Below are 117,776 nucleotides of genomic sequence, written 5' to 3'. Positions count from 1 at the left end.
TTTCAACATGAATGGCATCCTCATTGCGATTAATGGGGGAGCAAAATGCCTTTGCCGTAGAAGAAAGGAACCGTAGGCACGAAGAACGGGCAAAACAAATAAAAGAAGAGATGGATGATAGGAACATGCAAAGGAACAGTTCGGATTACACTCCAATGAGTAAGACATATTTCGATAGGAAAAAGAGGGAAATTATGGCCCGACGGGAGTTGTTTACATCCAACTATACTCCTAGAATGGCGAATGATGATGATGATTATAGTCTTTAAATTTAAGTTGTTGTAGTCTTTAATATTTAAGTTGTAGTCTTTAATATTTAAGTTGTAGTTTTTAAATATTTAAGTTGTAGTTTTTAAATTTAAGTTGTTGTAGTCTTTAAATTGAAATAATAAATTATGTTTGGCCTATAGCCCTTTAGCCTCCTTGGTTGGAGATGGTTTTTTGTCACAGGATTATGTTTGGCCTATGGCCCTTAGGCCCCCTCGGTTGGAGATTATATGAAATATGGCATAAAGCTGTTTATTAAAATACAATTTCTTGGAGGGCTATAGGGCTAAAGAGAGCCATCTGACCCTCCTTCGGTTGGAGATGGCCTAACAAGGTTGCCACGATGGATTACCCGATGCTGTTGTTGTAACTTTAAAACAGCATAAGTCCAGTTTCATAAGTCCCGTTTCGAAAGATCATTCTTTTGAGACGGCCAAAATTATCCGTAATGCAAATCATGTCAATTATCCTTTGTGAGTTTGATGTTGTACATAGTGTCCGTACTCAGAACTTCTTTCCTAGAATCTCCATCACTGAAGAACTTCTTCCATAACCACCCATGAATCTCTCATTTAGATCCCCTTTGACATTCATTTCCAATGGCCTTTGATCATTTGGACCCATAATCTCTGATTTGTGTGTGCTCCACAGGTATTGCTATGTCCTTTTTTAAGCTGCCTTTACAATCGAAATTCATAAAGTACGTCCCCGAGACTACTCCATCCCACTGGCCTATTGATGCCTTGTACACGAAGTAAGTTGAAGATTCTTAATTATGCTCCATAAGTGGTGCTTTGAAATGTGCTTAATTAAAGCATGCGCGCATTAATTAAGCTTCCACAACCACAAAGTACAACGTTAGCATGAAAAACAGAAAAATATATTCATCTGCCTCATATTAGATTGTGATGGAACGCCAAATTGTTCACATTCTGACACAATACATTAAAAGTATAAAACTATGATTTGTCTGTAAGAAATAATGGTTCATTTAAAAACGAAAAACTGTGATTTGTATGAAATAATGATTCATTCTAACTTGCGTTGTGTGTATGTATTCTTCTGCATTGCACAGACCGACTTTTGGCCGCTCGGTGCATTGTGGAAGTGGCTCACCAATTGAAATTGTCTGATATAATTTGTCCCGACACAGAGAAATGCCATAGGTGTGTACTATGGTGCAGTATATTATCAGTAATCTGACGGCAGTTCCACCACTTCTGTTAAGATATGTGGGCTGTGACTATATTCCCACTTTTGTGCTTAAGTTTATTAGGTCATAGATGCCCTTCTTCTTACACTCTCTCTTCCCCTTCGCAATTGTTCATGGTTTATGACGCCATCCCACCCAACATTTTTGCTACATAAGGATCTACCGACTACCAGTTCTTTCATTCTTTGTCTAAATCTATCATGATTCTTGATGTCATTTCTCACCTTCCAAGTCTTGCCTGCTTAGTAGTAGTCACTAGTCTGTGGGCTGCTAAACACCAGCTATATATATTGACCATTGGCTATTGCAGTAGTAGTTAAAGAGTTGAAAATAAAGTTTAGCTAGCTAGCAGCTTCTAAAGAAGATGCACCAAATTGAAATTGTTAAAACATTGATTGTGTTTACTAAAACCATGGTAATTTCTGGTTAGAATTACATGATATACATTTGAGTACTATGTATATACTTCCATTTTTTTATTGTCAATGCGTGCAGGTTTCGCTCTTTCTCATTAACTATCACATGCTATGAGCTTTAATTTTGTAATTGTCTATCATTAATCTGTGTGAGATTGATCCAGCGTTTTCATATATTATCTATGTAGTAGTTGTCCTTAACAATTAATACATGTGGGAAGATGAATTAGAACCATTTTGATTCCTGAGTTTTCCGTGTTTACTAAAGTATGAGAGTACGTTTTTCGGTTCCTTCCTTCTTCCATTCCTTTTCTCTTTTTAAATATGTTACTGTTGGCAAGAAAATATTTCAATTCCTATTCCTTTAATGATGAATGTACAGTTGAAGTTCCTTCCTTTGAAATCACAACAGCAGAGATCTACAGTCATATTTTTTGTGCTGAATAAGTTCCCACGATTTCTCTTTTTATGGGAATTGTTATTAGCACTCCAAAAATCTCATTCTACACTCCTTATTAGTGTATTTTTCTTTCTAATAATAGAAAGTTTGGAGTGCCAAATGAGATTTTTGGAGTACTAATAACAATTCTCTTTTTTATACCTATTAAGTATAACTTCTCTAGCTTCAACCCCCAGAATCTTATTTTTGGGGATTCGATCAAGACATTTACTCCACAGTTTCTTAACAATATGGATATGAATATATTCCATAAATATAATTTGTATTACCTGGAAATTTCCAAGTTGTTCAGCCAGCAGAACTTATATGTCTTCGGTCGCTGTCGATCTCTAGGTCATGACTTCAAGTTAATTATATATATCCACGACTTGGCTCATGCAATAGCTTCACAAATATACCCAAAAGACTTCGTCAATCCTAACCTCTTTTTTAAGCTCTTTTGATTGTAATTTCTGCAAAACCCATTTGGGTTGATTTGGGAAACTTACTTATCATTTCCTCCGGCCGGCAACCTTTCTTGCCTCCGTCTTCCGGAGAAGGTTTTCGTGTATATATATGTTTCCCATTTCAACTGACCTAAACCAAATTTCCTATTTATTTATTTAATTTGTTATATGTTTCCCGTTTTATTTGCTTCTCTTTGTAGATAAACTAAGCACACATGAACATTAGAGCAATGATGCAACGGACCTATGAGGCGTTTTTACTTCTGTTTCTGGCCTTACTCTCCAAGGCAACTAGTGTGAAGCCTTGCCCTAGGCCAAGCCTGCCGCAGGACGACAGCAGCTTTTGTTTGAGTTGGAGACTGGCGGTGGAGGTCAACAATGTGGGTGGGTGGCGCACGGTGCCAACTCAGTGCTTTCGCTACCTCGAAACTTACATGATCGGAGGTCAGTATGAACGGGACATTGATTTCATCCTTGGCCAAATCCTTAGCTATGCGAATGGAATAGCTTTATCTGATGATGGCATGGATGCTTGGATTTTGGACGTGGATGACACTTGCATATCTAATCTCTTCTACTACAAGGGCAAGCGATACGGGTAATATATATGTTAAAACATTACAAAACTTATAGGGTAATGCTTAGTTATGTTGTCAGATAAATATATGTTGTTAGACTGTCACAAAGTAAAATAAATTAACTTAATAAATGGTTTAGATTCATAGTATAATACTATAAGCCCCTTGTGTGTTGCTAACTTGCTACACTCTAACAAGAGATCTATTTATGCATATTGTTTATAGTTTTCTCGTTAAAATGCGTTGTCAAAATTCACAGTAGTCTATTAGTATAACATATATTTGCATATTGTTTGTCAAGAGAACGTTTTGCTTTGCCATGACCACTTTGTGACATACAGGTGCGATCCTTATGATCCATCTGGGTTCAAGGCATGGGCAATGACTGGAGGGTGCCCAGCAGTTCCTGGTATGCTGGGACTTTTTAGCGAGCTGGTGAATAGTGGGTTTAAGGTGATCATGCTCACAGGAAGAGATGAAGAAACCCTAGGCCAAATTACTGCCGCAAACTTGCATAACCAGGGATTTGTTGGTTACGAACGGCTAATTTTGAGGTAAGAATATTGTGATGTGTGATACGATATGTCCATGCATCTCTCTCTCATTGGTCGTGAGGAGTTCGTTAATTGGCTCCATAGAAAAAGAAGTGAAGAAAAAGAAATCTCATGATGTAAAATCTTCCATCATGTGGGTTTGAAAGACCAAAAACTAAGATTAATTGTGCTAGAAGTAATGCGAGTCAAAAGCGTTTAATGTGCCAAGTTTAGCCTAATGATTGGATTCATTGGAATTATCCGAGTCAAATAACAAAGAATGTCAACTTTTGAGAATACTTCCGACGCAAATATTACACAACGTTGTGATATCAATTCACACATGTGGTACTATGTATGTCCATAAAATACTAATTATGTCATTCACCTATATTACAAAGTAAATTGATAGTTGTTTGACAATGTGACCGTCCAACTAAAAAAAATTCCACGCTTCTAAACTAATCATACATGTCACAACCTACCAAATATTGACTAGGTTTCAATAACTTGATCATATATATATATATATATATTCTTCTAATGGGTTGGAGATTAAGTAATTAAAGGAAATCAGTGGACATTGGCACGTATTATTGTAGTTTCTCTACCTAATCTAATTTAGTTTGGTGTGCTTAATTGCAGGACTCCAGCTTACAAGGGGCAGAGCGCAGTTGTGTACAAATCAAACATTCGGAAGCAATTGGTAGAAAAAGGTTACAGAATTTGGGGAAATATAGGAGACCAGTGGTCTGATCTTCAAGGAGACTGTGTTGGCAACCGCACTTATAAGCTTCCAAACCCCATGTACTTTGTTCCTTAATTAACTTAATTACAAAGCCCCAACCCTTAATTATCACAGTTACTAGTGGAAGTCTTGTTTCTTTTACTCGGCAAAAAATAAAATCATGTAAAATCTCATTGACGTTGTTCCTCAAATCATGATATAATAAAACTCACGCAAGAAAAAACTTCCGAGTGTCTCAAATTTTTGCATTTTGTATATTCAGCTTATTTTTCCATAACTTTCAAATTGGATAGTTATCACCGAATTTACTGTTCGTTTATTACTCATATTTTGAATTTCAAGATTTATTAATTTGAGAAGCAAGTTAGTAATTTTAAATTTTAAATTGCTCTTTATTCTTTTTTAAGAAGAAAATTAAAATTAAACATTAAAGCCTCTATGGCATCCGGTACAAGAGTTATCAAAGCGCAAGGCATTCCTTGCACAACTAAGAACAAAATTAAGCCAAATAAAATCTGAATGCAAAGAATGGCCTAAATTTGCTCAATTGTCAACGATGAAATTCGCTTCTCGGAAGACACTGACAAAACTGATAGACTCAAAATTATGTGCAAAGTTCATAATATCATTTAGCAGAACTCTAAAGCTTCCGGAGACCGGAACATGGTTTCCATCACCATAAGATTTATATTTAATAATAGATTAATATCTCTAAGTAGGTGCTATAAGACGTTATAATATTGTTGGATCGGAATGGCACGATAGTAGAGATGAATCCATCTCAATTAAGATGTCTTTCTACGTTTGGGTATGACACGTGTCGAACACTTAGTGCATGATCATGTTAACGCCAGTTTAGTCTACTTTTTTTTCTTCTGACGAAGGCGGCAAGTGAATTTAGGCCTACATCAATCGTGGCCCATCAAAAGAATGGCACATATTTTATGACATTTTTTAAATTGGAACAGAGATTCGGGAGACAAGGAGGAACCCAATGCGGAAGCATTCAACCTCCAAAAAGCTCGGACGAAACTTCGCACATGATTGACACACATCAACTCCACCTTTTCTCTCCCATTCCTTAATTTGCACTCAAGATCCTTCCTGCTGAGAGAGTTTTCTTTTGAGAGTCTTCGAAGCTCATACGGACATTGTACTAGTATCCGTATCTGTATAATCCTAATCTTGACAAGATGAACGATGCAGATGTGTCGAAGCAGATTCAGCAAATGGTCAGATTCATTCGGCAAGAGGCCGAAGAGAAAGCCAATGAGATTTGTGTCTCTGCTGAGGAGGTACTTTTCTATGCCAACACTTTTTCTGCACTCAAAACTGAAATTCTCGTTGCATGCATGGCTCAGATCGTAAAAATGCTGTTAATTTTGAGCACTTAGGTATTCTTTCCAAGTGGTGTGGTGTGGCCTTGCTATCATGATCTTTGGTTTCAAGCCGTCCCAAAAAAAAAAAAAAAAGGGTAGAAGATTGAGAACTAATAAGGAACATAAAATTCATTACAGACGTATGATCATTGCTGTTCAATCGGGTTATTCTATTCCATCTCACGAAAAGAAAGAACTCATTATTCTAAGAAGTTAATAGCAACATGATACATTTCTACAAAACTCCTACCCAAGCGCACAGTCATATGCATTGCTTCGATTCATCCCTAGAAAATAAACCAGCCAGCAATCGGAACATTGCCTTTTTTTTTATTTATTTTTTTACACTTGATTGCAAATTACACCCTTTATTAGCATATGGGGGTTAAATAGTTGTTATTTATGGGGGATTTTATTTCAATTTTAATAATTTCTTGGGCAGGAATTTAACATTGAGAAACTGCAATTGGTTGAAGCTGAAAAGAAAAAGATCAGACAAGAGTATGACCGCAAGGCAAAGCAGATGGACGTCAAGAAGAAAATGTGAGTTTATTTATTTGTTTCATCCTCACTCACCAAGCTAATCCATCACTTAATCTTGAACATTTTGCTTGAAAAGATTATTGGAATTAGTGATTAATTAATTTAAGGATTTGATTTGGTGTACGTACAGCGAGTACTCCATGCAACTAAACGCGTCGCGTATAAAAGTTCTTCAAGCACAAGATGACATTGTAAATTCCATGAAGGAATCTGCATGGCAAGGATCTTCTCAAAGTTGCTAATGACAAGAAGGCATACAAGAATCTCATCAAAGACTTGATTGTTCAGGTAATAATCAACCGTCGTACACATAATAAGCCGTATATGAAACCACGCTTTAGTACTCTTTATCGTCTGTTTAGCGTCCTTTCAGTTCTATAGTAGTGAAATTGTTCTTGAATTTATATGTATATAGAGTTTACTGCGGCTAAAGGAGCCAGCAGTGTTGCTGAGGTGCAGAGAGGTTGACAAGAAGGTGGTTGAGTCTGTGTTGGAGGAAGCAAAGAAAGCTTATGCTGATAAAGCCAAGGTTTCCGCCCCAAAAGTCACTGTCGACGGTCGTGTGTTTCTCCCACCTCCTCCGAAGGGTGGCGATTCCCATGAACCCTATTGGTATTCCTTTGTACTAATTACCTCAGTTTTCTCCTTGCATTGATTTGTGCACATAAATGCAATAGGCTGCTGTATGCACATGATCATTTTTGTTTGTTTGATTGTTTGGAAGTTCTGGTGGAGTGGTGGTGGCCTCCCAAGACGGGAAGATTGTGTGTGAAAACACCCTTGATGCGCGATTGGATGTCGTGTACAGACAGAAACTGCCTGAGGTAAGGCTAAGCAAATTTTGTACTCCATTTGGACATTCATTCAGCACACCAGAATCGAAACAAAACTCAAATCTTTACTTCGGATCTTCAGTTCACCTATTTTCGCTCTTTCACTGCAGATTCGGAAGCGCCTTTTAGGTTAAACCAGAGGAGTAGTTTCCTACAAGTGAGAAGACTTGTTCTTTGTTGGCTTAGCAGTTTACTTCTCAGATAATGAACTTTTGCTTCCAAAAAATAACAGTGTTTAGCTTCCCCTAAAAGTATCGTTATTAGGGGTATGCTAATTCATGACTTCGGATTCATGTGTTGGAAAACATTAACAGAGATTCAGCGAACGAAACAAGTAATTCGGAATTTATAGTCTGAAGATTAATAAAACTACTTGTACAGCATTTAGACCACAATATTGATCACGAGGCAGGATTCTCTCGTCCGGAATCCATCTTCGTGAAAGTTGTGGTCACTAAATGTGATGCATGTAGCGTTACTCTTTTGCATATGTGGTACAAACTACAGGCTCCCTTCAAAACCTTCTAAGCTACCTCCGAACTACTTCTGAAAACAAATCATTTTATCTCAGGAAAGGAGCTACCTAGGAAGCGGAATATCTCCTACTCCGACCAATTTTCCCCTCAGATCCCCGGGACTTCCGACCTGATTTCTTCGGTTTGCCTCCCGCTTGGCCACTAAAAATCCCAATCCTTCCAATCCCTTTGGAGAGTGAGGTCAAGAAAGTTTTCCCATTTCCTGTTTTATCCATCATTCCTTGTTTCATAAACAACTGCTCTTTCTCCAACTCACTCAGTCTCACTCTCATTCTCGAAATCTCCAGCTTCAGTTCTCGGTTTTCTCTCCTTAACGAAGCGTAGTTGTCTCTAGGAGACATGGCTGCGCTTGGGACGCCACTGCTTATTCTCTGCGAGGGGAACCCATCTCCTGAGCTTCCAGACAATGCATTCTTCAAGCGGAGCTGCTCGAAGTACAGAACCTGCACTGTCATCTTGACTGGGAGCCTATCATTTTGTGCGGCATGATTGCTGGCTTCTTGAGAGAGCTTTTGGCAGTCTATTAATTTGCACAGCTTCTTGCATTCTTGTTCAGTCAGCATCGAATGAACCTAAACAGCAAACGACTGAAACATAATCAATTCAAATATAAAGGGAACTCAATCCAAAACATGCAATACAAAATCATGTAATTTTATATAGTCAAATTTGATAACCTACCTTCAAGTATACATCAACCGCCCTGTAAATCCCGTCATCAATCACACGTGCATAATCGGGCAGTATTTCAATCATAGCAATGAATGTTGGTAAGCTCAGGTAAGGATCAGGAGCAATTTCAGCTAGATATGAGTCAATAAGCTTTCCAACTTTCAACAATGAACCATGACTTGGAGAACCAAGTCCTTCAGACTCATATCCGCAATCTTCACTTTCTTCGTCTTCTTCTTCAATCCGCTGCAAAAAATTCACCTAGTATTCGATGAACGGTGTCAACATCATACAATGAACCCCCTGCATGGATCGCGGGTATAAGGAGATCATCAAGCGAAACCATTTCCAACCGAAAGGCAATCCTCCTCTCGAGCTCAAGCCTGATGGCTATTGTTGCATCCACCATGATTGCCATTCTCAGCATTCCAAACATAAAACTCAGTGGCACTGAAGAGCTTTTCTCCGTTGGCATTAAGCTTACTAGGGTTACGACAACAGTCTTCTGGTCATGTTCTGTCTTGCCAGCATTTGGCTTCACTTTACCTGGATTCCAAATTTGACATTTTCCAATACCCTTCAAGGATGTTTGAGCAAAATGCATCAAAGATGTGAAAATGCTATCCGGTCGCACACCTAGTCCTGTCATAGCACATATAACCCTTTGATAATAATCAATCCTTAGAATCGACAAGTCTTCAACCCACCACTCATGACGACCACTCTTAAGCTCTGTAGATTCGCCGTCACAGCTTAACATTGACAACCCTGATGCTAATTGTTCCTTGCAAGCATTCATGGCAGTAGCTTCCACACATCTACTAGGAATTCCAACCTCCTCTGCTATAGAAGGTAGCGTCTCACAGGTGGCAAGGACTTCTACTGACTTTTCAAGACTCTCAACTACAACCTCGTTCAGGTAAGTTTCCGTTCGCGCAATCAGGTTTTCGTCCCTGTAGTCTTCAGTCATTTCCAAGTACTCTGCAGCACACCGCAGATGGGCGACATTTGCAGTTGTGATCTCAAAGTTCATGCCATAACAGAATTTCATTGCGAGTTCAAACGCCTGCACCCCTCCTGGTATGTTGAGGAGCTCCAACTTTGAAGATGAATCCTTGTTGTCTGCCACCATTTTCCGAATCTTTCCACTTCGCGACACCAGTGGAAACTTGAACAAGATAAAAAATGTGATTAGCGAAATGGAAAAACGCAAGGCTACAGCTAGTATTATAAGTTAATTCAAGGCCTAGCTAGTGTAAACTTTGATTGGCAATTGAAGAGTTTACCTTATGCAGCAAGAAAGACTCTCCATCGACAACGATTGTAATGTCCCCGGCAACATCTGAAAAGATACTGCGTAAAAACATTGAAATTCCAAAGTCAGTTACAAGCAATAAGCAAAACAAAAACAGATTGTATGCAGATAATACACCTTTAACCAAGAATCTGCACTAAAGTTTGAAACATGATTTGGAAACAGATCCTACTCGTCGCTAAAGGGCAGATCCTATCCGTCGCTAATGGGCTGATCCTACCTAGATTCAACTCTTCTTCCAAACAAAAGATTAAAAGAAGTTATTTTACAAATGTTTATATGTTTTTGGTCTACTATGCTAATTAATTAATTTTAAAATGCTATGTTCTGCCTAATATGCTAAATATTAACCAAATCTGTGAGCCCCCACATTCAGGAATTGTACTTAAGAATTTTGAACAGAATAATTATCAAAGAATATTTACAAAACAAGCCAAATAATGAACCAAAAAAACAACATAACACGAGTTGAGAAAACCAAAAAAAAAAAATATATATATATATATAATGCAAGTGATGAACTCTAACAAAAACTGTATGAAACATCCCATCAATTAGCATGCAGCTGAAAGATTAGACCTAAACAGAAGAAAGAATGTAGACGTTACACCCGAATTTGAATTTTTTTTTTTTTTTGATAGATTCGAGTAGTTTAGAATATCGTTGTTAGACGAACAAAGGGGATTAGAAAGAGTAGTAGATAGAGATGGACTACCGAGTGGTGAAGGAGCTGCAGAGCTTAGGAGTTGGAGAGCGGTTTGAAAAAGAAAAAGGGTTCTCAGAAACCATCCCCATTAATTCTCTCTTCACCACCAACAACTGCTGAATCTCAAACAGTGTTTTCGGATCATATTCATCATTCCATTCCTTCTCTCTTTATTCTTCTTTTTTACGTAAATAACCCGACGGTGTTGAGGAATTTACGGTTGGAACTTGGACCGCTGCTTTTTTTTTTTATGGGGACATGCTCGCTGGCGCTGCAGCAGCCCCAGCGCCAGCAGCCACCTTTTGCTTTTGCTTCTGCTTCTTCATCATTCCTTTGTCTGGTGTTGCGTTCTTCCTTTTCTTTTTTTTTTTCTTTTTTTTATGTATTTTTTTATTTTCAAGACAAACAGAAAAAGAAATGCTTTGTCTGATTGGATTTTGAACGTGATATTTAATTTTCATATAAATAGTTTTCATTTCATAAAAGTATATTTGTACACAAATTTGAAATGAATACTTTAAATGCGGTCTTTAATTATTAGTGTACATTGATTGAAATCCTATTATTTTTTAGATTTTGATCAATGTCTTTTGACTTTGTACATATCAGCATATTAATATTAATCAATTTCCATGTCAATTATTTTATATTTTAAATTAAATATTATACTAAATATTGTAATATAGAGTATCCTTTAAAGCAAATTTTTTGTCCGAACAATTAAAGCAATTAAATAAAATAAATTACCACATTTAAGGGATATAAAATCCCATAAGATTTAAAATTTAACGTTTAGGGGATTAAACAATAAACTCCACCCCTAGAAAACCTTAAATCAATTAAAAATTGGTGATTAAAATGTGGAAAATAAGTTATGAAAATAATTGTTTTATTTTTATTGAATGTCATGATAAAAGATAAATGTCCCCATAAAAATGTACCCATGTACAATTACAATAATTCACAAGAATGTACCCCATATACAATTTCAACATTAAAACTCATATGCGACAAAAAAAAATGTACCCATATAAACTCTTAATGTAAAAAATACTTAAATGATAGAAAAATAGAAGCAAACTATAAGTGAGGGGTATTAGATTCGATTCTCGTCAAAGACGAGTTTAAACCATATTATTGCTAGCCCATTGTAAGGCTAAGCCCATTCCTCTCCCTTTAGTGTAGATAATATCGTTTGTTAAAAACAATTACTTAAGGGTACATACTATATAAATCTTATAGGAAAAAGTTATACATATATGGGTACAAAATAATTTAGAAGAAAAAGTTACAATGGTAGTATAGAATAAAAGTTGGGTACATGGATTAGGGAACAAGAGAAGAGAATGTACGCAATGAAATTAAAATTGCATTCATAGCAATATGATAGTCATGGAGAAAAAGTAAGTTTGAAATTTTTTTGGCAAAATTTAATTGAAGATATATATCCAATATAATAATGTTGAATTTGAATATAAACATAAATTTGAGTGAGAGAATTTTGAGATTTTCAGTTACAAGCATGATAATGTAGTAGAAATTATAAATAAAAATTTGTAAAACAAATAAAAAGATGACATGGAAGTATTTTAACAGTAAAATGCTGAGGTGTACAAAATTAAGGGACTTTAATCAAAAACTAAAAAATAATAAGGTTTCAATCGATGAACATTAATGATCAGAGATTGGATCCTAATTTTTCCAATTTGAAATTACAATTAATTCTTTAATTAGTGTAGAGAAATTTGAAAGTAAATTACCTAAGAAAAACATGTGCAGTTTTTGTTTTTTTTTCCCCATAAAGTTGTTTAATTCGTTTTAAGTCATAATAAATTGCAGCAACTCATCTTCAGTTTGTAGCGGGAGTTTTAAGACTGATTTTATACTTTGTAGCGTGAGTTCGTGGTTTTTTTTTCTAAGCATTGGCGAGATTTGGCTTAACTAAACTTATTGATATTGTTCAATAAATTTCTGTTAATATTAAAGACGGTTGGAGAAAAATCTTGTATTCTAAAGGTTAAGACCTATTATTATACTTTGCAACGACCTTTTTAGATTGAACTCTTTGTAAATATGTATGTGTAATGCTCTTTTCTTAATAAATACTAGCATATGGGCACACACAAAGTGTGTAAGAATTTTTTTTTATTATTTTTATTTTTGAAATAGAAGGAGAGAAGAAGAGAGTGATAGAGAGTGTGGGAGTGGGAATTTTTTTTTTTTTTTTTAATTAGAGATATGTTATGATTACATATAAGTGAGGTTTTGAAAAACAAAAAATAACAAAATTTGGTTGTGTGAAATTATATTTCTACCCCATATTTCTTATTCTTTAATTAGAGGGTTAAACTGGTAATTTCATAGGGTTTTGGTTGATAATAAGTATTTTATTAATTAGTAGAGATAATATCGCTCTTCAGAAAAGATTAGTAAATCACCTCCCGAATTTTATTTTATTTTATTATAATATGTATCTGTAATGCTCTTTTCTATTTGGAAATAATGTATCGTTCGAATAAAACCAACGATTAAAATTGTTCAATTTATTAATCTTCATAACTCTTGAAAAAAAAAATTATTTGAATAGAAGACCATCTAACCATTGAAACTTATTATATCATGAAAATGTTACTTGCTACCTGTAAATTTTATAATCGGTATTAAGTAACATAACCATGATGATCCGTCTCATTTTTTGATAAATTTATATGATTAAACAATATCCAATTCAAATAATTTTTGTTAAATTGATCTTTGAATAAAGATTAATAAATTAAACGATTTTGCTTGTTAATTTTTCAATCAAAATACAATATCAGCAAATAAAAAATGTGTACATCTTCACATAAAAGGATGCAACTATTATCCATCCTATTACTTTTGGGAGGTGGATTGTTTACCTTTTCATTTTCATACTCTATTCATGCCCTCCTGTAATGTGTGGTAACGGTTAAATCACGTCAATATTTTATATTAATTTTTTATAGAAATAATAAAACAAAAAGTAATATTGATGTGGCTTAATAATGACCACATAAACAAAAAGAGATGAAAAGAGTATAGAAATGGAAGAGCAGACAATCCTCCTCTATTATTTTGTATGGTTTCCACACTTTTGCACTAGATCGCACAATCCCGTTGATTCTTTCAGGAAATGTCTTTCTCCACTTTTATTTTCTTGTTTTTTATTTTTTATTTTTTGCTGATTACTTTTGTGAAATGTCATTGTTAAATAAGAAAAGTAAAATAAAATTAGATTGATTCGATCAAAAAAAATAAAAAATAAAAATAAAATAAAAAGGGCAATGCCGGTGTACTAATAGTAATAGAGCGTGGACTGATGTGACAGAATTGGCACGGAACTCAATAAAGATGGTATTATTAGAGAGAGAGAGAGAGAGAGAGAGAGAGAGAGAGAGAGAGAGATGGTGTTTACTACGTTCTTCTCTTTTTCCTTTGCCAAATGGCCTTTTAGAATTTAAAGGCCAAGGCCTTGTGAGACAATCTGGGCCATGGATACGAACCCACCAAAAGCCCTTGCCCTAATTTTAACATATGATTTTTTTCTTTTTCTTAAACGGTGATATTTACACTATCTAAATTATAATCGTTATTTACTAGATTTGAGTTTAAGATTTCTCTTGTAAATGAAACAAATATCATTAAATTATAAAACTACATGACAGCTTTAACATATGATTTGACACTAATAGTTTTATTCTTTCAATTCAACAAAATAAAAGCGTAAATGTGTTGTGTTCTTATAACGAGTAATGATTTTTCTATCCATGAGGAGTCAAATATTGCTCCTTCAAGCTATTAAATTCTCTATTTATCTCGGCTTATCATTTCATATTTCACTTATGTACTTCAATTGAATTCTAATTTTGAGTGATAAACCTTATTCAAATTCTTTTTTTTTTTTTCGGTTTTAAAGAAAATATTTTTTTCAAAGCAAGTGATATGAGGAGGGCCGATTCTAACTTTGGACTTCGGGCTATAGAGACCAATGCTACGCGAGATGCAATTTCTTTCTCCATTGTAAAGTGTTATAAAATTGACGGTGTATACAGTGGAATAAATAAATAAGACACAAAATTTACGAGGTTCTTCTACAATCAGTGTGATTAGAATACGTCATCGGAGCAGCAATGATGCTTTTATATATAATCTGAAGTAATAAGATTACAAAGATAACTCTTTCTATTCTCTCCTCTCTTTTTCTTATCTCTGCCATGAGCCTTGTGGCTTCTCTCTTCTTCCTCTCTTCTTCCTTCTTTCTTCTTTCTTTTCTCTCTTTTCAGCCGTCAGACTTTGTGTTTTTGTGTGTGATTTTATTTGGAAGGATGAGGTAGCAAGTGGATTAGTGGACAAACATGTAGAGTTGTAATGGGTTGACCATCCACACATTGAATAACTTATAAGATTACAACATAAAACACCTTGTTTAAAATTTATAGGAAAAAAAAAAAAGAAATTAAAGCAAGGAAAGAAGAAAAAGAATCATATAATTTGACATCTTTTGTGAAAGAAAATGGCATTTTATGTGAAATACTCGATGTAGGCAGGATATTTAGGGCAATATAACCAAAGGGCAAAATATCCAAAACCAAGAGAGCCAGAGTCACTCGCAAAGGCCACAGCTCCCGAGAGCAACACCAACAAGGAAGAAGAAGATGCGGACGCTCGGTGCTGCCTGCGCTTCCTATTCTCTGTAAGTTCTTCCCTTCCCACCCATCGGTCAGTCTTTTTTGTATTTCACTTCAACCCATGTCTGTTTATCAAACTCTGTCTTGGAAAATATGAAAAATTTGGTAGCTTTGAACTTATTGGGTAGACTTATGTATCAAGATGCAGAACTATAACGAGCAATCTTGGTTCAAAAACTGTTTAATTTCAATTAAGAATGTGTTTATGGATTCTGTTTAGAGTACCCATTTGGTGGAATTGTGAGTACTTGATGGTGGATTGAAGAAATTGATGTCCCTTTTTCGTTTATATTCATGGCAGAGGCCGGATTGTTTCGTTTGAATCGTGCCGTCAAGCATCGGATAAGTTATTGTTTCCTTGCAATGTGAGAGAGCAGCTTGCCAAAGGTATGTGCTGATTGATGAACACTAGCCTTGTCTGCGTAGCGAGTGTCAAATTTTGGTAATTACTCATAATTTAGTGAGTGTTAAATTTTGCAGCAAGAAGGATGCATAAGGGATACCGACTCAAGGCTGGCTTTTGGGAATCCATTAAATCCGGGTAATTAAAAATAAAATGACGGTTGTGCACACAATTTACACACTGAATGGTGAAGAATTTCAGTCAGGTGAATTGATTTTGAATGTTGGATTTGCCATGTGACATAGTTTTCAATTGTTGGATTGGTCAAATTTGAAACCGTTGATTGGTTTGAGCCCTTAATCAATAAACTTGTTTAGAAAGTATGTTACTTTATGGATTAATATACTTTTTCGTAGAATGAGAGTTTAGATTTTGTTGGGCTTCAAAGCTTAAAATGGTGCATGTCAAGGCTGCCTATTGGCAGTGTGCTTGTACTTCTTCTGTAGTTTTGAAATTGATAATTATTGAAGTCTAAAACATCAAGAAATTAGATATCATCAAACACACACACACAGAAAAGTTATGATCGTTGGTAACTCATTTCTTGTTGCAGTATTTTAAACAACAACACCACGCAAGTAGTAGAACCACCCTCTGCGCTCCCAGAAGAGGAAGAAGAAGAACCTCTGCCTCAAGAATTAGTTCTCATTCAGAAGACTGAACCAGATGGAACTGTTGAAGAAATAATATTTTCTTCTGGTGGAGATATTGATGTGTACGATCTTCAAGCCCTTTGTGATAAGGTAACTACTCTGCCATTGGTTCTTCTTTTGCACATGCATTTAAAAGTTAATTTCTTGTGTTTGTGCATTCGCAATTGTGTCCAATTCACTCTTCATGGGTCAGGAGTCCACTCATTTTACCTTTTACTGAAGTTTTATCTGTCATTATTTTGCTATATATGATATACAATACTATAATTGTGGAGATAGTAAGTTATCATATATCCCTAGTGAAAGTCAAATAACTTTAATGCAATTTTTATAGGTTGGTTGGCCAAGGAGGCCGCTGTCGAAACTAGCTGCAGCTTTGAAAAATAGCTACTTGGTTGCAACATTACATTCAGTTCGGAAATCACCTGGATCAGGTACATAGTGGATAGAGCATTGTTGCAGTATCCTTCTATTTAACGCAAATGGTATTGCAGTCTATAATATGCTTGTTACTATATCTGAAACTATTTGATGGACACTTAGTGTACTTGGAGAAGTTATTTGACAGAAGGGAATGACCAGAAGAAGTTAATTGGCATGGCTCGAGCTACATCAGATCATGCCTTCAATGCCACAATTTGGGATGTCCTTGTTGATCCCGGCTATCAGGTATGCTTGTACATTGTTTGTTGGACTTAAAGCACTAATCACATAATATGTTTCCATGATGGTTACTAATGATTTCTTTATCATTCAGGGCCAAGGCCTTGGGAAGGCTCTTGTTGAAAAGATTATACGGGCTCTTTTGCAGAGGGACATCGGAAACATTTCACTCTTTGCAGATAGTCAGGGTAAAGCGACAATTATTTGTAGCATTTAGTCGATTACAGTGTCATGCCAATGTGCTATTTAAGTTTTTCAAGATTGATGAGCTTGTCTACCACTGCCATACAATTACCTTTACGTGCATCTGCACGGTTACTTGCATACATGTCCATGTTTTTGTTGGTAGTTGCCTAGTCGGTGTCTTAGTAATAATGGTATACCAAGGTGACATCGTAAATCCTTTTCGGTCAATCCTTTTCTACATCGGTGTTCCTTCTTACGAAATAGTCCTGTCTTTGCACTTCCACTTCCGGTGTTTCCAGCTTTAGCATTTTCGACTTTTATTAACGTGGACCCTTCTCGTTGTCGTTGCAGTTGTGGAGTTCTATCAAAATTTGGGTTTTGAACCCGACCCGGAGGGCATCAAAGGCATGTTTTGGTACCCAAAGTATTAGTTCTCACTCAAAAAGGTCAAGCTTGTACCTTGTATGCTATTGGTTTAGAGAGCAAGTGGTAAATCCGATTGAAAATTTTATAATTACCAAATCTGTGGCTGTATCCCTATATTTTTATTCTGAACTGAAGTATATTTCGTTTGGTGCTTAAGATTGGATGAGTAACTATATTTTAAGGTTGTTGACGGAACAAACGAAGAATTTTTGTCCAACTTGAAGATAGAAGTTACGGAAACTTATGCCTTTCAATACCAACAAAAGTGGCAGTATTACAAGCGAGAAGTTTGCTTCATGTAATCCCTTCTAATCTTCTTAAAACGAAAAATCATTCATATCTACATTGAAACCACCTTGAATCTTATGAGGTATCCAATCCAATTCGATTTTGTAGAAAGGGCAAGTTTCCTCAAAATGGTAGGATTTGAAGTGATAAATTTTCTTCACGGCTAATTCCTTCCAATCTTTTCAAAACAAAAAAATCATCAACATCTACATGCCACATACCTTGAACTTTATGAGGTATCCAATCCAATTTACTTTTGTAGGGATTGAAAGTGATAATTTTCCTTCATGTTTGATCCCTTGAAAAATGAAAATTCGATCACCTCTACCATCAACATGCCTTAAAATTAAACGAGTTTTTCAATCCAATCCTAAGCACCAAACGAACCTATAGGTCACTCAAACAAGTTGGCATCTCTCGATGAAGAATCCGAGCTGTGTATAGCTACAAGTTCCATAAGAGGTCGTACATAAATCCAGAATTCGGATGGGTCCTCATGCCACCATGTCTTAACCCAGAATTTGGACCTCTTGAATTGTCTAACCCAGAATTTGGACCTCTTGAATTGTCTAACCCACAATTTGGACCTCTTGAATTGTCTAACCCACAATTTGGACCTCTTGAATTGTCTTATCCTTGTAAGAAAGGATATCTTTTTAGGGTGCCGTATACGTCTCTGTATATCAAGTGTCGTAATATTAATTGTTGAATTTTATTTTTTTTCAAGTACCTAACTATTTGTATAATGACATCTATTAATCCACAATTTGGACCTCTTGAATTGTCTTATCCTTGTAAGGAAGGAAAAATTTTTCAATGTGCTGGAAATACGTTTAAATGTATCAAGCGCCGTAACATAAATGGCTGAATTTTTTTTTCAAGTACTTAACTATTTGTACTATGACATGTATTAACCCACAATTGGGACCTCTTGAATTGTCTTATCCTTGTAAGGAAGGAGAATTTTTTGGCATGCCAGGAATATGTCTCGATGTATTAAGTGTCATAATATAAGTGGCTGAATTTTTTTTTCTTTAAGTGCCAAGCTATTTGTATTATGACATTTAATATACCGAACCATATTTTCGACTCATTGAAAAATGTTCCGTAAGAAAAGGACAACAGAAATTTTCAATATTTTTTTATGGAAGGCGGTTGCCTTGTGCAAACAAACAGTGGAGCCATCCACATCATTTGTTTCGATTGGATGTTTATTTAAATATATTTTATCAATAAAAATCCTTAAAATGTCAACATTTGATTTAGAAACGCTACTGACTCGAAAACACGTGTGTGGACAGTAAGCAAAGCATTAGGAAACTCTCGAAATGCAACTGGACGAGATTATTAAATGGCAAATAGGGACACTTACGTGACTGGAACCAATGAAAAGAAATTTCTAAAGAGAGACAATTGGATTGGATGTGACTTCAAATTGCATTTTGAATCAATGACATGATGGAGTTGAGGACTACTCGAGGAGAGAAACTTCACGATATTCGAAATGACACGGTAACTGTATCTTATATTGACAACTGTATTTCTTGCCAAGAACATATTATCATGTAATTAGGTTGACATGTAACTACATTAGGTATCTTGGATGTTAGGTAATTTTTTTTCTTTTGGGAAACTGGATGTTAGGTAATTTAGGCTACTGCTTTAAGAAGTACTTATGTTGAAACGCTTTTATTAGAAATGTTTTCATTAGAGCCACATGGTAGAAGCACTTGTTAAAGTCGATGAGCACTTTTGAATCCAATTCTAGAAACTAAATGTAACTAAAGATGATTTTTTTAATTGTCATAAAGTGCTTTTAACCAAAGCAATTTGACTGCTTTTAGCCAAGCAATTTGAACTAAGTCAACACTGAGGCCACTCAGCCCCAAAGCACATCCAATTTTCAATGTTTATGAGCATCGACGGACAGAAACTTAAAATTCAAATGATTTAAAATTTGCTTTTCCGTTTGAATTTTTATTCAACTCTCTGTTTCCTAATATCACTCGTCCAAAGCAAGCTAAACACACCATTTTCTTTCTCCTCATACGAAAATGATTTCTACATATTTTTTCCCCTCGTGCACACCCTTATTCTTTCTACTTTCTAGTATTTGGATTGAACAAAGGAAAGAAGAATCAAACGAAAATAAACAAACAATATCAAAAAGGAGAAAAAACGTGTGCATAAATCATTTCGCTTTAACATGTAAGCACAAAAAATGGTAAACAAAGTATCTGATCAAGTGATCGGTCAACGGCACTAAAACGAAGGTTCGTGGAAATCTTAGGTAAATGTAATGTATGTACAGAGAAGTCGTCTCCCAAACGTGAACAGCCTTTGCCTTCACACCCACTAGCTCTGAGACAAAGCCAGACGCCATATCTGAAGTATCTTCATTCAATCTCTTTCACTTAAAAAACGTTGGACTATACAAGCATTAAACAAAACAAAACACCAATACTTATTCCAACTAACTGACAATCCACGGTACCATAATTTATTGTTGGAACTCATGATAAGGCTTGTCTGTCGAAAATGATGTTATCATGTCGACAATGATGTTTCAGGACTTCATCTTCTTCGCCCTTTCCATCCTCCCCATTGACTCGACTTCGATTTTGAAACTGTGTTCCTGTCCCTCCTGAGTACCTGTTTCATAAGTTAACTCATAAGTCACGAACAAGTCTCAAAGTCCACCACTATCACCGACTGGTATGATTTTTCTTTGGAAATCGACACGAAAGTTCTTACTGTTTTTGTTTATCTGAAATTGTGAGCGTGCCACTATTAGCAGTTTCCTTATCCTTTCTTATGTTGTTCCGTTGCAATTACATGTTTGTTAGAAGTTGAAAGATATTTTGTAACTGTTTTATTTACCCGAAAGCGCACTAGCCACTGGAACAGGCCGAGAGACTAGATATTGTGAGCGTGCCACTATTAGCAGTTTCCTTATCTATTTCTATCTTGTTCTATAATTCTGTTGCATGTTCTAGTTTGCTTCTTGTGAGAAAGAAAGTTGAGATTTAAGGTAATTTGTAGCTTGAAATTTGAATAGTTGTTGGATATTGCCCATTTGGGTTGTTCCATAGGGTGCGAGAATGCTAAAGATGAGAGCTTCTGGATGTGTCGTTGCTCTCCTGTGTTCTTGCTTCGTGCTGTTTGCCGTTGCAGAAGTTACAAATCCTTCAGAAGGTGAATTTTCGGCTCAATCTTTGCTGCTTTATACGATGAGATTGAAGAGTATAACTTATGGTTTGTGCCCTTCTGCAGTCAATGTACTGAGAGCAGTCAAGAGGAAATTAATTGATCCTAAGAATCATCTAAGGAATTGGGACGACGGGGATCCTTGCGAATCTTTTTGGACCGGAGTTTTCTGTTTTGATGCTGTTGGGGATGATGGATACTTGCACCTCCAGGAACTGTACGTATTTGTTTTCATGCTGCTCTATCGTTTTTAAATAACATAAGTGCTGTCTGTCACTGAATTTTATTCGTAATCGTAATTTGATGCAGCCGACTGCTGAATATGAATCTCTCAGGAACTTTAGCACCTGAGCTTGGCCAACTATCCCAACTTCTGATATTGTGAGTTTTTTCTACAGTTTCTTCGGATTATCGTTTAGTTATTTTCTAATTGATGACATTTATATTTCCTCTTTGCTGGCAGAGATTTCATGTGGAATGAATTAAGTGGAACCATACCGAAGGCGATCGGAAACATTAAATCCTTGAAACTCTTGTAAGTTTGAGTTCATGTTGTTTTGTCAATTTATTTTTGTACATCCACCCTATTCATGTAAGAAATATCAACATAAATCACTGTTTTATGGTACAAAATTTATTATCTTTTCGTTGTGATGCATTTTTACGCAGGCTCTTGAATGGAAACAACCTATCTGGTTCCTTACCTCCTGAGCTCGGTTATCTTAAAAACTTAACTAGACTACAAGTCGATCAGAACTATATGTCAGGTCCAATTCCAAAATCATTTGCTAACATGGCCAGTTTAAAACATCTGTAAGTACATGTTCAAGCTAAATACTACTTAAAGTCAGGTTACGTTTTACGTTTCTCATGTTTGACAGCTTCATGTACCTTGCTTCGCAGCCACTTGAACAACAACTCCTTCAGCGGTCAAATTCCGCCTGAGCTTTCTAAAGCACTCAGTCTTCTTCACTTGTGAGATTTTATATTGTTATTCTTGTATAATTTTCTTGTGTTGTTCTTGGACGTTGTCTGTATTGATACTTGTTGACTGATTCCTGACTCTGTACATTTGACACAAAATTTTACAGGCTTTTCGATAATAATAACTTTTCCGGATATGTACCACCAGATTTCTCCATGTTACCGAACGCGCGCATCATGTATGTCATAATCCGACACCGTCTGCATTTTTAATTTGGAGTAACTTGTTTCCTTTTATCGGATCTTAGTTGGTAAAGTTTCTTCTTGACCAGATTTTCTTCCTGGTTGACAGAAATAATATCTTTCTTTATGTATGTTGTTCCTTCCATCTTTCAGTCAGTTCGATAACAACAACTTCAGGGGGACTGAGATTCCAGCCTCTTACGGAAACATATCCAGATTAACAAAACTGTAAGTTCTTTTATTACTTCCCCTTCTTTGATTCCAGTATTTCTACTTCTCGGGATGCTTTATTTTGCGTTTATTACATGGTGCATAGATTTGTTTGGAAGGATTTCTGATACCTATTTTTTTGTTTTTCTCTTTCTGATTTGGCAGAAGTCTTAGGAATTGCAGTTTGCAGGGAGAAATTCCTGACCTTAGCAGTATAGCCAACCTTAGTTATATGTAAGTATCGATATGGTTCAACGACCTTCAATCAGCACTATAATGCGTTTATTTAGTCTTCCATTCATGCTCCTATTGCCCAACCTTTTACTGTCTTCATGACACAGTGATCTAAGCCGGAATCAACTTTCTGGATCCATACCATCACACAGACTTTCTCGCAATATAACAACAATGTATGTTGCTGGCCTGAGTAAACTTGTAACATGTTCTATGTTTACTTCGCTTTGGTTCACCAGTATGTTAAATTTAAATGAATGGGGCACAAGAAAATTATTAGATATCACTATCTGTAGTTAATATGGTTGATTTAAGCAGCTTTCTTGTTGATATACTCGTTACTATCGCAGCATTCTGTCAGACAACCGTCTTAATGGATCGATTCCTGAGAGTTTTTATGATCTTCCAGCTCTTCAGAAAGTGTAAGAGTCTGTCTAATTCCCTAAATTTTTTTTTCGGATTGTATATGAACACTAGATGAGATTCTTATAATGATTCTATACAGGTCGCTCCACGACAATTTTATTACGGGTTCTGTCCCTGCTATGTGGCGGAAAATGTCTTTCAGTACAAGAGCTAGACTTGCACTGTATGTTCCTCGAGCGGAAAGAGCAGCATAACCTTATAAATTAATTATTAGATTTCTTGGAGTGCTTTCCCTTTTTAGTGACCTTTGATTTAAATTTTGTAATGAATTATAGTAAGATTTTAGAGTGAACTTATTTATATGCTAGTCGATTATTGCAGTGATCTTCGGAACAATTTGCTTTCACAAATATCGGAAGAGCTAAATCCTCCTGCAAATGTCACCTTGTGGTATGAAAACTATTAGCAAAATTACACCTTGTTTTACTTCGATAATTTCAGATTCTTACTTATAGCAGCTTTTCTCAGGCTTGAAGGAAATCCTGTCTGCAAGAATGCAGGTGTACCAAATATAGGCCAGTTCTGTCGATCTGAAGCTGGAGGAGACGGGATCTCTGAAAACTCGATAAACTCCACTCAACCAATGACCTGCCCTAGCCAAGCATGTCCAACAGACTATTTCTACGAATATGTCCCATTTTCCCCAGTTCCATGCTTTTGTGCATCACCTTTAAGAGTTACATATCGTCTAAAAAGTCCGAGTTTTTCATATTTTGCTCCTTATAAACACAATTTTGAAATCTACTTAACTGGTGCTCTCAACCTGCACCTTTATCAATTATCAATTGATTCATTTGTCTGGCAAGATGGGCCTCGTTTGCTGATGCATATGAAGTTTTTTCCTATGTTCATCAATCCACACGTGAATTTATTTAATGCAACTGAGGTTCAGCGATTGAGAGGCCAGCTTACATCATGGGATGTTCCTCCAACTGATTTCTTTGGACCGTATGAGCTTCTCAATTTCACTCTGCTGGGACCTTATTCGAACAGTACGTATTTTATCCCGAACATCTTTATTTTTTTCTCTTTCAAAGTCGTCTGGATATTTTGCTGCATTTTTATATTTGCTTAGAATTGGATTCCCTTATTTTTACATGTTAGTAACTTTGACAAATTGATCGCCTTGATAGCATGTCATAAAGACGAGAACATGTTTCTAATTCTTGGTCGAGTAACTTATTTGTTTCGTTGTTATAGTGATTGTTGAGCGGCAAAAGACGAGCATTAGCAAGAGAGCTTTAGCAGGTATTATAATAGGATGCATTGCTGCTGTTGTCATTATTCCTGCAATAGTCATGCTTCTGACCAAAAGATATGTCAAATACCGCTACCCAATACCTTCACGGAGATATTCATGTAAGTTCTTAATTGTAATTGATAAGACCAAATTTGAAGATGCTATTCCGGTGACTATCATCCTAGAAAGTAGAATGAAGTCCTTACCGCTCCTTGCAGCCTTAAAGATCTCTATGAGAATTGAAGGTGTAAAGGCGTTCACTTTCAAAGAAATGAAGGTCGCTACTGGGAATTTCGATACTTCAATGCAACTTGGACAAGGAGGCTATGGGAAAGTTTACAAAGGCATTTTGTCCGATAACACAGTTGTGGCCATAAAGCGTGCAGAAGAAGGATCCTTACAGGGCGGAAGGGAGTTCTTGACCGAGATAGAACTGCTATCAAGGGTACATCACCGAAACCTGGTCTCTTTGGTGGGATATTGTGATGAAGAAGGGGAGCAGGTATGAAGCTTGCAGTCATGAACAATTACTCATTGCTGTTGCTTGCACTGCAAGTTGCAGCTGGTTTTTCTTATGATTTGCTTATATCTTTAATCAAATTATATCTTCTTGTTGCTTGTGCAGATGCTGGTTTACGAGTTTATGCCTAATGGTACCTTACGCGACTGGCTTAGGGGTACAAAAATTTCCAGCATTCCCAATTTCTTAAATGACTACTTGTATTCATGTGCGTGTCTCTGGATACTCGTCTTCCAACATCTCTTCTGAAGTTTTGTACTCACTATGATATGACAGTTGAAGCCAAGGGAAGCCTGGACTTCACAATGAGGTTACGTATTGCATTAGGTTCCGCTAAAGGCATCCTTTATCTCCATACCGAGGCAAATCCTCCAATATTCCACCGGGATATCAAAGCCAGCAACATACTCTTGGACTCCAACCTCGTGGCCAAAGTGGCGGATTTTGGACTCTCGCGACTTGCACCTCTGCAGGATGATGAAGGGACCGGGTCCTCTCATGTATCTACAGTCGTGAGAGGAACGCCGGTATGTTAAATCATGCAAAGCATATGAACCAGCTGTAGAATTACAAATAAGCGTCAAGAAGCGTTGTTTAATTCATATATCTTTTGTTTTTTAATCATACATTGCAGGGTTACGTTGATCCAGAGTATTTCCTGACCAATAAGTTGACGGACAAAAGCGATGTCTATAGCCTAGGAATCGTGTTTCTGGAGCTCCTTACCGGCGATCAGCCAATTTCACACGGCAAAAACATAGTTCGAGAGGTACCATTGAGACATTACTTATTTGAGATTTCCGTTGCTTAGATTTTGTCTGAAAAATGCACCAGTGTTCGGCATGCTGACACAGATCATGTCTCAACATGCCAAGCACTAATATTTATTCGGTGAGACTAACAATCGCGAAATTATATTCATCTTTTTCAGGTGAATCTGGCTTATCAGGCGGGGCTGGTGTTCTCAATCATAGACAAAAGAATGGGATCCTATCCATCCAAATGTGTTGAGAGGTTTCTTGATTTGGCCCTCAGATGTTGTAACGAAAAGCCAGATAAGCGGCCTCATATGCTGGAAGTGGTGAGGGAGATCGAAAACATACTCAAAATCATGCCGGCAACTAACACCATATTCTCGCCATCTACTTCCTCGTACAGTGACCAGTCACCAACCTCGTCGTCCTTCATGACCGGAGACCGATCCAACGTGTCCTCCAGCCTGGCAGGAAGTGATCTAACCAGTGGCGTTGTCCCGACCATAATACCTCGATGAAGAAAAGTTTATACACACATGTCCCTCCCACTATAATCCCCTCGCACGCTGGCCAAGTGACGCTGTATTTATTGGTGGCATGCAAAGAAGTAAAGCTCCTCCGACGACGACTGAAAAAAAGACGACTCTCAGGTGTTTCCTTTAACCTTGTCTCCGTTTTCCGGGACGTAGAAACAAAACAACATGATGCGCGAGTTTTCGGATGTAAAAAATGGAGTTTTGTCTCGGATTTTGTCCATGTAAAGAACGAAAAGACGAGTAATGGGTAATGTACATAAGTTAGCATCCTAGATCTTGTTCTACTACTAACAATCTGAAAATTAAAACCATCTTATGTCAAATTAACCGTCTAAATCCTCCTCCAAATCCACTAATTGTACCATCCGTGTTACCATAACGGTTAACAATTGATGGCCAATATAATGTTAGAAATAATGGTCAATTTAACTGAAGGTGTAAATTTGTTGAATGTCAAAATTTCGGCTGCAACCTAAAAAAATTAAAACCTCAATAATTTTTTAGCTAAAATGGTCTTTAAGATTGCCCACAGTCAATCATTTTAATCATTCCATGAAAATCTTTGTTAAATTAAGCGTATTTTTGTCAAATCAACCTCTCTACTTGAAGAAATTGTTTTTTTAATGGGAATTGTTATTAGCACTTCAAAAATCTCGTTCTACACTGCAAACTTTCTATATCAGGAAAGAAAAATACACTTATGAGGAGTGTAGAATGAGATTTTTGGAGTGCCAATAACACTTCCCTTTTCAATTTAACGGTGATTTTCATAGTATGATCAAAATAATTGACGGTGGACAATCTCAGAAACCAATTATATCAATTTTTAATCTTAGAAATCAAATTGAAAAATTATAACAATCTCATATAACATTTTGTCTAAAAAGCTGAAAGAATTCTTACAATCTTTTTTTTTTTTTTTTTTTTTTTGTTCTAACTTCTAAAGCCTTGGTTTTGGAGAGGTTTTTCAGTATAATCGGTACACAAGGTGGTATATCACGTGTCACTATACAAATGATTGGATATATGTGTTAAAATGTTAATAACTTAAAATAAAATTTTTCACCACTCATATAAACACACATGTTATACCACTCGCGTTCAGGTCATAACGAATTTTTTTTTCTGGTTTTGGCAAAACCAAGGAGCTGAGTGCTCTGACTGCTGACCCACAAGATTTAATAAAATTCCAATAAAGTCCCACCATGTTTTTCTTTTTGCAAATAAAATCCAAATCCCACCCAAAGAGGACCACCATTTTCCTCCCACTAAGACATGAATCATCTTCCGATCCAATAGTTTTAATCATATGAATCAATGAATCCAAACTATTGAAATTTGATCAAACGATTAAAATTATTATAACTTTTAAAATAAACTTTATTTACCGTCGTTGAATCAAATTTCAATACACCTAGAATTAGAACAATTGGTTCCGGAGAGAATCCATGTCCCTCCCACGACTCCAAAACGCTAAATTCGAATTTATCTCATTATCCCCGAATTTGACGTTATCTTATACATTTGTTTATTTAAATTCAATTTCGAGGCCAAAACTCGACGGAAGGGTTTATTTTTACCGGGAAACCTTTTCTGTCGCCATCTGAATTGCAGTTGACTGACGTCTCAGTCAAGCCCCCGCGCTCTGCTGCTTTTCTTCCTTCCTTCCTGGGCCTCTTTTGTTCTATCGGTAAGGTTTTTTGTTTCTCAATTTTCTTAATCTGATTCCCAATTTCCCTTGTAGGGTTTTCTTTATTTGATTGATTCATTGGTAATGTGCTGTTTGATTGCTGTTATTTCGTCTGAAAGGAGAAGAATTTGATGAAATTTCGGAAAAGGGTATTGTGATGAATTGCTTAATTTCAAATTAATGGCTTGAATTGTTAATTTAATTATTTAGGTTATTGGCATTAAGGGTGCTTATATAATTTACAGCGGTTGGATTCTGTATTATCACATTGTTTGTGAAGGTGGGTTACATATGTCTGAGCTTGTGATGATCTACAAAGCCAGCATCCTTTATTGAGGCCTTGTATTTTTGGGTTGCAGTCCGATTTTGTAAATCAGTGAAGGTTCATCTTCTTTGATGTGCAATTTAGTGCTAAACTAATCAGTTATTTACGTATTTTAAAAAATTGTTTTTCGTTTATTTGAGAGCTATAGTTTTACAACATAATTCAGATCAAAAGGTGTGTCGTGTGTAACCAAGGAATGTGGAAGTGTTATTGCATTACTAATGTAGTGAAGCCTTCGGCAATCTGCAGGGTTGTCCACAAGGCAGACATCAAGCAAGGCAGGGTGTCTTACGCTATCACGGAGAAGTGGCATCTTTTGGTTCAATAGAGCCCAGTATTACTGGTTGCATCCTAGAGAAGAATACAGGGGGCTTCTCTCAAGATCCTGAAGTGAAAGTTATTGTCTTTTTGTGAACTCTGTACGAATGAAAATGGAGTTCACATTTAGGAAGGTTCTATTATTTTCACTGTTCTCCCTAGTTCTGTTTGGATATGCTACAGCAGAGTTGGAAAATGAAGTTTGGCAAAAGCTGAGATCTCCTCCACACAAAAATGTGAGAAGTAATGTTATTGATGGCACTGGTCAGGAGAGTTCCTTAAATTTTGAGGTTTCTAATAATGGACTGGGTGAGGCGAAGAGTGGGAACAGCAAAGTCTCAGTCTCTACTGTTGCATTATTTACGTTGGCAATGGCTGCTGCTACAGGTTTAGGTGCAGTCCCGTTCTTCTTTGTTGAGCTTGATCCACAATGGGCGGGATTATGCAATGGTATGGCAGCTGGTGTAATGTTGGCTGCAAGCTTCGATCTTATACAGGAAGGGCAAGGTCATGGTGCTGGGAACTGGGTCGTTCTTGGGCTTTTAGCTGGGGGCCTTTTTATTTGGCTGTGCAAGCAGGTATTGAATCAGCTCCCTCATTTTCATCTATCTTTTATGTTTTTGCCATTTTTGTACTTGTAGTTGCTTCTTCCCTCTCTAGAAATTTGCTTCATGTTCCATAGAATACACATTTCGATTGCATTTGGCGGAGAGGTTAGGCATGTTCTATTTGCAGTGTTAATGTGTGCGATTACTTTCTGAACCAATAATCTATAAAGTTGACAAAATAAATTATAGACTTCTTCGCTGTTCTTTCAAAAAAGAAAGCTTTTTTGGTGCGTAATACGATGTTTCAAGAAACCTGATTTGCATATGCGTAAGTTGTCCTCATAGTCCATAAGCATCCCCTTCAATTATTCAATTTTATCATTTCATGAGGGAGGACATGGATGGTAAGATGTTTTCCTGGCCTTTAATTTTCAGATTTTATCAACTAACAAATACTGTAGTTGTACAAAATCTCATTGAAAAATGTTTGCTTGTGCATAATTGTGGGCTTATCTTTTACATAATGCTAGAATGCATCCAGCTCTCATTATGTCTTACATCGTTATGTATATCTGCTGTCAGTTTCTTGAACAATATGGAGAGGTTAGTATGTTAGACATCAAAGGTGCAGATGCAACTAAAGTCGTTCTTGTTATTGGAATAATGACTCTTCATTCGTTCGGAGAGGGTTCTGGTGTTGGGGTTTCCTTTGCTGGCTCAAAGGGTTTCTCTCAGGGACTTTTGGTAACTTTGGCTATTGCTGTGCACAACATACCAGAAGGCTTAGCTGTGAGTATGGTGCTTGCATCCAGGGGTGTTTCTCCGCAAAATGCCATGTTATGGAGTGTGATTACATCATTACCACAGGTAATTATTTAGTTTTTAAAATTCATGGGATTTGAGAATATGTAACCAATTCTAGTTGATTTTCTCTTTGAGCCTTTTAACTTAATGGTCTCCTGCATATAATGCTGTTGCAGCCCCTTGTAGCAGTTCCTTCATTCATCTGTGCTGATGCGTTTAGCAAGTTTCTTCCTTTCTGTACGGGCTTTGCTGCTGGATGTATGATCTGGATGGTTGTTGCTGAGGTGCTTCCTGATGCATTTAAGGTAAGGTTCCTCGTGGGACTTCTTCATGCTTCTTGTTTCTTCACATGCTTAAGTCATTTGCAGTAGGCTTTTAGATCCTTTTCAATTTACATTATCAAATGCCTCCTCAATGTTCTGTTTTCCATTTTCAATAGTTTCCTTTGCATTTTGGTTGTAGGAAGCCTCTCCATCGCAGGTTGCATCAGCAGCCACTCTCTCTGTAGCATTCATGGAAGCTCTTAGCACTCTTTTTCAGAATTTCACCCATGACTACAAGTGAGTGAAATTTAATGTTGAGAATTGTGTCACTACGCAAATTTTTGTAGTTTATACTGTTTGGTGACCTCTTTTTGACACGTTCTCTTGACATATAGAATCTACATTTGCCCCACCTTTGGGAATACGCTTATATTTTACAATTTACATTGTTACAGCTCAGAGGATGCTTCTGGCTTCTTTGTCTCACTACTTTTTGGTCTTGGACCATTACTCGGTGGCACTGTTCTTGTTGCATTTGCTTTAGCTTTTCATCTTCAGCATGCTCTTCTCATGGGTGCAGCATCTGGCATTGCCTTTGTCCTTGGTGCCTGGAGACCATTGCAGCTACTTTTTTCGTTAAAGATGGGATTTCTACCTACTATATTTCTGCTTGCAATGGGAGCTGGATCCGTCCATATTATGAGCTCCAGTATTTTGAAGCTCGCAGGTCGCAAAAAAACTTCAGTTCAAAACTTACCCACGGCAAATGGTTTTCCAGTAAGCATTCACACCCTCCAGGCATTCTTGTCATGTGGAGTTGTTGCCTTTCATGCTTTGGCTGAAGGGCTTGCACTAGGAGTTGCTGCACCAAAAGCTTATGGACTTGGTCGGCACATGGTCCTTCCTGTCTCCCTACATGGACTCCCTCGAGGTGCAGCTGTGGCTAGCTGCATCTTTGGGGCTACTGATAACTGGCATGCGGCCCTTGTGGCGGCTGCTTTAATTGGATTCGTGGGTCCAATATCAGCAATAGGAGCAATACTCGCAGGAATCGACTATAGTGGTTTAGACCATGTGATGGTTTTTGCTTGTGGGGGACTGTTCCCAAGTTTTGCAAATATAGTAAAGAGAGCAGTGAAGTTGGATACGCGTAAAAGTAGCTGTGGGATTTTGATTGGTGTGGCATTTGCAACTCTGTGCTTGACATGCACGAAGTTGGTGTGCTTGCACACACCTTATTGTAATTCTGCGCCGGAGGCTGTTAGATGAGATTCTATAATGCTGCAGCCGGTCAATGTAACTGCCTAGGTGCACTTGCATGGTTGTGAGGGGTTGAAGCACAAGGCATATAAGTTTGGCACCTGTGCCCCGGAAAGTATACCACTGAAAAATTGAAGAGATGCTGCAAGGACGGAGGAGCGACATCAGAGGAAGGTTTTGGAGGAGGTTGTAACATGTTTTGCGTGATAGAGTTATGTTCATTTTTATTACAGAAAAGAAATGAGGAACTGGATTGATCCCCTTGACCCTAAAATTTTATGTGGATCGATAGAAAAGGCCTGATGTAGGGTGTTACAGACAACTGCTGTTGTGTCGATAGCTCGTTTTTATCGTGCGATATTCTAAACTACAAGAGATTCAAACTACAGTGCAAGGGGACGGGCACGCTGCGTGGATTGCTCCCGACTTAAATCTTGTGAAATCTCGCTATATCTTGTTCAACCTTGTCTTTCTTTGTTTTTTATTTTATTTTATTTGAATCTTTGTTACCGTGGAAAAGACAGAAGTATCAAGGAAGCAAATCCTACAACTAGTTAGGTGAAGTGGCAATGTCAGGTCGACCTACCACATTCAGAAGGAAAAGAAAAGTCATGTTTTCCTAGGCCGCCATCAATTTGAAATCTTGATTAGTCGACAAATCTATGCTCATTCAACAACACTTTCATTTTCATGCAAGCATTTTATCTCCAATGTACCAAGAAAATCCAAAATCCATCCATTTTTTTTCTTGGAACTCAAATTCAACAACCCAAATGAGCGATTTAACGCTCATAGAACAAGGTAGACATGAGTTAGACAAGTTAGCCAGAGCAACATGCACGCCTCCTTCCCCTTGCAGTCAAGTTGTGTTTCTCCTATGACGAACAAGAATTGCAAACCTGAATTCTTAAACGTGCTTAAAAGAAATGAAAAAACCATCCCTTTTTATATTTGGAATTTCGCAAGTTAGGTCATTCGGCCAAGGCAGTGTGTATGCCACTAAGTTTGTATCCGCTCTTAAAACCAGATTCAAATCCGCTCTCGCCTAACAGATTATAGTAGTTTAGAATATAGATCGTCGAACAAGAATTGCAATCGGAAATCCCAAAGGGATTGCTAACATAATAATTTAAAAGGCTCCTGTAATTCGCGAACACATTGTTGCAGTTCAAAGTTATAAACAAAAATGATAACACGTAATAAAAACAAGAAAAAAACCAAATCCTCATTTGTTAGTCGACTGATTGCTCTGCACATCCTCACTCTCCACCACCACCAATTTCTCCTTCTCTGCCACCGATCCCACCTCCCCTTCTGCCGGTTTCGCCTCCGCGACGCTCTGCGAGCCGGTCAACCTCGCCAGCACAACAAACGACATCCCACCCAGCACATTGTTCAAACACCTCAGAACCACCACAGACGATTTGAATGCCAGCGGAGGAAGCCCCTTCGCCAGCAAAAACTCCGCCCCGTTCAGCGTTTGGTACCTCAAATTGCTGCTAAGACCCATGTGAGCCGCCCAAGTGAGCGCATTGAGCAAGGTTGGCGGCGGCTTATTTGGGGTCTCGAAATTCGGGTCCATTTTTTTCCTCAATTTGATCAGCCCGTTCGACAATGCGGTTCCGGCCAGCCCGGCGACGAACCCAACGGCGGCAAAGACTGTGCCTTTGTACACGAAAGTCCCCAATCGATTAACCAATCCATAGGAACCCGGTTCAAACATGTGGCTGGCCGGGCAGCCGGCGAAGATCGACGGAAGAGTGGCGGCGGAGGCGGACAGAGTGGGGGCCAACAAATACATGAGCGTGAAATTGAGTATGCTACCGACGACGAGAGTCGAGAAGACGAAGTCGAGCTCGTTGAGGCCGAAATTGGGGCGGGAAGCCATGTCACCAAGGACGCAGGAGCTGACTCCGACCACCTCCTCCATCAGAACCTTGAAGGGGAACTGCGGATCGGCGGCGACTCGGGATCTCCACCCATTGAGAAACATACCCAGAACTCCGAATCCCGAAACCGACGACGACGAAGACGACGAGTCGTCGGAATTCCCATCTCCGCCCCCGCTCCACCCCCCGCTGTTTCCTCCTGCTCCTGCGCCGCCACCGCCATTTCCGCCGGAAAACGAAAGCTCTGGCTTTTGGACCCAGATGGGCCTTGGGACGAAAAAGAGAGGGCGATTCTGGGTTTTGGAGTAGGGGAAGGAGATTGAAGAATTAGGATTGGCAGAGAAGCGGCGGTTGTCGGAGGGAGTCGAGCAGTGTTTAGCTACGGTAGAGCAACGAAGCTGAGCGGCGGCCGCCATGTTCGATCTGAATGATCAGTGATGCAATGAGAAAACCCCAAGAGGAAAATTACAAAAGGGATCGAGGGCGGCGCGTCCCTGTCCTCCGAAATCGCAAACCCTAAGAAATGACAGGGAAACGGAGAGAGAGTGAGGGGAGTATTTAGTGTTCCGCTGCGGCGCCGCGCGTGTGAATTTCCATATCAGGTTCGCACGTGGAATTCTGACACGTGTCGTGGTTGAGCTCGGACGCAATTGCGGAATCTGGTAAATGGTATTTGGGGACGCGAATCGAGTTGGCGGATCTTTGGCCTCGGTTGGTGAAAAAGGGTATCTTTGGTAAGGGAAATACTAAAAAAATTAAAATTTTAAATCAAATGACTTGATTTGTTGACACAACGATAATCCAAAAGGAGTCTTTGGACTCGTTCTCTCCCTCTTCCTACCAAGGACACGACGATAATAGAATGATGATCGAACTCGTTCTGGTCCAACAATCTATGAGACATCTTATTTGTTGACACTTGATCATTTATTTATAATTCACATAATAATGTTAACTCTTTAATTTATCTCATCAATAAAAAAAATTTTAAAAAAACACGTGTCATTCAAGTAGATGAGAGAGTTTTGGGTGCAACTCTTTCATATATGGCTTCAAGGTTCAAACCAAAGAAAATTTTGGACTACGATTCTCTCTTCTCCTCTTTCCGTCCATTTTCATCTCCTCCTCTGACATTCTTTATTTTGTCTTTCTCTTTCTATAAAAAAAAAATTAATATAAGAGGTTGACGTGACTTAACAATCACCGTTCAAATAAGAGAGAGAAAGAAAAAAAAAAAAAAAAGATAATCCTACTCCGAAATTTTTTTTTTTATTGTCAAATTGCACATAAAAACTTCATGGTCATGTCCAGTCTAATCGTAGCCACTAAACTATGAAACTTTATAGCAGAATTAAATCTTCGGCAAAGTAACTCGATATTGTCTTTATAGTCGAGTAACTCTCACAGAATTATGAGATCCCTCTTATTTTAGACTCAGTTGATCGACATTAGTCCCGTTTCCAACTTTCCATCTCAATTGATAGATTGTAAATTTCTCATGTAAATTGCAAGTGACCCTTCAGTATCGAATGACGACGTGGATTTAAACTCCGTCGGTGGCTAATCTAACATCTAATCTAACAAAATCTATCATTTAACCCAAAAAATAAAATCTCATGTAAATTTCCAACTTCATGTGCTTTTAGAACCCAAAAATATTTTCTAAAAGTGCTTCCAACCATTTAAAAGCACTTTCAAACGAGCCTACTATAAGACATGCTCTAAACAAGTATATTACGCGGATAATAATCGACTATAGGACGAATTGATTTGCACCACTCAATAGGAAAATGATGTACTTCTACAACATTAAGCATAAGTACGAACTGTAAACACAATACGCCCTAAGATTTGATGCAAATCGGATTCATCCAACTGCAGGCCATGTGAAATTTAACTACAGACAACAAAAATACAAATAATATACAGAAAAATTAAACTAATAGTCCTCACACTTGGTCTACCGTGTGGGTTCTGTTTGAACCTTCTTGTTTTGGGATCATTAAGCGAGCAAGATTAGTTAAACAGCACAGTTAGAATGCAACAATGCCCCCACCAGAAAGACACTAATCATACTACCAACCCTAATCAAGTCATTAAGAGCTTAATTAATCCGCCATCGCTTGCTTTGCGACCAAGCCAACTGTAGACATGCTCAACAAAACAGCATTCAATATGCCCTACGAAACCAAACTCGACCCGTCGGACTCTTAATTAAGCTCTAATTGTTGCACAATCAATTAATATATACTTTCACACTTATCTCAGAAGTAACTAACACAAGAATAAATCCAATGAATGCATTAGGTTTACACAGAAAACTGACCTCACCAAACCTACTCAAGAGTCAACTATATAAATTCCAACCCTTTTTCGGTTTTTTTGGCCTTTTTTTCTGTTTCGGGTCTTTGTCTGTCTGTTGTTACAAAAGAAAGAAAAACAAAGCAAACAAAAACCACCAGAAAAGCTCACCAGCAAGAACTGTTAGACAATTTTCTTGTAGCCATGCTGATGGAAATCTGTATTTCAAGGCCTTCTCGGTCATGAAGTTACTAAGGCGGAGGAGCTAACATTTAGAACCAGAGTAACATGAGCACTCATCGGCCGGTTTTTGCACGCTTCATTCCGCTTGAATTGAAAGGAGATACACTACCACTTGGTCCAGGACTTTCTTCTCTGAAATTTGAGTTTAGCAGAGCCAACTCACGCAACTGCTGCCTCTTAATAAAATCTTGTGATTCATCCTGCAAGTGAAAGGTTTATATCGAGAAAGAAAGAAATGAAGAGATAAAGTCAAAATTAGGGAAAGGTGTTTTCTAGTTAAAATACAAAGTTAGAATCGTCAGTGTTAGCATCTATGAACAAGTTCCTGTGCAGGGAAAGAGAGGTCCCAGCTTGGTTCAGCTACTTTTCGAATCTGCCAATCAAGCAGGAATAGACTCCCATGCAATACAAGTAGGGGTTCAAACGTTATCATATATCCCTCTCTAGATACAAGTACATTTGCATCGAAGAAAAAGTTTCGGAACAGAAATGCGAGGATTAGCCATACTTGATGTTTTACATAAATATCCAACAAGAAAACCAAAAGATTGGAGATAATTACCACAGGTTTGAGCAATTCTTCTATGATTTCTTGCGCCTGTCTCAGCCTTAAGTCAACCACATTGGCAGGTAAATCGGCTTCAATTAAGATGTGGAGTGGTTCGTTCAGGTGCTCATAGCCTGGCCTTCCCCTGAGCTTCTCCTCCTTGATATCGAAATATGAAACGATTAAGATTGTAAATCAGAACAAAAATCTTAGAGAAATTTTTTTATGAATGATGGAAAATGTTCTATATTCCAAAGTCAGAAATGATTGACGGCAATTCAATAGTATTAGACTAGAAGAGAATGAACAAGTGTGTTGTACCTTGTCTGGGTCCTTAATAGATCCTTTTCCCCTAATGTATACACGACAACCTGTCGTAGCTTCAACCCGTTTCAGAGAATTACCTCTCGGTCCAAGAAGCCGCCCAACAAAATTGAACTGACATCCATTGTGCAACAAAACGTTCAGTTATTTATTACATGGCAACCAATCAAACCGACTTCAAATGCTAGCAGCATGCTAAAGACTTACATTGGGGTAAGTATCTACAGGGATTTCCAAACGTAAAATCCTCTTCACAGTGTATGAACTAGGGCTCGCAGGTGCACCTTGCCAGTCCATCGTCATCCCATGGGGTCCACCTAATCTCTGTTATACAGTAAAGGGTCTAGCCATCTCAGATGTATAACATTTGTAATACAAACGAAAAGAAAAGATAGGGACAGATGACTCGAGCAGAATCACACAGGCAAAAGCATACAGGAGATAAACATATAGGCAAGCATGTCAACACAGTTTATCTTGACCATATCGCTGGTCATAAAGTCCACATTCCAAGACAATCATGCTTGATTTCTTTATCTTTCTCACCTTACAGCACTTTTGTGTTGTGTGCTTCAAACTCAATTGTTAGATTGTGTTGTGTGCTTCAAACTCAATTGTTAGATTGCGTTGTATGCTTCAAACTCGATTGTTAGACATGCATCCTTCTTAGTTCTTAGAATCTGTGTTTGTTTATGAATTAATTTTAGGTGAAAGGGATATTATACGAGTTCAAATGTTTATCCAAACAAGAAAACTCTGCAATTCCAACATTTTCAGTTCGGATTCATGCTAACAACGGCTTTCCGAATTTTGTATGTGACTAAAACCCAATTTCACATTGAAGTTGGGGGCCAACTCGGCTCATGATGCAAAATGGAATCAATTCAAGGTATCAAAAATCAGGTGGGTCCCCATGGAATGTTTTAAAATGTGATGTTCAAACCTGTCCAAGATTCTTGAAATTTACCCACAAACTACAGAGAACACCGTATAAGTTGAGGACCAAACTTCCAAAGACAATTATATGAAGACATGAAAGACATTATTTCGTAAGAGGTGGGTCGTTATGTGCTGAATGAAGCATGGAGGACAGGGGTATAAAATCACAGCAACTGGAGGGAGGAAAGGGTGTAAAATCACAGCTATAAAAATAAATAATCACCTCTGGAGGAAGTCCATTCCAGCCACCCATTCCTGTCCCAGTAACATTTGATATAAGATTTGAAGAAGCCATTGGACTAGGGCTTCTATGTCGCATTCTGTCAAAGTCGCCAAAACCTTGGTTGGACATCATTCCAGAAACCCGTAAAATCTCTGCACACAAAGAAGAATGTAATATGAGAAACTGGCTACACAATTGGAAAGGTCAATACTAGAGAGGACATTCCAAGGTCGAGAGGTATGAAATTGAAAAGAACTGAGCTTTATCCATAAGAAACAGAAAAAGCACAACCTAGACCTGGTCTTTTCAATGTAACACAACCACGCCTTGAATGTGGATACCACATACGGGGGTTAGTCAGTAGAAGAAGTTCAATGAGCTACATTTTGAGTGAGCAAAGACGCCAATCAAGTTCAATTACTCAAATGTAGAGTAGACATTATCACCGCTCCAGATTGGATATTTACTCATGAAGCAAAGTTAATCTACCCCCAGCTGACTCTAATTCTAAAAAGAATATTCCTGGTGCTTTCATCGTCTGTATATCTCAGAATATATTTACCTACAAATTCCGCTTTCATAAATTCTTTACTAGTCATCAATATACACCGGTTTTGGCAGTTCAAACGAACAGAAGTACATAGCCTTCGATGCACTCAAATCACAATTGGAACTAAGCAATGCCTAAAGACCTTTACATGGGGTCTTCACATCGTTATCATATGCTTGCTTGATGCAAAAACATTCACAAGTCCAGCATACAGATGCACAATAGTAGAGTGGTTAGTAGTACTCTATCCGACTGTCATCAAATGTTCTGAACCATTGAAAATGACAAAATTATACGCAACCTTTCATATCTAATTTTGACAAGAACTCTAACTTCCCCATTGGAAAGCCACTAACAACACATAAGCTCAAAACTACGCGTTAGAATGTGAAAACACCAGGTCTGCAGACACAGTTCCACGAAGAAATAAAAAATGAATGCAGGATCAGTTCAAAAACAGCCATTTTCGATTGACAAAACAAGCAGCCAAAAGGATCATCCAGTAAAAAGCAATCAGACCGATCTGTCTACTAAAGCAAGCACATTTCACAAACCCAATACGGCCCATAAAAATCTAGATCCAAAACACAAAGATTTTGAAGCAAAACCTTGATTCAAGAGGCGGCTGCATATCGGAAGAACTTGCATGAACGGTCCAAGCTTTTGATGCTCTGCCAACAAATCCGACAAGTACTGACTGCAAAAACACACACAGATCAAAAAAAGGGCAAAACTTCATCAAAATTTGAACTAACATACAAAAATCAGTTGGTTCAGTGCCAAGACTGTAACTTTTCTTCTGGGCAGTTGATTTCTTGAAGATTTAGAGAGGTGGGTTGTTCAAAGAACAAACCTGTCAACATCTGGGGCGCTTCTAATCTGAGGAGAAGCAGCTCTGGCAGGTGAGAAGTTGGGATTATACAAGCCTGACATGGCTTTTTTTCCCCAGAGAAATTGGATAAATGGCAAAAGGGTTTTAGATGGTGGTGGCGTTGCAGAAGAAAAAGGAGAGACAAAGAGCCATTAATTAAGGAAGGGTTTGCAATAGCAGAAAACAAAAAGGGAAATTATATAAATAAATAAAAGGATGGAAAATAAAAAGAAAAGGGTCAAAGACAGCTCTCTCTTTCTCTCTCTCTCTCTCTCTCTCTGTGAATTTTGCAGAAAGGAAAGGGGAAAATATTTTAATTATTTGCTATGCAGAAAAAGGAAATTAAATAAATAAAATGGAAAAAGATGACGAGTTTTGGGGGAGTGAGAAACTGGTGAGTGAGTGCAAATTTTTTTTTATTTTTAAAAAGGATCTATTTTTTGGTTTGGTTTTTAAGGTATCAGATTCACAGGAGACTTTTCATCTCACAGTGACCCATGAACTCAGAAAGAAGGTCTAGAGAGAGAAAGACAGAGACTGACGAGAGAGAGAGAGAGAGAGAGAGAGAGAGAGAGATGGATGTTTTACTGCCAGTTGAATGTTACGTGGAAAATCCATGTTTTATATGCACTGTGGGAGAGAATTTCAAATCCGCCGAAAACCCAATCAGGTACATTAATTATAGTAATGTAATTAGTTTAAATTATTTTTTAATTTTTAGATTATTATATTATTATATTTAGTGTATTGGAATGTATTCATGACAGATTGAAAATTTACTCCTCGCAAGAACTTAAACCAAAAAAAATGTACTGAGGAAAAAGTCCATTGGAAACGGGGGGACACGCGTCGGCCATGCAGAGAATCAAGCTGTGTAGAACTTCAACGGAGAGGTCCCAGGGAAGCAAATAGCGTCGATGGCCAATGGCAAACGACAATGATGTTGCCAACGCAAGCTTAGCTGGTTAAACTATGTCGTTTTGGTTTATGCCCTTTTTTGGATTTCTACACTTTTCCCATGTTTTGTGGGAGTGTTTTGACTGCTTTTACTCCTTCCCACCTTGTTTCGAAAGTTTCTTGTTCCGTCTATTTGGAACACTTGTTACGTTGTTTGGTTTAGTTATTAGGAACAAATTTTGAGTTCTATTTTACACGGTATATATTTTGAGTTCAACTTTTAATGCTGGTAAATCGAATGAAGATGGTTAGTGGAAGTTGGATTGTTTATGTGAGTCTTCGCGGCCCACAAATTGATGAACTTCCATGATAAAGCCATTAGCTGATTTGTTTTTAAAAAAAGTAATACGGATAGAAAATATGATTTATATCTCCCTTGTAGTAATATTCTAAATAGAGCGCAAAACACAAGTCATACAGTAAAATACAAGCACATCCCAAACAATAAGACATGTGCACATTGTCGTAAGCGACTAATTATATCAAAAGACTTTTTCGAGTTTAGTAATACTCTTAATTAATATAATTAATGATTAATTATTATTGAGATGTAACTATCTTAACATAAACCCTAATTGGTCAATTTGTATGGGTACACACACTCGAAACTTGTAGAACCAAACTTGTCACTTGAACAGCCACACATAAAATTGGGAAGATGAGAAGAAAACGGGATCCGACACCCGGAAAGTACAATCCGGCCCACTGGACCAATCAAGCGCTCCTAGTTGGGCCTACGAATGAGGCCCGCTGAATACAAGTTACAGAGTTAAAAAAAGATAAAAAAAGAAAAAAACGAAAAAGATAAAATAGAAAGAAAATAAGCAAGAAGGCTAGCCATACCCAACTAAACTAGTAATTTTACACACACCACCTAACTTCAAAATGTGTTGCAATTTGGCACCTATATCCACATCCATTCATATTTTCATCAAATAATGTACACTTTCTTGAATGCTATTTCTCTTTTGTCGTTTGACTAGAGTTCAGATTTGATGAGTATTAGAGAAGTTGAAAGAAAGTGACGAGTCTCTTTAAAGACGAAAAACGTCACATAAACACTTATTTTGTCAACGATAATGTGTATGTTTGTTAGAATATTTGAATCTACTATTCTCTTTCGACACCTAATTTCATGAGTACAAACTCAACACTATATTTACTAGAATATTCAACCACATCTATAAAATTTCCCACATATAAATCACAGAACACTAGTGAAAACGAAAAAAACTCTCATAAAATTTGGGTACCAAATGGTTGCATAAATTTGGTTACGATAAAGTTTTGATGGTTAATGGTAAAACAAAAACTTATTGAGGTGGTAATTTCACAAAACTGAAAATTTGCAGTGCCGTTTGTGCAATTTTGACAGAAAAATAAAAGGAGTCTCCTTCTCCCGTCTCTCGCACATCGTCTATCGTCTCTGTTACACAGGCTGTGGAGGTAAAGCTGCGGAGAGAGAGAGAGCAATAGAAGAACAACAGCTGAAAGCGGAGGAACGATGTCACTGGTATGGATGGAAGCGCTACTTCCTCTCGGAATCATAGCCGGAATGCTATGCGTCATGGGAAATGCTCAGTATTATATCCACAAAGCCGCCCATGGCCGGGTTCGTTCCTTCTCTCAGATCCAATTCCATCTCTCTCTCTCTCTCTCTCTAGAAATTGTTTGAGTTTTCTGAGATTCTGATTTCGAAAGTTGAAATTTTTGATGAGATTGTGATTTGGGAAATTTGAAAATTGTGATGTTTTGGGCAGCCTAAGCACATTGGGAACGACATGTGGGACGTCGCGATGGAGAGAAGGGACAAGAAGCTCGTCGAGCAGGCGTTTGCCCATATCCAGAATTAGATTACCTCTTGAGGTACTCATCTTTTTTTCGATTTTCGGTTTCGATTTGGGATCATTTTTCCTTCAATTTTTATTCTTTTGATTTAGGGTTTTTGTTCGATGATTTGGTTTATCATGTTTCATTGCTGTCATTGCTATAAGTGAGGTTAAAAGTTAAATCCAGGTAGTACTTTGTGAAGTTAAATTATGTTTCTTTCTAGCTGAATGCTAATCTACAAATTAAGCTGACGTATCTGCATAGATGGTTTTAGGAAATCTGGTATTAGGAATAATGGTGCATAAATTATGTTTTAACCAACGAGGTTTCGAAAAACCTTTGATGGGTAGGATGGTGTTTCGGGATTGAGAAGTTGAGTCACTATATACATGATCCTATGAAGTTGGGTTGACTCAAGGGAATTTGACATTATATGATGCAACTTATATTTGCTGTTTTGAATTGCAATGGGTTGTAAAAAGTGCGGGATCGTACCTTATCAACAAGTTTGCATGATACATGACAATGTGAAGTTAGATATACCTGGGTGATACTGATGGTGCATTTGCTTTATAGCACTTGATTTGGTTTGATCTTGGGCCTTGTTAGAACTTAGCACCCCAGTTTCAATACCGTGAAAAGAGAGTCTGGCTTGGCTCGGACAAATAACTCGCATTTTGGTGGTTGTCCAAGCCAAGTCAGTCCACTCCAAGACAGATCTTGCAACAAACACGGCCAGAATGTTTATATGGGGAATATGGGGAAACTTGATAAGTAAATTTCTGACTTTGTGTCGTATAGGTCTGCTACTTCTTGCAAAGATTAGCCTTATTTTTTTCTCTCCTGCTCCTGCATAGGAACATGAGTCTTTGATTTTCCTTTCTGGTGCAGTATGGCCTCTGATGATAGCTTGGGATTTGAGTTGATTGATATATTTTTTCAATTCCAGTGGATTTAAAAAAGTAATGCAATCGGGAAATTTCATCGAGGGTTGCTTTTTCAGGCTTTTGTATGCATCCTAGTTGATGTGAGAGCTGCAAGAACCATGAGATAATTTTGTTTGGTGAAGTTTCATACGTTTGTATACTCATAAAATACGAGTCAGACAGTAGCAGATCTTGTGTGAATAGTTCTGGTACTGCACTAATTTATTGTTACAAGCTCGTGTATGGTCTTTAGAGGAACAAGCTTGTGATTTCGTAGTGAAAAAGCCCAGCTCTTAAAGAAAAGAAGAGACATTTTAATTCAATGAGATGCTGTCATGTTAACTGAAGTGCCTCCATTTCCGTGTGTATGTATGTTTTCCAATGTTTTGATTATGAAGCTCATGATATTACGGTCCAAACTGCAGGAACCTTTGTGACTGGCGAAGCAATAAAGTCGTCGTCCCATTCAGAAGGAGCCGAGAGCAACTCTAATCACCAATCTTTTCATTGTATGTGAATTTGCATAAGCTATCATAATGATAATGGGAACATTTACATACTCCATTGATTTTATTTGTAATGTTAACCTTCGGATATGAGTTTGTTCGTTTGAGCTTGGTGTGATTCGGGTATGTGTTTACTGTCTTTACCATCTAGGGATGGGCAACTGTTATGACGGGCGGGTAACCGCGGTTATTTACCTATAATAGTTCTAATAATTGAAGTATGTAAATGTTCATACCCACACAACCATTTACCCGTTGGGTAGTTCTATAAATGGTTATACCCATACCCATAACTATTTATAAACGGTTAATCATATCCATAATCGTGTGTTCATTTAACCATAACTGTTTACCCATTTAACCATAACCATTTACCCTTTTGTCTTTTTTTTTTTTTTTACCCATTTACCGCTTTTTTCATCCGGTTTGCATGTCTGTTTTTTTAAAGAACTTGAAAATTACAAAAGAAAATTTTGTTATAATTTTCGTTTTTTGACAATTAAACACCGTTATATGTACATTTTAGCATGCATTTCCCTATTTTAATCATTTAAGTCCTCATACAATTCCAATAATTGAAATAATAGTTTACGAACGAGATTTTTCTGCTACACCTAAGCAAGTTTTTAATTATAATCCATATGATTACAAAGTAAAGCTTCTAAAAACAAAAAGTAGTCATTATCTTGAATATTAGATAATTCAAAGCTTCAAAATATTCCGAAACTAAACACTTTCGAACACTAATGCTTTAGCATGTTCAATCACAAAGTCTCATCGACTCGTTGTCATCAAAAGAGGCTTACAAAAGAAATGTATAAATTGAATTAGTATCCCATTTAGGAACACCAACACAATTAGCATGAATCCAACAGAGGTAAGTGATCATAGAAGGTTTACATTGTATTATCTAAAGAAACAAAAACAAAAAACAAAACAAACAAAAGCGATCCTTAGTCCTTCTCCTCTCTAATATATATATATATTAAATGGATAAATGGATACCCGTTATAACCGCCTATTTAAATTTCACGAATAAACGGCTACTCATAACCGTAATCGTGAACTTTAAATGGGTGATAACTGCAGTTACCCAAACTCATGAGTATTTTGCCCATCTCTATTACCGTCTCACAGTTATTTCTGGAACCGTAGTTCATTACTTCATTTGGTTCAGTGTCACCGAAAAGCCTGGCAGGTGATAAATTAACTGTAATAAGTGGTGAATATCCCTGAAAAATAAACGTCGAGTCTTATGGTTGAAGTTGCAGGAAGTAGTAGAACAGATTGAATGAGCACCATTTTTGCCACCGACTTTTGTCATCCACACCAATTATTTGCAGTAGGTGTGACCATACCTACTTCATAAACTTCATGTAGGATGTAGAGGAAGAGTTGAATAAGTGGGTGAAAAGGAGTTTTGACATGTTTACTTATCTAGAATGGGCTTGAATTATTTTGATTCTTGATTACACATGTTTTTAACGCATATGTAATATAGTCCGTACTATATAATACGAAAAATTATAAATTAGATTGTTTGAAGTGAATACTCGTTCATTATCTTTCTTTTGTATCCTAACATTCTCGAAACATGACTATCCCAATTCCAAATTCGTTCGGGATTTGCTTATTTATGAATTAATGATGCTCATAATCGCTTCTATTAAAAGTACTTTCACTAGAAGCTTGTCAATTTTGTTTATAAAGGATTCATGGGCTTCCTGAAAGGTACTTGAGAGTGCTTTTAGAACAAGCGTTTGACAAAGTGCTTCTTTCAAAAACCTCCTCTATAATCGAAAAGCACTTACAACTTTGATTCACTAGATGTGTAATCAAAATATGAAACAAATGCCAAATACAGTGATGGTAATGCTCACTCATCTCATTGATTATCGTTAGATGAATTTGACTGAATTTATTTTTTACAAAAATCTCAAAATTTAAACTAATCTAACAGTAATTAATAGGATGATAAGTATCAATGCCACTTCTTACTACCACTTTAGAGCGGTGAGCAAAATGCACTTGTCCCTCGTATTTTATGAATTATAAAATAAGGATGAGGAAGAAAATGATTGGTGCACATTCAATTCCTTGACACTTACACTTAGACCCACTCTTGCGTTTGAGCTGGGCTGTTGGGTGCCACATTATTCTTTGTTTATTAGTTATTATTGTGTTTTATTAATACCCGCATTTAAAACAAAAAGAGGAGCCGACGAATACAGAATCCCAATTAATACAGAAGACTAAGGACCTGAAATTCATATAAAAAAATAAAAAAAAGTAATATATAATATTAATTAATTAATTGTAATATACAATATTTTCTCTAGAAAAATTAAATATAATTGAAATATGGTAGGTGGAGGAGGGCAAAGACAAAACAACAGCTGACAGCACTTGGAACAAAGAAAATAGAAAGCAAGGATTCCTCTGCCATTTGCAATCTCATATTATAAATTGATTTAATCAAAAGTGACAACTCACAGCTAAACAGTTTCCTACACCTCCGGTACACTACCGTGACATCCCAAACCAATGTGCATTGTCGTTTGAAATCAAGAAAACACATAGCATGACGCTATTCATTTGAGATGCAACGGTGGTGTACCAGAGCGTATGTAACAATATCCAAAAAAATTGCTCAGATATAAAAAATAGTGTCACTTTTGCTCTCAAGTCAAATCAAAATCCAGAGTTCGTAAACAAGTTACCCAAAACTTGGATGACAGAATCATATTCTTAAAAATTTGCCAACATGTTAAAAGGAAACAACTAAATGAGATTGCAAATGAAACTTATGATTTCTTCTCAATGAAACAACTAAATTCATCACATATAGGAATCACTTTTCGGCTAAATTCACAGTTCCACACCAACAATGAATCATAGTAAAACTATCAGTGAATGACAACAGATTTACACAAAAAATCCTAGATTACCCACAGTGACACAAAGAATCTACCAAAGAAGAAGCGATGCGTAGCGCCTAGATGAAGGAGGCGCCACCATAAAAAGGTGTGACTGGACGAATTTCTGAATACACGAATTGAACTTTGAATGTTGAATGGTGGTAGGAAAGAACTGGAAGCTTGTACAAAATGGTGGTGGGAGGAATCAAGGAACATATTCAGTCTCGATGGTCGGTTGTGTTCGCGTAAATGTTGCTGCAGGTGCCCTTGCATCTCCAACTGAGGTCATTTGCAAGGCTTCTCCTACATCTGCTGCCCTCTCCATCCGTTGCAAATTCTTCCTTTCCCTGTACTTTTTCCCCCATAGTACTAAGAAAGACAACAATGTCAACAATGCTAAACCACCCAGCACAGAGCCAACAATTATCCACACTTTCGAATTACTCTTCTTCTTTCGTCTACCACTTGGCACTGGGGCCACATTTGGACTTTCACCAGCAGGGGTGGGACTTGGAGAGACTGGTGCTGGAGAAGGAGCAATGGACTTAACCGCTATGGAGAAGTGCCCTTGTTGAACTGCTGAACACATATTGCCTGATTCCACATTGCTGAAATTGACTGAACCATTCAAATCGAACAAAACACACTCTGCCACTGTCCCAGCAGGAGTCGGTTTCACATCCTGGAATTTGATCATTATTGGATCACCAGATGCCCTGATATCCAATTCTGGCAGATTTTTCGCTGATAGGTTGCCAGCATCATAAGCAAGAAGACCAATCAATGGAGCTAAGTAAGAGTAACCCTGTAACGGGTAATACACCATTGACCAATTGCCCAGGTTCTGGTACACCAAAACAAGCCTCTCCACATACGGTTTCTCAGTGACACCCTTAGGGATCTCAAACTCTTTGTACATGTTAACACCTCTTCTGTACAAGCTACCACTCCTCAGCCTCATAGCTGCAATCTGAATTCCAGTCAAATTCAAGGGAACACTGCCATTATATATAACACCTGTCTTTGGATGAACAAAAGCCCTGTAAGCATAGTCTTGAAGAAGCGCATCAAGACCACGTGCTGAGCCTCCTGAGGATTGTGCAGAAACATCAGGCAGACAGGAGAAACATATCACAATGAACAGCATCGCGAGACTTCGAAGAAGAAGCCCCATCGATGCTTCGAAATCTTGAAACTCAGCACAAAGCCACTCAAAACCAACTTGGTCGAAACGCAATACCCAGATGACAATATGCACCCAGAAGCCTTCCTATTTATAACACTTCGGATCCAAAGAATAGTAACTGAAAATGTGCAATAAATTCTTCAAGCTTCAAAACCTCTGGTTTTTGACTCGTAAATCTCCAATTAATAGAAGCAAAGGATACTTGGTAAAGGGAAAGAATGATTTGGGCTCTGAGAAGATAATGTGTTTTCTATAAAGCGACTTTGAAGGTTTCAACCGTTGCAATTCTTCAGATTTTGCTTTTCCCTTTGGAATCCTTGTAAAAGAAGCTCCCTCAGAGACTCAAAGGGCTTGACTTTCGAATCTTTTCAGCTCAAAAGAAATTAAAACCCAGATTCTTCGCCATAAACCCATTTAACGCGAAGGAAATAAATCGAAATTAAAAGCAACCCAAGCAACTTTTTCTCCCCTTTCTTCTCCAAACGGCCAAATTTGAGCAGCGAGATTATCACACTATCAAAATTCATAACAAAAAAAGGAGAAGGAAAACAGTAGATTCAGTACCAAGATCAAGAACCCAGGTGGAGATTTTAACAAGGGCAGCTAAATACCTGATCTTTACGGCGGTTTGCGGCGGAGCTTTTCTGGGTTTCAGCGCAAAGCCCTAAATCTTGACGTATTTTCGTCGGTTTGCGGCGGAGCTTTCTGGGTTTCTTGACAGCCGAGTGGAAGAAGAGCATGCACCTCAAAAACCCACGACGAAATACAAATCCCTCACAAGAATTCGCAACCAGAAAACGCGTGATAAGCCGACGCTCTTCAAGAATCTCGCCATTGAATTCTCTAGCTAACAAAGATCACAGCAGTAAATGGGCTTCCCAACAACCCCGAGATACAAATAGGCGGCGAAAGGATCAGAGCTTTAATGGGTCCCGATACCGACCTGCATTTTTGACCAAATCCGACGGACCAACGCAGAGAAAGATTCAGCTGCGGTTTCACGGCTGCGGAATCCGATTCGGGAATCGGAGAGAAGAAGGAAGGAAATTGAATCCCGGGTAATCAGTAGATTTTGTTTCTTGAGCGGAAAAATTGGGATTAATGGTTGTGGAAGATAAGCTACGGCACCATTTATTTGGGGATTAAAATCCCAAAAATATAGAAGAAAATCAAATGGGGAAGAAATATATGAGATAAGCTGCTTGAGATTGCAGATGGCCAGCCAGGAGATGTGTACTGGTTGGGAGTGAAGCGCAACAAAAAGACAGAAAGAATGAGTGTGAGAAATTGATTAAATAAATAAACATAAAAACAAGAAATTGATAGTTTTTTACTTGTTTTTTTATTTATTATTATTATTATTTTTTTGCCAATTTAATTTTTTAATTAATTAATTTGTACTGTGTTTTTTATGCTAAGTATTTTGATTGTATATATGAATGTCATTTACAGGTGTGTATTAAGATTCAATCCCACCTAATTCTTCTCCCTCGTTTCTTTCTTTTTTTGGTTGATGCTATTACCCTTTTTGTTTCACCATTTGACATATAATTTTTCGTTCTAATCGTCGCATCACCACAAGATTTTACATATTCAATTGTGTTATAGCATAGAAGGAAATATTCTTATCGTTAGGCCACCGTCGTGTGTCACATCCCGGCTCAGGCCCTCACCACATTCTGGGCTCGACTTCACCGTAACACGATATTCTCCGTTTTAGGCCCCAACCACGTCTTCATGGTTTTGTTTCTAGAAACTCACACGAGAACTTAGAGATGTGAATATACATTTAAGGCTTACAAGATTCACTCTCCTGGACGATGTGGGATGTAACAATCCACCCCCCTTGGGGGATCCGACGTCCTTGTCCGCACACATCCGGCCAGGATTGGCTCTGATACCAAATTGTCACATCCCCGCCCAAGCCCCCCCAACATCATGGGCTCGACTCTACCGTAGCACGATATTGTCCACTTTGGGTCCCGATCACGCCCTCATGGTTTTGTTTCTGAGAACTCACACGAGAACTTCCTAGTAGATCACCCATCATGGGATTGCTCACGCCCGAACTCCCTTAACTTTGAAGTTCATACGGAACCCGAAACCAGTGAGCTCCCAAAAGGTCTCGTGCTAGGTAGAGATGGGAATATACATATAAGGCTTACAAGGATCCACTCCCTTGGACGATATGGAATGTAACACCGTGGCAGTATTTTTATCTAATCAAATATTGTCATGTGTGTTTAAATGGGGAATAAATATATGAGATAAGCTGCTTGAGATTGCAGATGGCCAGCGAGGAGATGTGTAGTGATAGAGAGAGTGAACCGAAACAAAAAGACAAAAAGAATGAGTGTGAGAAGTTAAATAAATAAACATAAAAACAAGATATTGATAGTTGTTTACTTGTTTTTTTTTAATTAATTTAAATTTTTTTTGCCAATTTAATTTTTTAATTAATTAATTTGTACTGTGTATTTGATGCTAATTATTTTTATTGCATATATGAATGTCATTTACAGGTGTGTGTTAACATTAAATCCCACCTGATTCTTCTCCCTGGTTTCTTTCTTTTTGTGGTTGATACTATTACCCTTTTTGTTTCACCATTTGACAAATAATTTTTCGTTCTAATTGTCACATCATCACGAGATTTTACGAATTCAATTGTGTTATACCATAGAAAGAATATTCCTAGCCACCATTGTTACAGTTTTTTTATCTGATCAAATATTGTCATGTGTGTTTAACCTCTTACATAACATATATACTATTTATTTGGTTTGCGATACAGATACAATATTGTTTTGATTAGTACGCTTAGCATAGAAGGTTTAGGGATACAATAAAAAGATACTAGATATGCTGCTTGAGTTTATTTCTTGATGATATATTAACATTGTTATTTATCAATATTAGAGAAAATTGTTACAATGGTTATTCAACTTTAACCCAATTAGAATAATGGTTCGTCTACTAAAATTAGTGACCATTAATCCCTTAACTCATCAAAATATGCAGTTATGGTCATTTTCGTCAATTCCATTAGAACTTCTTCAAAATGAATCATGTTGGAAGAACCATTGTTACAATTGGGTTAAAGTTGAGGGACAATTTCTCCAATTGTGTTAAAGTTAAGAGACTATTTTTCCAATTAAGTTAAAGTTGAGGACCATTTCTACAATTTTCTCATTTGATTTTCCATATTTGCCCATTGATTCAACCTCACATGCGTGACATATAACTCATTTTGACTAAAATTCTAAAGAAGTTGACGAAAAATACAATAGCACACATTTTAATGAGTTAATAGACTAATTGTCACAAATTTTTAATTAAATAACCATTACTCCAATTAATTAAACTTAAAAGATCAATGATACGATTTACTCTTAATTTTATGACACACAAATATATAATACAACTTAACAACGAGACTGTCACGCTCAAAGTCCCGTCCTATTGACCGACGGGTCTTACATTTCCCGATGTGTCAATCTACCCTTTTGTTTTCTTGTTTGTGATTGCCTATAGATAATTCATGTACTGTATTATGAAACAAAAATACAAACCTAAATATTAAGGTTAATATTTATTTAGTTTCATATTTATTGCTAGGCTTCTTGCCGATCGGATCAAGGATGTCCTTCCCTCTATTGTGAACAAGTCTCAATACTGGTTTATTGCTGAGGTGTTTTTATAAAAAATGAGTGTAAAAAAAAAAAGTTGAGCTTAAAAAAATGTTTGATAAACACTTAAAAACAGCTTATTTTTACAGTTTTGGATAAAAAAAAGCTAAAAACATGAATCAGCAAAAATGAGATTATTCTCACAGCACAGCAGAAGTAGTTTTTTTTTTTCAAATCACAATAATACCAAACCAGCCCTCAATCTACTTTCGTCGAGGATAGTCGAATTAGAGATAATATTATGCTTTTGTAGGAGCTTCTGAAAAATTACCATAGAAATAATGGTCCTCTTAGATGTGCCTTACAATTAGACATTACGAAAGCTTATGATACCTTGGATTGAGAATTTCTTTTACACGCTCTGGCATTGTTCAGACTTCCAACTCCTATGATTAATTGAATCCGTTGTTGTGTGACTAGTTCTAAGTTTTCAGCTTCAGCTAACGGCGAGCTAGCGAAATTTTTTCTGAGTAAAATGGGGCTAAGACAAGGATATCCTCTATTCCCCTTGTATTTTTGTCATTGTTATGGAAGTACTAACCAAGTTACATTTTTTTGGCATGTCAACTGTCCCCCCATGGCCCTCTTAGTCCGAGGTGAGGCAATCAACTCCGACCTTCGGGTCCTTGGGTGGCTTGATCTAGTTTGATTTGGCACCATGCTTGGAGCTAGCTTCGTGTTATGGCTAGCTATTGAGGTTATATTATCTTATATTGATCAGGTTATAGCTTTTGCTATTCATGTCAATCCTTCTTGCTCCTTCAGCGGGAGTAGGTTTGAATCTCGTGCTAATCTTTTTTTCGAGTGCCCCTTTAGTATGCGGATTTGACGCTTCATTTTGGTTGCTTGTGACTTGTCTTGGTTAAATCACACATGGCTTATGTTCTTAAAAACAATATAAATGATAACATAAATACATGATAAGAATAACATTTTTTTTTTATAAAACAAGACTTAATTATAAAAAGACATAAGAACCGAAGTAAACTTAGCGAACCTCACGGTCAAAGAGCATGTTTGCTATTAAAATCCACGCATTTGCACAGAGAGATCAAAGATTTTATATACTTTTTTTTTAATAAAATTTGATAATATATAATAGTAAGAAAAAAATTAAATTGCTTTTTTATTTTATAGACACACTAAAATGCTTTTGTTTTTTTTTTTTTAAATTTAAGTATTTACTTTAATATTTAAATTTTCTCGCTCAAGTTGTAGCTTATTTTCTTCAGCATATACATGGAATTGTGCATAATGTGAATGAGCATGGAAATAAAAAAAGTAAGGAGTTGTGGATAATTAAACTAGGGTTAATGGGTTTATAACGGATAGTCTTGGAAATAAAAAAAGTAAATGAGAGCATAAGAGAACAAAAGTGTCATTCCGATTACCTAAGCAATCAGGAATTGGATTACCATCTACATCTAAAAAATTCAATTCCACCAATACAAGGAATTGAATTCCAAAATTTGTGTGGGCCCCACTGCTTTTTTGATTCCTCAATGTTTATTGTTTAGTAAACACCGGAATGTTCCGTAATCAAAATTTAATTCTAGATTTTTACGGATACGTAAGCACGTCTTAAATTTAATAATAAAAGAATTAAAATTAAAAAAAAAGTTTTCTTCCAAAAAATGCGAAAACAATTCTATATATGGTTTGTGGGATTCTTCTATTGTAACGGAGCCAGCTCAGATGATCTGACTTCTTTCCTTAATGATGAAAAGTGGGCCCACACTCCCACAGTCAACCAAATGCTAAAGTACGCAGCGCACGCACGTGATGACCCACAGAAGGAGCCAGTGGGATGTAAAGCAACCGCGGAAATTCGAATTGACAAAATAGCCCCTACGTGATTGTGAACCAAGAGGCAAATTTAGAAGGTTCTAATGGGCAAATTACGGAGGGACCACCGCATGCTACTGGGTACTAGGAGCCGACAGTGGGTAGCTCCTCGTGATGCCCCAACGTCGTCTTGCTGCTACCAACAATACACAGAAACATGTGTGTGAATGTGATATTGAAAGAAAGAAAAGGCCACTTTGTTGTTTGTTGCACTATTGAATTTGGGGGTAATTTTTTAGTGAGTCAGGAATACAAGAGAGTGTGGGTTTAGCTTTACAGTATGATTCGGTTAATTAAGTATCGTAATACAAGTGGTTGAATTTTTTTTTAAAATATCCAATCATTTATATTGTAACAGTTGATGTACCTGACATGATTCTAGACACATTGAAAAATTTCTCTGAATTTGGGGCCAAGTGTCCATTTCATTCATTTGGACATCCAATAAGGGAATTCTGGCAAACAACCGATGAAGTATTTTTTCGTTACATACCGATTCGATACTTAAATTATTACTTAAGTGAAAACTAAATCTCTATATATACTTTTGTTTTTTTAGAAAATTAAGTCATTAAACTTGCTAAGAACTGTCAAATTCTCCCAACTGTTTCTTTAAGATTAATGCTATTATATTCAATTTCTATCGATGTAAGTCAAGCGAGATGTAACGGACTTTAAAAGGTAGATTATCAGTTTTGGAAAACAACCGGACATTAACTTCCATTAACGTTGGTGTATGTTGAACACATGGTGAGAGATTGTACCAACCCGTCGCATGCGACCTGGTCAGAGTTGCAGTTGAGGTAGCTAATACTATAGAAACCTACCGCAGTCGAGGTAGTGTTTGCCTGCGCCACTGTTTGGAAACACATGTGGAATTCACAACTCGTTCTTTGGGAGCTCTAAAGTATGACTGCGTGTTATTGGGCTTTTGCAGAATTGAGTGAGGCCCATGTACACTCGCACCCAAACTCACATCCATGCATTCGGCCGAAACCAAACCCATGATGGCATGATGATGATGATCATGTATGTGTGTATGCATGTATTTTATTTTTGGCGCTTTTATATCCAGGTCCAAAAACATAGATGGTTTTTAGGAGTGAGTCCAATTACCTAATTATATGTATTTTTTTAATGCTCATTTTATATTTTCTAAAAATATTAAAAGGTAATTAAAATCTTCTAATATTATGCATTTTCAACTCCAAAAAATATAATTAATATCTTATAACCAATATATATATATATATATTGACATAAATCTATCTGCAAATTATTATACCCTAACTCAAGTAACAAATATATGAATGTATATCATATCTATAAGTAAGATATGAAACCTAACTGAAAGGTAGAAAAAACATAATATATCTACAAGCAAGACACATGAATCTTACTTGATTATAAAAAAGAATTTGTCATATAGGTAGATAAATATAATTAACCTGTGATATAGGTTGATTATAAAAAATTAAAAAAAAATCTATAAATGGGGTTTAAAACGGGATAAAGAACAAGAAAGAACAAAATAATAATAATAATAATAATAATCAAAGAGATAATTAGGAAGAAATTTGATTTTTATAATAAATCTTATCATTGAAGAGATAATTATCGATAATAAAATAATAAGATTTAAGGAAATGGACTTACTTTAATAAATTGGACTATTCCTACTATTGGCTCAAAAAATTGGATCTATATCAAGTTTTCCTTTTATTTTATTTTTTTACAGGGGGACAATTGGGGGTAAGCCACGGTTATCCATCTCCCCAGGTGTTGGAAAACCTCACAGAGGCATTTCAGTCTTCCCTTGAACACAAGTATGACTTTCACACATGATGGGATGATGATGACCATACATGTCACGGCAAAAACTATGGGATCGATTGAAACCAAATACGACCAAGAGTAAAATAGTAGGAAATTTAATTCCAATCGATAAATAATTTCATATTTTAGCATAGATGCGTGATCATTTTATTTTCTAGCGTAGATTAATGAAACTAAGATCAATATCACTTGTTAGAATTTTCCGCAATTGACCTCTCCTTTAAATTAAAAAAATCTTGATTGACTCTAATCTAATATTGAAAATATTTTGTAATCTCGAACAAATTACTCGTGTTTGTAAATAAATTAATGGTGCACACGTTATAATTAGAATTGTTCATATTTTAAGTTACATTTATCTTAGAAAGTAAACGGAGATCATCTTGTCATGCACACGTACCAAACAAATGGATAAGTTTGGAAACAATTAAGATTTTTATGATGAACCTTTTATTTATTTAATATATAATAACCAACAATATACCGTTTAATTAAATTTTTAGCAAATGTGACCCGTAATGATGATTTTTTTTGTTGTTATGCAATGATATTCTACTCTTTTTGTTTTGTTTTTGTTGGAAGGATATTTTACCATGAGTGAGAAATTTATGCTCGTAATGAGTTATTTATAATTTAGATATCAAACTCGTCATTCACGGCGTGAGTCAAACTTACCGTTTTCTATTGTACAATACTACTAGAGTCTAGATCGTAGGGCATTGACATCTTCAAATGGTAATTTAGAGAAAATATTTTCAGTAATGGTACAATGGTTCATTACCACAAGCTCCTTTCGTTTTGAAGCGGAGTAGAAATTTTTCAGTATACTAATAACATCACCTAGTACATTAAATGTCAGATAATTTTAAATTTATTTTTTCAAACTTATAATTAATCATATTATGATACATGGTACATCGAACCGTGTTTATCGCAATTGACATTCGTCAACCAAAAAGACAAAATTTAAAAAGAAAAAAAGAGCAAGAGAGAGAGACAAAGAGTGTTGATTTCATTCTTTAGGAGCTCTGCATTGCTTTTTGGGTGATTGGCCACTTTCTCTCTTCTCGCGCTCTTCCTCCTCGAGCGAGAAAGGGAAACACAAAACACAAAATACACACACAAACAACAAAAAATCCACCAATCTCCATTTCCAATTTCCACCAAGGACCACACACCCAATCCTAATCTGCATTTCTCTGCCCCAAACCCTAGCCTCCTCCCCTCTACCCATTTCTCAATTTCCTCTAACCATCGATCGCCTACGCCCAATCCCCAAAATTCCGCCTTTGGCACCGCCGCAGATGAACTTCCCTCCGCCATCGGTTTCGATTTAGGGTTCGGGCTTGTTCGATGCTATCTCTCTCCCCTGACAACCCCATCGCCGGTTCGCTTAGGCAGGTTAGCTCGCTCTCCCTCTCTCGCTCTCTTTCTATCCAATTTCTTCGTTTCGCGTTCGTCAAGTTTTCTTTGGAGTTAATGCTTATAAACACGTCTTGTTTTCTATTGGGGTTTCTTGTTTTACACGGAAGAAATGATTCGTGTTGTTTTAATATTTGCACGAATTGGGGGTTTGTTGTTGCTTTGTTTAGTATTTAATATTGTGTGATATGGCTGTGATTAGGGTTAGGGCAATTAGGCAAATGGAAGGGTCGGGTGGCAATCTTGACTCGTTTAGAGCTTCTCCGGGAAGCAGTAGTAATAGGAGATATGGGGTGTTATCGGCTTCCAATATCATTCGGGCGCCAATTTCTACCTTATTGGAGTACTCGGGTATTCTCCGCGGCCGCTCTAGTCACCAAGAAGCTGAGTCTTTGATTAACGGGCGTAGCGCTGCTGCGTTCCGGGATCACCATCTTAGTCAGCTAGACCAATTACCAACGACAAGCAATGATGGGGAGGTTTCTATTAGGATAATTGGTGCAGGGGAACAGGAGCATGATAGGGAAGGACCTGGGATAGTATCTGGACGGCTGAGGGAAGTTACTGTACCGCCAAATGATGTTTCTGCACCCCCAATGGCTGGGGTGGCTTCTGTAGCATTGGGAACGGAGGATGTGGGTCAGACAGATGGCAGAACAGATCGTACTACGGGAGAGGGCAGTCCCCAATTGTTAAATGGAACTGCTGATGTAGAAGGAGGTGATGGAACTGGGGCTAATGGCAGGGATTCTTCTTACCAGAGATATGATATTCAGCAGGCTGCTAGGGGTATTGAACAAGTCCTGCCCTTTTCCTTGCTTCTATTGGTGGTCTTCATCCGCCAGCATTTGCAAGGTCAGTGTCCTGCCAACGTATTATGTGTGTGTCGATTGTGCTTTTCTATTGTAAAGGATAAATGTTTACTCATGGTGATAATTGGGTTGATGACACTCTTGGGAATTGTCAATTCCATGCTGTCCTGGTTTGCATTCTGATTCATAAGTAATAACCTTTTCAAGATTGGTATATATTTGAGATCCTAAAAAGAGTTGATTTCTTTCTTATGAATTAAATGCACATGCTTGCATTTGTACACTAATGGTTATTAGTTGCAATGAACTATGGCATTTAAAAAGTTCACCTTTGTAGGCCCTTTCTCCCTTCCTTTTAAATTAGTGACCACTTTTCATTTTGCAATCATTACAGGTTTCTTTGTTACAATTTGGATTGCTGCTGTTATGTTCAAGTCAAATGATATATTAAGGAAACAGACAGCTTTGAAGGTATTCGTAATATGAATTTATTTATTTTTCCAACTTTCAGCAGATGCTCTTGTGTTTTGCATAGTCATTTTTTGTTTGTTAAGAATAGACATGGTTGGTGGCTGCAGGGAGAGAGGAAAATCACGGTTCTAATGGGCATCTCCCTTGCATTCGCATCGCATGTGGTTGGTGTTTACTGGTGGTTCCAGAATGACGATCTTTTGTACCCATTAATTATGCTTCCTCCTAAAGTTATACCACCCTTCTGGCATGCTGTTTTCATCATCATGGTGAATGGTAATAATCGCTCCTCCCAACTTGTTATCGTGGCAGTTCTCTTTCTAAAAAACTTGCATTTTGCGGCAGTGTTCTTATGATAACAATGATGAGTTAACATTTAGTTCATCTCTATATTTCAAACCTCTTTGACAAATGATGATCTACTCTTCAGAAATGGTTGTTTTTATTTACAGTGTGAAACTTTTTTTGGTGTGCAATTACAAATATTTTCTTAGCTTTCTGTTGTCGCAGATACCTTTTATCAATATGAAAGACGGAACACTGAAATTTACTTTTACCTTGAATTTTGTTTGCCTTTTGTGTACTGATGCTTGATTATACTGAAATCATATTTTGAACGCTCTGCACATCTCAGACAAAAAAGAAAAAACCGCTCCACACGTGTTTCTTTATCAAGGGTTCAGATAGAATACTTTTATTGTTATTGTTATCAGATGCATCTTCATTCCTATTTCTCTGTAAATTTCGTATGGAAAATTTATGTTAGTTAATTTTAGAGCCCTTGTGATGCTTACTTCACATTGGTTATTTTCAGACACCTTGGTCCGTCAGGCAGCAATGGTGCTGAAGTGTTCTATATTAATGTACTACAAAAACAGTAGAGGCCGAAACTATCGTAAGCAGGTGAGGTAATAAGTAGTTAAGCAAAACTAGATTCGGGTATATTATTTTCTTTTGGAAAAGAATAAGTTAGGAGCTGGCTCAAGAGAGCTTATGGCTGTTTTAATTACCTCTCATCTTCATTTGATTTCTAGAACAAAAATGAAGGGATATGTTCATAAAATTGATGGTTTTATCCCTTCTGTTTTCACCATAATCTCTTGAGTCTTGACTGAAGAAGTCCTCTTTTATAGGGTCAAATGCTTACTCTGGTTGAGTATCTACTGCTCTTGTACCGGGCCTTGTTGCCAACACCAGTGTGGTACCGGTTCTTCTTGAACAAAGAATATGGGAGTCTCTTTTCGTCACTAATGACAGGGTTATATTTGACTTTCAAGCTCACATCTGTTGTCGAGAAGGTAATAGTTTGTGCTCCTGATATCTCTCAAGTTTTCTGACCTCTTCATTAAGAACACCTTCCAGAAAAGTTGTTTCTCACTTGTCATTACTGTTTATGCTTCTCCCTTGTTCGTTGTGGTTAGGTGCAATCCTTCTTTGCTGCACTGAAGGCATTGTCACGAAAAGAGGTGCACTATGGGGCATATGCAACTTCAGAACAGGTAAACTACCATAATTTGCCATGCAATTGAACTGTATAGGTCCAAATTACATGGAAGTTAGTAGGATATCAGTTTCTTCCCAAATATGTAACAAAATTATGTGCTAATGTACTCAATCGTTCTATGCTTGTTTTTGTTGGCAAGTGTGGATCTTTGTGTAGCACATCCAGAATATAAGCAACATCTGACTGATGAGCTTAGTCCTTTGCAAGTCCTCTTTGTTAGGATATGAGCATTGAGGGCTTCCTTTTTTTTTATTGTCAGCAGTTGTTAGATTATTAATACAATCTAAACGTCTTTAAACCAGCTGAATGGAATACTTGAAGTTGAGCTAACTACTCCTCTATTTTGGAACTTCACTGTATTTAGGTTCTTTTACTATTGTCAGCTAAGAGTTTGTTAGATTTGTCTTAAGAAAAAAACATCTGAACATAACTTTTTTGCCTTGGGGTTTCAAGGTTTTATGTGTTTCATTTTGGTAGTTATGAAACTTTCATGGGAGAGTTTGTGGTTCGTGCATTCTAAGTTGTCGGTTGTTTGATGCAGGTCAATGCAGCAGGCGATCTATGTGCTATTTGCCAAGAGAAGATGCATGCTCCTATCCTACTTCGATGTAAACACATCTTTTGCGAGGACTGTGTATCAGAGTGGTTAGTTTACGTTTATTATGCATTCGATAACTCTTTGTACAAATTTCCTAGTTACCTGTTGAAAAAACAATTCCTACGCTACCAGTTATCCTGCATTGCAAGTTTAACATTTTTGAGAAACAAGGTAGATTGTCGATTGCTTGTTTTCAATGATTTACTGGTTAAAATTTGTTCCAATTTCCATGGAATAGGATAATATCCGAGTAATCCCCACAGAATTAACGGACAGCCATTCATTCACTTTGCTTATGGTACCCATTTTGGCTGCTGACAGACTCATTTTTTCTTTTTTTCAGGTTTGAGAGGGAACGGACGTGTCCGTTGTGCAGAGCTCTGGTAAAACCTGCAGATCTAAGATCATTCGGCGATGGATCAACGAGTTTGTTTTTCCAGCTGTTCTAAAGCCGTCCACTGTAAAGAAAAAAAACAGAGAGTTTTTCTGTTTTGGAGTTCCAATTCATATCCAAAGCAGCCATCTCCCAAATCCAGATCCTCATAACCATACACTGGTATATTCGATTTGTCATTTTTGCTCCGCCTTGTTAACGGGTTTGCCTCCGCAAAAAACTTATACGTTGTATCGAGAAAAGGTCAAATGTATGTAATGCTCCGATTTAAGCAACAGAGAAGTTATTTTGATAACACACCATATATACATGTTTATTTGCCGTGGATCATACTTTCCTTCCTCCCCTTAGACTTTGTCGAACATATTTGCTGACATGGCATCACGTCGTCCGCCAATTGTGAGGCAAAGCTAACTTTCGACCACCTATTTTCGCTCCTCTTTCTTTAGAACTTTCCCTCTCTAAAATGTATGTATAGGATGGCTCACCAGCACCCCTCTCCAACCTTGATCGATCTGAATGTAACATATTCGATTACACCAGAGAAGCGAAATCTCTCTCTCTCGTTTGCGTTCTTTCGCTTGATTTGAGAACTCTCAACGGCATTTTGATCCAGATATGGTGATGGCAAGGAGAGGGAGGTACATGCACAACTGGGTGGAAGTTGCACCACCGCAGGTGATCTCCCGTGAGAAATGTTCGAGTTTTCCGAAACTGGAGACCATTGTCGAAGAAGGGTCCGAGAGCTTTGAGATTCTGCCGAAGCGGGTGGTGTTTCTTCTTCCGGTGTTCTTTTCTCTTGTTTCTTACTTGATATTGTATTGGCAGATCGTTTGATCTACCTTTTGGGGGAAATAGATTGGCAGGTTAGAATGTGAGGCGTTTGATCGCTTCTGAAAATGTTATCATGCAATTTGTAGTATTTGAATGTGATCCATGCCCATTGTTTCTAGCCATTATGTTGTTTTATTTTAACTTCAAAGGAAAAATCGTATGATAACATATTGAGGAGAAATTCTGATAGGATTGTCTGACCGGTGTATAGGTGAACGGTCTAAATCATTTGAGCTATAAACTCCGCAAAATTGACGATATTATTCAAGAACTAATAGCGTGCACGCTGGTTGTAGTTTGGTTGTACAATGAAGGACATGGAAAACAACTTTTGAACTTGTGCTAAGAGGCACACAGGGTACTAGAAATAAACCCAACCTCAAAGAAATTAACAAAATATTACACCCACGGATTAATAATATTGCAGGCGAAAGAAGAATGCCCCCTTCCGCCTTTATCCTTCCTCTCCCCCTCTCCAAGAGGAAAAGGAAGGGAAAAAAATTAAAAAAAAATGCTAAACTAATCTTTAATCGTTAACGAAAACGAACAGCGAATGCTTAAGCAGAATCAGGTGGTCTTTTAGTGTCTTCTGCTGCTACAGAGAGCGTTTTAGTAGCGGCTTCTGCTGTAGGCAGCGATTTTGTAGCAGCTTCTGCTGTTGAAGAATAATGTGTTTTGGTAGCAGCTCCTGCTGAAGAAGGTGTTTTAGCATGTTCTTGCTTGGGAACCAAGGTATCGGAGCTTGGCATGGCCTCATTTGCAAAAACGTCTTTATTTTCTTGTGGCTTGGCGAGGATAGGGGATATTTCTTTAGTAACTGGTGAGATTGCAGATGAAGAATCCTCTGGAGGCGGGGATGGGGGTGCTGATGAAGGCGGGGAAATGGAGAGCATCCTGGAGACGCCGGTGGGGCTGGTTAAGGGGTTAACTTCTGTGACTTCTTCATCATCTAAATACACAACATCCTGCATTGTCAGCTGGTGGTATTCAACAATTTCCCTAAGGAACCGATTCTCGCGTGCATAAACTGAATTCTCGTTCGCTAGTCGAGCCTTCTCTGCCAGAAGTGTCTCCAGTTGAAGGCGGATCTGATACAATCCCATATATATACACGTCAGAAACATTTCTAAATTACATTTAGTCGCACTACTCGAGCGATACTCTAATTTAAACTAGACTAAGGGATGGAGAATTCGAACTTGGAGCGGATGGGGGCACACTGTCCTAGCCAAATTGAAGTTAGTCCTACTATTCTACTTGTGGATCGGTAACACAGTACAATGAAAACCGAACACAAAAACAGAAACCTACCAAGTCATCATCTGCTCTGTGGTTTCCCTTGTCACGATTCTCGCGAAGGCGTTTATTTTCTTCTTCTAGTTGAGAACAACGTTCCTTCGCAAAGGCCAGATCTGCCTTAACGGTTTTCAGCTCCCGAAGAAGTAATTTTGCTTTGGCAGCCGTTGCCATTGCAACCTGTGACCCAAAACCAACACCACTTATGCATTCATCTGGCTCAATTCAAGTCTAAATAAATCGAAAATGAAAAACTGAGAATCACATCCGAAACACTTCATCAACATATAATTCAACTGAAGTAAGATTCATTTCGTCTTAAGATTACGCAAGCCAGTCACACACAACTACATAATTGCCACCTTACGTCGCGTGATGCCTTGAGTTGGGTATCGTGGTTCTTAGGCTGCAACGGTGAACTGTTCTGGTTCCCATGATAAGAAGCTTGATTTTGCGCATCAGGATTGTCTCCCCTTCGTTTAATTTGCATTTTGATGTCGGCTGTCTTATTCTCCACTATCGTTCGACCTTCCTGAAAACCAAACACAAAAGCACAAGCCACACTATGAACATACTTGTTTCCCAAAGTACTAAACTTGACATCCATCCATTATCTATAACTAGCAAGGAATTTTAGTTACCTCGAAAGCCTTCTCAAACGTGTCCCCGAGCTGATTAAGGGAAGTTGTGATTCTATCCAAGCCCTTTCGGAGTGCAGGATTTTCCGTTCTTCTAGAGTTGTCATATGACTGATAATATGGTTGTTGTTGGAACTGTCTCCGAAAGGGAAAGATGCCAAAAAATCAAGCGACGAAGCTCAACAATCAAAAGAACGCATGTTGAATGCAAAATGTTTATCAAATGGACCCTAAATTAACGGTGCATGAGACGCTTGTATTTGTAATTTCATACAAAGATCAAGTTGGAAGTTCACCTGAGTGCCACCGGAGGCAACAGAGGGCTGTGATATGAATCCTCCAGCCGCATCATCTTGTGGGAATTCACCATCCTCTTCCAGAATGGCCTTCGCTTTCCGAGCCAGAACACCCCAAAACCCGGATTTTGCAGATGCGTCGTCATAGGCAGAGAAGTCCTGCATTATTTATAGCAATGATCACAATCACCTCATTTTTTTTCTTTCAATAAGACTACTTTTATCTACATCGAACGCTTCGAACTTTGACATACTATCCCAACCAAGTGGCCTAACTCATATACGCGATCACAATTCAATGCAAATAAAACCAGCCCAGATGAGCAGATCATATCAGAAAACAGAGAATGATTACAAAATTTAAAATTTCAAAAAGATTAACCAAAAGATCCACGTAAGTTTGAACAAAAGAACACCTGGGATCGGTTGTTGCGTTCAACAGAAAGCGCAGAAGCACGGATCGCCTGAGCCGCGAGAGACGAAGAACCGGAGAAGGACGACGAAGACTGCAGAGGGGAAGATGAGTTCGGTGCAGAACTGTTGTCCGGAGGGCGATGAATGATCTCTTCTTTGAAGGTTGACGACCTTGTTATCCCCTGCCTTCTCCTGTACGCCATTTCGGCTGCCGGAGCTTTATGTATTAGTTGTTAACGAGGTTGACTGGATTTTGTACGAGTTCCCTTTCGACGATCGTCACCCCCGCAGTGACAACGACGGAGGAGGAGGAGGAGGAAGAAGGCGGTTGGTTTTTTCTTTGGGTGGCGTAAGTAACTAACTCTTCCGCCTTTTCTTCTTAGAGCAACTAAAAAACCGAAACATGAAATGAATGAACGGATGTTAAGCCGTAAAACACACACACAAAACAGAAACAGACAAAAATGAGCACACAGCCATCTCTGTACCATCCATTTAACTAATAAGTCACGCGCACTTCAAAACGCGACTATTTAAATTCACTCTTATGGTACGTTTACTTATATAAAACGAGAGAAGTTATAAATAAAAAAAATAAAAATCAGGTATAATATCAACCGTCTTAAGTTAATTTAATGCTTGTTTTTAAAAATATTTAATTACGAATTTCAATAGATTCACATACTTTTATTCTATATGTGATAGTAAATGTAAGGGAATTGAAATAAGAAGTGGACACATTTATGTGTTTACTAACAATCAAGGAAATGAAAAAAATTGGAGTATGATTCTCTTCTCTCCAAATTCCTCCTGTCCAGTCCCCTCCTTTCTTACTTTCCTTTTTTTCTTTCTCTCTCAATAAAGATAAAGAAGTGGTTTAATAGTGACCGTTGATGTGTCTTAATAGCGACCATCCAAATAGGACGGGAGGGGAGAGGAATTTAAAGAGAAGAGAATCCTACTTCAAAATTAATAGTGACCGTTCAAATAAGACGGGAGGGGAGGAGAATTTAGAGAGGAGAGAATCCTACTTCAAAAAAAAAAAGTGTATCCACATTGATTTTGGGTATCTCGTACATTCTCATATTTGAAATATCAATGAATGAGATTGCCAAGTATACGTGAACACAGAACTTCACCTAATAATTTAGATGGGGAAACATGTTGTCTTGTGTTGTTGTGGGACAATGACGACTCACGAATGCATTCGAAGTTCGGAAGTGGCCCGTTGTAAAAAGGACTTTCAACAACTGGATCCCTTGGCAGCTGTTTGACGTGTGAGCCATGTTTGTACAATATACAAGAACTAATTGCTTCATGCACAAGTAACCGTATTGGTATGCCACCCCGTCCCTGTCGTGCTATTTATACACACTTTCTTACTTTTCACATGCTTTCTGTTAATTTATATTCTATCATCTTCTTCAATTCTTTTGAATTTAAGACAAGAGAGGTTCCTCGTAGGGAATACACTTGTTTCGATCTCCGCAGAGCACCCTAACCTTGTTTCGAGCTTCAGAGAAAGCAACGAACAAAGTAAGGATCTGAGATGAGTCCGCACCAAACGCTTTGACACACACTTGCATTGAAAGATCAATTTAGGGCAAGGAAGTGGACAAAGAATTTCAACCAACAAAAGCTCTGGGAGATCATCCATCTTAATCAATTCGTGTTCGTAGCTTCGGCATCATCGGTTGCTTTTTTCTTGGGGTAATCAATCCGTCTCCATCAACATGAATACGATGAGGACTGTCGACTTGGTGGTGAGATTGATAATCTTCACCTATATATCCCACTCATCGTAACGCAGGCCGTGTTATTAAACCCGAACCCTAAATCCTAAACCAAAATATAGTATTGAAAAAAAAGAAGAGAAAAACCCTACCTTGGAATTATTATTGTTTTTTGAAAAACCGAAACTAATGGGGAGGAGAATTCAAATTTAGTGTAGAGGAGCATACGGCTCTAGCCGACTTGACGAAGCACATGTCTGCAAGCCGCGTTCCATGTTATTAAATGGTAACGTGACTTTTTATTTATAGTACTAGAAAAGAGATTTATTCATTAATCCATTTAAGTACAGAAAGTTCCATATCTCTTTTCACTTTTAGAATTTAACTAGCTTTCTCACAAGTTACAGCTGAAGAGCTAAATCAGTGTACTGACTCTGACAGTTTTGTCAGCTGGGAAAATCATCGGATCGGCACCGGAACCTTTCTGCAATATTCATCGATCTTGTCCTGAAGAATATCCTACCAAGTTGGGCTCTTAAATATGTAGAGGATCAAATGTGAACTGTTGAGCCAGTAGGCCCAGTGCTGGCCTACCTTGGTCGGGTTTCGACACTTGGGTTGTCTCAGATTTTGTCTGATTATCATCTCCTCTCGAATGCAATGAACTCAGTTTGTTCTTAGTTTTGCTAAAACTAGATAATCCCACATTGTTCCTCAACCTTGGTTCCAACAAATTTGACTGAGAACTATAAGGTTTGTGCTTGATTGAGCAACTTCCATTGGTTCAATATCAGCGGTTTTGAGTTGTTGCCGGTTGTTTGTGAAGCCAGAAACTGAGCAACTGTTGTCCGCAAGTCCAGTACGATGAGCTTTCAAGGACTAAAAATCCAACTGAATCTCATTTCTTTGATTCGCATGAATTTCATTGCATTGGACTTTCCCTCCAACTGTAGGACTTCGGATACCCATAAGAGGAAGGGAGGGATATAAAAAATTATTGTTTTCACATCTTTTCTTTGTTGTGCATCGTGATCACATATTGAGCGCTCTTTATATAGAGTCACATCCTTGAAGAACAAAAAAAAAGAAAAGGAAATGATTGCCTTTTTGAAAAACATCATATAACAACAATTACACTACTATTCTCAAGTCTTCCTTACTTTTAACTAGAGCATATAAGCATTCATTCTCACAACTTTTACAACAGGAATTATATTTTAGTAGCGTGAATGCAATAATGTCTTGGGATTCAGACATCCTTAAAAAGAAAAGAGAATATGAACATTTTCCCTTTAGAAAATTAGAGTGCCTATGGGTTTAGCTAAATGACATGTTATTGCACGGTTGATGTTATGGGTGCTACAAGTCCTTGCCCTTACTGTTTGGCAATCGGTGAAATTGCTCTTATGGGTTCTACAACGCATAACAACTTAGTGTCGCTCACACGCTTATAGAGTTTTTAAGTTATTGTAATTCAAGTGATATAAAAGTGATGGAAATATATTTAAGTAGCGTGAAGACAACAATGTCTTGGATTTCAGACATCCTTAAAAAGAAATGAGAACATGAATATTTTCCCTTTAGAAAATTAGAGTGCCTATGGGTTTAGCTAAATGACATGTTATTGCACGGTTGATGTTATGGGTGCTACTACAAGTGTCAAATTATTCTATTGGATTATTAATAAATACTTGTTAAGACTCGTTTAATTTGATATCATTATAATATAAGAATGAGGTTGATAAGGGTAAAGACGATGTAATTTCAAATCGAATTAAAAGGAACGTAACTGGTATCCGTGAACAACATGGGCCCAGAAACCCAACCGACCATCCTAGGCGACAAACGCTACGACCGTAGAGCCTAATTGCAGGCCCTACTGTTAGTACGGTGGCGATCCCTGTACTCAATCATTCGATGCGAATGTTAGGTAGAAAAGACCAAAAGAGATGGACGGTCCTGATCCCATGCGACGTGCGCCATGCAATCACACACCCTCGATTCGACTTGCGAGCCTTCTCTTTCAAGCTCACATCATCGCCTTCGTTCCTCCAACGACTGGACTGAGTGAGAGTTGAATTGAAGAGGTCTTCGTCTTCGCCAAAACTCGCCTTTTTTTAGAAATTTCATTGCATTTCTCAGACGGAGCTTTGTGTAATGATCGGAGCTGTTGGGGGTTTGAAAAGATCGGAGTAATTTTGCTTTTGGGTTTCGTCTCTCTGGTAATTACTCTAACCCCCAAAAGATTTGAAATTTCTGCTAACCCCAATTGTAATTTGATTTTTCTGGTATGAATTTACCTTTTTGGCATTGTTTTTTACGGATTTTTTTTTATAGAATTTGTGTAAATTGCTGCCATTGTGTGGAATTTGGTAGAAAAAAATTGGGGTTTCAGTTGCAAATGATGAGATGGGTAATTGTGTTTTTACAAGAAAAACCGGAACTTTTTGTTGAGGAAGAAAGTGACACTAATTTAAAGATGGGTTTCCACTTTCATGTTCAATTGTAATTACAGTTTGCTGTCTGAGATTACCGTCAGCTCAACCTTTGTTTTTCTTATGATTTCTAGGCTATTAAATTAAAATGTTAGCTTCAATACCTCGAATTTTCGGGCTTTTTTCCTTTTATCATTAAGAGTTTAGGGAATTTCTCAAATAATTTGTGCCCACATTGATTATTGGTTTTTCATTTGGTCGATGGATTAATGGTTAGGAATTTAAATTCGAGCTCGTTGTGTTTTCGAGCCTGCTTGGCTATCACCTAGCTGCTGGTCTGCGTGTGTTGTTTCTCGTAATCATCCTATGTTTTCAGATATTACTTTGCTTCTCTTTGTTTATGATGTTGTGGTCTTTATCAGTTTCAGATGGATGCACCCGCACATAGATTCTTGGAAGAGTTGCTTCAATCCGCTGTCGAAAATCATGAGGATGGTGGTGTGGTCAGTGAACAATCTGTGCAGCCTGCGACATGTGCTCTATGCCAAAGGGCTATTTTGCCTGAGAATGAGGCGACTGAAGATGTTGAAATTATGTGTGGGGACTGTAAATTTCTGTACCTTGAACATCTTGGTACCCCCTCACATGATTCTTATCAGAGGACGCCACCTACGAGAAGAAGAGCTAGGACCAGCAGTTCTGAGTCACTTGAGAATACTTTTTTGCAACAATTCTCGCATATGATTAATCTGGTGCGGCAAGACCAATCCCCTGGCGCTGGGCTTGAGGAACTACCTGTGGATGGTGATTCTGCTGCTAGGATACCGCAGCGCACAAGTAACCGTACTACACCAAGTGGGTCTAGAAGATGGCGGCGGGTACTCTCGGATACTGAAAGTGAGGGTTACGAAAATGTGGATTCTCTCTATGGGGAAACTGAATCAAATCTCAGTTTTGGTCGGTACAGGGCATTTCATGGTGAGAATGATGCAAATTCTTTTAGTGCCTATGGAGGGGACTCTGATGCTTCTGTGGACCTACTTGGTTTCCTGGATATTGAAACGGTTATTCAACCAGATGAGGGAAGTGCTTATGATAGTGATACTGACATTGATCCAATGCATGCTGGTCTTAGCCAGTGGAACTCAGATGACACTGAGGATGATGATGATGATGAGGGGGATGAAGAAGATCATGAATGGGAAGAAGCTGCTGTTGAAGTAAACATAGTTGAATCTAGGGAAACCCCAGGTGGTCGGCTTCGTAATCTTTTAGTTTCGAGTCCTGGCAGAAGTAATGGCCCATCCAATTGGCGCCAACAAATATATTCTCCTGAATCTGAGGGTATGATTCGTTATAGAATGAGGGGAACCAATCGAGTATATGACCTCTTTTCTAACATGGAAGAATCAGAGTTGCTGCCTTATGTTGGAAATTCTGGTGATTATCTTGATGCTAGAGGCTTTGAAGAATTGCTCGAGCATCTTGCTGAGGTTGATAGCTTAAGACGAGGAGCACCTCCAGCTTCCGTGTCCCTTGTGAATAATCTGCCTCGTGTTGTCATTAGTAAGGAACATGACAAGCATGATGACTTAGCCTGTGCAATTTGCAAGGATGGATTGCCAATTGGTACTGAAGTGAATCAGCTTCCCTGCTCTCACCTGTATCACTCTTCCTGTATTTTGCCATGGTTGAGTACACGGAATACTTGTCCACTCTGTCGATATGAGCTACCAACAGATGACAGAGACTACGAAGAGGGCAAACGGAACATTAGTGCTAGAGCGGAGACCCACAATGTCCGGCAGCAGAATGCAAGTGAGGACAGTTCCTCCGGTGCTTTCAACAGAGCTGATGAAGATGAGGATGAAGAGCATGAGCAGAGTGCAGAAAATAGGGGACCAGCCACTGATGGCTCGAGAGGAGAAAATGGGCGGGGGAGATGGTTTTTTCTCGCAGCTGCTCCAATTGTCAGTCTCGTGGGGATTGTTCTTGTGATGTGGTTAGGAAGTCCCCTGTTGGAAAGAAGAAGACTGGCAGGAAACCAGAACTTTGCCAATCAGGCCCGCCACCAAAGTCATGTCACCGGCGCCTCACCCCACCACAGGGAGAACAGAAGCCGACCATGGTGGTCACTTTTCTGAGGGGAATTCTTGAAAATGTTAGTAAATATCTATGCTAAATTTGGTGTTTCTGCTTTCCCGAGTCCGGACTATTGTCTATTTGACCCGTAGCTGTCGTCCTGTAGCAGACCTTCAGTGAGGTTTTCGGATTGTTGTCGAATCGTGTATAAATTTGTCCCTTTTTAAATGTACCTCTTCACCTTTTACAACCAAATGTGAGTTTAGTGTTCGATGTACTACAGGTTGAGCTTTCCTTTCACCTCTCCTTGGATATGGATTTTGTTTGATCAGATTATAAACGAGCACAGCAAGTGTTTTTCTATTTGATTACTTACCGACATTCTGTTTTTTGATTAATAAACGACGGGCATTCGGACTTGGGATCTTGTCCACATCGGAAGAGAAGTACCACTAGACCAAATTTTAGCTAGTTTTTTGACACCTGATTTTCCGTTAAAATAAATGACGTATATACACAACCCAAATTGCAGTCACACTTACATTCAGTATAGCTACCAAAAGTCACACATCAACCAAATTCTCGTTTTACAAGATCGCCGCCAAAACTTGTAATTTAAACGGTTAAGAAAAATTCGTAGCTCAGGTAGTAAGGAATATTCTTGCATTCGATTCCCCCTCTCCAACGTTGCTTGCTTGAAATATAAAAAATAAAATCACTTTGCAGGGCATCAAAGTTGTCACCCACCACAAAGTTCCAATACTCTCCCCGATAGTTTAGATTACACTAGTGCGTAGTATCACTTGTATGAAAAAGTAGGTTGAGGTACAAGACCATCCATTATTTTACATGACCGTAACGGATCGTTTTGTACCTCAACCTACTTTTATTTGTACTCTTTTTTGCCTTTTAAGTTGCTTAATTTGTAAAATTTTACAAAAAATAAATTCAAAATTCGAATGAAAAGAGAATGAGATAAGCAAAATATAGGATTATAGTCACAGACGTGTAAGGAAGAAGGGGCAGGATTTCCCCCGGTTCCTAAATAACTGCTTCCACTTTACAACCAGTCGGGGCCTCATAGAAAAGGCTGAATGTAGACGACAGCTGCCCTTCTACGGACCTGAAAAATTAGCGGACGCAAAGGGCAGCTGTCACAACAAAATTCACAGCCGGGCGGGATGCTCCTTCCTCCGGCTTAGTTACCGTGAACAGGTTGACACCTTGTATTCTACATGAATGAATAATTTCCAAGTTCAGCTATATGCTCTTACGGCTCTTAACATCGACTGCCGGATAATCAATGGCAGAAGGTAGATAGGGGTGAGTGCCACAGCAACAATTTGCATGTTTTTTTTTATCAGAAGAGTAGGTTGAGGTACAAGACGATCCACCCGGCCATGGAGAAGATGGCGAATATGTGCACCCAGAACAGGACGGCAGCTGCCTCTCTTCCGCAGCCTCTTAAATTTGCAACAGCACCTGCAGACAAGGTTTGATTTGTCAATACGAAACTTAGATGTCGATTTGAAGCACAGTCGAGCTATCTATATAACTTGAGATTTGTTACCAGCAAGGACAGATGTAGGCATTGTGTTCTGGAGCAGCAGGACAAATCGAAACATTTTGTCATCGGCAGGGAGGAAGCCGAGCTTATCGGCTAACATTACAATGCCAAGTCCTACGGGGGGCACCAAGAGTAGTCGTGCAAATATAATTGCAGCAGTTGTCCGTAGACCAAGTTTTGAACTTCCCGGACCTGCAAATAACACAGAGATGTCACAACTATACTCATCTAAAATTCAAACCAATTAGGTGGATGCTTATGACGAAGGGATGTCAACTCACCATCAATAAGGTTGCCACCTAATGCCAACAGAATGCACGGAATCATGGCTTCCCTGAAAATCACAGACATTGTGAGATTATAACAAATAAAGATTGCAATTCAACAGAATCCACAAAAGTAAGTTTTATTTCCATAGGCATCTATCACAAACATATTTGACAAGAAAAGGTTGTAGGAATAGTACACATTAAACGTTTCCACTATATTACTACTAAAGCTCTTCCATAATCTTGTATATATATACAAGCCAGAATAATATCAATTTTTCAAGTTGCAATTTCTCGACATAGTTTGAGTAGAATTATCGAATTATATTAACTTTTATTCATCTATCAACATCAATAAACCGTGGTTTATCTATCAATGTCAATGACCCTGGAACTTGCAGCATTCTTAAACAGCATGTGTAGTCAAGACAATCACCAAATATTATCAGCTAAAACTTAGTAAAGGTTCAACTGAGCATACCCAAGGATAATGCAGCTATCGGTGAAGAAGAAAAGTGGACCATCAGATGTAAAGATCAATTTCTTTAAAAATGGTATCGCTCCAAGTACCATGGCCAGGATCTGCAGCAAAATTGTTCATACTAGTTAGAAAATGCTCGTCGTAAGAATCCAACTGATAAAACTCCTTAATAAATACAGTTACTAAATTATTTGGCAAGTAAATCAAACTTACAGAAGCTATTATAGGTGGTTGGAGAACTTGTTTGAGCTTCAACTTTTCGTATATAAATAGGAAGAACTTTGTAATCTGCATGCAAGTCGTGACATGTAATTAGGACCCTAGTACATACTAGCGACAACTACAACACAATAAGGCAAGTAAAGCGAAATCCCAAATTTCAAGTTCAAAGCTGTTATAATTCATGGATCTACATATGAAAGTCGACAAAAAATTAAGCTGCCTGTCATTGCTATCAAATTTTTGCCCCGACTACATACTTCCCAACTTACCAAAATAAAAAGTATTCCTTTTCTCTTTTTCTCAAATGATATATTTTGCATTAGGACACGAAGATGTTTGTGACAACACGTATAGGATTAGATGTGGATGATTAGATTCATTCTCACCTTAGGTTTATCTGAATCATTTGAGTTAGTTTCTGCAACCTCTTCTTGACGTGTTGGCTCTTCATCATTTTCATCATTTATAAGCAATGGAATTTGGTCAGGTGTTGTGCTCGTGCTGTTTCGAGGGCTTTTGATTGGGAGATCTTTCTCCTCAATGTCAAAGGTACCTTCTGGAGGGGGGGACAGCATTTGAAATACATACGTGTATAGAATGATTGCACCAACCTATCCGGGATAATATACAATGTTTAGTACTTTCTTATAGATGATTAAATTAATGCACCGGAAAATATGAAGTATTGAATCACTGCATAACTGCAACTTGGATTCAAGTATACAAGTAGTGGTGATAACAAAAAAAAAAGTGAAATGCAAATACTTACCCACTGGCCAAATGAAATATAGGCAGTCCCATCTGTTTTACATGTATCACCGAAAGGGTTCGATTTGTCTCTACATAAAGCCGCAATTAGAACCAGTGGCACATTCCCGATGTTTCCTGCAATCAATGGTATAAGCCAACACATGATGCACAAAGGCCAAGCAGCAAAAATTAAGCTTATATAGACAACTCAGTATTTAAATGTATAGAAGGGGTTTTCTAATTCGTTGAAACTATTGATAGAAGGCGTGTCAAAACGCGTACCTATTCCAATTTGTACAATTGTAAACTTGAAGAAGGGATACGGTGGTCGGACAATGGATGCAACGATATAACCTATTATGGAGCCTGTAGTGCTACCAATCACGACATTCACCGGAATAAACCACCTGTAAAAAGAGAATTTTCTTGTTCAAATATAATGCATTGGGATTTTGGCTACGGGATTACAAAAAAACAGTAGAACTAACTCTTACCACTCGAGCATTTTCTGTAGGGTGATGGCTTGTCCAAGCTGAGAAAATATCAAACATGGAAGCAAGAGCGAGAAGACCAGCTGCAGAAAATAGTTGGAAATCAGTTATACAATGCAACACTGTATACACGAAAAGGTGGCTTATAGCGCAAAATTAGTTAGGACTCGTTTGAGACTGCTTCTGCTCATAAGTTCTTCCACTAGCAAGTACTTTATTATAAAGACGTTGAATTTCTAAAAAAAAAAAAAAATTCAAGCGCTACGCCCGAAAAGCACTTTTGTTTTCTTTCAAACCTAGTCAAAAGCGCTTTTGATAGATAGAAAAAGCACTTCTTACCCCATTCAAGAGTTTTCTTCCACTGGCTGGGAAGATGTTGACATACTTGGAAGCCATTAGAAGCCCCAAGGAGCACACAGTAAAAACCTTTGCTATGGGAAGCACCGCGATCTTGATCGTCCCAAGTAACGATTCCCCTCCGACTTGATTCGCCACATGCACCGCCATCAAAACCCTCTCCATGGTTTTCCCTACTTTCTTTTACTGCAGTCTCTTCAATCTATCCCAATTCACACAAACACCTTCTCATGAAAAACCCGAACCGGTTTTCGCACAATTCAATTCTTGCTTCAGAACAACACCCCTTAAATTTACAATCCGGGATTGTAAAGGGGGGATTTCCAGACCAAAGATCTCTCCTTTTCTGGGAAATCCAGTCCTGCTCTGCAAATTCTCCTTCAATCAACAAAAACAAAAACAAAAGCAAATAAATAAGGAACCACCCACAATTTAAAACTCAAATCCAAGCTAAAATCCTAGTCATTGTCGAAATATAACTCCTTGGACGCGAAAAGAAAAACATTTTCCGAATCGACATAGAATTAACGTAAAACGCAATCAAATTAGAAGATATAGAATTGTCGTGCTCCTCAGGTGGTCGCCGCCACGGAACCCCCGGAGAATTCGCAGCAACCAAACCCTCTAGCAACCGGGAAGCAGAAAACACACCAAAAATAAAAGAAAAATAAATAAATGAAACAGAACACAAACCAACGTAGGAAATGGAGAAATGAGGAATCCGAGATCGAAAAAACACTGCAAATCAAATAAAAGACAAAACATAACAAAAACCCAAAATATAAACTGAGAAACTGGGTTGTCTGAGTTTACCTACTCTTTGCTTGCTGTGCCAATCTCTCTCTCTCTCTCTCTCTGTTTTGCTGGTAGTTGAAGCTGGCGCTTTCGCCTCAAAATTTTGCATATTAGCTTTTTGTTAATATCCGGATTCTTAACGTGAACGACTCTTGTAATGGTGCGGCTTGGTTGACGAAACTACCCCTCGATTTTCCCATGTATTACCGTATCTTGCCCTGCCATGCTTACCCTTCCCGCCGACGAGATTAACCCGCGAGTAAATGTTAAAGACTCCAACTTTATAAATTAAAGAGAAGTGTTATTGGTATTTTAAAATTTTCATTATACTCTCCTTATAATCCTCATAAGTATATTTTTCTTTCCAAATATAAAAAGTTTGAAGGTTAGAATGTGATTTTTAGAGTGCTAATTACAATTCTCAAATTAAAATATTGTATATTAAATAATATAATAGTGATACTCACTATCCTATTTAGCAACGTTATATAAATTTAAATTTGGGAAAAACTCTTGGTACTGTTCACTTTAGCAAAAAATCATATTCTTACAATAAAAAGGTCAATTATAGTACTATTTATTTTATTTTTTATTTTATCATTATCGTCAAAATTTAAAGTTTTCAAGTATTTTTCATTTGTTTTTCTTTTCAATTTCAACAAGCATGCACTTTTCAATTTCAACAAGCATGCACATGCGGACCGTGAAGAACCACGTCCGTAGCTACAATACTTCCACGCAACTGCATGTAGACTTCTTTTTTGGAGGGGTTCAGATTTCGTATTTTTGGTTATGTTTTGTTTGTGTGCTTTTTTTGTGGTAAACAGAAAATTTGACTTGATTTTCTTTTTCTTATTTAATTTTTAAATTTCTGTAAATGGTTTATGACGTTGTCACATCGTTTAGTTTGTCCTTCGTTCGGCTTGTCATATCGGGAAAGGTTAGGAGAACTGCCTTGCTTGCCTTGATTAAATTAATCTTGTCTTCATCAATTAAAATAATAGAAAGATTTGTGTGAAATATGATGACATGACACAAGTCATTAGTATTCTATAGTGTTCTTGATAATCGCAAAGTGGTCAATTACTCTTGAACTATTTTTCATGTCAATCTCTTTAACTATCGATTACGATAAACTGAACAGTAATTTTTTGTTAAAGTTTTTTATGCACAAAGGAAAACTAATGAAAATAACTTACAAACTTTGAGTTTTAACGATAATGACAAAATAAAGGATAAAGTGAATAGTACCATGATTGACTTTTTAGTGTAAAAATGTGATTTTTCGTTAAAGTTCCCTATGCATAATAGAACTATTTCAAACAACCTATGCATTCAATTATCGTTTCCAATTAGATGATCTATTAATGCAACTGAAAGAGGATTATAAATGGATCAATTTTTTTGTTTTTACGAGAGATTGGGAATCGATGGAATTTCTGTGCTGTGCCAATCTCTGTCTCTGTCTCTGTCTCTCTCTGTTTTGGTGGTAGTTAAACTTGGCGCTTCCGCCTCAAAATTTTCTGATTGGCTTTTCTTAATGTCGGGATTCTTAACGTCGACGGCTCTTGTAATGGTGCGGCTTGGTTGACGAAACTACCCCTCGATTTTCCCAAGTATCACCGAATATTGCCCTTCCTAACTTACCCTTCCCCGCTCACGAGATTAACGAGTAATGTTAGGAGACTAATTTTGTAGATAAATTTTTGTCAATTAAAAGACATAGAATGTAATGATTGGGCTATTACTTAAACGGTAACACATTAGTTTGCAAATTTTGCATACATATTTAATCTCTCTAACATTACTCTTAACTCGTAAGTGATGGCCACCCTATTAGCAACATTATATAAATTTAACAATTTTAATACTTATGTAGTGAATAAACACAAATTCTAAAATTCACTGCTCGAGGATAACGAGCAAAATATGCACCCGTGAAGAACCTTTAGGTCCGTACTACGATACTTCCACGCAACTGCATGTGGACATCTCTTTGGGAGTAGTTCAAGTTTCGTATTCTTTGTTATGTTTTGGTTGTCTGCTTTTATGTGGTAAAGAGCAATTTGAGTTGGATTTTCTATTTTTTTTTTTAATTTCTTTAAATGTTTCATGAAGTTGTCACATCGTTTGGTTTGTACATCATTCGTAAATTAAAATAATAGAAAGATTTGGGTGGTATTAGTATATGATGATATGATGCGAGTCACTAGCAGTCTATAGTGTTCTCGTTTATACAAACAGGTAACTCGTTTATTTGAGCAAGCTCAACTTCTTTACTATTAGTGTAAACTGCCAAATATCTTCCGAATTATTTCAAAGTTGTCAATTATAACTTTAGCTACATTAGTGGCTCAGTCGGTTACCCAAGATTCCCGACTATTCCATTTTCTGATGGTAGCAATGTATAGGGTTCAAATAGGACTATTTTCTTCTAGAGACCTTTTACTTTTCTTCATCTTGTGGGAGTTGGAATTAATTCCAGTTTATCTACTTCCATCCATACGTTTGCATTCAACTACAAAATTTGTTTTGTACACTGCAAGAAGTTTTGTTTTTTATTAATGGGAGTTTTGGGCATTGTACACTGCATAGACAAAATGATATTCTAGTCTACGCTAAATTACGTGAAAAGAAATTTAAACTTAAAATACAAAGAGAGAGCACATTATTATTGCTAACCTGAGGTTCAAATCTGTTGCAACAACAATGTTATGATTCTTAATTTTTTTTTCATCCAATAATGCGCAAATACATGTGTCAATGTGTTTCATCTCAAAACAATGAGAAATGCAAATGAGACTTTTAAAAGGGCACACTGTTTTATAATATTAATACAAAAATTAACGTTAAACAATAAAATTACAAAAAGTCCATAAAAAATTTCTCCTTAACATTTCTCAAAAATAAGTTGGTGCCACCCCAACATGAAACACTATCACGTACAGTTTGCAAATTACCTAAAAACTTTACACACAACCGCCAAGGTAGTACTATGTGTTATGTCACGAGAGGACGTACCATCTGGCAAAAGTAATTTAGATACTGAGGGTCCTGACGTTTAAATGCCTAGCTTTTGTCTCACTTAATTCTTAATTAAAAAATATCCTAATTAACGATTAATTATGGTGAGCGGAAAAACGTTTCAACTACAAGTCCAGGAGTAGTAGAAAAGTCGGTCACTGGCTGTAATTTTAAACGACATAAAGCGTGATAGTTTGAAAGGTAGTTGGTTGAGGACGGTGGGGTCTCTTACAAATTATGCTCATGTCGTTTGATAGCTAAATGGTTAGTTTGGAAGTATATTATATATAAACAATGACTACAACCGTCTTTGGTGATTTTTGTTTTTTTTTTTTAACCAATTTTTAATAAAACTGTAAATAAATTCTGAAAAAAGTGGTGTTTTTTTGCTGGAAGTACTTTAGATGTTCTTGGAACTAATAAACATTTTCTCTAAAAGCATTTTAGTAATTTTAAAAGCACTTATAAACGAGCCCAAATATATAGAAAATGGCTTTGGAATGGCTGTTGAGGAATGGGGGACGATGCCCCTCCAACTAATTATTAATATGTTGGGACGCTGTATAAATTGTTGTCATGTAGTAGCTGGATGTATTAACATAATAATTCACTAGCCTTCATGCACATGCTCACATGCGTGCAGAAGACATTTTTTGAATTACGGCGTACTACGCATGACTTGCATGTTTTAAATGTATTTATATGTGTAAATTGACAAAAGGAAAGTCAAATATTTGAAGTAAATGAATCATTTTAGATCATGCTAAAAGAAACTCCTCATAAATCAATTAAAGCAGCTGAATTCACATAGTAAAATTGGTCTCTATAAAATTTACATTAAGAATAGAGAAAATAATATTTAATGAACCATTGATTGAATCGCATTATTGCTAGCCCATTGTGAGGCTAAGCCCATCCCATCCCTCAATGTAGATAATATCTTTTGTTAAAAAAAAAAAAAAAACAATCAGTTGACAATTAATTTAATCACATTATTATCCATGTGCAAAAGATATTTTTTATAACCGACATTACACGCCTCTTATTAAGATGTTTCAAACGTTTTTAAAAATAGAGAAATTGAATCACATTATTGCTAACCTATTGTGAGATACAAATTATAAAAATAAAAATAAATAAATAAAAGAGAAACTGCACCAAAAATTTAATTATTAAAAAAAACACTGTTAAAATTACCCTTGTATTATTTTATGCATTCTTTTTTGCTGCTTTTGAATTTTTTGGCTGAAGGGCATTTTAGTCATATTATGTTTTTGGTAAAGCTGTGACCCCAAAGTGGGGCTTTGGCTTTGTATATAAGATAAATAAATTTCATACAAAAAAAAAAAAAAAAAAAAGGATCAGATTCAGATCAAATCGAAAGAGAAGAAGCAAGAAGTCATATATAGAAGATGAAGTCACATCGTACTCCTATTTTTAGGGTTTACGCTCTTTTACCATAGTGGTTTCCTTGCAATTATTAAGCTTCTGGAATCTCCTCCTTCCGCGTGATGATCGTGTTTTGAGTAATGTTTCTCACACTCAATTGGCATTAACTTATACGACTTTTCTTTCGTCCAATAGCAGAAATTTAGTTTTTAGTGTTTAACGATGTTATTGATTTATATAGTCTTGCGATTTTTTATTAGTTCGGTTTTTAATGAGTGCTTGAAGTCTACTCAGTGTTTTGCGATTAGTTTTTAGTGTTTAACGGTGTTATTGATTTATTATAATATTTTTAGGTCTAGTTTGCAAGAACCATTTTGAGGCCTAATTCTTCATGATATGTATTTGTAATGTCCTCGTTTCAATCAATAAAATATTGTACTCTTCTTCAACAGTATAGTAATACGTTTTCCTATCAGATTCGACTAGCATAAATGTGATTGGAAAAAGAAAAAAAAGGAATCAGAGAACTTATAGAAATGGAAAGGAGGAAAAGGGTATCGGATTTGGGTTATATGGATTTCAAGAGAAAACTCACATTTTTTTTTTATTCCATATGTGTTAGTAAACACCTAGTCAGAAAAATTAGTGAAATATTTCTCATACATATTTTAATAAACGCAAAATACTCGTAAAGTAAAATGAATTCAATTCTTATTTTCTACAAGTAAAAGTCCTACATGTTTACATAACAAGAATGGGAAAAGTAAGGAATGAGAGAACTCAAAAATAAAGGGAAAGAAAGGGAATAAATATTTGATTTATAACTTTGAAATATTTGATTTATAAATTTTAAGAGAAAACCAAGAGGTTTCTAATTGTTACTGACAAGGAAAAAAAAAAACAGTTTTCTATTTTTTTAACGTATTAATAAACACATAAAAAAATTTAAAAGTGAAACACTTTGCCATACCTATATATAAACAAACACATAAAACTAAAGATACGAATTATTTAATTCTTATTATTTATGAGTAACATGACCTAATTGGTTCAATACATACTCGTCACGACTGTCATTGTGATGCATGACAGAGTTCTGATGTGTGTTACCTCGTTGTGAAAATATCCATAAACTTCACACCTGTTTAAATAAAACAAGACATGAATCATATTTAAGCAAGCTCATGATCATCGACATGCAATTTTGTCATCAGTGAATCAGATTTGTTGCTTCTCTTTCCCATCACCGCTTCCCATCCCAACCAATATATATACATATATATATATGTGAGTGTGTGTGTATATATAAGAACCCAACGTCACCTAATTTGGAGAGATCTTTAATATTCAGCAAAGCCAGTGAAAATTGGAGGTTTTTAAAGTTAATTGATTTGAAAATTAATGTATCATGTTATGTGACACACTGACACGTATGGTGGGGTTTTCTGGAGATCACTAAGTCACCGATCAAGGCGTATGGAATATGACTAATTTAATTAAGAAGACCATGTGAGTCCCACTTTTATCGGTTTTTTATTTTTCTATCTTCTGATATGAAACGTTTCTTGTCTTAATAGACTCATGTTTTGATCCATCTCTCATTTTTCTTAATTAAAATATTATCAAGTTTATATTAATAGCGCCTAAACCACACACACACACACACACACACACACACACATATAAATATATATATATATATATGACAGTGCCTTATGACTATACGAGATACTAATTAATATGATTAGGTTTCTCTTTGGTGGTAGTGGTGTAAAAGCTTATATGAATGAATTCCCGTAACCTAATACTGCTAATCATATAAGTGGAGAATGTATATAGTTGATATATATTTCATGAACTAATACAAGCGAATGTAATTAATGTTAGTGACCTATATTAATTGGCGAAAAATTTTATGTGCATCAACTGTTAAGAGTTACCAGAGATTGCAATACGACAGAGCCTAATATTCTTCTCTAGCTAGATATATTGTTTCTTAGCATAAGAATGTGAACATGATATTCCACACAGATAACGCCCCATATGATAAGAGCATCTTAGTAAAATAGGCCAATTTTTTTATGTCATGTAGGCAAAAACATGCTCAACTGGGTGTAGTTAATTGGGTAGGCAAATTTTGCCCACTTCAACACTGCCTACTTTCAACATTATAGATAAATTGGGTTAACGTCTCTATTTATAGCAGAGTATTTCATGTGGATGAAGAAGATAAAATTAAAATATGAAAGATGAAAAAATAGTAAACAAAATTTTGTCTACTTAATCTATTACTTATTTTATTAGAGCAACACATTTCATAAAATAATTGGGTAAATCATTGTAATACATTTTTATTTGATTTGGCGTCATTCGAAAGTGCGTGAACGATTTGAGCTTCTTCCCTACACTTCCACGGGGCCAGGAATAAGTGCTGTATATTTTCTTACAAGTTTTACCAAAAGAAATGTGAGTAGTGACGTCAGATTTGTGAGGTTGCTGCCTTAATGAATTTAAAAGCTTAAAAGTTAAAGTGATATACTATTCTTGGCCAATAGAAGCAGAAATAAGTAACAGGTGTTGCTTCTGCTCAATGCGATCTGCCAAGGTCGGACGTACGTCAAATAACACAATCTTCGCCTCTGAGTTGAGCCAAACTGCTTTTCTGCAACTGGAAGCTTGCTTTTTCGGCTTTTAGCTATTACAAGTGGCAAAGTGTAGAAGCCATTCCAGGTTTGACTAAAAAGTGGTCTCGGTTTTACTACTTTAGCGGTTTTAGGTTTTACGTTTACTTTGCGGCTTCTAGGGTTTTTTGCTTTTTACTGCCACAAGTGTATTGATTAGGCTATGTCGGATTTTTACAGCTAACTATGATTAGGAGAAAGATTAAGAGTAAAAAAAAAAAAAAATTGTAGCAATGGTTCCTCAGTTTTAATCAAATTGAAGCAATGGTACTTCAACTAAAAATCCATTACCATTGGTCCCTCAACTTATCAAAATGTGTAGCTATAGTCATTTTCGTCAATTTCATCAAAATTTTGTCATAATAAGTTATGTTGGAATGACCATTTATACAATTAGGGTCTCTCAACTCATCAAATTGTGTAATCATAGTCCTTTTTTTCAACTACGTCAAAAATTTTGTGAAAACGAGTTATGTTGGAAGGATCATTGCTACAATTTGGTTGAAGTTAAGGAACCATTTCTCCAGTTGAATTAAAGTTGAGGGACCAATGGTAATGGATTTTTAGTTGAGGGACCATTGCTCCAATTGAGTTAAAGTTAAGGAACCATAGCTACAATTTACTCTAAAAAAAAATGTTGTAAATTTTGCCTTGTTTATAACCCAGGAAAGATTTGCTTTGCTTTTTTTACATGGAATATTGATATGTATTTAATTAACTACATGATATCGATATGTATCCTTTTTAACTTATCTCTATGCTTTGGTATAAATTCTACTAATCAGAGGAGAGTGAAAACATGAAAATTGATACCGTTTTTTTCATTTTTTCCGTTAATCATGTTTTCGGCTTTTGCTTATAGTATGTGGATTCTATGTCCAATCCCACCTAAAAGAATAGTAATTGTGCCGAAGAAATTGGTATATAGCGAAGCCCAACCCAATACATACTAATAATTGGGTTCTAGCCCAAGCCTTGAAAAACAATTTCAGGGGAGGAGTTAAGCATATACTAATGTGAGAGACCAGGTAATTAACATTTGTTATTCATCAATTCAAATATGTATGAGATGGATAACCATATGAGTATGTACATCTATCACAAAAATTGATCGCATATCGTAGTGCAGATGAGTTCTACCTCTATTACAGATGTGGTTTTTTATGTTCTCACGCGCCGAACAAGTAGTTTGATTCCATGTTCCGGCAGCAACAACATCTTATAAACTGGTGGGTGTTGATAATTTGGAGAAAAGCCAAAATTAATCAGGATATGGATGTTTGTTCAAATGAAGTTTTGCAGTGGGCAATTGCAGACTGAATTGAGGTTTCTCTTTTATAAAGATATACCTTATTACTATGGTCATCACTTGTAAATCCTTGGTGAATTGGGGAAGACTTAATTGAACTTTGGCAGCTCCTTGTTCTTCTTTCTTTGCGACTAATGCCTCCTCCTACTGCTTCTGAAGAGTTCTTGGTCCTGCTGCTTTTCCCTTGCTTCTTTTGAACCAACCATTGAAGAGTACTGCTACTACTCTCCTTCGATTTCTTGTTCTTGCATCGACGATTAATGTTTTGGGATTGATGAGGATCGTCATCGTCATAAGCAACTTGGCGGGGCTTTACAAATGAAGCTACCAGTGCTCCAAGATTCATGGCTCGGAACTTGAAGAGAAACTTCATGAGGCCACCGTTTATTGAGGTTTTGATGTTTGATGCTTTCCTTTTTTAATTTCATGCAAACACATGCCATATAATAATTAGTCAAAGATATTAAATCCATGTATGATATTAGTTTTTGTTTTTTGTGTAGTTAAATTATTTATCAAATATCATTCATTTTCCAACGAAGACCTGGTGTTACGAACTCAAAGAAATTATAAAACTAACACCTTAACACATATATAAAAACCTCTAAACTTTCAGATATAACTACTGCAAATCACAGTTTACACATATATAGGCATATATATATATATTATATAGCTTCTTTTTACGATTAAGTTATTATTCACTCTTACAAATCACATTTTGATACATATGCAGACAACAACAAAAAAATTTATGTACACATATATCAAAATAAGATTGACAAAAATGTAAGAACGCTTACTTTCAAGAAAAATGTTCAAGTATCGTACGTCCCTGTAACACCATGTCCATATGCTATTATGATATGATTGTTAAATAATATTATACTAACAAGTACATATATTATAGTTTTGGTGCATAATTTTCAACAAGACTAACCACTATTATAACAAAGACAATGGTTTAGTTGTTTCTTAGTATAGCATACCTGCTCCGTGACAGGTCAGCGTCGTCCGCGGGGGTAGGCGACTCCGATGATGACCGGAGACCAAACAGCAGCGTGTTGACTAGCCGGTTAACTCTGGGTAATCTTCCTTTTGCGCTAGTACTTCTGCGGAGCCTTGAAGGCTCATCCAATCCTATCGGATTCCTACAACTGTCTTCCATGGAAGAAGAGCTCGGAAGGCAAGAATATGACACCGTTGGCGACGACGGAATCTGGTTTACTGGGTGATCAGCTGCCTCAGAGACGTGATTGGGAGGGAGGTTGGTGGCGGAGAGCTCCGGGAGAAGACTAGACGAAAACGATATGCGCAAGTAATCCACACGGTCTAGTCCTCCACGACCAAGATCTTCATCATCCTCCTCATCATCATCTTGGCTTGACGGTTTAGGATGATCATGGTGATGGTCAAGTGCTATTTCGATGTAAGATTCATCGTCTTCGTCATCGTCGTTGTCGGTGAAATGTGAGAGGGAAGAAAAGTTCAAGTCAGAATCGGAGCAGCTGAAGGAGAAACTTCCTCCACGGTTCATGCTTTCCATCGCATGTAGCTGCTAGCTAAGGTCAAACGTTACGTACAATATATATATATATATGTGTGTGTGTGTGTGTGTACACATATATAATAATTATATATATTGGGATCACGGATCATATATATAGAAGAATAATATCAGCATAGAGATCTATATATATATATATATATATATATATATATATATATGATCTATTGCATGTGCATGGCCAAGCCAAAGAGAGAGGAGGAGGTTGGAAGGTCTCACTCCCAAATCCACAAATTAAGCAAGGAAATAACAAGTAATTAAGAAGGGTCCAAATAAGGAGAATTTTTCAATGCGACCGTCACACGAGATGGTACACCACGTGTCCCTATATAAATGGTGGGTTATATGTGTTAAAAGGTTAATAACTTAAAAATTAAAATTTTCTACCACTTGCATAAAAACACGTGGTGTACAATCTGTGTTTCCGTCACAATTAAAAATTTCTCCAAAATAAGTACACTAGTGCTACAGCCGGTGACATTTTATAAGTCATCAACGTGGGCCGTCCAAATTCTTGTTTAATTTTGAAAACTCAAACCCATGCATATACCAGAAAACCTTTAGCGAATGGTCCAAAAGTAGGTTGCTTGTGATCAATAGATCGATCAGAACCTGACGAATCAATCCACAAATTCATGCAAATTTAAGTTCTTAGCCCTTGAATTGCTCCTACAAATTTTAGGTTGTTGTTCACGAGAGATTATGAAAACTATGATGACCACACTTTTTGGTTCGTCAAATAAATGACATAAGAAGAAACCGATTGGAAGCTTTTCTAATCATGGTTATAAGAAATCTTGAGCAGCTTTCGAAATTTGAGCCAAGTAGCCCTATGGGACAACACTATGTCCACCAATTACAACTTCATATTGAGAACTATTTATTTTGGGTAATGTTAGGAAGACTAAATTTATAGACTAAATTTGTAGACAAAATTAGTAAACTAAATTATCTATCACCAACAGGAATGAGCACGTTTATCAACGTTTAGTAATAATCCAATCATCAACTTCCATGTTATTTAATCTACAAAATTTTATTTATAAATTGAATCTCCCTGACATTACCCATTTATTTTCTTATATATCTTCTCTAGTTCATTTATTTAAAAAAAATCAATCAGACTAGAGAATGTTTAGTCATTTATATTTTCGAATAAATGGAAGGTTCATCATGAAGTGAATGTACATGAATGACTAAACGATTTCTAATTTGCTTTTTTTATTTTTTATTTTTTTTGTAAGTATGATCTTTTATATATCTTCTATAGTTCATTTATATATAAAAAAAATCAATTAGACTAGAGAATATTTAGTCATTTATATTTTCGAATAAATGGAAGGTTCATCATGAAGTGGATGTACATGAATGACTAAACTATTTCTAATTTTTTTTTTTTTTGTGTAAGTATGATCTTTAAATAATAATTAATCAATCTGTATGATAAAATATGCTAATCGTAGTAGATGAACAAAGTGGCGCATCCATGAAGTGGATGTAAGTATAATCCCAATACAAAATCTTGGTTTTATATAAGATGGAAATCTATGGATAATGATTGTGTATCTTCATAGGGATTTTACTCGTTCTTCCACTTTATTTAATGTTAAAAAGAATGAATAGTTGCGTTCGAAAAAAAAAGAAAAAAGAATGAATAGTTTAAATTATTACGTTCGTAGAATAAAGACGCGTTAATCATAAGACAAGCATTTTCCAAAACGTACTGTATAAATATGTATTATTGCATTGTACAATTATATTTTGCTTACACGTGGCGCGCCATTTCTTCAATCAAAGAACAGCGTCTTGTCGTCCATAATCTTAAAAGGTTCATAAGCAGCCAGCAATGACGACTGAATGCATTATCAAGTGCATTTTGTAATGAATTAATATTAACGATGAAAACGGCATTTAAACAACAATTTTGGACCTACGATATTATTTAGTCTAACATTAATCTAATCTAATGAAAACGAAATTAATTAACCCCTTGATTCGAGGATTTTATCATCCAAATATATTTGTATGTACCTGTGTGTGAAATAATGGTTGGAACAAATTCCAGAGTCGACCGATTGGCACACAATCCTAAGAGAAAATATGACCTTGCGTTGCATGATAATATTTTATTCCTCAAAGTAAGGAGTTGCGATTGCATGGTTGGTATTTAACAGACAGGCGACATTCTATTGTCACAGTGATTCGAAACGTCACAACGACGGTAAATATATTCTAAGACTCTTCCCACGACTTTGTGTTAGTGATTCAGAATGTTACAACGGTATTAAATTCGTTGCATATGAATCTTTCTCCTCTCTCAAACTAGCTAGTGGGACGTTGCATCTACTTCATTCCTTGACGAAAAGAGACAATAGCCAAGCCAGGGAATTTTGAAACTATTCATATTTGGGTAATTGCTAATAAGTAGACTAAATTTGTATGTTAAATTTGCAAACTAAATTATGTGTCGCCAATAAGAAATGATCATGTTTATTAATGCTTAAGTAATAATTCAATTATTAACTTTCATATCATTTAGTTTATAAAATTTTATCTACAAAGTTAGTCGCCATAGCATTACCCTTCATTTATTCGTGATTAGTGTAAGAACCTTGTGTTTTCAAATTCTAAATCCGCTTCCGCTATTATCCTCGAGAATGTGAAATCAGTAATTGAAAGGTGTGTTTGTGTTTATTGCTTCTGAAATACCTGTGTGTGTTTGAGTATGTATAAATATGATTTGCTGCAAATTGTGTTAATAAATTACTGATAAGAATTGATAAGAAACATGGTAAAACTGTCTATTTTGAAAGCAAATTTAGGATTTTTTTTATTTAACTTCGATTATTTTGAATCTATTACATGTATGAGACACCACTATTTTCAATCAATGTTAAAGGATACATGACTGTTGTAGCGTGTTGATCAAGTTCTAAGTATATCATTTATTGTATATATGCTTATCAACAAATTGTTGATTAAGACTATATGTATGAGTCTATGATTATAGTCATGATGTGCAAAAGGATGTTGGAATGAAATCTGGAAATAATTAGTTCATATTTGTGATTTCATGAACTGCTGCAGCATCTGCAATATCATTAAGGACTATGAACTTGGCCAATATACCTATTCTCACCGGGGGAAGCAACTACAAGAAGTGGAGACGAGAGATTGGTTTTTTGTTGACACTTAATGAATTCGACATAGCTCTTGACACTCCCAATCCAGTTTGGACTGATCAAAGCACCCGAGCTGAGAAAGCTGATGTAGGAAGATGGGTTAGAGCTAACAAGGTGGCACTTTCCATACTTGAAAGTGCCATGACAGAATTGTTCGAGGGGGTATCAAAAAGCATGAATTGGTTGTTGACTATTTGGATGCAATTGAGAGGAAGTTCAAAGAATCTCAAAAGGCAGAAATTAGTCAATACATGGCAATGCTTACCATATACAAGATTGAAGGCAAGGGTTCCATCCGAGACCACATCATGAAAATGAGTGATGCAGCTGAGAATTTGAATTCTCTAGATGTTAACATTGGAGAGAAACAACTGGTATTTATGATCCTTCAAACTCTACCAAGCAAATACAGTCAGTTAAAGGTGTCTTATAATACTCAAGACAAGAACTGGGATGTCGATGACTTAATAGCACAATGTGTTCAACAAGAGACTAGACAAAAACAAGAAAGAGGAAAGGATGCTGAAATGGTGAATTTTGTGCAACCAGACAAGGGGAAGAAGTCATTCAATTCATCCTATGGACACTCTGTTTCAGAGAGGAGGAATAGAACTTTGATTGGAATGATAAGGAGTATGATGACAAGATCAAAGTTACTAGGATTTCTATGGGGAGAAGCACTAAAGGCATCAACTTATATACTGAATAGAGTCTCAAGCAAAGCAGTTTCATCTACACCTTTCGAAATTTGGACTGGTAGAAAGCCTAGTTTTGATCACTTCCATGTTTGGCGATGTAACGTTGAGGCTCGAATTTATAATCCAAATGAGAAGAAACTGGATTCAAGGACTAAATCATGCTACTTCATTGGCTACTCAGAGAAATCTAAAGGCTTCAAGTTTTATTGTCCTCAAGCTCACACCAGGATTCAAAAGACTCACAATGCCAAGTTCTTTGAAGATCAAGATATGGCAAATTTATCACAAGGCAGAATCCTTTTTGAAGAACTTGATCAAATTGAGAATCCTTCTTGTTGTAATGCTTATAAGAAGATTTTGATAACTCCTTCATTTGCAATTGAGTTGGGGGGAGATCAAATGGAAATTCATCCTAATATAGACAGAATGGAAGCCGATTTTAGGTCTCAAATACAGCCACAAGGATCAAGAAGGATCAAGAAGACCACCGTGTCAAATGCCTATGTGTACTTGCAGGAAAGTGAATTTGAATTTGGTGATATAGATGACCCTCTCACCCATTCTCAAGCCATGAACAACCATCAACAAACATTATGGAACATTGCAATGAAGGAGGAATTAGAATCGATGTCACAGAATAAAGTATGGACATTAGTGGCTTCTAATCCTCAAATCAAAACTATAGGATGCAAATGGGTTTATAAGACCAAAAGAGATGCTCAAGGTAAAATTGAAAGTTACAAAGCTAGATTGGTTGCTAAGGATTTCACTCAAAGAGAGGGAGTCGACTACAATCACACTTTATCACCCGTTTCTTCCAAGGACTCTATGAGAATAATAATGGCACTTGTTGCATAGTTTGATTTAGAGTTGCATCAAATGGATGTAAATACTGCTTTTCTCAATGGTGAACTCCAAGAAAACATCTACATGCAATAGCCTCTTGGATTTGTTGAAAGGGGGAAAGAAAAATACTGCTTTTCTCTTCCAACATTTCACTCTTCATAAGGCATGTGTATTTCACTATATGACCTTTTTTTTTCTTTTTGCAAAAAAGGGAGTAATTGATGGCAAGTCACAGTTATCCACCCCTTCCAGGACAAGAGAAGCTTAAAGACTTTCACTCTGCCTGTGACCATAATCAAGCAAACTCACCAGCTCAGAATTTCACTATATGACCCTTAAAAACTATCTATTTAATATGTTAAATAATTAGGAGCTATTTTTTCTAGATATATTAATTGATCTAACTTGCGTCGAATTTATGGATAACATAAAAAAAACTTAAAGGAAAAAAACAAACGAAAACTAGAGCTAGCATCCTCCTTAAAAATCATCATGCGTGTACATATATGAGAGATTTTTCATTGCACTCAAAATATACGCTATAAGTGGAGATTGAGCACAATAGCCAATAATAACACCAATTAGGATACACCTTAATTACTAACTACAAAAATCAAAGAGGAGTACTTATTAATTGATATATATCACAAGCAAATGCATGTTGCATATCAAATATCGATTTGATTAAGAACTTTCAAGAGCTGGGAACAAGAACAGTAGTGCGCATCATGTTCTTAAACTCAAACAAGTCAACGAGGCCGTCGTGGTTCTGGTCAACGGAGGTGATCATCTTCTCAACTCTATCGATCTCGTTGCTTTCCTGGAATCCGAGCTTGGCAAGCACGACCTGCAACTCTTTAGCCGATATGTACCCGTCGCCGTCCTCATCAAACACCTTGAACGCCTCCGAAAGATCAGACTCCTCCTGCGACAACTTAGTCTCCTTGTCGCATGCATCTGTTGATGCTGCCTCAGCAGCGGCAGCGACAGCCTCTTCATCGCCGTTGTTATTGTCGAAATAGGTGTCATAGAGGGATTGGTGGAGAGAGACGAAGTCGTCGAAGTTGAGGCCGTCGTTTGAGGGTCGGATGAAGGATTTTATAGTGGAATGGAGGTCGGAGATTTCAGTTTCCAACCCGAGAAGGGCTAGGGCTTGGCTAATCTCGTGGACGCTGATGAAGCCGTCCTTGTTCTTGTCGTACATATCGAAGATGCGGCGGAGCCGGACAGAGTTGAGACTAGTACAGCGGAGGCGAAACGACGGCGAAGGCCGTTTTAACGAAGGAGCGCCAGTCCCTGAAACTGTAGAGGCCATATTTAACTGAGTAATTAACTAATTATGTAGTAATCGGTAGATAACTACGATGATGACGACAACTCCGACGACGGCGACGAAGAGGATGCAGAGAACAAAATGTACAAGAGAAGTTTGGTATGGTGGTGGGACGAATAAGTGGTGCTTTATTATTATAGAGGGATGGTGAGCATTTGGCGGTCGTTTTGGGAAGTCTTTGTTATGAATTTTCGGGTTATTTTAGTTGGTGTGTTTGTTTGGACTTTTATAAATTTGTACTATTACAAGATGAATTTTCCGTTGCTGCGTAACAAATTATCCGGCTAAAAGTCGGTCGTCGTTGACCCAAAGAAAAAGTAAAAGTTGGCAGTCGACTACCAATAAAATTTTAAAATGAAAAGAAAATCGATCGGTTTCTTGAAAACTCGTTTTGAATATGAAAATTTGAGTATTTAAATCGACTTTCTCAGTTAGATTTTTTTATTTTCATTTTATTATGTTTCACAATGATTGAAATTGTTTACTTTTTAGTTTACACTTTAAATAAATAAGCAAATAAAAAAACTTTTAACTGTTCAATTAAAATTGTCAAAATCTTCTTATTTAATTGAATAACATAGTTTATCTATTTTATTTACTAAATAATTGTGGACGACAAAACAATTATAAATTTATTTGAATTTTAACACAATCAATCTTTAGATAACAATCTAATAAATAAAGTATTTTTATCAGTCCTAAGAGGAATAAAGTTTGTCTCTCTAACTAGATGTAACATCTTCTTTCTTTTGTTAAAGTAACATTTTTTTTTTCACATCAATAAAATTTTGTGTACCGCCAAAGTTAAAAAAAAAAAAAAAAAAAATTCAAATCTTGGTGTAGCATTGCAAAGTTAAAAAAGAAAAAAAAAATTCTAGAAAAAAAAAAAAAAATTCGAGTGTTAAAAAATGTTACTCGCATTTCTCAAAGAAATATAGTGGACAACCAAACTAGTTGAATAGATGGGCCACATGGCGCACATTAATGAAACTGATGGGCCACATGGTGCACATTAATGAAAGATATGGCCATTTATTTCTGTCGCTCTGACCATTTATTTCCCGCGTACCTCACACGCTCTGCCATTTATTTCTGTCGCAATTCAAAGTTGACCAGTCATACTTAACCAATGTTCTTTTGTTATTCATACCCTTTGTTTTACTTTTTATACACTATTTGTTAGTTTTTATTATTTGATTATCTTCAATTTATTCAACTCAAGGTTCCTAATTGGTTTACTGATGGAATCTCAATTTCTTCATGGTGTATGAGTAAATTGTTTCATGTATGAAGCTCAACAGTCACACGTGTTCCATGTCACCTGGTTTGTGTTGTTCACGTGTTAAATTTAAAAATTCGCCACACATGAGAGACGTGTTGAGAGTGAATCTCACAACAGAGAAAAATGGACCTTACATGTCTTATAATTTAGTTGGTCTTTTCATATTATCGATTAGTTTTATAGAGGTGCCTCAACTTCTTAAGTAGAAAGTATCACCTTATTCTTTTATGTACATGGGTCATCACCTTAGATTCTCTTCCTAAATGGGCCTTACTGTTTATGTACTTGGGTCATGAGCAGTAAGGGCCCAAGTCACTGAATAAGGATGGTGTTATCGCTTGAATCGGTAAGATTAACAAGTGAGCACCAACTAATAAGCATTTCCTTATTCCACAAGATAAGTTTGAGGAATTAATCAATCAAGGAAAGAGCGTTCATATATGGTAAAGTTTTGTCTTTTTTCCTAATTATCTTTCTAATAATTTCTAAACCACCACGCATTCTTTGGCGCCATATTTTTTGTTTTCACTTTAATTCTATTACCGTATATTCATTCGCACCATAATATTATTACTAAGTATATTTTCGCGCCATATTTTTACCTCCAAAACAGTTTCCCACCTTATTTTTCCCTCTAAAATATATTTTCCTTGTATGTTTCCCTCCAAAATATATTTCCCACCACATTGGTTTTCTTTCCAAAACGGGGTTTAATATTCAAACTTATCCTCTAATCATAAGAAATTGATGATAAAAAAAAAGAAAGAAAAGAAATTGATGATAAATGATGTGTATTTAAAATCATAAACATAAATTATTATAAGCTATAACATTTTACGTTTTTACATGACGATCGTATCATAACATCGTCTCAGATAAACAAGAAAAAAATGAAAAAAAATGTTTATTTTTATGTTTTTTTTTAGGAGGATTTAATTTTAATTTTATAATTAGGCAAATAAAGAATGTTCAAGGAGTGAGTTTTGCAAACCGCCAAAAATATGGGGGGAGTGAGTTGCGCGGAAAGTGGGCCCGCAATCCGATGCATGTATATAAGAAGAACGAGTCGAGCTACTCAGATCCATGTAAAACTGGAAGAACCAAACCCCATGACTCGAAACACAAACGACGCCGCTGACTCAGTTGCTCATTTCACAGAACACTATCTCTTCTGCTTCTGCTGTTCTCCAACTCTCTGCTCTCTCCCTCTCTCTGGTAACTCCAACTTTCTCTCTCTACTTTTACTCGTTTTGGTTCTGAACTGGAAACTCGGCGAGTCTTGCTTGGCCACTGTTTTGGGTTTTTATTCGTTTTGTTTATTTTCATTCAGAGTTTCTGTTGTTTTAGAGGTTTTAGTTTCTTGAAATCAGGATTGCCCTGTTCCCTTTTGGCTGGGAAAATTGAAATCTTGAGTTTTTATTAGGAATTTAATTCAAAGTTCTAATCTTTAATTATCATGTGAGATTATTTTTATTGCATATCATGTTCAGAGCAATATGGTTTATCTTTGCAGATTTTTATCTTTAATTTCTTCTCTGCAACCCATTACTTTGTTAATTTCTGTTATTTTTTTTATACCAGTTTTTAATGCAAAGTTCGATTCTTTAACGTGGGGTTTATCTGAATTTTGCTGCCAAATTCTATTTTTAATTGTTAATTTTCCATTTCAGCTGCTACCCTTTGTTTGAATTAATGGGTTCTGGAGGTTGTACCAATGGACTGGAGGAATGCAAACTGCAGCCTTCAAAATCTTTGGAAGAATCTGATAAAGCTAGTGTTTTGGGGCTTCATAAGGACGCTGGGGCACCACCGGTGGAATTGATTGCTAATGGGGTGGCGTCTCTAGGGCCTGTTACTCCTAATGCAGTCCGAGAGAACGGGGACTTGCTCGTTGATCTGAAATCTCCGCCATCAGTTTGCAAGAAGTCATCCAATGTAACTTGCTTGGATTCGAATGCCATCCAAAATGGGGACAACCCATTTGGTTGTTCTGATGATAGCAGCCCCAGGACACCGGTGGAGGATGTCTTCGATCCCTTTGCCCCTGGTCGGGAAGACCTAGTGAAGGCGCCGCAGTGCAAAAATTATGTCAGCAAGTGCGGGGGCATGATTGCTTGTCAGCTTAACTTTGATTCTCCCGTTCAAACTTCGGAAGATGAGGTTTGGACTGATGTGGAATCCATTTCGGACGAAGAAATGTTTGAAGTTGTGTATGAAAACCTATTGGAAACCATCGTGTCTGAGCAAACTGAGGGAGTTATTGCTGAACGCTTGAGGAAAGATTGCGGTTCTGATGACTGTGCAACACCTCCTCCAGAACCACTTCAAACTGGAGCAGCTGATTCTTGTCCTGGTGCTCCCCTGAGGCCATCAGGGAAGTCAAGGAACATTGATGTGGGGTTAATCAGAAAGCTCGCGTTCTAATTCTAGTTGACTCATGTGGGTTATGTGCGGTGAATTTGCCAGAATTCCGGTACTTCTTTCCAACTGGTGACCTAGATTAGACACAGTAGCGCTAGCATTGTATAGTAGTTGTTGACATTATTTATGCTTTTAGACACAGGGAAGGACATCGTTTTTTGAATTTAAGTTAGCATCGGCTAGTGCTCTTTTGGTTTTAATCAGAATTTTAGACACAGGGAAGAAATGAAATAGTAAATTCTTCCAACCTCATTGATCAGGTACTGAACTTATTCATGTTCAATGGCTATTTTATCGAATTTCCCTATGCGCGAACTCTCTGCACTTTACGATTTGGAGCTATATAATTTGATGATTGGGAATGTTTCTGTGTATTTTGCACTTCGTTGAATGTTGTTGGATGATAAGAATTGGTGAAACTGATTGAATGAAGATGTTTTCTTCTTGGTAATTTTAGTTTATAGAAGTCTGAAACAGGTAGTTGTTTGTTATATATCAAGGATGCCAACTATAAACAAGGCTACTCTGTATATTTTCGCATGGAGAATTGATTGTCGCACCCCCTTTTCACCCTTGCACACTCTCCTTTGTTTCTTTCTAGCCTTTGGATTAAATAAACCAACGGAGAATTGAGGGACATAAACAAAGGGAGAAGCGTAGAAGGAGAAAACAGGAGGGGTGAAATGGAGGAGTATGATAAAATGGCCTTTTTACATGGAATTTAGATCCTCTCCGGATCTTGAAGTCTGGAGAAAGCGGACCTCAAGATCCGGGCCGTTCAAAGGAGGGAGATAAAGATCCAGACTTTTGGTTTGTGTGAGATGGGCCAACAGGATAGGCTAATAGGGGCTATAGGATTTAAAATGAGTGGTCCGACTCCGAGGATCTGCCGGCTCTGGACACAAAGATTTGAAGAGGATTTGAATTCTTTTACATGGGGCCAGTGTAACACAGATCATGAAAAATTTGTTCCCCATGGCTCAAATTGTGATTCTCGTTTGCAGCATTTGAGTTCATGTGAATAGAAACAAACCTCTATGAGACACCGCTTTCACTTGAAATTATAAATCTGGTGGTTCTCCTCAAAAGAAAGCACAGCTGTTATTTTTCGAATCTCTGCTAAAAAATGAATGTTCTTTCGAATGAAACAGATCTGAGTTTGTGTTTTCTTTTCTGTTTACTTTCCGAGGAAATCTTGGAGAATTTTATCAGCATTAATAAAATCTGTTACTTGAATGATTAGAAGTGATTGTTACGAAGGATTTGGGTTAAAATCAATATCTTCATCTCAAATCCAATGTCGACAGAGATGTCAAGGTAGTGGTATTCTAAATCAATAAGCGACGTCATGTGGGCAAATTATAGCATATGACGACGTGGAGACCACCACCACCTTGGATAACCGGTTCCATTTCTGTTTTTTTTTTTTTTTTTTGTTTCTCAAGTATCTAATCATCGCTGAGAGTATCGACTCATATTCCCAACATAGAAAAATCTGTCGGTGGGTAGCTTTTATGCTTTCCGGCAGAGCAGATTGTGCATGCAGCAAACCAGTTTATACCCGTGAAGTCGCTACCTCATTCCATGTTATCACATTAATGAGTTATTGAAGTTATGAATTTAATATATTGAAAACATGAGTTCAGTAAATTGGTATCATACTCAAATTTTTTAATCAATTGAAAGAACGTGATTTCTATATGAATTCAATATATTAGTATCACATTTATTTTTTACGACATAAAAGCCTAAATTAGAAATATAATATAACAAAATACGAATTTCCATATGGTTTATTCTGTTTTCATACATCAAAATCTATGATTAAGGGAAAAACTTCTAAAAAATGTAGATAATCCTATACTAATCACTCCCAATTAACTCCTAATCAAAACTCTAAACATTTACATGCTATTCTCTCCGTGATTTTGCTACAATCTGCACCTTCTCATGAATCATTCAGAAGCAGAACCAAGAAATAAAAATTCACACAACTCACAAGTTATCTATCACAACTTGGCCTTGATCTTGCAATCCTGTCTTTTCACCTTCATGTTCGGAAACCCAATCGTCAACTGGCACGCCGATAGAGCGACAGCATGCTTCTTGATGAACCCCAAGAACGTAATCCTACCCGGAATCCGGGTTTTCGTTTGGAGCATAATCTCACCCCCCAGCACATCACTGATCAATTTGCTCAGGTCGTTCGCCACCCGGTCCACCTGCAAAGTAAGCCGGCAGGGCAGCGTGGCGTTGCCCCTCGCTGGAACGTTACCCGGGTACAAATCCGCGTCCCCGACCTGTGTACCTTGGTAAAGAAGCAAAGTCTTTCCCGCGCCGTGCTTGAAGCTTGCGTAGTTTCGGTTCTGGACGTTGATCATGAGGTCGACGGTGATGTTGAGTTCGATCCGGACAGCGGGGAAGGTGACGCGAGGAGCCACGCCATCCACGGAGGCAGAGAGGATTTCAGTTTTCGGCTGTTTGGACTTGAAAACTGTTAGGGCAAGAATCAGGGCGATGAGGAAGAGTAGAAAGTTCAAGAACAGGATAACACCAATGGTAATGAGACATATGCGTTTTCGCTTGTTGGGTTTGTTGTGGTTGCTATTTTCTGTCATGGTGCTCGACATTTTTTAAAAGGGAGAGAGAGCTAGAGAGATCAGGAAACGGTAAGAGTGGGAGAGAGTGACTTATAGAGAGGAGTATTTAGGGTTTCAAGGTAGTTGGGGATAGTGACTTGGTTTAATGCTCGAATCCAACGGCCAGCTAACACAATTTGATTGTATATCTAACAACTACCTTGAGCTTCCCTGAGGCCACCCTCTTTTAAATGCTTTCCCACACAAACTTTTATTTATTTTTAACAAACCACCTTGAGTGTACCCTCACAATAAGCTAGTAATAATGTGAAAAATCGAACATAAGACTTCTCACTTACAAATGAAGAGTAATATCACTAAACTGTAGTACTAAGTGACATTTCCCCATGCAACTTATGTTTTACTTTTATCATATCTTTAATGGGTCTGCAATCCACAAACCCTTTAAACTTCCACACACCTCTTACTTTCTGTTGTCGGATCAAATAGATTGGAGAAGATCAAAGGATAAAAATTAATAAGAGGTGTGTGAAAAGTAAAAATGAGTATGTGAATAGCACCACCCATCTTTAATTTATGGGAAGAAGAATTCGATCTCGGAGCAAGCACAATTATATCTTGACTAACATATGTAATGGCTTATCAATTTTTTAAATTTACGGAGATAGAGATTCATATTAAGATGAAAATGAGAACATAGTGCTTTGTCTTGACCAACATGCTTAACCGCTATCTTGTCGACAAACCAAGTTTTTGGTTGCAGGTCTATGACCAACATACCTAACCAGCTAATCAACATCTGCATCAACAAACCAAATTTTCTGTTCTGCAATTTTGTTAAGCCCCTTCAATTTATCTCAAAGGCTTCGCATGTTTTCCTTAAATAGTGCATGCAATGCCTCTTAATTTGTTATTAAATTTCTGAAATCTAACTGTTATTGGTTATAACAGCAGCATATATTGCATATCTTAAAGAATTTTAAGGCGATTTCAAAGACAAGGGTAAAGATTGTGAGCAATGCAATGCAAAGAAGTGAAAACTTCACACGATCTTATTTGATATGAAAAAACGACAAGTGCATGTCATACATTGGTTCACATTACATAATATGTATAGAGTTCACGTAACTAAGTAAGCAATGAGGACTTTTGGGGGGAGAGTGTGCAATTTTGTAACAAAGTCCACCTAAGCAATTTAGACATCTATATATATCCCATGTTCGAAAAATAGCATATATTAGGATGGTTTAAAGTCTTTAACATTATTTTTAAAAGGTCGTTTGTAGGGACAATTTGAGTTGATAGAATCTTAACAATTGATATCAAATCATTTATGTTATCACACAATGTGGCCATCTCTACCAAATGGATGATTTTTGCGTAGCGTGACAAAGCGAAGAAAATCAGACGACGTTTTTAAAGCATATAGAACAAGAATCCATCAGAAAATTTATGAAAATCTCAAAATTGTTTATTAAAAATTATGAACGATAAATGTGATATTCTCAAAGTTATTTATTTATTTTAAAAGAAAATATCCACAAAACTTAAAATATTGTTTTTAGCTAGAAACAATATAACTCGGCAAAAAATGTCTGTGTTAGGGAAAAGTACTGAGTCTTACTCATGACGACACGGTTCTCTTCGAAACAACATGTCATGTAACCAAATCGGACACTAGAGTCCAAATTTACAAAACTTTGCTGACAAGTTGAAGCCTTTCAATCTGATCGTCGATCTACTTTGCCATCTGATGTGCATCAAACCTACCACAATTCATAAGTCACTTAGTATTATGGTCTAGTAGTATTCCTCTTCACTTGTAAGTGAGAGATTTTAGGTTCGATTCTCGCTAAAGGTAAATTTGAATCACATTATTATTAGCTCATTGTGAGGCTAAGCCCCAGCCCTTAGTGTAGATAATATTGTTTGATAAATAAATAAAAAATTAAAAAAAAAAAAAAAAAAAAAAAAAAAACCAAATTGAACCAATCTAATGAATTTTGTTGGAGTGTGAAAAACAACGCTTGACACAAGTTTAGTGTTACTTGCGGTGTTGGTTGGAATGCGACATGCTTCCACTCTTTGTTTTGTCTTATGTGTTGGAATTATGTTTTCCTTGTAACTTGTATAACGCAGCAAAGACACAAGACCTATGTGAAAATATATTCAGAATCTTTCCAAGAGGAACAAATATTAAGAAACTCGAAGATTATACATTTAGGTAAACATTGATGTTAAAATTGCAGGAGCCGGTGGAGACCACATCCATATGAAACTTGAACAATTTGATGAGCAAAGGTTTTAATCTGCCACATATTTTGATGTACATGTTGAAGGGCAAGGTACCAGCACTAGTACAAAAAATACTTTGCACGACGTATTCGTTGCGCAAAGTCAAAAAACATTGCGCAAAAATTATCCCAGCGAACCTTCGTTGCGTACCAACCGTCGTGCCAAGGTAGTGACAATAGGGTTTGCGCGACGAAGAAGTAACCTACGTCGTGCAAAGTGGTTTTGCGCCACTCAAGTTCTACGTCGCGGAAAGACACTTTGTGTGATGCATTGGGTGATGCGTCACGCAAACAATCTTTGCGTAACTCCTTGGTTGGTGCGTCGTACAAAGTATGTTTGCACAATGACCCCATTGTCACGTTGCACAACTTATATTTAAAATAAATAAATAAAATACATACTACTTTCCGGTTGAGTGGATTACATGGCCCCTTGAGCGACATAAGACGTACTACTTTCCGCTTGAGCAGCAGACCCCAATGTAATGCCCGCTTAAGCGACCTAATATTGTTTTTTTGACAATTCCAGGTACATCTACAAGGTAAATACCACCTTGATTGCCTTCGTTATTTGGAACTGTTTTGCTTGGTTGGAACTGTTTAACTCTTTTTATTCCATAACTCAAAACTGATTTTTTCTTTTAGGGGTGTGATATCCACATACTTCATTTTACTTCTCACACACCTTTTTAATTTCGGCCATCGGATTGGATGAATTAAAGAAGATCAACGAACAAAAATTATCAAAGGATGTGTGAGAAGTAAAATGAGATGTGTGGATAACATACCTCTTCCTTTTATTATCTCTATTTTCCTTATGAGCCATGATCTGGTGGTAGATGCAAATTGGGACGCTTCCCTTCAATTATTTCAACATTTGTATTTCATGTGAAACAATTTAGTATCAATTTTTTTTTTATTTGGTCATTTTTTCTTGAGAAAATTGATGGTTTAATTAGCACCTTGAATCTTGATAATGTTTGTTATTATTTTGTTTTCTTTAATAAAAAGAAGAGAAAGGCTGGTTTACGTGAATGTAAATATTAAATGGATCTCAATAAAATTCACAACATTTCAATTTAAAAACTGCATTAAATCATAATTTCAGCTTAACAATTCCCCTATAGACAAATTACAGTACATTATGAAAAGAATTGGTTTGCAGTTTCTGCCTCCCAAACTGATTAAGTGATGGGAAAAAAGTCGTTGACTTTGCGCGACGAAGACTGGTGTTGTGCAAAGCTGTTTTGCACGACGTAAGTGCACCTCCATTGCGCAAAACGGCAAAACAGCTTTGCACTATGCCAATCTTCGTCGTGCAATGTTGGGAAAAAAAAGTAAACATTCTTGGTTTGGCGCCAAAATCTTGCACAACGCACATGAGGCGTCACATAAATGGCCTTTGTGCAACGGAACTTTGTTGGCGTCGCGCAAAGTTCCGTTGCACAAAGGACGTTTGCGCGACGTCTCCTGTTTAGCATCGCGCAAACATACTTTGCGCGACCAAATTTGCTCTGTTGCGCAAACATGTTTTTGTACTAGTGCATCCAACACATCTGAACGAACTATAGTTCGCTTAGATGTTTCATGGATTTGTTCACACCCCTCGACACCTTCCTCCCTCTATATGAGCCTCTCCCACCACTACGCTCTTGTACACCAACAATGACGTGGTGTTGGCGTACTTGAAGGCCACATTGTTAACTTATGGTTGATGAAGGATAGATTCACATCGAGACTAACTTGGAAATGTTATAATGCGACATGTCGAGATGTCTTAAGCCACAGAGTCCACCATGGTTAAGGGGTGTTTCCATGTACACTGTCATGAAAAGATCAGCACTGTAGCTGATATTAGAACAAGAACTAAGCCCACTGCCGGGGCGTTGTATATGAGTCGGACCATTTTGTTTTTTAATCACTTCTTACATACTATACGTTGAACATCTTTTAGTTGGAGACTCATCTTGAAGAAGACAGCTTAATTTAAATGCTTAAATTTCTCTCATTTGCCTTGCATGTCTTCCTAAACTTTGCATAACCTTTCTCGCTAATTGTTATCAAATCGTTCAACTATAACTGTAGCTTGAATAATGCAGCATGCTTAAATCACATTGTTGTAGCATATATGTGGATTATGCCAGTTGGTTAGGACAGTGTGTCCGTCACTTAACATTGTTTAAAGTGATCTTTCCAAAAAACATATTTCATATGCTTAAAAGAACTTTTAAAGATACAATAAGAAAGAAGCGCAAAAGTTGTGTTTGATGTAATAATTTCTAGATCTTATAATCTTATTTAATGAGAAGAGCTGAAAACTACAATTATTTCTCTATCAAATTTGAAGAAAAAGAACAAATTAGAACACTAAACACATTTTCTTAACCCATGAGAACAATAAAAAAGAATTGTAGCTTTTTATGTGTGCTATGCGCACCTATGGTCCCCAATAGTCTTGCTTCGGATATCGATTTCAAAACCGCACAGCCTGGTGGAGATCACACCAACCTTAGCCATTCCAAAAACCTTCACTTTTCCGGGGACTTTGGTGAAAGTGTTGAAGGGCATCCTGCCCGCCAACAGATCAAAACTAACCTCGGGGTTTCTTTGAAAATGATCAGCCAAAGGGGTGAATGTAACATTCGTGTTTATGGTGGCTCCCGGCGCCATATTTCCTATCTCTATAGCTGCCTCACCAACGTTCACGCCCTTGTAGAACAAGACTGCAGTGCCCTTGGTGGGCTTGAAGACCACCTTGTTCTGGTTCTTGATGGAGAGAGACATATCCACAGTGATGAGTTTAGGCGCCTGGTGAGAAATGTCTAGGTTTCTTAAGACCACTGCATCCACTCGGGTTATGGGGTCCTTTGGCCTGTACTTCGTAAGGCCTAGGATCAGCATTATAAAAAATATGGCCAGAAGAACCCCGTGCACTGCCAGGGCAGCTGCCAGTAACGGCTTTTGTTTCAGCATCGTTTTTAGCTTGGATAGCTTCAACTCCATACTTTATTCTTGTTCTTGCTATATTTTCAGAGCGACTTTGGTTTACTTGCTGGTTTCAACCTTTTTCTTTATATACTTTTCTCTCATTTGGCTCGCATGTCTTCCTTAATTTAGGCATGCCCAACCTCTCCCTCTATCATTAATTTTTCAATCCCACCATATCTTGGATTCGGCATGCTTATATGTATTTCACCCCAGAAAAGAAATGGTAGCATGGATGTCTAGCAATATGAACATAGACCAAATACACATAACTTTGCAGAATAGGTAACAAAGAATCGGCCACCATTATACATTTCAAGTAGTAGAGATGTAGGACTAGTGGATTTGAACAAAGAAAAAAAATGAAGGGGTGGCATTGGATTTGAACAAAAACAAAAAGGGTGGCATTTGATTTGCTACTAGAAAATAGGGGTTGCCTTACGAAACCTTGCCCTATGAAAACAAATTTGTCGGTTAACAAACATTTACTCGACGAAACAGCCAGTTTGTAGGACGATGGTCAACATTTAGGGTTTACTGAAAATTTTTAGGAGACGGAACAATGTGGTAGGGCAAGAATGAATCCGTTGGGCAAGGTTTTGGGGCCAAGGTTTTGAGCAAGGAACCACACTGACGTGTTAAAAAACGAGTGGAAACGCTGGGCGTGCTTAAACAATTTCAAGCCGATCGAGCTTGAAGGCATTATTGAAGAGACGGGTAAATATCGTGCTGCTCGATGTGTCAATGCAGCAGGGTAAAGAATTTCTGAACTTGCTATCAAAGTTCACAACTTCGTGTCATGTAGGATTGCGCTTACATATTGTTTGGATCCGATTTTGCACGCACTTGGCCCATATACTTTAAGATGTTGGATGAAAGAAATAATAAAAATCATGATTGATTTTTGAATAAAAATTGAATCAATCGCATAATTAATTTAAGTTCAGAATCCTAGTCAAAGACGGCGTGACTTGACGGCGGTAGAATTTTAGCTGAGAATAATTCTAAGTATTTCCAAAGAATATGTTGAAGAATTGAAATATTATCAAAATTATATCATTCGGTAGATTTGGCCATCACGAAATTCATCCCTATAAATACAAGAGGGTTAGCAACGTAGAGAGCCCCTTCAACTCAACAAACAACTAAAATGCTCTACGCGAAACCCGTTTCACACCACTGAGAAAAATACTAACGATCCTAACCTTCTCATCTCCTAACCTTCTCATCAACATTCAGTTTGGATTAACAACAATGTGTTAACAACCGGAGACATCTTTGGTTTGAATTAACACTGGAACCTAAAATCAAGCGATCGAGAAACATCTTCAGTTTGGAGTAACATCACTGTTTTTGTTTTAGTTGGTTATCTATCCAAGTTTCGGCGGACGAAGAGTTTTCATTTTTTTGCCAAAAAATGTCACTTCATTAATTGTTTTCCCAGCTAAGTGAGGTGTTATTAGGTTATTTCATGTGCAACACATTGAAACCCGAACAGTTTATTAAACTTTGCAATATCTAGCAACCTAGTCTTCAGGTTCTAGAACCCTAGGCTGAGAGGTGTTCCTCCCCCCGACTGTAGTCACTCAAGTGCAAAAGTCAGCAACACATTTGACAATACCAACATCACCACATCTATTCTACTTGCCCAACCAAGCTCGGTTGCAAGTTGACACGCCCACATTCACAAGAAGAACGTAATTAACTCATAGTTAATCGGCTTGCGTACCATGTAAGCTTTTATAATTTAAGGTCAGCACATATAATTATCTCATTTTATAAAGATATGTTTGGTCCTTTTAAAATTTATGTTAAAAGAGTATGAATCCAACGGAAGTAAAGTTGAAGACTTAAGCAAATCTGGTCACAACTCTTATGAGCAATTTTTGAGCAAATTGTTTCATTCTTTAATGGACTTGGTTTAGCATGAAGAAATTAAAGGAATGGCAAAGATTGCAAGGCTGAGTCTCAAATCGAACAAGGTTGATCCTGACCATGTATACCTGTTCATACTTTATAAATCTACAAACATGAATAGCTCGAACGAATTTTGTAAGCTCCACAAACATGAATAGTTAGAGTTAACTCACTCGCGTGCACGACTTATCCTAATATTTCTTGGAAGATATTGAAATAATCCATTTTATTCGGGAATCAGTAAATATCATTTAGCCTAGTACCAAAATCTATGAATAGATTCATAATCATACTATAAAGTGCACTAAAATATAGGTGTAGCAGCAACCGGTGAGGGGCAAATCTGTAAATTAAGCTCGCACAAGCAGACAACCGTAAAAATTCCAGTAAATAAGAACATCCGATACGGCAAGCAAAACAAATAAAAAATCATAACTTCGTCTTGTGTGTGCAGCGTTGCTCTCCAACAGTGCGGTTACCGACATCGATACTGAAGTCGCAGGAGGAGGTGGAAACGACATGAATCTTAAAGATCCCCAAAACGATGACTTTCCCGGAGATTTTGGTAAAAGTATTCAACGGCAGCGTTCCGGCCCGCACGTCCGAAAAGAGCTCCGATGATTCCCCCAGCAGCCGATCCGCCATGATGGTCAGCGTCACGTTCATGGGCTTCGTCTGGTCCGCGGATATCTCGCCCGATCCGATTTGGGCCTCGCCCACCTGGATCCCCCGGTAGTTCAAAGAAGCGGTGCTGTTTTTGTACTTGAACCCGACTTTATTCGGATTTTTCACGGATAGATCCACGCCCAGGGTCAAGTTCACGTCCACGCTGACACGTGGAATGTTGAGTGACACATCGAAGTCCTTCAGAACGGCGGAGTTGACCGTCGTTGTGGGATTCTTTGCCTTGAACACCGTCAGGCAGAGGATCACGAGTACGATCGTTGCGACTAAGGCGGCAGCTGTAGCCGCCAGGCAGACGTTTCTGCACGTCCGGCGGCGTGGGGAGGCATCCCCACCGTACGCTGCTTTCATTGATCTCTCTGAAATTGCTCGACTGCCAAAAGATAGGATCGTTTTGTGATCGTCTTTTGTTTAAAGGTGGAAGCTTTTGGTGGTGGGTTGATTTGGGGAGGATGCCTTCAGTGTTGAGAGCCGACTAATCTAGCGGTTTGAGCCCACAATAGCTCCAAGACGTGTTAATGGGGGTTTTGGGACGCTTTCAGACCTACCCGGCCTAATTGGTTAATGGTTATAAAGTGGGTTTCATTAGTTAAAGTTGGTTTTATTTTACTTTAAGCCGATTTGGGTTCATGATACATTTTTAGAAAATGAACGACGTTACAGGTCAAACTCATAATTTTGTTGTGATATACAATGAATTTTAGTCATTCAGTGTCGTTTCAGTCTTCAAAACATAGTTTTAATCTATGCAATATAATCAGACTTTTCAGTTTCCGTTCGATTAACGACAATTAAAATCGTTTTAGTTATCAAAGTTCTTTGAGTGGTTCCAAGCTATTGTAATTCTTTATTTAAGTCATTGGATGCATCAAGTATTTGCTATTTTTTCTTGTGAATATATTTGTTGATGTGTATGACCTCTTCGTTATGTTTGAGATGATATTTCTTCGTTGTTTCTTATCTTAAAAAAAAAGAGAGATTATATAAATTTGCAATACATTAAGTTGGCTAAAAGTGCAAGACGAAATTAGTCAATATAAAATAAATAATTATGAAGATATTATGTAAAGGGCTGTCTGATTGAAAGCTATATCTTTAACGATTGAAGCTAGGATTGTCACTGTGTACGATTTTTGTTCAACAGATTTCTATACTTACCAAACTTTATCAATGTATTAACTTGTAAGTAGGGGGATGATATCAGTGATTGTGATCTTAATATTTATGTTTAGAGTATGTGAGTAGGCCATCCTGAGTAGGCTCCGACATGTTTAAACTTCAAATTTTAGTTATATTTGTAACGTAACACAACTAGAATTTTCTTTTCATTATTGTTTTTGTGTTTAATTGAGTGAAACAATTAGATTTGTTGGTGGCCTCTTTCGTATCGATATAGAGTCATTCACTGCTAGGAGTTAGTTTTGCGTATCCTGTCGATATTTTGTGTTATAGTTAGTGACATAAACGCAGGGTCAGTTCAGAGATTTTTGAGGTCCGGGGTGACGTAAAAAAATGTGCCCTCATTTCATATAAAAAAAAATATTTGTTTTCACACTTAGTACATTGATAAAATTATATTTAGAAAAATACTTCAAACTCAATAATTTAGAAACATGGAATAATTAATTTATTTTGTATCAAGAGAAGGAAACTAAAAAACTTTGGACTTTCAAGTAGATAGATTATAAGTTTTGTTTTCCATCTGAACTTTTAAAGTGTTTTTGTATAAATCATGAGTTATTTTTTCTTATTTACTAACCTTGTCAATGTAAGACTAAAAAAATATTAATGTTTTTGAGTCTTTAAGGATGTGTATAAGTAATGAATGAACATTAAATTAAACATTTTTATGACACGTAATATTATTTGCAAATTTGGTCTAAAAATTTAGTTTACACATTACTGTTTATTGAAGATTAGACTTGAATTAGAATGAATATTTAAAATAGCAACCCACATAGCTACTAGCTAGTAAATAAATTAACAACCAAACAAAAATTTGTAAAAATTGAAAAAAATAAACATGCACATATCATTTCGAACTTAGGACCTCTCGTTAATTTTAAACAACAAAAATCATTGCTTCTAATTAAACTTCTTGATCATTTAGCCAAATTTTATAACTTTATACTGTTATGAAAATAAATTTGTAAAAATTAGAATGCAAATAAGTACACATAGTGTTTTGAACCTAAGACCTCCTTATTCATTTTAAACAACAAAACCACCGGTTCTAGTTAAATTTCTTTGTCACTAAACCAAATTTTATAAATTTATACTCTTATAAAAACATATATAAATATACCACCCTAATAATTTTGATACCCCTAATTTTTTTAAGCCCGGACAGTCGTTCTGCCTACATTGGACCTGGGCCGGGCTTGCATAAACGTTTCCATTCACCTACACTAAAACACTTTAAAATGGTTGTGCCAACTAGTAATGCCACCAAGCAGCGAAAACGCAAACCACATATTTTAGAAGATAAGATAACTCAAACTACATGTTTGAAGGGATTTATTGACCGTTGAAAAAATGTGAAGAAAAACAAAATTTCTTTTCAAGATGAAAGATTTCCACTTTCAAATTTGTTTCTTGAAATTGCGTGTCTAACCGTGTTTTTTTTTTCATTCGTTAATTGTCAATTCACACACAATGCATTGTTGTTTGAAAGCTCCCAGAATACCAACTTCATGGGATCATGGGATATTTGCATCTGCGGTTTAACTCATCATGCCTCCTTTTGAACTATTTAAAAAAGGGTTAAAGCCCTAGTCAACAATTCTTAAGATTATATAAAATACTTAGAGCTAGTTTGATATCGTTGTGCTTTTTAAGAAAAACTACTTATGTTGTGGTGTGAGAATAAATAACTGTAAAATAAAGTTGTTAAGTGTTTGATAAACTTTGTTTTTTTTTTTTTTTTGTACAAGTGCTTTGAATATGTTAAATGACTAAAAATGATTTAGCACTTAATGCGATATAATAATTGGCAAAGACAATAATGTAGGCCAAAGGTTGTAATTTTGTTAAACATCTGAGGGTATGCTTGTCATTTGAAAATTTCATTAAATGACCATTGATAACTATGCATTCGGAGGTATGCTTGCCATTTGAAATTTTGCCCTTTATTAAATAATGTAGGGCAAAGGTTGTAATTTTGTAAAACATCTGGAAGTATGCTTGTCATTTGAAAATTTCATTAAATGATTACTATGCTTTGAAAAAAAAAAAAAACATTTTTTTAGAAGCATGGCCATGCTTATGCTTTTCTACTTTCATTGACAACATTTATTTTTTTTCCATAGCACTACAATCCCAAACCAACCCTTAATACTTGTTTAGAAGTGCTTTTATATATTGAGCATCACCTCTGTTCACAAGCGCTTCTATTAAAAATGTCCAAAAAATTAATGAGAATTCAAATGCTTTATTTTTCTTATTAAAAGGAGGACAACTGATGTCTAATCACGATTATCAATCCCTTCGGCGTCCAGAGGAGGCTAGTTGGGAATTTCACCCTAGCTGTGACCACAATTAAGCAGATTCACAGCTTACAAAATATCGAACGTAGGACCTCCCACTTTTTTTCTTTAGAAAGCCGTTGTTAGCACTCTGATGGCCCACTTGTTGTGGTTAAAAATTCAAATGCTTTTTCAAAAAAGCAATTTGAAATAAACACTCACAACTTCTTATGACAAACGTTGTTAAAGGCGTTCTTTATTTTCTAAAACTGTTTTTAGCTATTTTATCAACATGTAACATGCTCTTGTTCATAAGGGACTTTCATATGCTTTTAGATTATTTTGGGCCTAATTGGATAGAAACAAAAAAACCCATGTCTTTCTTGGGCTTCTGTTTGTTGGACTACAAGGCTTCTTTTTCTGTTGACACCTAACCCTTACAGCACATAAAGATATAAAGACATCGACAGAGGACAAGGACACATAACAACACACATGCACGACATGTAACGCAAATTGCAACCGTTATTCCATCGCAGGGGCCGTTAGGACACCGACCTCTCGAACTCTCCAATCAACTCAATGCCTTTACCTTTGCATTTTGCTCAATTAATTGCAGTTGGGCAAAAGCAAAATCTCGATGCTCTCAATTTTCATGGCGGGCAGATCGAAGCTTAACAAGTTTTCAGTAGATTGGTGAGAAATTTTTGATTCATTGGCATTTGGGCTTGAAAATTGAATCAAATGATGCATTTTTGAGCAACTTTTATGTTGATCGGTGGTCTATGATTATAAATTAATTTTTATGTTAATGATACGGTGATCTATGACTACAAATTAATGTTGGTGATACAATATTAGCTGGACGTTTATGTTGATGATACGGTGATCTATGATTACAAATTAATTTTTAGACTTTTTAGTCAAAATAATCTTTGAAATTAGTATAAATCTTCACCTTGGTCATTGAGATTTAAAATCAATAGAACTGATCATTGAGTTGTTTACCATTAATCATTTTGGCCATTCCGTGAAAAGTTATGTTAAATAAAGAGTAAAATGACAAAAAATACTTTCAATGCAATTATCAACGGACCAAAATAATTTGACAAAAAATTAAGGCTCTTTTGTCATTTTGATCTTTATTTAATAGAGATTTTTCACGGAACGACTAAAATAATTAATGGGGACAAACTCAGGAACCACTCAGGACCAAAGTGAAGACTAAAGTAAGAAGTTATGCTCATCACAGTAACCATTTTATTTAAAAGCCTTATTTTAAATATTATATTACTGACACAAAATGACATAATAAAAGTCTTTTTCTTACATGAAGAAGAGAGAGGTTTCAATATGTCTGAAACACAACCAGTATACCATGTATTACTATACAATTAAAAATAATAATTTTTCTAGTGTTCTTGTATAATAACATTTCCTGTTAACACTGTATTTTTGTCGGAGTATGATTATTTCCCTCTTTTTTCTCCTTCCTTTCCCTCCTCTCCTATTTGAACAGTTACGGTTAAGTCACGTCAACATCTTATATTAATTTTATATAAAAAGAGAAAAATAAAATAAAGAATGTGAGAGAAATAAGGAAAGATAATAAAAAGAAGAAGGAAGAGAATTCTAGTCCATTTTCGTGACAGTGAAAATTGAGTTTGAGGTGAGGAGTGCGTGGTTGTGGTAGGTGCCCCTACATCTTTGCACACAAAATTATAGACACTAATTTATTGCCTAACAACCCTTCCCCTCCCTTCCCACAAAAATAATCACGCAGTTATGTTTTGTGAGCGGCAGCAGCAGGAGGACTGTATACATGGGCAATTTTTAATTATAAATTTGAGAAAATCCAAAACAATATGGATTTGATAAAAAAGGGTGGAACTTTGCAGGTCCATTGGAATGGGGAGTGAACTGCAGCGGCGGGTGGCGGAGCTGGTGTCGGCGGCCAAGCAGAGGGAGACGGAGAGCCCGGTGGAGTGGGCCGTGGAAGTGGGGAAATGGGTCGAGGCAGCTCCGAGCACTGAGTTGGCGGAAGTGTTGGTATCCCAACTCTGCTTCCAACACAACCGACCTTCCCTTTGGAAGTTTCTTGACATTGCTCTCTCCTCCGGCCTCCTCTCCCCTCCCCATGTCCTCTCCATTTTGTCTTCCAGGTACTCTACACTTCCCCTACTCACTGCATTTTTTTTAATTATTTTCACGATTTTGACACTCATTTTTTAGCCTCGAGCACTCGAGAGTCCGCAAAAGATTATAAAATATTCAATTTGGAGCGCAGTCTGCTAAAGGGGTTGAAATTCGCTACCCGATTAACACATTAGCAATGTTATCATGTTTTTGTTTGATTGGATGATTTTGTGTCACAGGGTGATTCCGAATAGATGGTCTCAACCAGAAGCTTATAGACTCTATCTTGAACTCCTGAGAAGATATGCATTTTCATTTGGTCCACTTTCTGGTGATGTTTCCAAAGAAAAGTGAGTTTACGGATCTCATGTTGTGCTCTTTTTTGATTAATTTCATGTCTGCCTGATGCCATTGTGGTTTAGAACTTTAGATGGTTTGAGTTGGTGGAAAAGTTTGCATCTTGGTCGGTTTAGACGGTTTAGTCTCTATGCATTGTCGAACTTGGTGGAAATGTTCCGCCTTGGTTTAGATGGTTTAATTTCGTTTCATTGTATAATGCTCTATTTTGATTAACTTTCTGTTTGCCCAACGCCACTGTGGTTTAGATGGTTTGATATGGTGGAAGTGTTTGCGTTATGGTTGGTTTAGATGGTTCAATCTCTATGCCATTTCGAAACTTGGTGAACATTTTCTGTCTTGGTTTAATTTTGTTTCATTTTATTATGCTCTATTTTGATAAACTCTCTGTTTGCCTAATGCTATTGTGGTTTAGATGGCTTAACTCTATTCATTTTCGAACTTGGTGGAAAGTTTGCTTCTTGGTTTAGATGGTTTAGTTTGGTTTCGTTAACACAAGTCAAAATGTTTGGGAAAGGGAAAACCGACATTGTTAGCATGGTTTTTTCACTCAATCAATTGAATGAACTGCTGAAACTTTCATTCTTCTGTTTTGCAGGATAATGGAATCCATTGATGTTGTCCTTGAGCTTTCTCAGACTTATAAAGTTCGTGTTGTGGAGCTTGGACATGCATTGGTCTTGTTCTTTTTCAGTGTAATCAGTAGCTTGATTGACAGTACGTTGGATGATTGGGGATTCAAAATGACATCCCGAAAGAGGCCGAGATCAGATTTTGGAGGTGCAGACTACAGTGATATGGAAATTGATTCCAGGGAAAGTAAGAATTTCAAAATTAAAGAACATCGTGAACGGATAAGGAAAATGAATTCTTTTTTGGCCATAGAGGTGCTGGCGAAACTAACTGAAAGCAGAAAAGCTTTGGTTCTGCTTCGACTTGTTCACTTGAATATGTAAGCGTCTCATTCATAATATTTCTCACCTTCAATTTGCCGATGCAGTCAGAATCCAACCATGCAATATTGACAGTTCACGTTATTTAATAATTTTCTTAATTGTTCTGTCAGTGCACTAAAAACATTTAGATGAAAAAGGATGCATGTTGATTGTCGACAGAGACTAATAATTAATTTTTTGTCTAATCCACTTCTATTCATAGGCCTGAAATATTCAATGGCCTCCTGAAGAGGCTACGATTTCTCGAAGGACGTCAACTTGCATCCTCAGATTTGAGTTCTGCAGTGGAACCACTGGCAAGATTATCTGCCAACATTCAAAGAGTCTCAGGTTTTAAATACCAGTTAAATAAGCGCAAGCTAATTGGGATGCTTCTTGATAGTGGGTCTCAGAAGCCAGTATTCCACTGCAACCCAGGATTTGGTCATTCCACTTGTTGGGTTTGTTTCGATATATACATGGAAAATGCAATGGATGGAAAGCAACTTTCCTATTAAATCAGTCGTTGATATACTTGCAGGTATAGTCCCTTTGAAGAGTCTCAAATGAATATATGTATGCATGCATGCATGTCTGACTTTAGTTCCGATTGAATTAAGAAAAGAAAACTGCAAGAAATTCAATTAATTCTTGATTTCACTGACCTAATGCAGAAGGAATCATGACGCTGCAAGTATTTAACCAGGCAAGCTGGCAAGAAACCTTCCTAGCACTCTGGCTCTCAGCTCTTCGACTTGTGCAACGAGTTGAGACTACTCCATGTCAGCATATATTTTAGAAAGGAAAAAACAAAATAGCATGGATAGTTAATTTTGCCTTCATTCTTCTTTTGCAGGAACGTGACCCTCTTGAAGGCCCTATACCACATCTTGAGTCCCGTCTTTGTGTTCTTCTGTCTATTGTCCCCTTGGCCATTGCTAACGTTTTGAAGGATGAGACCAAGTTGAATTCCTCTTCTATTAAGGGAGATACTGTGTCTGGGAACACTGGAGAATGGATATGGACACAAAATGGATGGTAAATCTAATACTTCAAGGAAACAGGGCCTGATTTCTTCTCTCCAGGTCCTTGGAAATTTCTCTGGCCTCTTGTGCCCTCCTTCATCAGTCGTGGATCCAGCTAATATTGCAGGCAACGAAAGCAGCTCGCTTTGTATGTAATTCCAAGAATGAAAAGGATACATCAGGTGCAGGCAGTGGTGGTGACGTCTGTATCAAAGCAGGTTTATTTTAGAAATCTGTCTCACCGCTCATTTTGATTTGATATGATTAATTCATGTTTTTTATTCGTGGATCTCATATTAAAGAAAAAGTGTAAACATGCATCCTGCTACCTGTCTCTGAATTTGGTTCCGGTAATAATTTTGCAGTTGGCTCAAATGTTTTTCAGGTGGTGACATGAGGCACCTTATTGTGGAAGCTTGCATTGCAAGAAATTTAATTGACACATCAGCATATTATTGGCCCAGTTATGTGTCTGCATCCACGATGTCACCGTCAGACACATCACCAATTCAAAAATCCCCTTGGTCAACATTCATGGAAGGAGAACCGCTGAGGGATTCCCTAATAAACTCCCTTATCACGACACCAGCTTCTAGGTACAATGAAAAACATCTTAAATTAGTTGTAATACGAGCTGATCTTTAGCTGATTATTTTCTCCTCGTTCTCCCGTTCAAGTTTAGAAGAGATAGAGAAGTTATATCATACTGCACTAAATGGGTCTGAGGAAGAGAAGGCAGCCGCTGCAAAGATCCTATGTGGTGCATCTCTCAGAAGTGGATGGAACATTCAGGTTGAAAAAGCATACAGTAATGCTGGACATTTTACATTTGACTATTTTTCAAGTCCTATTTTTCTTGAAGAGCGTAATGGTGCCTTTTACCTCCTGTTGTTCTTCAAATTTTGACAATGTTATGGCTTTTAAGAAAATTATTATTAAGAGAATTACATTTGGATCCCTGAACTTTGCCGCTTTCAGGAACATGTTGTGCACTTTGTGGTGAAGCTTCTTTCTCCTCCTGTACCTACCAATTATACTGGACCAAGAAGTCACTTAACTGACCATATGTCAATGCTGAGTGCCCTCCTTTTCGGAGCTTCCTATATTGATACAGTTCACATTCTTTCTTTGCATGGTAAGGTGAGTGAAATAGTCTCATTTTACAGAAATTGATATCATAGAATTATTTAAACTTGGCACGCGTTTCTTCTCATAAAGCTCTTCTCCCTATTTGATTCAATTAAGTCACATGAAGTTGAAGTTCCGGCGTTCTTATGGCTCCAAAAAAACTCTGTTCATACAGGTCCCTGAAGTTGCAGCTTCTTTAATCCCGCTTTGTGAGGTCTTTGGATCACTTAAGCCTACATCAAATAACAAATCAAGCATGGGTGATGAGTCCTCCATTTACATGGTCTTTTCTTTGGCATTTCTTTTTCTACTTCGTCTATGGAAATTTTATAGACCACCTCTTGAGCAATACATTACGGACAGAGGAGGACCAGTTGGAGGTGTGCTGACGTTGGAGTATCTTTTGTTATTGCGCAATGGCACATTGCACCTGCTGGGGATGAGACAAACAGCAGTGGGGATCAGCTTGAATCATCACCTGTGGGACCTATGTGCATTGATTCTTATCCAAAATTACAAGCCTGGTACCGTCAAGACAGATCTTGTATCGCTTCAACACTTTCCAGTCTATCTAGTGGAAATCCTGTCCATGAAGTTGCTAATAAGATATTAAGTATGATTTACCGGAAAATAACTAGAGTTGGGGCCCCACCAAGTAACTCTTCTGGACCATCAAGCGCCAGTATTAGTGGCTCCCCTGCAGATACTGGAGAGGATTCGTGTCAGAGACCAATGCTTCCTGCTTGGGAGGTATTGGAAGCCATTCCTTTTGTCCTTGATGCCATTTTAACTGCTTGCGCCCATGGCAGGCTTTCATCTCGGGACCTGACAACAGGTTAGTCGGATGCTACTGCACTTGTCAGTTGAGGCTCATTATATGGTTTTAGCTTTTGTTTCTAAACTCTGCTTCTTTCATCAGCTGATGAATGTGTAACTTTATGGATACTGGGAAAAAAAATTAGGGTGTTTAGTTTACTTTTTAAATTTTAGATGAAATTCCTTCTAATGATCCCTTAAATGCTTTTGCAGGCCTGAGAGACCTCGTTGAGTTTCTGCCTGCTTCTCTTGCTGCCATTATTAGTTACTTCTCTGCAGAAGTTACTCGTGGTATATGGAAACCAGTGCCTATGAATGGAATAGACTGGCCTAGTCCAGCAGTGATTCTTCAGTCAGTTGAGTCTGAAATAAAAGAAATACTTGATGCTGTTGGTGTCAATGTTCCGAGCTGTACCTCTGGTAACTAAACTTCATTTGTCTTCGTATTCTTAGTAGAATTCACAGATGCTCTTAGAGATTGATAATGATTGTTCAATTTACGTAATGTCATACTCACCGAAGAATATCTTTTGCATTTCCAACACTAAAACCCTTTTAATGCCTTGCAGGGATTTCAACCGCAATGCTCCCACTTCCACTGGCTGCTCTTGTGAGTTTAACCATTACTTTTAAACTCGAGAAGAGCGGTGAATACGTCCATACTGTTGCTGGGCTGGCCTTGGAGAACTGTGCATCAGGTTGTTGTTGGCCTAGCATGCCTATTGTAGGCTGTTTGTGGGCTCAAAAGGTCCGCCGCTGGCATAATTTCATTGTTGTATCAACTTCTCGCTCCGTATTTAGACAAAACAAAGATGCTGTTGCACAGCTTCTGAGAAGTTGCTTCTCCTCATTTCTTGGCACGCCCCATGCTTCAACCTCTTCGTTGTCCAGTCAAAGCAGTGTGAATGGTCTGTTGGGTTTTACCATCGCAGATATTAATGCTCGTCCTTCCGTGGCACCTGGGTTTCTATACCTGCGCTCTTGCCGGACAATACACGTTGTCCAATATGTGAATGATGTGATTGTAGGACTAGTGGCAGAGTATGCTGTGAAATTAGTCACCAGATGTGCAAGAACGGACTCCCCTCGTTTGAATTCTAGTCAGGTATCACAGTGCCTAGCCATTGCAAAGACCAAGGAAGTGGCCTCACTTGGTGCAAGTCTCTTGTGTGTGACAGGCGGAGTCCAGTTGGTTCAAGAACTGTACCGGGAAACCATCCCAAACTGGTTGCTCTCGTCAAAGGAAGAGAGACACGGGGAGGCAAATGCTGTGTCCCGTGTAATGGAGGGGTATGCGATGGCATATCTGGTGATTCTGTCAGGCTCAATCGAATGGGGCATCGGAGACAACTTGCCATCATGGACACTCTCAAGACGAGCGAGGGTTGTCGGGATCCACATGGACTTTCTGGCAGGGGCATTGGAGGGGAACATATCGCTTGGTTGTCATCCGGCTACTTGGAAAGCTTATGTTTCGTGCTTGGTGGGTTTGATGGTGAACTTTGCTCCGGTGTGGATACGAGAAGTGAAGGTGGAGACGTTGAGGAAATTGGCCGGCGGACTGAGAGGGTGGCACGAATGTGAACTAGCCCTTTCGCTTCTCGAAAGAGGCGGGGCTTCGGCCGTCGGATCTGCCGCCGAATTAGTAGTAAATGTACTGGACTGAGTCTGAATTTAAACACATTTCAAGATGTAGACCTTTTTACAAGGAAAAAAAAAAAAAGAAAAGAAAAGAACATCGAACATGATAAAATAAAAGAGCTAATTACAAAGTGCATAATCGTTCGACAATTGCTTGTGCAACTAGATTATGTATATTGGGTTGGAAGCATCGACTGAGGAGGAACCGAAACTCTACAACAACAACAATAAAACTTTATTCCACAAAGAGGAACTGAAACTCTTCGACGATTATTTTTGGTTTATGGGGCTGTGGTTTTCATGTCAATTTAAGGTCTCATGTATAACATGTTGTCAATTTAACAAATGAAAAAATAGTCAAACGTCCAAAATGAAAAATTAATAGAATTTTAAAACATGGAAGTGCAATGTGGGAAAATTAAACATCGTAATCCATTTTGAATAATGTGGTTGTTCCAAACAAAAAAAAAATACACATATTTTTCAAGTTAAAAGACGCTAGGCGGTAGTCGGGTGGTGGGCTGAGGTCCTAGCGCCTATACGGCTAAGTGAGGGCCTAGGCGGACTAGGCGGGTGCCTAGACGGACTAGGCGGATTTAAGTAAATCTATTATATTTTGTGTAAATAAGTGCTTGTTTATACCTAAAATATATATAATTTCATCATAAACTACAAAAATAGAATGACATATATATTATGAAGCATTGGAACATAATGAAAATATGGAGAACAGGCATATAATGTGTGTTCATTTAAGTATTCAATAAGTCTCTTACAATTTATTGAAAAAAATAAAATGCAAATGAAAGTTATCTATTTTCTGTCTAAGTGAGTCACAACTTAGGCGGGTGCCTAAGCAGGTCTAGGTGGGCTACGCGAGCATCTCAGTAGGTCTAAGCAGCCTTTCTTTTAATTTTCTAATGCTTAGACATTAACTGAGACAGTGACCAGCGGCCTATTACCTAAGGGGCGTTAGATGAAATTTTTAGAACAATGATATTTTCTTATTGATTTTGAACCTATTTGGATTCAAACCCTCTCCTTCCACCTAAATGTATTTTTGGAAGACAAGATGAGAGAAATGGAAAGGAAATTGGATTCACAGTCCTAGTTAATTCAATTTCTTAAATTAGTTATTCGATTAT

At 37.2% G+C, this 117,776-nt stretch overlaps 20 protein-coding genes across 29 annotated transcripts; 10 read left to right on the top strand and 10 right to left on the bottom strand.

Annotated features, from left to right (window-relative positions):
* Positions 1-1,688: 1,688 nt before the first annotated feature.
* Positions 1,689-4,888, top strand: LOC103930233 (acid phosphatase 1-like). 2 transcript variants are annotated; one of them, XM_048583619.1, is made up of 4 exons: positions 1,689-1,895; positions 3,003-3,400; positions 3,722-3,934; positions 4,559-4,888. In XM_048583619.1, exons 2-4 carry the CDS (start codon positions 3,018-3,020, stop codon positions 4,734-4,736), a joined length of 774 nt encoding a protein of 257 aa, XP_048439576.1. In that variant the 5' UTR covers positions 1,689-1,895; positions 3,003-3,017; the 3' UTR covers positions 4,737-4,888. The 2 variants fall into 2 exon arrangements, with proteins under 2 accessions (XP_048439576.1, XP_009337802.1); XM_009339527.3 differs by lacking the exon at positions 1,689-1,895 and adding an exon at positions 2,494-2,895.
* Positions 4,889-5,848: 960 nt separating this feature from the next.
* Positions 5,849-7,550, top strand: LOC103930234 (V-type proton ATPase subunit E2). Its single transcript, XM_009339529.3, is given in 7 exon segments — positions 5,849-5,956; positions 6,483-6,583; positions 6,714-6,798; positions 6,800-6,871; positions 6,999-7,195; positions 7,308-7,407; positions 7,527-7,550. Coding segments are annotated over 7 exon segments (681 nt in total). The 5' UTR covers positions 5,849-5,854.
* A 183-nt stretch (positions 7,551-7,733) lies between these two features.
* LOC103930235 (BTB/POZ domain-containing protein At3g08570-like) lies at positions 7,734-11,241 on the bottom strand. Its single transcript, XM_009339530.3, is given in 5 exon segments — positions 7,734-8,524; positions 8,634-8,885; positions 8,887-9,792; positions 9,911-9,977; positions 10,655-11,241. Coding segments are annotated over 5 exon segments (1,830 nt in total). The 5' UTR covers positions 10,735-11,241; the 3' UTR covers positions 7,734-7,999.
* Positions 11,242-15,197: 3,956 nt separating this feature from the next.
* On the top strand, positions 15,198-17,841 carry LOC103930236 (histone acetyltransferase TAP1). Its single transcript, XM_048582959.1, has 8 exons — positions 15,198-15,359; positions 15,656-15,741; positions 15,835-15,895; positions 16,311-16,500; positions 16,745-16,844; positions 16,979-17,079; positions 17,168-17,261; positions 17,611-17,841. Exons 1-8 carry the CDS (start codon positions 15,322-15,324, stop codon positions 17,688-17,690), a joined length of 750 nt encoding a protein of 249 aa, XP_048438916.1. The 5' UTR covers positions 15,198-15,321; the 3' UTR covers positions 17,691-17,841.
* Positions 17,842-20,378: 2,537 nt separating this feature from the next.
* On the top strand, positions 20,379-26,540 carry LOC103930237 (probable LRR receptor-like serine/threonine-protein kinase At1g06840). Of its 3 annotated transcripts, XM_048582925.1 has the most exons (22): positions 20,379-20,688; positions 20,805-20,898; positions 21,066-21,168; positions 21,247-21,397; positions 21,490-21,561; positions 21,644-21,715; positions 21,850-21,993; positions 22,084-22,155; positions 22,272-22,343; positions 22,501-22,575; positions 22,723-22,791; positions 22,899-22,967; positions 23,142-23,213; positions 23,297-23,380; positions 23,539-23,607; positions 23,686-24,209; positions 24,418-24,576; positions 24,676-24,959; positions 25,083-25,134; positions 25,254-25,504; positions 25,612-25,746; positions 25,909-26,540. In XM_048582925.1, exons 3-22 carry the CDS (start codon positions 21,075-21,077, stop codon positions 26,248-26,250), a joined length of 2,862 nt encoding a protein of 953 aa, XP_048438882.1. In that variant the 5' UTR covers positions 20,379-20,688; positions 20,805-20,898; positions 21,066-21,074; the 3' UTR covers positions 26,251-26,540. The 3 variants fall into 3 exon arrangements, with proteins under 3 accessions (XP_048438882.1, XP_048438881.1, XP_048438883.1); XM_048582924.1 differs by lacking the exon at positions 20,805-20,898; XM_048582926.1 differs by lacking the exons at positions 20,379-20,688; positions 20,805-20,898 and adding an exon at positions 20,726-20,748.
* A 1,001-nt stretch (positions 26,541-27,541) lies between these two features.
* LOC103930238 (putative zinc transporter At3g08650) lies at positions 27,542-32,153 on the top strand. Of its 2 annotated transcripts, none has more exons than XM_009339533.3 (6): positions 27,542-27,958; positions 28,533-29,179; positions 29,732-30,016; positions 30,130-30,258; positions 30,416-30,513; positions 30,672-32,153. In XM_009339533.3, the coding sequence occupies exons 2-6, from the start codon at positions 28,709-28,711 to the stop codon at positions 31,483-31,485; spliced, it is 1,797 nt and encodes a 598-aa protein (XP_009337808.2). In that variant the 5' UTR covers positions 27,542-27,958; positions 28,533-28,708; the 3' UTR covers positions 31,486-32,153. The 2 variants fall into 2 exon arrangements, with proteins under 2 accessions (XP_009337808.2, XP_009337811.2); XM_009339536.3 differs by lacking the exon at positions 27,542-27,958 and adding an exon at positions 27,966-28,107.
* Positions 32,154-32,569: 416 nt separating this feature from the next.
* On the bottom strand, positions 32,570-33,827 carry LOC103930240 (protein RETICULATA-RELATED 3, chloroplastic-like). Its single transcript, XM_009339537.3, has one exon. The coding sequence runs from the start codon at positions 33,779-33,781 to the stop codon at positions 32,702-32,704; it is 1,080 nt and encodes a 359-aa protein (XP_009337812.2). The 5' UTR covers positions 33,782-33,827; the 3' UTR covers positions 32,570-32,701.
* Positions 33,828-35,605: 1,778 nt separating this feature from the next.
* Positions 35,606-39,948, bottom strand: LOC103930241 (KH domain-containing protein At3g08620). Of its 3 annotated transcripts, XM_009339538.3 has the most exons (7): positions 39,346-39,938; positions 39,101-39,189; positions 37,943-38,094; positions 36,988-37,104; positions 36,778-36,894; positions 36,472-36,615; positions 35,606-36,109 (listed from the first exon to the last, which is right to left on the bottom strand). In XM_009339538.3, exons 1-7 carry the CDS (start codon positions 39,423-39,425, stop codon positions 35,963-35,965), a joined length of 846 nt encoding a protein of 281 aa, XP_009337813.1. In that variant the 5' UTR covers positions 39,426-39,938; the 3' UTR covers positions 35,606-35,962. The 3 variants fall into 3 exon arrangements, with proteins under 3 accessions (XP_009337813.1, XP_048439433.1, XP_048439432.1); XM_048583476.1 differs by lacking the exon at positions 35,606-36,109 and having other exon boundaries at positions 36,116-36,615; positions 39,285-39,948; XM_048583475.1 differs by lacking the exon at positions 35,606-36,109 and having other exon boundaries at positions 36,116-36,615; positions 39,346-39,946.
* Positions 39,949-41,718: 1,770 nt separating this feature from the next.
* LOC103930242 (NADH dehydrogenase [ubiquinone] 1 alpha subcomplex subunit 1) lies at positions 41,719-43,689 on the top strand. Its single transcript, XM_009339540.3, has 3 exons — positions 41,719-41,932; positions 42,081-42,186; positions 43,502-43,689. The coding sequence occupies exons 1-2, from the start codon at positions 41,825-41,827 to the stop codon at positions 42,171-42,173; spliced, it is 201 nt and encodes a 66-aa protein (XP_009337815.1). The 5' UTR covers positions 41,719-41,824; the 3' UTR covers positions 42,174-42,186; positions 43,502-43,689.
* Positions 43,690-46,368: 2,679 nt separating this feature from the next.
* On the bottom strand, positions 46,369-48,966 carry LOC103930243. Its single transcript, XM_009339542.3, has 2 exons — positions 48,298-48,966; positions 46,369-48,199 (listed from the first exon to the last, which is right to left on the bottom strand). The coding sequence occupies exon 2, from the start codon at positions 47,672-47,674 to the stop codon at positions 46,706-46,708; it is 969 nt and encodes a 322-aa protein (XP_009337817.2). The 5' UTR covers positions 47,675-48,199; positions 48,298-48,966; the 3' UTR covers positions 46,369-46,705.
* A 7,141-nt stretch (positions 48,967-56,107) lies between these two features.
* LOC103930246 (RING finger and transmembrane domain-containing protein 2-like) lies at positions 56,108-60,587 on the top strand. Its single transcript, XM_009339548.3, has 9 exons — positions 56,108-56,457; positions 56,681-57,333; positions 57,685-57,761; positions 57,869-58,037; positions 58,576-58,664; positions 58,895-59,059; positions 59,183-59,260; positions 59,807-59,910; positions 60,207-60,587. Exons 2-9 carry the CDS (start codon positions 56,700-56,702, stop codon positions 60,310-60,312), a joined length of 1,422 nt encoding a protein of 473 aa, XP_009337823.1. The 5' UTR covers positions 56,108-56,457; positions 56,681-56,699; the 3' UTR covers positions 60,313-60,587.
* Positions 60,588-61,333: 746 nt separating this feature from the next.
* Positions 61,334-64,247, bottom strand: LOC103930274. Its single transcript, XM_048583474.1, has 6 exons — positions 63,738-64,247; positions 63,322-63,480; positions 63,029-63,160; positions 62,755-62,919; positions 62,403-62,567; positions 61,334-62,179 (listed from the first exon to the last, which is right to left on the bottom strand). Exons 1-6 carry the CDS (start codon positions 63,936-63,938, stop codon positions 61,649-61,651), a joined length of 1,353 nt encoding a protein of 450 aa, XP_048439431.1. The 5' UTR covers positions 63,939-64,247; the 3' UTR covers positions 61,334-61,648.
* Positions 64,248-67,407: 3,160 nt separating this feature from the next.
* On the top strand, positions 67,408-70,348 carry LOC103930245. Its single transcript, XM_009339546.3, has 2 exons — positions 67,408-67,690; positions 68,326-70,348. Exon 2 carries the CDS (start codon positions 68,332-68,334, stop codon positions 70,045-70,047), a length of 1,716 nt encoding a protein of 571 aa, XP_009337821.1. The 5' UTR covers positions 67,408-67,690; positions 68,326-68,331; the 3' UTR covers positions 70,048-70,348.
* A 591-nt stretch (positions 70,349-70,939) lies between these two features.
* On the bottom strand, positions 70,940-75,086 carry LOC103930244 (protein PIN-LIKES 6). 4 transcript variants are annotated; one of them, XM_009339543.3, is made up of 11 exons: positions 74,936-75,086; positions 74,105-74,500; positions 73,769-73,848; positions 73,557-73,681; positions 73,294-73,409; positions 72,911-73,135; positions 72,516-72,590; positions 72,303-72,403; positions 71,834-71,886; positions 71,556-71,744; positions 70,940-71,467 (listed from the first exon to the last, which is right to left on the bottom strand). In XM_009339543.3, the coding sequence occupies exons 2-11, from the start codon at positions 74,285-74,287 to the stop codon at positions 71,346-71,348; spliced, it is 1,269 nt and encodes a 422-aa protein (XP_009337818.1). In that variant the 5' UTR covers positions 74,288-74,500; positions 74,936-75,086; the 3' UTR covers positions 70,940-71,345. The 4 variants fall into 4 exon arrangements, with proteins under 4 accessions (XP_009337818.1, XP_048439430.1, XP_009337820.1 ...); XM_048583473.1 differs by having other exon boundaries at positions 74,105-74,746; positions 74,936-75,075; XM_009339545.3 differs by having other exon boundaries at positions 74,940-75,064.
* A 7,956-nt stretch (positions 75,087-83,042) lies between these two features.
* LOC103930275 lies at positions 83,043-84,964 on the bottom strand. Its single transcript, XM_018643248.2, has 2 exons — positions 84,310-84,964; positions 83,043-83,733 (listed from the first exon to the last, which is right to left on the bottom strand). The coding sequence occupies exons 1-2, from the start codon at positions 84,864-84,866 to the stop codon at positions 83,277-83,279; spliced, it is 1,014 nt and encodes a 337-aa protein (XP_018498764.2). The 5' UTR covers positions 84,867-84,964; the 3' UTR covers positions 83,043-83,276.
* A 5,103-nt stretch (positions 84,965-90,067) lies between these two features.
* Positions 90,068-91,148, bottom strand: LOC103930250 (calcium-binding protein CML42-like). The gene has a single exon (XM_009339551.3). The coding sequence runs from the start codon at positions 90,926-90,928 to the stop codon at positions 90,308-90,310; it is 621 nt and encodes a 206-aa protein (XP_009337826.1). The 5' UTR covers positions 90,929-91,148; the 3' UTR covers positions 90,068-90,307.
* A 2,144-nt stretch (positions 91,149-93,292) lies between these two features.
* Positions 93,293-94,956, top strand: LOC103930249. The gene is made up of 2 exons (XM_009339550.2): positions 93,293-93,443; positions 93,899-94,956. Exon 2 carries the CDS (start codon positions 93,921-93,923, stop codon positions 94,650-94,652), a length of 732 nt encoding a protein of 243 aa, XP_009337825.1. The 5' UTR covers positions 93,293-93,443; positions 93,899-93,920; the 3' UTR covers positions 94,653-94,956.
* A 1,702-nt stretch (positions 94,957-96,658) lies between these two features.
* Positions 96,659-97,279, bottom strand: LOC103930248. The gene has a single exon (XM_009339549.2). It carries the CDS (start codon positions 97,277-97,279, stop codon positions 96,659-96,661), a length of 621 nt encoding a protein of 206 aa, XP_009337824.1.
* A 7,497-nt stretch (positions 97,280-104,776) lies between these two features.
* On the bottom strand, positions 104,777-105,480 carry LOC103930251. Its single transcript, XM_009339553.3, has one exon. It carries the CDS (start codon positions 105,478-105,480, stop codon positions 104,875-104,877), a length of 606 nt encoding a protein of 201 aa, XP_009337828.1. The 3' UTR covers positions 104,777-104,874.
* Positions 105,481-110,335: 4,855 nt separating this feature from the next.
* LOC103930252 (mediator of RNA polymerase II transcription subunit 33A) lies at positions 110,336-116,781 on the top strand. Its single transcript, XM_048583471.1, is given in 16 exon segments — positions 110,336-110,755; positions 110,969-111,079; positions 111,685-112,038; positions 112,245-112,533; positions 112,535-112,562; positions 112,696-112,787; positions 112,878-113,030; positions 113,032-113,172; positions 113,174-113,264; positions 113,432-113,642; positions 113,724-113,838; positions 114,025-114,186; positions 114,350-114,593; positions 114,596-115,009; positions 115,204-115,410; positions 115,560-116,781. Coding segments are annotated over 16 exon segments (3,963 nt in total). The 5' UTR covers positions 110,336-110,501; the 3' UTR covers positions 116,657-116,781.
* Positions 116,782-117,776: the final 995 nt, after the last annotated feature.

Source organism: the organism of the source record quoted next, unplaced genomic scaffold (genome assembly GCF_019419815.1).
Source record: "Pyrus x bretschneideri cultivar Hongxiangsu unplaced genomic scaffold, Pyrus_bretschneideri_v1 Contig2, whole genome shotgun sequence".
Lineage (NCBI taxonomy): Eukaryota > Viridiplantae > Streptophyta > Magnoliopsida > Rosales > Rosaceae > Pyrus > Pyrus x bretschneideri.
Note: the sequence above shows the minus strand (reverse complement) of the source record. Positions and strands in the feature narration are given on the sequence as shown.

Bases quoted from the DNA above. Each gene is read 5' to 3' on its own strand.
- LOC103930248 (XM_009339549.2), bottom strand. From the start codon at position 97,279: ATGTCGAGCACCATGACAGAAAATAGCAACCACAACAAACCCAACAAG.
- LOC103930251 (XM_009339553.3), bottom strand. From the start codon at position 105,480: ATGAAAGCAGCGTACGGTGGGGATGCCTCCCCACGCCGCCGGACGTGC.
- LOC103930236 (XM_048582959.1), top strand. From the start codon at position 15,322: ATGCGGACGCTCGGTGCTGCCTGCGCTTCCTATTCTCT. The intron at 15,742-15,834 runs GTATGTGCTGAT...TAAATTTTGCAG, and splicing joins GAGAGAGCAGCTTGCCAAAG to CAAGAAGGATGCATAAGGGA. The intron at 16,501-16,744 runs GTAACTACTCTG...CAATTTTTATAG, and splicing joins TTCAAGCCCTTTGTGATAAG to GTTGGTTGGCCAAGGAGGCC.
- LOC103930250 (XM_009339551.3), bottom strand. From the start codon at position 90,928: ATGGCCTCTACAGTTTCAGGGACTGGCGCTCCTTCGTTAAAACGGCCT.
- LOC103930240 (XM_009339537.3), bottom strand. From the start codon at position 33,781: ATGGCGGCCGCCGCTCAGCTTCGTTGCTCTACCGTAGCTAAACACTGC.
- LOC103930237 (XM_048582924.1), top strand. From the start codon at position 21,075: ATGCTAAAGATGAGAGCTTCTGGATGTGTCGTTGCTCTCCTGTGTTCT. The intron at 21,994-22,083 runs GTAAGTACATGT...CTTGCTTCGCAG, and splicing joins ATGGCCAGTTTAAAACATCT to CCACTTGAACAACAACTCCT. The intron at 22,968-23,141 runs GTATGTTGCTGG...TTACTATCGCAG, and splicing joins TCTCGCAATATAACAACAAT to CATTCTGTCAGACAACCGTC.
- LOC103930274 (XM_048583474.1), bottom strand. From the start codon at position 63,938: ATGGCGTACAGGAGAAGGCAGGGGATAACAAGGTCGTCAACCTTCAAA. The intron at 63,481-63,737 runs GTGTTCTTTTGT...TAAATAATGCAG, and splicing joins AACGCAACAACCGATCCCAG to GACTTCTCTGCCTATGACGA. The intron at 63,161-63,321 runs GTGAACTTCCAA...TTTCGGAGACAG, and splicing joins TTGCCTCCGGTGGCACTCAG to TTCCAACAACAACCATATTA.
- LOC103930245 (XM_009339546.3), top strand. From the start codon at position 68,332: ATGGATGCACCCGCACATAGATTCTTGGAAGAGTTGCTTCAATCCGCT.
- LOC103930241 (XM_048583475.1), bottom strand. From the start codon at position 39,425: ATGTCAGGCTTGTATAATCCCAACTTCTCACCTGCCAGAGCTGCTTCT. The intron at 37,105-37,942 runs GTGATTATTTAT...ACTGTATAACAG, and splicing joins GGAATGGACTTCCTCCAGAG to AGATTAGGTGGACCCCATGG. The intron at 36,895-36,987 runs GTAAGTCTTTAG...AATGGATGTCAG, and splicing joins CTGTAGATACTTACCCCAAT to TTCAATTTTGTTGGGCGGCT.
- LOC103930243 (XM_009339542.3), bottom strand. From the start codon at position 47,674: ATGGGGCTTCTTCTTCGAAGTCTCGCGATGCTGTTCATTGTGATATGT.
- LOC103930275 (XM_018643248.2), bottom strand. From the start codon at position 84,866: ATGGAAAGCATGAACCGTGGAGGAAGTTTCTCCTTCAGCTGCTCCGAT. The intron at 83,734-84,309 runs GTATGCTATACT...AAATTAAAAAAG, and splicing joins GCTGACCTGTCACGGAGCAG to GAAAGCATCAAACATCAAAA.
- LOC103930233 (XM_048583619.1), top strand. From the start codon at position 3,018: ATGAACATTAGAGCAATGATGCAACGGACCTATGAGGCGTTTTTACTT. The intron at 3,401-3,721 runs GTAATATATATG...TGTGACATACAG, and splicing joins TACAAGGGCAAGCGATACGG to GTGCGATCCTTATGATCCAT. The intron at 3,935-4,558 runs GTAAGAATATTG...GCTTAATTGCAG, and splicing joins TACGAACGGCTAATTTTGAG to GACTCCAGCTTACAAGGGGC.
- LOC103930246 (XM_009339548.3), top strand. From the start codon at position 56,700: ATGGAAGGGTCGGGTGGCAATCTTGACTCGTTTAGAGCTTCTCCGGGA. The intron at 58,038-58,575 runs GTAATAATCGCT...GGTTATTTTCAG, and splicing joins TTTCATCATCATGGTGAATG to ACACCTTGGTCCGTCAGGCA. The intron at 59,261-59,806 runs GTAAACTACCAT...TGTTTGATGCAG, and splicing joins CATATGCAACTTCAGAACAG to GTCAATGCAGCAGGCGATCT.
- LOC103930249 (XM_009339550.2), top strand. From the start codon at position 93,921: ATGGGTTCTGGAGGTTGTACCAATGGACTGGAGGAATGCAAACTGCAG.
- LOC103930238 (XM_009339533.3), top strand. From the start codon at position 28,709: ATGAAAATGGAGTTCACATTTAGGAAGGTTCTATTATTTTCACTGTTC. The intron at 30,259-30,415 runs GTAAGGTTCCTC...TTTTGGTTGTAG, and splicing joins TGCTTCCTGATGCATTTAAG to GAAGCCTCTCCATCGCAGGT. The intron at 30,514-30,671 runs GTGAGTGAAATT...ACATTGTTACAG, and splicing joins AATTTCACCCATGACTACAA to CTCAGAGGATGCTTCTGGCT.
- LOC103930242 (XM_009339540.3), top strand. From the start codon at position 41,825: ATGTCACTGGTATGGATGGAAGCGCTACTTCCTCTCGGAATCATAGCC. The intron at 41,933-42,080 runs GTTCGTTCCTTC...TGTTTTGGGCAG, and splicing joins ACAAAGCCGCCCATGGCCGG to CCTAAGCACATTGGGAACGA.
- LOC103930244 (XM_009339543.3), bottom strand. From the start codon at position 74,287: ATGGAGAGGGTTTTGATGGCGGTGCATGTGGCGAATCAAGTCGGAGGG. The intron at 73,136-73,293 runs GTAAGTATTTGC...TATCCCGGATAG, and splicing joins ATATTTCATTTGGCCAGTGG to GTTGGTGCAATCATTCTATA. The intron at 71,887-72,302 runs GTATGCTCAGTT...TGTGATTTTCAG, and splicing joins GATAGCTGCATTATCCTTGG to GGAAGCCATGATTCCGTGCA.